Source organism: Rhododendron vialii, chromosome 5a, assembly GCF_030253575.1.
Source record: "Rhododendron vialii isolate Sample 1 chromosome 5a, ASM3025357v1".
Taxonomy (NCBI): domain Eukaryota; kingdom Viridiplantae; phylum Streptophyta; class Magnoliopsida; order Ericales; family Ericaceae; genus Rhododendron; species Rhododendron vialii.
In genome coordinates this window covers 3,937,053-4,076,422 of record NC_080561.1, presented here as the reverse complement: position 1 = coordinate 4,076,422, position 139,370 = coordinate 3,937,053, and the positions used below count along the sequence as shown (strand labels likewise).

Here is a 139,370-nt window from a genome sequence, read left to right as displayed (position 1 = left end):
CCCTCCCTTACGATAACGCCCCCGCGACTCGAACCCATGACTTCTTGGCTCTGATACCACTTGTCGGATCAAGCGCTTACCATCAGATAGTGGTAAAGGCGCAACTCTATTTCTTTATACCAAAGCATAGTAGGCCCCAAGCGCAACGGTTCAACCAGCGTGGAAAGGATGCTGGCCTACGACCAACAATCGCCAACACCTGTCCGCAAGCAGCATGCCATCCACTCCGGGCCCAACACGTAGTATTTTTTAAATTTTGTTTGCATTTCCTAGTCCTGTTTTGATTTTTATTCAACATTTCCCAAGTTCCCAACCCTTGTCTTCCCTTTTTACCAAACACAGCATAGGTAGGTTTCCAAAATACACTGGGATATTTGAGTAATTTCAGCAGAATTTCCCCATTCCTTTTCTTCCCGCCAAAACGTGAATTTCGCGAGAATTCCTTCACACACTTCCGTCTCCACTCTCTCTCTCTCTCTCTCTCTCTCTCTCTCTCTCACACACACACACACACACACACACACATCAGTCCCTCGCTTTCACCTGCAACCGAACAACAGCGGATCGTCGCGATGGTAATTCAACTCATCCGAGCCCTAAATTCCGTGTATATATGTATATATATGTCAGCTTATACCACAATTGAATTGCGATCACGTCGATGTATATCTGAAATCTGTATGGATTACTACGTTCACGGGCCGTTTCTAAGTAGATCCACTACAAGTTATTTTTTCTTTATTTCAGAGCTCGTTGTTAGCAATTAATACATTCAAGTGACGATCCGTGTGTGCGCGTGAGCGCGATAGTATTTTGGTTTATATGAGGATATTTGATTGTGATTCATTTCCGCTGATGATTTCAAATTTTCAATGAGTGTATGTTTGTGCATGTACTTGTATGGTTTCATTGGAATTGAATTCTAAGGCTTTTGAGAAATCGGTCAAACCAACAAATACACAATGTATGCGAAGAACAATCAGGGGGAAAAAAAAGGGAATGCAGGCCACAAAAATATTTATACGGTTTCCCAACTATGCAAGTTGAGTACATTCACGAAATTTACCCCAAAAAAAGTACATTCACGATTTACACTAGTTTCCATTATATAATGAATGGATAATGGAGTACAAGTTACATCAGTTGCGTCTAGCTAGTATTTATAACCTAGGATTTACATGATGAATTCCTGTAGCATGCCTATGTAGGTCGAACCCGAATAGTCAGCGAAGCACAAATTAGACCAAATCAAGCTTCACAAACCCATAAACTGTTTTTGTGACTGGAAATTTAGAGCTTAGAACTGGAGTTACGGAGAAAATTCCAGTAGATATTGCTCTTCTGGAGGTCCGAAATCTGCAAGTTTTTATTTTTATATTTTGGCCTTAGGGAATATCCGTATATAGTTAAGTTGATAGAGCCCATCACTTCGTTCTAGTTTTGTCCTTAAAGATGGAATGGGTATGACCGTATGGGAAAGGGACATCTACTTTAAGGGGCGCTTGTGTTTTGGTAGCACTGTGAATTTCATGAGTGAATTTCGCAAATCTTGTAATTGGAGATAAAAGTTAACTTTCTAAATCGTGGTGGCTATTCACAGTCATTGAAAATGACCTCTAAAACGGGTTTGGGAAAGGGACATCCACCTCAAGGGGCAATCCTGTCTTACTAGCACTTCAAATTTCATTTGAACTGGCAAATCTTGTCATTCACAAGTACAAGTTGCTATATTGTCGTGGCTATTTATGGTCATTGAAAACGAGCTCTAACTGCTCGGAAAAAAGGAGTGTGCTGGAGTTAAGAGGTGCAACTGAACATTGGACAATTTGTATGATTGCTTTACCACTTGGAGACTTGTTTTTATAGCTTTTGTGAGTTTTTCTATTGCCTCTTCTTATCATGACTATGGGATTTTGCTACATTTTGTAAAAAGACACATGCAGAACAATCTAACTTCTACTTCTGCATTGGTGTCAACAGTCTAAGAAAAGAGGTCTTTCATTGGAAGAGAAGCGTGAGAAGATGCTTCAAATCTTTTATGACTCGCAGGACTTCTTCCTTGTGAGTATTGTTCCTCTGCATATTGATCCAATTGGAGCAAGTCCTCTTGTTTTCCACCATATTATTATTATGAAACAGTCTCATTCGAATGCTTGTACTCGTCAAACACCTTTTGTGCCGCACACAACTGACACAAGTGAAAGGTTAATATGTCTAAGTTGCTTTTAGAGTTCATTTGTGACTTTTATGTGCAACTGCAGATTATTTCATCTTTTGGATACCTAACAAAAAGAAATCTAAAAAATTTTGGGTGACAAGGTTTGAGACCTTTATCCAAGCTGTTATATGTTTAATGGTTTAAGATGCATCTACACTCACATGTTGAAGAGACTAAACATGTTATTAGGTCAAGTGTGCTGGGCGATATGTTTGTTCAAAGTTCAAACTATTAGACTATCAGGTCAAGTGAGCTGGGACAGATTTATTTTCCTCCTCATTTGCATTATTGGTAGCGTAGTGGACATGGAATTTGCACTAAACTGAGTTAGTGGCTTGTTTGATATTTGTTCCTTTTTTTTTTTTTTTTTTGAAATCGTGGAAATTTAGAAGACTTGTACTACCTGAATGGAAAGCTAAAAAATGGTTATCCCCACAGGGTAGTCCCTATTAGCCTGGTCTTGAAAGGATGGGCTAGGTTATACTTTTAAACCAAGTTGCTCCTTTGAGATGCAAACCTTCTTTCCTACACTTGGAAGCACTATTGCCCAAAGCAATTGTGGTTCAGTTACTAGACCAAGCTAAGCCCTGGTGTGTAATGTTTTCCATGATGATTCCAGTGCATTTACCAACAAGATTCCTACACTTGGAAGCACTATTGCCCAAAGCAATTGCGGATCAGTTACTGGGCAAAGCTAAGCCCTGGTGTGTAATGTTGCCATGATGATTCCAGTGCATTTACCACCAAGAAGCAAGGAAATTTATTTCCAATAGTATATATGCTTGCAGGGCTATGTTTGTTGCAATTGACCACCTTCAATTGTTTTCTGTATCCTTCTTTGGCACCTTAAGTGCTCCCAAAGTCCTGTTCCAAGTACAAAATAAGGTGATGCATGTAATTTTTTGATTATTATCAAGAACCCCATTACATATTTATGTTCCTTTTTCTGAATTACAGCTGAAGGAACTTGAGAAGCTGGGCCCCAAGAAAGGTGTAATCAGCCAGTCTGTAAAGGATGTCATCCAATCTCTTGTAGATGATGACCTTGTCTTGAAGGACAAGATAGGAACCTCAGTGAGTAATTTGTCTTAAAACTGAGAACTAATTTCCATTTTAAAGCTCTCCTCCTGACCGTGATATATTTGGCTTCTGTATGTGTCTGTTGTGAGCTGTGCTGGGTGGAACAACTTTTATTGCTTCATCGAAGTTTCTCTGTACCATTCTGTAGTACCTTACGTGCATATATTATATTAACTTTCTTTGATTGCAAATTTCAGGTATACTTTTGGAGCCTTCCGAGCTGTGCTGGAAATCAGGTAAAGTTGATTTTTTACAACAACGTTCTATCATCTAAACAGTCTCCCTATACCTTTGCTCATATGTTTCCTGTAACAGCTGAGGAGTGTGCATCGAAAACTTGAAGATGATCTTCAAAGCAGTAAGAAAAGGCTTGCAGAACTTGTTGAGCAATGTGAAGCCTTAAAGAAGGGAAGAGAGGAATCTGTAATTATGCGAAGTGCCTTATGTCTCTGTGTTCATTGTATAATTTTTTTTAATTGCTTTGCCCTTTCATAGCCACTAAGTTCCTTGCTATTATTACTAGGATGAACGAGAGGAGGCCCTAGTTGAGCTGAAAGCTATTGAACAGAAGTATAATGAGTTAAAGGTTGGAGCAAATCGTTTCCTTTGTTACTTAAGCAATACATCATATTCTGTTTCATGTTTGTGACTGTATTCCATTCTCTCTCAGGATGAAATGGGACAGTATGCTGACAATGATCCAGCTGCCTTTGAAGAAATGAGTTGAGCAATGCCTGCACTTCTTTTTGATGCTTTAACTACTTCTTATGTAGAATTGACTGTAGTGGTTCTTTAATTCTGTGAGCATGTGGAGATACTGATCTTGTAACTGTGATTTTGACAGAGAAATCTATTGAAGTTGCACATGCAGCTGCTAACAGATGGACAGGTAAACCTCCAACAACACGTGGATTCTCCTTTTTTGTGGGTTGAAATGAATAATTCACTGATTGAGATTTTATTACCTTCCTTGCTCTTGTATGCAAAAACTCAGACAACATATTCACACTGCGACAATGGTGTGGAAACAATTTCCCTCAGGCCAAAGAACAGCTTGAACACTTGTACAATGAGGTATATTCCTGCTTTATTTACCTTTAAAATGAGTATCCTTACAACCGATGGGCTTTTAAATCCATGAGTATTCTTCTTGGTCACTCAAAAATGATGGATGGAGCTTACAGCTTCAATACCAACCGGGATACTCCTTGGGTTATGCTATTTATTGGTATCTAAAATTTCTCTAAACATAAGCCTTATGTATGATTATCTCCTTGTGTGTCATAATTCATCACTAGTGTTCTATGCCAAATATATAAACAGGGAAAGAAACCATGAGTTGGTCCTCGAATCTTATTCAAATTACCTATCAAACATGTCAACGAAATCTCTTTCATGGTAGTTTGAGTTACTATGCCATTCCTTACGATAAAGAGCATGCTTCTGTTTCATGGACTACTCATTTTGACACTAATATTTTTTTTCGAATTAAATCTTGCTATTAAATACCGTTATTTCAATATCTTACCACAGGTGGGAATAACAGATGATTTCGATTACTTGGAGTTGGCACCTATAGTCCCTCAGAGGCCAGTTGGTGATCACATGCTGGAAGGCAATCCTTAGGTATGATAGTTTGCCTCCATATTTCTTGATCTTCAAGCGCATTTACTAAGAAGTGTTTACTCTTGCCACCAAGTAACTGTACTGTTTCTTTCAACCAAAGCAAAGCATAATGCCAGAAAACGGGGGCATGCCCCTGTACATACACAACCTCAGCCAATTCCTGAATAGAGAAACAAATAAAGATCCAACAAAAACTCATCGAAAAACAACAATGCAACAACAAAAGTCCTACTCATCTACATCCAATTCGGCTTCACCTTAAAATGGCAGAAGGTATGCTCCAGACTAAGCATAACTGTGAATTAGCTTGAGTATACTCCATTCTCCACGAGCTCATCCTATTTCTTAAAGTAACATCCACTTCAATCATCTGAGCAAATGTACTGGAATCACTTGCCTTATCTCTGAAATTGGGTATTCGTTTCCCTCCAAACACAGTTCTACAACTTAAGTACTGATTGGACAAATTTGCATCTGAAGTTGTAACAAGTGGATGTTTAACTAATGTTCCGCTAACATGCTGGCAATCATGTACTCACTGACTTAGAACTGGATAAAATAGAGAACTACAGCATTAGTTTGTATTTAAAATACATGGTGCACCGTCCACATGGCTGAGTGGGTTATAGGATTCTGAAATTTCTTAACAGAAAATTATTTAGTGTCTCGGCGTATAACCTATACCTTCGGGTGACTACAGTTTTGTTGGCCAAGGGCCCCCATATTGTGCCAATGGCCCAATGCACTACGAATGTAGGGCAACTCGGTGAGTCCAATTAAAATTTTTTCAAAATTCAAGTTTGTATAAATTGCACACTACTGTGAGTCAAAAATCAAGTTTTTTTATCTGAAAAATCAAGTTTTTTTATCTGAAAAATCAAGTTAATCGGACATTAATATCTACATGATTCAAATAGATTTGTCTTGTAATACTATTTTGAAATTATAATGACCACTCATTTTTGTATACCTAATATTGTCTGAATAAGATAATATTTATATACCTAGTATTGTCTGAATAAGATATTATTTTTATACCTAATATTGTTTGAATAAGAAACTAATGATTTTTGATCAATTTAAGTTGTTTTACGGGAAGATCTACATAGTATATTCTAGGAAGGAAAGCTTCAACCTTATCGACGTTTTTAGAACCTGTTATCCTCTGTTAGGCTCGTCGTTAACGAAAGCATATCGTTCCTTCAACCACTTTGATACTTTGTTTATCGCTTTTTTAGGTTCTACAAATTGAATGGTTGATGAAATTTCAATTGAACACAACGAGACGCCCTAAAATCCGATAGTGCATCCTCTTGTCCAGTTTTGTGTGGAGCCTAGCCAATTGAACAGAACCCACAAAAATATTGGGTCACTTTTACATGTCAGCCGAATCACCGAAGTAATATCTTTTGAGTAACGGCACAATTCCTATCTTTTCGAAATTCAAATAGAATATTCGACCATCATTTATTGCACATGTGGGAAAGTTGCAAAAATAGTCATCCATTGCAATAGTGGAGGGGTCCAATGAACACACAGCTCCATACTTCCTGTACTGAGAACGTGCAGCCATTTCCGTCCGTACACGTGGCAATCATCAACGGTCCAAGATGAGTCATATAATGTGGACAACCGTTGTGAAAGCCAGAGTGACCGTTAGATACTTCTGTTTGTTTGAGATTCCTCCCAAATGCGAACCAAACAAAGGTGGTTCCCCACCTCCTTTATATACACCTCTAGAGTCTGAGATACCCAACATAAGCCTAGGCATCTCAAGATAGAAATTTGAAGGAAAACAAGGTAGGAAAGAGGGTTTGTCTTGAGAGAGAGAGAGAGAGAGAGAGAGAGAGAGAGAGAGAGAATTTGGGTCTTAAAGATTTGCAAATGGAGATTTGCAGAGTAAATTCTTTGGTTGTGATGGCCATTATGGCTCTTGTATTAGCTCTGGTTATTCCTTCTATCAATGCTCATGCCCCTGTTCCTGCACCTGCGCCTGCACCCACAAGCGATGGTTTGCTCTCTCTCTCTCTCTCTCTCTCTCTCTCTCTCTCTCTCTAAACTTTACGTAGTAAAATTTTGGTCAGGGTATCTGAGATCCAGTTCCAGTGTGCCATTTCTTTCTTTTGGGACGAGTTATTTTTGCTGTTTTTTTAGTTTATTTCATCAGATCCAAAACTCTCTCTCTCTCTCTCTCTCTCTCTCTCTCTCTCTCTCTCTCTCTCTTCTGTGTTAAAAAGTACAAATTTTGATCAGGGTTTGGAGATACATTTCTAGGGTGCCATTTTCTTTTCTTTCTAGTGAGGAGATAACTTTTTGGTTGTAAAGTGGTGGTGATTTGTGTGATGTATTTTGACGAATTGGTCCTTGTTTTTGCAGGGATAGGGCTAGATCAAGGAATAGCATACATGCTAATGGTGGTTGCTCTGGTGCTTACCTATATCATCCACTGATCATTTCTGTAAAAGAAGCAGAGAGACATTTGATTAATCAATGTCCAAGCGCATGTTGGATATTTTGTTTCTTTTACTACATGTGATCCAAGCCCCATTCTTTAGCAGTGTTTTAAGAATTCTTTTATTAAGTTGATGCCCATTTTAATAGTGCAAGGCTGAAAGCTATATTCTTCATCCTCTGTTCTTTTGCTCATGATTGTCAATGCTGGAATTTGTATGTAACCATATATTTTGCATGATTTCAGGCCATTGGATCATATGCGAATCCGGCCGATGAGATCCAATGGCCGCATTGTAATATGGATGTATGCAAATTCCTCTTCTTTTACTTCTGTATTCATATCCTACTGTGAAATACTACAAGTAGCATTGTCAAGTTGCTTTCACTAGGTTTAAAGTTTGGATAAAAATTGAACTCACAATTTTACACATATTTACACATATACATTGGTGGTGCTCCGTCATGTCATTGTGGAGTAGAGAGAGCGATGCACCCGCCGTATTAGAGTCCCAAAGATCACCATCCAAATATTTTGAGAGTGCAATTGCATGTAAGTTGGGGGAAAGCATAGTTTTGAAATTCGTCTATTTAGCAATCAGTACTATGTGCATTGTACAAGAGCCTGAATAGAAATTAAAAACACAAAATACGAAAAACAAGAAACTTCCTAGAAAGAGGCAACGCCAGTCGTAGCATGACTCAAAATATTTTGATGCGTGTGGTGGACCCTACAAAACATTCTCGAGAGTGCAATTGCATGTAAGTTGGGGGAAAGCAGAGTTTTGAAATTCGTCTATTTAGCAACTAGTACTATGTGCATTGTACAAGAGCCTGAATAGAAACTAAAAATACAAAAAACAAGAAACTTCCTAGAAAGAGGCAGCGCCCGTCGTAGCATGACTCAAATCACCTTATACATCTTTCCCAGGAATTCAAAAAATATTCAATTATTGGAGCAATATGGATTTCACTAGTCCAAAACTCCCCAGCTAGATTAGCAGATGCGTCAGTGTCGTATTTTCTAGAATCTATCTTTGTCAAAAAAAAATCTAGAATCTATCAGAATATCTGAACCAGTAGACCAAATCAATCCCTCATCTGCAATTTCGAACCAGCTTGCTAAGTCTCAATATGGTGAAACTACAATAAGCTCTTTTAAAAGTCTCCCTAAAACCAGAAGCTGCAACCAGTGAAGAATCACAATTCCAATCAGGATCCAAAATTTCTAAGAATTTATTGAGATTACAATGTAACAACCAGGACACAAAACCTTCTTGGGAAACATGATTATTTGTATCTGACCCCTCTCAGAGTCTCAAAACCACTAGCAGGATGCTGAAAGAGTGGAAATAAGAATGCCAACCTCTGATCTAAAGTCATGCAACAGATCGCGGGTAAAATGCAGATAGTCATACAACTTCTTATATACAATCTTTTAATCTGTTTATTGTTAAAATGCAAATAGATATCTGCACGCATTAAAGGTCACTGCAGTAATTTGCAATTTCCATCGCGATAGCTCACTTGCTACATGATCTCTTTTCTTTTCACTAAAAAACCTGCAACCGATTTCGATACAATAACAAACTCACTTTATTTCAATACAACATTTTTTTTTGGTCAAACGGGAATTTAATACAACATTAACAACTGGAGAGAAGTTCTTTGAGCCCAATGCATTTGAAGTTAATGGCCTCGAATATACACAACACAATCGGAGTCCATGTCTTTCGCCGGAGAGATTCCAAAATGAATCAGTCAAGTGAATGCCATTGGCTTATAAAGCTTGGATGCCAACATTTGGTACCATGATCAATCAAATTACATGATCAATCAAATTACAGGTAAAGAGGAACAACAAACAACCTGCTCAAAGTGCCATTTCTGCCTGTAATGCTGCAAGCTCATCCTCCTCGGCTGTACGCTGCTTTTGAGGAGCAGCACGAGCTGGTAGCCTTCCACCTGGCACTTGCACTGGTGCTGCAGGGGCGGTTGTGGCGGGTTGAAGAAGTTGTTCCTCCAACTCAGCACTTTCCAATTCTTCAAGCTCTGCTTCCAACTCATCCTACATTGGCCAAGGTGTTTAGTTAATTTGAATAACTACTCAGTTTTTGTTAATAAAACACGGAGAACCAAAATATAAATTAAATTCCATGCTTACAAGTAGAGCTTCGAAGGAACCAAATGATACAAATAGAAAGATACCTCGTCAAAATCGGCTGCTGAGCCAATTGGTGTAGCCAATGCTTCTTGGATCTGTTTCATGTTCTCAGTCTGCTCATTTATTTCATCCATTGTCTTGTCCACATCATCAATGTTGCTGTATAGTAAGAGACAAATTCAAACTATAAATGTAAACTCTACAGGAGAAGCATTTTCAATGGTTACACGTTTAGATGTTAGGATAAAATGCAGCAAGATAAATCAAGAGGATGTTGCGATCGAGATACAAGGCCGGATTTACTATTTTTATTGAAACTCCCTATCCTCAATAGCAAGGAGATCACAATAAGACTAAACCAAATAGGGATTGCAACGATTGGGGTGGGGAACGGGCATGAAAGGGTACGACCGCCCAAAGGCACAAGGAACCCTTGTTCCTCTATCACTATAATTTTATCGAGCCAATACATGTTGGATTTACGTGCAAATTTTAATGGCCAAGAATCCGTCCGAGTGTCATACGAGTAACACTTACTCCTTAAAGTTCTAATATATATAGGACATGTTGCCTTTCGAAAAGGAAACAGTAACTTGGTTAACATGACTTAAACTAGTGAGCAGGTCCTGCTTTCATACTTATCAACCAAAAAAAGGGGGATCACTTTGCCAACTACAACTCAAGCATCTCTATTTTTTTTGAACGGCAAAAAAAGAAAAGAAAAGAAGAGATGCTTGAGTTGTAGATGGCAAAGGGTCAGTCAAGCCTGCTTAAACTGGTCTGGCCACGAAAGCTAATCACTATGGAATAACTAGTAGTTCCCTTTGAGACAGGATTCCACAAGTCTACCCTTTCTCATGAGAACCTTCCATGCGGTATATACGCTTGCAGCTTTCTCTAACTTCCACTCTTCGTCGAGCATTCCATCAAAGATAGGACAGTGTTTCACGTAGCTTACTTTACTATTTCAAGGAAAGAGTAACAACAGCCAGAGCGAAAGACTCTTAAAACTTTAATTATCCAGCACCCCTTACAATGGTTGAAGTGCTCTAACCATAACAATCAGGTTGCCTTAAATACTCTTGTAAAACGAAAGCTACCAGAGTGGGCAGGCTGGGGTTCCCTTATACCAAGTACCAATCCTACCCAAAGCCATGTGGGAGAATGTGTTCTTGGTCTGATTGCCCCCAGGCCGACCACTGGCTAGGGCACTAACCAAATGATTAGAGGGGAGTTAGTAAGTTGAGAACCCAAAAATTGAAGTCAAATTGCTCCATGACCCCAAAAAGCAGTTCAGAACTTAAACGATATGCTAAATAAAGCCCAAGAACTAAAAACTTACGTCGCTTTTTGCATGGCCTTCATTGCAGCTGCTCCAGTTCTCAGAGCATCCACAGTCTCTGTTGTAGCTTTTGCACCTTCTAACATTATCATCTGCACAATCCACCCATAATGTATGATTTAGCAAATCATCATTTGAATGGAATTCTAACAATTCTCAAACACTGTGCACCACAAGGGCTATATAACCTAAGCTCACCTGGTCGTGGATACGTAATTGGAAATTTCCTAGCTGCTCAATTTGTTGTTCGTAAAGCCTCTTCCTCTTCAAACATTGTATGGCCGCTGCATTATGGAAATGAGGTTTCAGGTTCAAACCAAAAAGTAGTCCATGCTTCTTCCTAAAGGTATGGAACTTATACTGAGCAACCAAAGATCTAAGAAGACCAACATGGAAAAAGTGGAACACTTAACAACAGTCTAAAGTACAACAAAATCAAGTACTAGAAGTTCATCTGCAAATTAGATTCCCCTATGTTAGCAAATTGAAATAGTTATATCAAACAAATCAGTGAGCATGAGCAACAGAATATAATCTTAAAAGCAAAAGTTGAACTTTAAGTCCATAAAGAAAGATGGCGGAACTTCGAAAGCAAAGCTCGAGGCCAAGGGAAACACAAGGGCAAGACCCCCAGGAATTTAGCTTTCAAATACAAGGAAAAAAAGAAAGAGAAGTTCTCGATTGATGTTCTTCCATTGTTACTCTTCACTGTCAAACAGTAGGTCACAAGTAATTCGTTACATCGATGTAGGCCAAATACATGGAATACAAAATACTGAGAAGTTGAACTGCTTTTCGAAAAAACAGAATGATGAAAAACCAAAGCTACTATATTTGCATATGGTATCTAAGAATACTTGGTGTTGATTACTTGAGTATACTGAGATAATGGTCCTCTCAAAAGAAAATGCAAGATATTCAAAACCGTACCCCTCTTGTTCTTTGCTCTGGTAAATTCCTTGGCCTTTTCAACTTCTCCAGCAGCCTTCTTCAGGAGCACTTTCTCCTTTTTCTCAAGCATTTCAAGTGTCTATACCACAATAAAAACTAAAGAAGTTAAGGGCATTGAGCCAATACGAGCACTGCAATAAAAGTAACACAGCGCAGACTTCAGAGTGTCATGTTTACAGGTATAAATAGCAAAAAAAAATTAGAACAACCCCCCAAACAAACACCACACACACAGAACCTCTTCGATTAGCAGAAGAAGGGTACATTACATAGAAGTAACGTTTGATACAGTACCCATACAGACAGCCAAACATCTATTTTCTTCCTCCAGAGCGGTACGAAATTAATCACAATTAAGATGATCACCTTGCGAGTATTTGACATAAAATCCAACAAAAAAAGTGAAGAGATGATAGTTGTGGAGGGTAAAGCAACCTCGAGCCCACAATAGTTAACATTGTGCTATTTAGTGCCATGTAGCATGGAAAGGGAAGTAGATGCACTAGAGGTGGTCACACTCCTATATGATAACTTATAAGTCACTATAAACGTGAGTTATCCACCCATTGTGGAACTATTCCCTAGAATCCCTACCATATCCTCAGAAGGATCTCGAATCATTTACCAAACGATAGACACCTACCTCTTTAAATTCCACATCCCCTACGTTTGGGTAAGCAATTAGACATTATACTACCTCTATATACATATTGTCTAGAGAATGGTGGCTGATTTGAAGGTCTGATTGCCCCAGGCCAACCACTGGCTAGGGCACTAATGGTGCTTTCCTTAATGGATACGTGGTGGTAAAGGTCAAACTAAGATTGTGATCTAAACTGAAATTTGATACCAAACCCACACAAAGAATTAAGGAGAAATGCAACAGATGGTATTATGCTGCTAAATGCAATTTGAAGAGGGTATAAAGCATAAAACAATGGGCCAAACCCATCAAAAACCATGTCATCTAGAGGATGGTGGCTGATTTGGACATCTGATTGCCCCCAGGCCGACCACTGCCCGGGCACTAAGTGTGCTTTCCTTAATGGATAAATTGGTGGTAAAGGTCAAACTAAGATTGTGATCAGAACTGAAATTTGATGCCAAACCCACAAGAAGAATTAAGGAGAAATGCAACAGAGGGTATTATGCAGCTAAATGCAATTTGAAGAGAGTATAAACCATTGCGACCCGAACCCATCAAAAATCATATAAAGAATAACCTCTCAAACTAACAATTCGTATTCCATTCTAAAACTAGGAATCGTTTGACACATTAAACCAAAAAACAATAATACGGAAAAATCAATCATACGATTGTAATCCATTAGCACTAATCGTAAGCTCCAACCAGATACATACATCCAATCAGATCACCAAGAAAACAAACGCATCAAAATGATGGAACACCACATAAAATCGATCATAAGCTCATACAGTATCAAATAAAAACCATTTCGAGAGCTTTCATCGGTGTCCGTAGAATTCTTGATCAAATAAGAAAAGAAAAGTACAATATTTTTTTTCTTTCCAATTTATGGGTTTTAAGGGTTAGGCAAATCATACCTCATTTAACTTGTCTAACGTGGTAAGAGCATTGGTCTCTTGCTTGGGCTTGCCGAAAATCCGACTAAACATGTTGTCGATTCGAATCGCAAAACCAAGCTCTAGCGATCTTCTGAACAAAAAGATCAATCAATAGCAACCTAAATTCATAAAAAAAGATCCCATTTTTTTTCAGTTTCCAACAAATACAACAGGTTATGGACGTACCCGTGTAATTGAAGATAGGGCTTCCAAGTTGAAGATATGGAAGACCAAGTAAAATCGGAATTGGGTTTTCCCTGTTGACGAGTTTGAGGAAACAATCAAGAAAAAGCAGTGTGTGTGTGTGTGTGTGTGTGAGAGAGAGAGAGAGAGAGAGTGGTTTTTTTCTTAGGCGTGTTGATGAGGGAGAGGGGTCGGGTGGACGTTGGCCTTTTCTTTTGCCGAATGGATACGTTCTAATGGACATCGTGTGTGAGTTGCGTAGCATTGTACTGCTGCGCTCCTTCGAATCGTCAGATTATGCATTTGAGTATCTGACATAATTTAACGATTCGGATCTCATCTTAACAATCAACGATCGAGATTAGTTCATTGTCGAGATGAGATTCAAGTCATCGAATGCACAATCCGACGACTTAGAGGTGCGCAATACGGTACTATGCATACTACCCTCCCCAATTCCGTTCTACTATGTAATTAATAATTATACTCCTTTTTTTGGGTTCACAAAATTTCACTTTAAACAAATTAATTCAACTTGCCTGCAGTCCCAAATCGCGCAATCTCAACTTGTCTAAGGTCATATACTGTACGATATTTTCTGCAAACCTAGAACAGTACTGGTTGAGATCAACGGCGGAAATTGAATGCATCAACTTTTTTGCAATTGGACTATTAAGAAGCTGAATCGTTTGCAATTGGGCTGATTTGGATTTAAAAGTAGAATACTTATTTTTTTGTCTTTATTTATATTTTTTTCGCATTTGTTAGTTTTGCGTCAAATTTTTGTGACTTATTGATTCGTCTCGTCAAGAGGAATCGAAAAAGTAAAAAAAAAATGATTGAAATTCATAATTTTTTGAATAAAGGCAAAAATAAGTCAATAAGACAGTTTTTTTTTTACTTATTCTTGTCTTTAGAAAAAAATTCTGCGTTTCGATCAAATTTTTTTACTTTTCTGATTCCTCTCTACGAGACAAATCAAAAATCACAAAAATTTAACGTAAAACAAATAAATACAAAAAAAAAATTGAATAAAAAAAAGAGAGAGAAGTCACCAGACTTATTAATCCAAACCAACCCTTAACATACTCCTAATCCTGACATTATACTAGTAGGAGTATGTTTTATTGCAATGGTTAGAGTCCGTAGCCCAAAATTATCAACAAGAAGGTGAGTTCGATGGAGGAACTTTAAGTGGGAGACATAAATAGAAATTGAACTATAAGAAGATATAAATGAGGGGGCGTTTCCATTAAAAATTTTGGACTACAAGTTATTGCATTTTGCTATGTTGTTCACACTAATCAACAACTTCTTAGACCCGGAGGTGCTGTAGTGCATCCCCTGCACTACACGTGTAGTGCAATCCATCCGGCCGTCCATCTCGACAATGAACGACTTGAATTTTCATCCGAACAATGGACGGTTAGCGAAAACACCGGCTGACTAGAAATTGTTGACAAGAGCAGCTGTGGTTGGACGGCTCGAGTTTCCCATATATATTGTTAAAATGGACTAAACGGTAAAGTCCAAATAACAAAAACAACCTGTCTATGTAAACTGGCTTTTTATGGGAAACTCATCTGGAGAGTAGTTAGAGAGAAAACCAGGAAGTAGGGATGAAAATTTTAACTGAAAAACCGACCAAACAGAATGAATTTTGCTTAATTCGGTCGGTTTTTGTTTTAAGTCGGTTCACTTTTGATTTTTTGAAAAAATTTTAAGTTGGTTCGGTTTTATAAAAATACCAACCCAACAAAACCGAACCGAACCGAAAATAATGGTTGAATGTGTGATTATGGGCTAAAGTTGTAACTTGGACTTATTTAATTGCATAATGGGTTTTGGACGGTCATGTGGACTGTGATGGAAAAAATCATGTGTTTGGGCTTTTTTATGTAACTCATTATTATTCTTGCTTATTGGGTTGAAAAAAACAGTGACTGGCCCATCATTTGGAAACCGACTAAAACTGATCAAACCGAACGAAACTAAACCGAATCGATCGGTTTTTTAACCAAATTGGTCGGTGTCGGTTTGGAAAAAAAAAAACCCGAATGATTTGGTTCGGTGCTAAAATTGGGAAAAAACCGACCAAACCAAACCGATTTCGCCCTACTAGAAAGAGAGAAAGACTGATGATTGCAATATTCTTCGCACTGACCAGAGTGGAGGAGAGAGAGAGAGTAAAAGAAACTTGTTTCCAAAATATAATCAAAATTAGAACCTAAAATTTAGCTCAAGTAGTAAAAAACTAAAAATAGTTAAATACTTGGTTCATGTTGAGAGTTCAACTGTCAATAACGTCTCTTTTCGGAACATTAAAATACGTGAGTTCACCTTGTTTGATTCAAATTTTTGAAAGTTATTTTTGATGTAATGAGTGGTACTGAGTGGAGAGAGATAGAGAAAAAAAAGTATTGAGAAACGTGTAGAGAGAAAAATGAAATGAGATGAGAGTTGAACCAAACAAGATGCTTATGTTTCAATTACAAAAAGTTCAAATTTTTTGTATTTTGGAAAATATCAATATCAGCTCTAATATTCAGAAAAAAGGGGGCTCTGAGCTTTAGTGACCCGTTCTAAAAACCTTCTTAAAAAATAAGTAGCTTATTTCACATTTTCAAACTAAACAAATAATGTAAATGAAAAATAAATTTTCAATATTTTTTGCATTGTATAAAAGATCTCGATAAGATCTTTCAAATAAGATCCATATTGCATATTTTTAGATTTCAATAAATCTATAATTTTTTAGCTTGAAATTGCCTTCTTAAAAAATAAGAGCTTTTTTTTGCGTTGCGGAACGGAGCCTGATATAATTTCTCACCTTTCGCCAGCTACATTCATGACCAGATCAATGGCCCCAACGTTGCGGTTTTTAGTTTGAGGGAATTTTTATTTTGTCGTTTTTTGTTGTCTCATTCAGGGGCGGAGCTATGTTGAGGCTGGAGGGGCCCCGACCCCAACTCCCTGAGTGTTCGAGTTTTAAAATTTTTATTTTGTATATACTTGATTTTGAATGTTATTGATAATTATTCATAGCTACTTATAATCCCAATAATTTTTGTTCGATTCGATAAAAAATCAATTATTTTATATTCTCATTTGTCAATTTCTTTCATAAATAAAAAAATAAGAACGTGATAGTTGATGCAGCTAGCCTAAAAAATCATTTTAATGTACAAATGTAATGAATTGGAAAACAAAAACCTTATGATATAATAGGTATATACTCCAATGAAAAAATATATGTCTACTAAGTGTCTAAGCCGCTCCCCCCCAGGTTAAAATCTTGACTCCGCCACTGATCTCATTGTTATTGCTCCAACCTTTGGAGTCTTTTGTACTTTTTGATTATGAGGGTGGTTTTGGACCAATAAGTCACTTTGACTTATTAGTTTGTCTTTATTAAATTTTTTTTTCTCATTTATTAATTTTGCGTCAATTTTTTGTAGATTAATGATTTTTTGACGAGAAGAATTGAAAAAGTAAAAAATTATGATCGAATTTTGAATTTTTTTGAAATTTCAATAATAATGTTTTACTTTTTCAATTCTTTTTGTCAAAACGCGTCAGTAATTCACAAAAATTTGAGGCAAAACTATTAAATGCGTTTTTTTTCAATAAAGATAAATCAAAATGACTGCAGGCAAATATCTCTTGAATATACGTTTCCATTTTCCCAAAAAGATACTCCTATTCAGAGAGAATTTATTCATTTGCGGTTGGTTTGAAAGCAACGTCTTGTCGGGTTACCTTTGAAGCGTGTGAACGAAACAGGACTTTTTTAATGATCAGAAAACAAAACCGGACTTTTTTAATGATCAGAAAACAAAACCGGACTTGATACATTGCATTCTCCGTGTGGGCAATGGTGTCATTTATCCGTCTCCTTTGTCTTCTCAAACTCCCGGTTACAACCCAGACGCCACAAGACAAAATTAATTCCTCGCATTGACCCATTTCCTCAAACATCTCAAATACCTCAACTTCAATCCATTCTCACTATATCAATTTGCAGGAAGTTAATGGGTTTCTCCAAATGGGTCCCTTTGATTTCCGCACTATACATGTTACTCCTAACCACTCTCTCAAACTGTAGTTTGACCCCAGAAGAGTTAGCAGAAATCCCAGTAAATTTCCTTAATTTTGCCAAAAGGCCAGAGATTTCAGACTGGATGGTGGGCATAAGGAGGAAAATACATGAGAACCCAGAACTTGGTTTTGAGGAATTTGAAACGAGTAAGCTTATCAGAGCTGAACTTGACAAAATGGGCATCCCCTATAAATACCCAATTGCTATTACAGGCCTTGTTGGATTCATTGGGACTGGAAAACCGCCTTTTGTTGCCATAAGAGCAGATATGGATGCTTTGGCCATGCAGGTTAGTATTACTTATGATCGTATATCAGTGTAAGTGTGCTTGTGTATGCCAAGTTTTAGCCGTTTGAATTTGTTTTGATAATCGGCTATACGGGTAGCTTGCGCGCACCCCAACTAATTTTGGGGCCTCGAAGTTAACAGCTGGACAAACCTCCAATTGCCCTAAGGGTTGGAATATTTGGCTTTTTTGGAGTTTGAACTTTTTCAGGGCAAGCCCTTTAGTTGCTTTCTCATGCCCACTTGGCCAAACCACCCCTTGGGATAATGCTTTTGGGTACTGTTTGATTGGCTGGATTCGATATGATTGGATTATGAATCTCCTGAGAGGTTATTTTAGGCATTTGAATGCAATAAGTGGTGGAAAGATTACATCTTTATTGGATAATCGATCATACTATCAATACGTAGGAGTAGCAACCAATCCTATGGAGTAATTAGTTTGGCCATCCAACATGGCCGTAGGGATTAATTGAAGGCAAATCATTCTTTGCTGTTTTGAGTATGTAGATATATGATTGCCAAAGTTTTCGATCGAGACATCAAGTTGTTCTAGGTGTTGGAAAGTAGCAATCGATACTCATACCTATGTGAATCTGGTTTGAATGGTTTGGTTAAAAATAAGAAGGGGTTTTGACGATTACAGGAGAGCGTAGAATGGGAGCATAAGAGTAAAGTTGAAGGAAAGATGCATGGTTGCGGCCATGATGCCCATGTCGCTATGTTGCTTGGTGCAGCAAAATTGCTACAAGAGCATTGTCATGATATTCAGGTTTATAAATTTCTAACTTCTCATCAGTGATTTGATTACGAATTAGTATGTCCTCTTGACACATCTAAAGCTTTTTTCATGTTGTAGCATCTTACGATAATATGCTTTCCACAATGGTATATTTGTTTGCTTTGCTCTGGCATCAATGGAAATCATTTGGAAATGGATATATTTAATTGTACATGCAAATTGGATGTCTGGAAGGGACACAGCAATTGAGCAGATTAATGCCTTGTTTGGATGAGTTTTTGAAAATTTTTGGGTTTGATTTTTTAGACAATGAGTTGAGAGAGAAAATATGGTAATGATCGGAGAGAGATAGAGAGAGAAATGAGAATAATGATTGAAGAGAGGAGAGCTAAATGATTGAAAGTAGGGGTAATGAGTATTTTTTGAATTGAATTTTTTTTTTCAAGTTTGAATCCAAACAAGGCATAAACTGTAAGTACTGATATTCCTGTTTGACGATGAGAAATGTCTTTATCACCAATAGAAGTTTTTGGATGAAAATGAATAGTTCATTTCCAGGTTTTGTGATTAGCTTCTGAAGTGGCAACTTAATCTCCTTTTGGTTTATAAAAGTGGTAGTGTAAGCCTGTACCATGCTTAGGAACACTTTGCTGAAGTGGAACATCCTTTTTACCCATCTGACCATCTCTAGCTACATCGCAATCATCTCATGGCAAAGTCCACTTTTTATGGCCCTGTTTGCTAGCACTTATAATCTTACTTATCAAGCTTATTTTCTTAAAAAAAGTTGACGAATTGTGTTTGATATCAATTATGTATAATCATTTATTTAGGTTTTCTAACTTATTTGACCGATTATCAATAGGATGCCATAATAGGTATCACGGGAAAAACTTGTTAAATGGCGAAAATTGTGCCCTCAACAACTGGAAAAGGGTGTGCAAGGTGAACTTTAGCTTGTATACCCCCTTTCACTCGGTGGACTCGATTAGAGTCTCTCTCTCTCTCTCTCTCTCTCTCTGACCTGCAAATTACAACTATGAGCGATTATGTTTCTTAGAGATTTATGTTCTGTTATATCTGTTAGCTGCTATGGACAATTGCAAAATATGCAAGCATGTAATATAAGAAAGATTTTACGACTTGTTTTCTTGTTGGGTTGAATAGGGAACGGTAATTCTGGTTTTCCAACCAGCCGAGGAAGGAGGTGGGGGAGCAAAGATAATGGCAGATGCTGGCATATTGGAGAATGTGACTGCCATCTTCGGGTTGCATGTCTCTAGTCGATTTCCTATTGGCACGGTTGTGAGCGGGTCTGGATCTATCTTGGCTGGGAGTGGTTTCTTTGAGGCTGTAATAAGTGGGAAAGGGGGACATGCTGCACTTCCCCAACACACAATAGACCCAATTTTAGCAGCTTCAAATGTTATAGTTAGTTTGCAACATATTGTCTCACGTGAAGCTGATCCCTTGGATTCTCAGGTCTCTCTCTCTCTCCACACGTGTGTTAGAGGAAAGGTTTCTTCTGTGTTGAACCTCTTAAATCAAACTGAACCAAGAAAGTGCCATTGCCCAACAGGCAACAACCTTCCTCCTTGAAAAGCGATTACCTCTCTTTTTTTTCGAAACTTCTTGTGCAAAGTTCTAGAAGATTTCCACTTCCAAATATTGGTGTACAAAACAGACACATTTTGGAGACCTCTTGTGTTTATAAGAAAAAATGGAATATTTTTTCTCAACAAAGGTTGGATTATTCCCATGAAATAAAGAACATTTGTAGTTACTTCCTTGCCTTTATACCTCTACTTGAAGTTTGGTCTTTCCTTTAGATATCGAATATCATCTCAGTACTTTCGGTGTAGAATCCAAGCACCTCATTAAAAATTAGAAACTGAATGGATATGTTTCTATCATTTTCCTTTATAACTTGGTATTTGGCCTAATGGACCGACAATTTGATAGTTTGATTTTATGCATCCACTAGAGACAATAAAAATGAATTCCTGGCGCATATCACACATCTTAACTGTTTTCAACCATTGTATTTAGTCAGTCTTCATCTTTGCAGGTGGTGACGGTGGCAAAATTCCAAGGCGGTAACGCATTCAATGTCATTCCTGATTCCGCTACAATTGGTGGAACCTTCAGGGCATTTTCAAATGAAGGTTTGATGGAACTTAAACAACGGATTGAAGAGGTACAGTTGTTATAAAACACTGATTTACATGCCCTTTATACTCTACAATCAGAGGACTCGAGCACTGAGAAATTGCAATCTTGGTTGTTCATGGACTCTTTAATTTATTCTTAATATTTTAATTAATGTGAATGAAAGGTTATCACACAACAAGCAGCTGTGCAGAGGTGCAATGCGACTGTAAACTTCAACGATCCCTTTTTCCCTGTAACTGTTAATAGCGAAGAGTTGCATCAGTATTTTGGAAACGTTGCAAGGGATATGCTGGGTGAAAATAGCATTATCAAAATGAAACCGCTTATGGGGTCAGAAGACTTCTCGTTTTTTGCAGAGGTGGTTCCAGGGTACTTCTACTATGTTGGAATGCAAAATGAGACTCAAGGCCAGCTTCAACCGGGTCACTCCTCATACTTCATGGTAAATGAAGATGTACTTCCATACGGTGCCGCATTGCATGCTTCATTGGCTACCAGGTACCTCCTTGAATATCAACCCGAGTCTGCTTCATCGAATGGAATTTCACATGATGAATTGTAAGGTGCTTACAAAATGGTTCTTGCAATTTTAAAGCACCAATGATCAAATTTCCTTTTTTTAAAGCACCAACACTTACTCGTTTGAGAACAATAGTTTAGTGGTAGGCTTTTCATAAGTTCTCTTGCCATGTTGGCTTTGCATTTGCACATATTTCTGTTTTCTTATGGTTTAAAGCATTCGCTAAAGGTAACAACTTGCTCGAGGTAACAACTTGCTATCTCGACGTTCAGATCTCTTCTTTCTTTTCTTTTTTCTTCAGTAGTAATTTTCGGCGTTGTTGGAATGGTAAAAGGATACCTTTGACTTCTGAGAATGCAGAACAACTTTTTTAATTTCTTGAATTTGAACAGCCGAAAAGGTTTTGCGTATCCTTATCATATTTCCCAGTCCACTGTTCAGCATTATGTTGGTGAAGTTTTGAACCTTTAAACCTTCTGTTGGACAAGTGCTAGGAAATGGGCAATTGCATAGACTTAAAAAGATCTCTTCTAGAGTTTGTGTGCACGGAGCAAAGTAAATGCAATCATGCTACCGACACATAAGTCTGGACCGTGGGATTGGTCCCTTAGAATCAACTAGCCCCAAAAATAAATGGCGTTTAAGCGCGCGACCTATACCCGGGCGTCGAGGCAAGTGCTTGGTCTCGATGAGTAGGAGTTCATAGCGGTTGCTCCCTCCCTTGGGGTGTCGTGAGGCTGCCTTGGAACGACATGGGAGACCCGTGCATTTTTTATTTTGATAATCCAACACTAATCTTCAAGGTGCGCCATTGTTCCCTCCCTTGGGGTGTCGTTGCCAGGCTTGGTACGATATGGGCATGCCCACACTTTGGTTTTTCCCCTTGGAAGTTATTCGAATGAGCATTTTCTATTTTGATAATCTGAAGATTAGTCGAGGTGTGTGAAAGTTGATCCAGACACTCGGAGTTATAAAAAAAGGAATCGACACACATAAGTCTGTGCAATGTGTGGCACCCCCACGACGAGGTATGCGCATTTTGTATGTAACTGAACTTTTAAAGTAAACACAAACGGTAACTCCCCAAAAACACAAGTATTCTAGTGGCAATATGAGTGTTCTTAGCAACTGTGAGTGATTAATTTGTCACAATGTTTGGAGGAATAACTTTCATACCAACTCTTTTTGGTAATATTTGCTAGTTTACCTTTTTTAAAGTTGGGAATGCAGTTTCAGAGGTACAAATTCACTGCTTCTACGAACGGTTTGTCAGTTTTCCTCCAAGTATATATGGAAACTCATAGAACAAGAAAATATTTAGGCCTTTCGGAATGCGTCACGTGATGTGTCCAACTAATATAGGTCAGCCATGTGTTTATCTTATCGGGAGAAAGGGCAGAAGGCGGGCTCCATGGCTACTCATTATTGGTTGGGCCCACTACGTGACCATATTTCTCATATATTGAATAATTTCTCATGAATTTCAATGCAAGCCAAAGGGAAACTTCCTCTCTCCAATTATCTTTTTCCTATTTCTATTTTAGGCCAACTCTTTCCCTCACGGAAATTTATCTGTTCCTACTGAAAAGCCTTAACAGAAGCCTTAGACTCCAGCCCATTTTGGAAAGTAAGCATTTGCATATAGAAGGCGGTTCTTGAAGGAGCAAATTTGAAACATATAAATTCTTGCTTCACTTGCACCACCATCACTACGTGGAGAGAGAGAGAGAGAGAGAGAGAGAGAGAGAGAGAGAGAGAGAGAGAGAGAGAGAGAGAGAGAGAGAGAGAGAGAGAGAGAGAGAGAGAGAGAGAGAGAGAGAGAGAGAGTTGTTTTTGAATCTTTACAACTTCCCTCTTCCTCCATGAAGAAATCCCACCAACCTTTTTCGTACCTAAAACAGAAGCACACAAAAGTCACTTCTCCATCATTTCCTTCACCACCAAGCAGCCATGTATCTTCGCCACAACGCTGCCCGTTATCACCCATGAATGGCTCTCCTCTCTCCCAGCCTCAGTTCGTCGATTTGGCGAGGTGCGATCATCAGAAATTCTGGAAATCGGTAACGCGAAACTTCGCTAGGTACTTGACCTGCTACAGGGAAACGGAGTCAAGACCCAAAGCCGAAAGAAGGGGAAAATGTAGAAGGTTGGAGAATAATGGCGACAAGGAGGCTCAGGAAAGTTGTTACTATAGAGAAATGAGCGATGAAGAGCGCGCTGAGAAGTTGAGATCAGCCATAAACTACTGCAATGCCAATTGTAGTGTGATTTAATCGACTCTCTTGCGTTTGGATACTTGATTCCATCAATCTAAATGATTCAGCTTCCTCACATTTTTCTAACCCAATACAGAAAGAAATCAATATAGCTTCTGTCCTTTGATTTATACGCCTTTGTTCTTACTTCTACTCGTTTTGATAACAAGCAAGCGATCGCTCTTAGTGTTTCTGAGTTGGTTCTCCCGTGGTCTGTAAGAGCCTTGGTGATGGATATTCGGGATTATGCTAAGGAGGGTGCATTCCTTCTCAGATGGGTGAGGAGATCGGCGAACAAGGCGGCCCACGAAGAGGCTTCTCTAGCTTTAAGAAAGTCTCTTCCTTGTAATTGGATGTTTAATCCCCTTGCATCTCTTGTAAAAGTTTTGGAAAAGGATATTAATGGAAGCCTTTAAGGCGTTTTTTGCCGATAAAAAAAAAAAAAAAGAAGTTACAGCCACCGTAATGACCGTATATCTTGTTTCGCGGCACTGTTGGCGTTAGCCGGCTTCGTACCAAACATCAAAACGAGTCTCGTTTTTACTGAAGCTGTTTCATTTTATCGAATCTTTAAACAGGTGCACCCTTCGGCGATAATCGTCCACATTTTTAGGTAGCCTAATGTTCAGTGACTTCTGGTCTCAACCTTTACTTTCGTTATTTTTGTTTTCTTCTGCCTGTAATTGATGAAGAATGGTGTTTCCAGAACTTATGGGATTCAAGAAATTCTGGCCTTTGCAAACTCACACACCATTTGACCTTCGAAAATGCATTTGGACTAGCCAAAAACAAGATCCTAGCGTATTTTGATTCTCCGATGAAATATTCTTCTAATTAGGCAGTTTAAGACTACCAACAACTGCTATATTGAGTTCGTACAACGCCAAAAACGAAAAAGAAAAAAAGAACAAGTCTGAAAAGAGACGTTGAGAACGAGGCCTATTTTCCGTTCCTGGATATTCCATTTGGTATGATTCTCATTTCCTATCTTCATCCCTGATTCCTCTGGAAACCTTCAAAGTGCTGGGCAAATGCCATTCAAGCAAAATAAGGGAGGGACGAGGTAACAACTACTACCGCAAAAAAAAAAAAAAAAAAAACTAATGTGACGCATTTCCAGAGCAAATTGGGATGATTTCGAGCACAACATTCAAATAGATCAGAGAGTATACAAAGTCACGAATCATGGCTCCAGCCGTTGCATTGGAAACCACTTACAGGACATGAGAACAAGTGATCTTCCTGATACAAACACCCTTCAAAACCTGACGCAGCGGAATTCACGAGAGATTAATTAGCGTACTAATCCAAACGAGATAAACAACTCGTCGCAACGAGCAAATCTTGCGCACAAGAAAGAAAGAGAAAATCTCTGCAATATTATTAATCAAAAAGCTACATAAACTCTAGGTTACAAACCCTTAAATAGGCTGAAACCCTAGAAACCCTAAAAATAAACTTGGAAAATAAAAAGTGCCATAATTTGGGGCTTTTCCTAAAACTGAAAACGGGAAAGAAAAACAAGACTTTCCCAAAAAGAATCAACTTAAAAGGAAATACGGTCTAAGAGTTATTAATGAAACAAATCTTTCCTAAAACGGCAAAATAACGCAATTGAAGGCCTATACGAAGGAATTAGGCCGAAAAGCACCATCGATCATCAACTTAGGGTTAATGAGTATTGACCGGAGCGCGAAATTAAGTCAGCCCACCAAGTTTGGGCCTATTCCGAGCTCGTCCGAATTTAGCCAATTTGGGTAATCTGAAATTAAACACCGTTTGGACTTTCGGGGCTTGGCTCGGTCCAGCTGATCATGGAATTGGGCCTCCACGTGTTCTACATCAGTCCCCTCTTCTTCGAAAGAACTCGACCTCGAGTTCAAGTCTGGATACAGCGGCTCCTCAGCATAATACTCAGATAAATCAGCAACATTGAAAACCTTTGAAATCTTCATGGAATCAGGAAGATCAATCACATAAGCATTGTCACCAATCTTCTTCAAAACTTCATACGGACCATACTTCCTGGGCTTTAGCTTGTTATATGTTCCCACTGGAAACCGCTCCCTGCGCAAAAACACCATCACAAAATCCCCCTCTTTGAACAATTTCTCACGCCTGTGTTTGTCTGCAGCCCTCTTGTATTTCGCATTAGTCTCAGCTAGCTTCTGTTTTACTTGCTCATGCACCTCTTGAGCCTGTTTAGCCATTGCCTCAGCTGCAACGCTAACCCCGGGACCCCGTGAGAGACGAACCAAATCCACTGTATGCTTTGGAGATGTCACATATACCAAGGAAAAAGGTGATTTTCCCGTGGCACTGTGAACTGCACTATTGAAAGCAAACTCAGCTTGCGGCAAAGCATGATCCCACTGCTTCGGTTTGTCACCACAGATACTGCGAATCAAATTCCCCAAACTCCGATTAGTCACTTCAGTCTGTCCGTCAGTTTGTGGATGTGCAGTAGAACTCCTCTTCAGCGATGTTCCAAACATCCTCCACAGAGTCACCCAAAAATGGCTAAGGAACTTCACATCCCGATCAGAGGTAATAGACTGTGGCACCCCATGCAATCGAACTACCTCTCGAAAGAACAATCGAGCCACATGTGAGGCATCCGATGTCTTTCGACAAGCAATAAAGTGCACCATTTTAGAAAACCTGTCAACTACCACAAATACAGAATCTACACCTCGTTGGGTACGAGGTAGTCCCAACACAAAATCCATAGACAGATCCTCCCAAATATTATTAGGCACAGGCAAAGGAGTATAAAGACCAGTATTTTGAGACTGACCCTTAGATACCTGACAAGTATAGCACCTCCGCACAAAATTTCCAGCATCCTTCTTTAGTTGTGGCCAGAAATAGCGCTCCTCCAAACTCGCAATAGTCTTATCCCTCCCTAAGTGTCCACTTAACCCTCCACCATGAAGGTCTCGGATTAAGCCTTCCCTTAAAGAAGATTGAGGAATACAAAGACGATTGCCACGAAACAAGTACCCATCAGTAACATGAAAGTCACTAATAGGCCGGTTCTGAACGCATACTGCCCAAATTTCTTTGAAGTCTTCATCCTCTGGATACAGCTCCTTTAAGAACTCAAAGCCTACAACTTCATGGGCCAAAGTCACCAACAAATCAGCCCGACGACTCAATGCATCAGCCACCCTATTTGACACCCCAGACTTGTGCCGAATAGTGAACGGAAATTTCTGCAAGAACGTAGCCCAGCGCACATGCATACTGTCCAACTTCTTCTGGCTATTGATGAACTTCAGCGCTTGATGATCAGTGTACAACACGAACTCCCTCTGAATCAAATAATGCTCCCAATGTTTGAGAGCGCGAATCACAGAATAGAACTCCTGATCATAAGTGCTCCACTTTTGTCTAGCTTCACTTAGCTTTTCACTAAAGAAAGCCACTGGTCTCTTCTCTTGGGACAAAACAGCCCCAATACCAACTCCACTAGCATCACACTCAACTTCAAAAATCTTCTCAAAGCTAGGTAGAGCTAATACCGGTGCAGTACAAAGCCGTTCTTTAACCAGCGCGAAACTTTGCTCCGCTTCACTTCCCCACAGAAACTTGCCCTTTTTCAAGCACTCCGTGATTGGTGCTACGATAGTACTGAAATTTCGAATGAATCGCCTATAGAAGGTGGCCAATCCATGGAAACTTCTCACTTCCGTAACAGATTTAGGCGTTGGCCAATCACGAATAACTCGAACCTTCTCTTCATCCACATGAATACCTTCAGAACTCACCACATAGCCCAAGAATAATAAGCTGCGAGTCAAGAAACTGCACTTCTTGAGTTGAATATATAGCTTATTTTCTTGCAGCACCATCAGCACTTGGTGCACATGCTCCACATGCTCCTCCTCAGACTTGCTATAAATCAGTATGTCGTCGAAATAAACGACAACAAACTTTCCAGTGAAAGGCCGCAGAACCTGATTCATCACCCTCATAAAAGTACTCGGCGCGTTAGAAAGGCCGAATGGCATAACCAACCATTCGTACAGGCCATCCTTAGTTTTGAACGCCGTCTTCCATTCGTCTCCCGGTCGGATACGAATCTGATGGTACCCGCTCCGCAAATCAATCTTCGAAAACCACTTCGACCCATCCAACATATCAAGCATATCATCCAGGTGAGGAATTGGAAATCTATACTTGATGGTTATTTTGTTGATGGCCCGACTGTCCACGCACATACGCCAACTCCCATCTTTCTTTGGCGTCAACAAGGCTGGAACACCACATGGACTCAAACTCTCCCGAATGTGCCCCTTCCGCAGCAACTCCTCTACTTTCTCCCTCAGAATCTCATTCTCCTTCGGACTCATCCGATAATGTGGTAGGTTGGGCAGACTTGCCCCAGGCACCAAATCTATCGCATGCTGAATATCTCTCATTGGAGGGAGCTCATTAGGCACATCTTCAGTTACAAGCTCCTCAAATTCCTCCAATAATGACTGTATCTTTTTAGGTATAGGAACTATCAGAATCTTTGCTTTGTCCCTTTCCTCCACAACCAGAGACTTTACCACCATAGCATAAACCTGTTCCGACTCCTTGAAATCTGTCACAAATTCAGCTTCGGAACTAGCAATTGTTAGAAACGAAGACCCTTCTGTTTTAGGTGGTTTGACAGGCTCCTTATGACTGGAAGGAGCCATAACAACCTTACGTGACTCCCAATTAAAACTATAAGTATTATCACGACCCTTATAAACAATATCAACATCAAACTGCCAGGGTCTACCTAATAGTACATGGCTAGCATCCATCTCAATTACATCACAGATAACTTCAGATCTATAAATTTTCCCAATTGAAAGAGGAAGTTTACAAATTTCAGTTACCTTCACCGTAGGGCCTTTCTTTATCCAACCGATGCTGTATGGAGAGGGATGAGGTTCGGTTGGCAACTTCAAATGGTCCACCAGTCTTTTTGCCACAAAATTCTCACAACTCCCACTGTCCACGATCAAGTCACATACTTTCTGATTGATGGAACAGTTTGATCGAAAGATGTTGTAACGCTGATTGGAATCTTCTGCTCTCGGCGCGAATAACACCCGTTGCACCACACAATTCACTCGTTCCCCATCCTCCTCTGCATAATCTACATCATAAGAATTTTCTTCTGGCCAATCCTCTTCAGGCCCATCTTCTTCGCCACCCCCTTCTACTAGGCCCACCTTCCGATCTGGACACTCATTGGAGCGGTGTCCAGGCTTGCTACACCGAAAACACTTATCTCCAAAGGGTTTGGCATATGGATTAGGGGCTTTAGTCACGTTCCTGTTATTGGAGCTACCTGCCTGATTAGCTCCTCCAAATTTAGAACCACCACCAACTGTAACTTTAGGTTGAAAAGGAGGCACTGTTGGCTGTTTCTCTTTCCCCTTATCAGCAGCAGGAACAAACGACTCTCGACGGTATCCTGAATTGGCTGGTTTACGCTCCATCTGTTCGGCCTTAATTGCTAAGTTAAGGGCGTCATCAACTTCCCAAACAGGCTGCAATCCTATCTTTTCCTGAATTGAGGGTTTCAACCCGTTCATGTACCTCGCTACTTGCTGACCTTCAGTCTCACTCAGATTATTACGTTCTGAGAGTCGATTGAATTCAGTCGTGTAATCAAAAACAGACCTAGATCCCTGCGAACAGTTCTGGTATGACCGGAACAGATGTTGGTCATAGTCAGACGGCAAAAACCTCTCCATCATAAGCTGTTTCATTCTGCGCCATGTTGTCACAGACTCTTTTCCTTGCCTCCGTCGTCTCGCCTGCAATTGGTCCCACCAAACTGCAGCGCCGCTCTTTAGTTTATAAGCGACCATCTTTACTTGCTTCGACTCAGGAACTTCCATCATATTAAGGAACCTCTCAACCTCTGAAACCCAGTCAAGAAACTCTTCCATCTGTAAATTACCGTTGAACGTGGGAAGGTCCACTTTCATGCGGTAATCATCGAACCGATGTTGTTGTCGCCCAACGGGACGGTCTTCTTGTTCTTCATTATCCCCAGGTTCGAATTCTTCACTCTCAGCATCATGTATTACCATCTGACGACGACCGGCTGCGCCTCGGGCAAATCCTCCGGCACGATTCCGATCTTGGTTACGAGGTTGGCGATGGGCAAATCCCAACGCGCGATCCTCCTCAACCCTCCCTGGCCTTTGGCGGATTTGTAGAGTCATCTCCTGCAGCATCTCACGGATCTCAGTGAACTGAGTGCGGGTATCCTGACGGATCTCAGTGAACTGAGTGCGGGTATCCTGACGGATCTCCGTCAACTGTGCTTGTTGATCCTCCACCATCCTCCTTAGGTCAGTAAGCCCACGACCAACGTCAATGGGTGTGTCTTCTTCTGTGTTTAGTGCCATCGAACCAAGCAAAGCCTTGCTCTGATACCACTTGACGCAGCGGAATTCACGAGAGATTAGTTAGCGTACTAATTCAAACGAGATAAACAACTCGTCGCAACGAGCAAATCTTGCGCACAAGAAAGAAAGAGAAAATCTCTGCAATATTATTAATCAAAAAGCTACATAAACTCTAGGTTACAAACCCTTAAATAGGCTGAAACCCTAGAAACCCTAAAAATAAACTTGGAAAATAAAAAGTGCCATAATTTGGGGCTTTTCCTAAAACTGAAAACGGGAAAGAAAAACAAGACTTTCCCAAAAAGAATCAACTTAAAAGGAAATACGGTCTAAGAGTTATTAATGAAACAAATCTTTCCTAAAACGGCAAAATAACGCAATTGAAGGCCTATACGAAGGAATTAGGCCGAAAAGCACCATCGATCATCAACTTAGGGTTAATGAGTATTGACCGGAGCGCGAAATTAAGTCAGCCCACCAAGTTTGGGCCTATTCCGAGCTCGTCCGAATTTAGCCAATTTGGGTAATCTGAAATTAAACACCGTTTGGACTTTCGGGGCTTGGCTCGGTCCAGCTGATCATGGAATTGGGCCTCCACGTGTTCTACATCAAAACCTCTTGCCAGGCATCATAACTACTATCAAATAACTCCTCAAAATAATACCAAGCCTACATGGAATAGGCAAATCAACTGCATAGCCGGAGCTGGAGAAAGAGATGGGGAACTTTACATCCAAACCATTTGCCTATTGCTGAAATTAAAAAGCCGGGAATGGTAGTAGCACCGTGGAATTTGGATTTCTAAACAAACAAAGCATCCTAAATCCCAAGTAGAGAAATACGGATGTATGAAAGCTTAAACTGCATAATGTTCTAACAAATAGCTCAACCTATTTCAAAATTTCAATTCCAAACACAGTGAAACACAAAACTCCAATTCTTACGTAACAAGTACATTCATTACGGTTCGGCCATAAAAGTAAGTGAAACAATAGCAAACTCTTCAAATAGCCAACCAGCCTTGACCTACAAAACTACCCATTCGTCCAGCTTACTTCTCTGAAGAGTTGGGTCCCCTCTTCTTTCCAAAGCCAACAACTGCAAACAACAAAAGAAAGAAACACATGCTTAAGAATAAATTGCAAATTGGGAAATTTTGAAACTCAAGCTTTAGACAATTACTTCAAAGTATCTAAAAAGACAAATGAATATTGTGGAACATGATGCCCTCAACGGACGTCAATGGAAAAACATATTCATCCCAATTGATTGGGACTTAAAGGCTATTTTTGGTTAGGTATTGCTTTAAAAAATTTATAGTGTTCATTGTTAGAAACAAAAGTCATGTTTACATGTTTAAGAGCGTTATTAAAGGGATTTCCCACCACTTCCTTGCCAACCAACACACGAAATGTAAATGTATTTTCTATCATCAATTTCTGTCATTCTCTTGCCAATCAAACGGAATCTCAAAAGCAAAGCAAGATGAAACCTTAAAAATAGCAATACATAAACAGAAACCTATGAATCCATGATACTCCAATTCCATTTTTTATTCTTCCCCGTGTTTTTCAACACTTATACACATTGCAACCAGAAAGTAGTACTAATTTACTCTACAGTTCTTCAAATCCATCGAAAGATCTAAATAACAAGTACAAACCCATACAAGCAGATATAACCAGCACATACTAACCGACCATCGAGAGAGAGAGAGAGAGAGAGAGAGAGAGAGAGAGAGAGAGATTACCGGCGGTGACGAAACGGCGGTTGTACTGCATGCGCTTGTGGGCGCGGCCACGGGGCTTCTTCTTCTTGTCTTGCTTGGCGACCTTCGGGGTTTGGCCCCTCACCTTACCGGCACGAGCCAGCGATCCGTGAACCTTACCTGCAAAAACCCATCAACCCACCACACATTTAACCACTCCCTGTCAAAAAAAAACGCACGAACAAACACGAGAACGACCAGAGTTTTCAGCTCACCCATGGTCGATTCTCGGGTCTGTGAGATCGGATTTGCTGTTGTTTCTTCGGCTGCTGGAGCGAGAAGAACGGCAGAGGAGGGATTGAGAGTTCTAGGGTTCGGGTTTTGAAGGATTTATATATGTGGGTGATGGAGTGTTTTGGATTGGGCTTAGAGATTTTGGGGGTTTTGACCCGTGGTGGTGTAATGGGGGTCTACTATGTAGGGAGATGGTTTTGGGCTGTTAGCACAACCAAATAGCTGCCCAACAAATTTAGCTGGGCTATAGAACAAAGTTAGGCTCCGCTAAGGGATTTTTGGGATTTTTTCATTTTGTTCTTATCTAAATTTTTTTCACATTTGTTGCATAAATTTTTTTCGCGTTTGTTCATTTCGCAACAAACTCTTAACCCCTATTGATTCGTCTCGATGAAAGAAATTAGAAAAGTAAATTTTTTTTTTACTTTTTGAATCGGTCAAAAAGTGACATAAATCCTATTTTTCAGGGCCTTTTCCTACTTTCAGGCATGCACGAACCATTTCTATTATAAACATGGCCCACTTGCGCTCGATTTAGTAATAACATCCTACTAACCGTTATAGTGAAGGGATATCTTTGAATATCCATGAAAAGTTGTCAATCGTCCCTGAAATTAGGCCATGAGAATACAACACGTGCCCCATGTCACCAAACCACTTCCTTTTATTTCAAGGAGTTTAAATTGATTGTAAACGATTGATTGCAAAGCGAAATCCTTGGATGTTTGCCACATGGCCCTTTTGAATTGGTTAAAAACTAGCAAAACTCATATTTTTTAGGGACTATTCCTTCACTTTGCTCATTCCACTAACCATATTCAGCTGAAACGTCCTTCATGAAGTGCCACATGCCATTCATAACTGATCTTGTGTATTTTACTCTTTTAATGCTTAAACCCAAGTGAATAAAGGAATATTCCTTGAGAATTTGTCTGTGAAAATAATCAGATCCCCTGAAAAATCTGAACTATCCTAAAACGTAGGAGTTTGTTGCTAAATGATAGGGTATAGTGAACAATTAGACCCCCCAAGTGAATAAAGGAATATTCCTTGACTCGGTTCGACTCGTTTGCAACCCTATTTTGTCTACAAGAAAGATCAAGGGGTATAGTGAACAATGATAAGAGATGAGGGAATTTTTTTGTATAATTAACCCCCAAAAGATCAAACCAGAGAACACGTGCGTCCATAGTCCATAGTCCATACTCCCTCCTCTTCTCGTACGTGTTCAAAACTCAAAACAGAGGCTTGTTAGATGCGTTTCAGTTTCCCCTCTCAATAAAACCTGAAACTGCTCCATGGAGTTATCAATCGAACCAAAACTCCAGCTTCTCTCGCGTGCTCTAAGTTCCAGATAGATCCCAGGTACCTCTTTAGCCTCACTTGTTTTTACTTGACATTGCTTTTTTTTTTTCCTTTTTTGAGATAACCTCGATTAGTTTCGGAGTCCTGAAGTTTAACGACTGGGCCAACCACCGCCTCCGGTATCTCCGAGGTTTGGTTTGGAATGTTGGCCTTCGTGGGAATTCAAACTTTCGACTTCTTGGGGGTTAGTTGCTTTTTCATACCCACTTGGCCAAATCTGTGGGGGTAATTGTAACCATTTATCACTTTTCGCTCCTGCATTTAATTTTTTTTGACTGCGATTTTGATCTCTGCATGCATGTATGAACCAGTTGTTCCAATTTGATAGGATTACATTGCATTCATGCCCTTTTGGTATTCAATTAAGTGAATTAGTTTCATGGTTAGTTAGGCGATCCCAGTTTCATCACATGAGAATTGTATTTTGGAATGTCCTTCGAGCTCGAGGATGCTTTAATATGCAACCCCATACGAATTGGGCTTGTGATATGGGTTTTTGTGCCGTGAGATATGATTTATTTTTTGACGAACAAGATCATCCCACTTTTTTGTGGTCCAACATATGTATTTTTGTGGTCCCAAAGTAGAATTTTTGTGACTCTGTGTGGACAGATTTTTGTGGTCCCACATATGAATTTTGTGGTTCAAAAAAGTCAGCCCAAAAGTGGCGAGATGAGATAAGACATACGACCCCCTTTACCAAATCCGTCTTACGAACATCACGTTTGGGTTGACTCCAGCCGGGATTTCCCTTTTTTCTCTGCTTGTAGCAAATACTGAAACAGCTTTTGCTCGGATAGAAAGAAGGTTGGCTCATAAGTAAGCTCACCAAATGTGCTCCACGAGCGCGATAGAAGAGTGAATAAGACACATTGAGAAAGTAGTGAAGGTCTTTATTCGGCGTTTTGGCCAATAAATGAATTTCTGTGTATTGCTCATAGATTTTGGCTCTTCAAGATGCTTTTTTTTTTGTGTGTGTTTAACTTCGAATTTTTTTGGCCGAGATATGAATTTTTGCGCGTACTATACACTTCTAAAGGGTTGTGCGTTGTAACAATAATACGAGTTGAAAAAAAAAAAACACTAATGTTAGGACAACCATCAGCCATAGCCCTCTCACATATAGCATATAGGCTCCGCATTCCTATGAGTAGGCCCACACGTGAGAGGGCTGTGGTTGGAGTTGTGCTTGGCGGTTGCGTGCATAGCACTGATGTACATGTAATGTATATGGACATATTGGAGAAACAAATACTCCGTATAACAATTTTGCGAATAGAAATTCATGTTTTTCGAAGTTAACGATGAAGATCGAAAGGAATTGTGAAAATCATAGGCGAGAAATTTATTTTTGCAGATCCGGTATTGCAGCTCTTGAAACAAACTGAGAGAAACAAGTAGTATGAAAGCATCCTTCACTAGATAGAACAGGGCTGCTTGCTTTATTGGTATAGACTATAGAACAAAGCTATTGTTGTGTAAATGATTTCTCTGTAGACTAACGTTTCAGATTTGATGTTCCAAAATTCTTCAAATTTATGGTTCCATACTTGGGATTTTCCCTAGTTAGAATTGACATGGATGCTTCCAATGATGTAACTATTTGAGGAAGCTACACTTAGCTTAAAACAAAACAAGATACCCTGTCTGTATCCCTTTTTGCAAAGTTGTGCTTTAACCCCATAGTTGCACAGAAAAAGCATGTAAATAAGCCCATGATATAGAATCTATATGACTGATATGAGTCATATGACACAAAACAAAGTTAATTAACGAGAATAAATTTTTTACATCGCCGGTGTAAACTTTTGTTTTCTCTAAATCAATTGCATTGTGACATGTGTCAAAGCAGTGGTCCCAATTAATAAAACATGACGACGTGGCGCAATGCAATTGATTTGGAAGAAACATATGTTTACACTGACGGTGTAAAGAATTTATTCTCTTAATTAACAAACCCTCCCCGCCTCTCCTTTTTAGTCGTGATGCAACACTGCACCTTTTTTTTTTTTGATAACTGAAGTGTTTGGGCCAGCTTACGCGAACATCGACTAATATATAGCAAAAATCTGTATGAACTGGCTCCAAAAGAGTAAATAGCACCTGAGAGGTTTCAAACTTGAGACCTTAGGAGGGAGCAAGGCCTTAACCACTAAGGCCGACCCCTTGGGGTTAACAATGCACCTTTGAGCTTCCTGTTGCACAATTATTGCTTGATCATACCACTCTGCATCAGAATCTCCCTGTGTGGACTGTGGAGTCACCGTCGTTAACACATTCGTTGATGTTCTAAGGTACTTAATGGCTATTAGACCTGTTAAATAAGTGACTAAAGTGAGGTCTAATCTATGTTCACAAGAAACATACATGATCAGTAAGTCCCTCAATCTTTACGTGGCGCGACATTTAGATTGTCAACTCTTTTGCCTTTGTCATTTTCACTCTTGTAGAAGCATTTCGTATATATAGCATTATGTTTCTCAACTTAAATCCCCACTGCCTTCCAATCTTGAATACCCATGAAATTATATTGGTGGTGCTATAAGTATTGGCTCCATACTGTGTAGCTAAACTGTAAGGTGCCTCCAACTCTAATCTCTCAATAAGGGTCTTTTTAAGGGGAATGTGACCTAATTAACACCTAAGTTTCCCTTTGGGGATAAACAAGTATTACAAAGTATTGGCTCCATTCATTGCCATTTACCTAATTTTAACTTGTTTAATTAAACGTATTTGGACAGAAATGGTTGCAAATGGGGCGGCAGCGGCTGCAAGTCTGCGGAGGAGGAGGACAGGCGGCAGTGGCGTGAGCTCAGCAGGAGGAGCAAGCAGCACCATGCTGCAGTTCTACACGGAGGAGACGCCGGGGCTCAGGCTCTCTCCTAATGTTGTGCTTATCATGAGCATTGGGTTCATAGCCTTTGTTGGTATATTACATGTTCTGGGGAAATTGTACCTGGTGCCTAGGTCTTCTTAATCGTAATAGAAGTTCTAATAGATGCTGCACCAGCAACTTGACTAGCAATGACAGTTTAATGAAATTGAAATAAGGTTATGGAACTATCATTCCTAGGATCCGACTCTTTCTCTTGTATTATCTATCTTTATATCAATGAAGTTAAAAAAAACCCATATTTGGTGATCATATTTGAAGTACTACGTCTGTTGTTGCTTTTGCATTGGCAAGAAATATGACATGCGAGAACCATTTCCCGAATATATTGAGTGAACAACTTACATAATCTACAAAAATATAAGAATGTTATTATTGATAGGATTTCATACTACGAAACTGAGAGTCCTTTTTTGATGGTTTGTTTTGACCATACGATAGGAATAGGATGTTAGGGGGATAGTGATTACAACGGGGGGTGCCTACTCCATGGGAACCCGAACTTGAGGTCTCTTAAAAGGGAGAGCAACGAACCACCCACGCTAGATTCATATTTTCCTTAAATTTAAAGTTTGTAACATGCAGGACTCGCCAAAAGTTTGATTGCTCTTCTACGTCACTTCTTTAACATTTACTATAACAGAGTAACAGACTAAACAGGTTTGAATACAATAAAACCGAGTGGTGGATTCCCTCAACGTATTCCTTTATTCTGGTGTGTAATTTTTCTTTCGTACGTAAAACCATTGTATCTCTGGCTTGAAGCATTGCTATCCGTCCCATGCCAAGAGTTGTTGCACAAGTTTGATCCAATCATGCAACTTTATTCTTTACTTGCATCTCCTACTCATGTACGCACATCTCAACTTATAAATTCAAGGTCCAAAGTCCTGGACTTAGCGATCGGACAACCCTCCAACACACGACCTCAATAGTGTTTGTGCATGCTAGCGATGAGACTTGATGAGCTTGCGAGTTTAAAAAGTAAATTCACTATTTGCTTGCTATGCTTTCACTGCTTGATAAATCCTCGGAGTTAGGTGGACTACTTCCATGCACGCAAGATGAACTGATGAAGCGATGAAAGTTGACTCTAGTAACAGAGTGAAGACGATGAAATTAGGTCTTTGACATGATCAATAAAAGGAGAAAGGGCTTTGGCAATTTCCTACCACTCACAGGACCATGGCCAGCAAGGGGAAAGGTGGCGGATGGACTGGCCAAATCTGTTATCATCGGTTCTACCAGCTTGAAAGGGAAACCTTATGCAACCATGGAAGCTTGTTTGATGGCTCTAGCTATGGGCGGGCCTTCACGGGGTTGAGGTAGGATCGGCCATCTTGCTCAGTGTATCTGAGCTTGTTCCACCTTGGGAGGTGTATGCTATTGTTATGGATATCCGGGAATTGGCTCGAAGGGGAGGCATTTTGTTCAATTGGCTTCGCCATGGTGAAGCGTGGGTTACTTCCCCTACACCGGGTGGCTTGCCCCCTTGGTCTCTTTTATCAATTTTTTTTAGCAGTCTTGTAGCCCTTGAGGTAGTTTTTGCAGTTAAAAAGAGAAGGAAAGAGGACCACGGCCTGCCAATCTTTTTATTTGGGGAAAGTTTATTCTCATAAAAAATAAAATCGTGGGGCGCAAGAAAACTTGAGTTGTAATTAAGCGATCATACACTACATTGGAATGTCAAAGGGCAAATGTTCTTATTCTAAGACCATCACCATCCATTATTATAATGCCCCACTAAAATGGAGTAAAGAATTGAAAAAAGATAATTTGATATGATACACGCTGATGAAGAATTTTTTTATTTAAGTATAATGTCAACAGATATTTTTATTTGACATGAAACGCCCCAATGATAGTGGTGATTGAATTTAGGGCTAAGTTTAAACTATTTTTAAATACTTAAGTAACTGGTTGTGTTTGGTTGGAAGTTTAGTTTAGTTTAGTTTTGGTAGTGGGTAATGATTGGAGAGAGATAGAAAGAGATGAGAAAATAATAATTGAAAAAATAGGGTAATGATTGAAGAAAGAAATAGGGTAATGATTGAAAACAAAACAAAAACAAAAACAAAACTGTTAACCGAACAAAGTGTAAGTAGTCCATTTTTATACTAGTTTGAGTGAAAGAATGGAGAAGATATATTTTAGAGAATGTTTCACTCAAGTATAAGTTTGAGCCAAGAATTAGTAAATAATAACTAAAGATGAACTAATTAGCTAATTACTTAATAATATTGTTTCGCAACTCCTGCAATTTTAAATGGGTGCTTTGGAGCCTCATTTTAGACTTTTGTATATTCACTTTTTTGCATCCTAGCTATTTGGAAGCTAAGTTAAGAATGTCGTTTTGCTAGAATCAATTCTCAAAATTGAATGATGGAGCCACAATCTGAAAATTTGCTCTAGATGAGCTTTTTGAATTCTTATTTTGCATTCTCCAACCAGCTTCAAGCAGGAGATTAATTTACCCTTATGTTTCTTTTTTAAATGAGTTGTACAAAAATAAAAAAATATTAACATGATTAAAAAAAACACATCTTAATCTATTCTTCATACTATATCTCATACACTACTCAGCAAACATATGAAACACATACTATCAAAACACCTTCATGGATTCATCGTCTATTCTAGTCATTAACCAATATCTATAGGTTATACTGCAGAATTTATAATCCAAATAAAAAGTGACTTCCAAACACCCCGCAAGGTTGTGTTGGGGGTGTAACCTTTATACTCCATAGTCCATATATATTTATGTGAAGAGTGTAGCATCGATGAATATGAAATTTTGAAATCAAAGGGACTAGAACCTAATGCTAGTAAAAGTCATCTAAAGAAGGGTCCAAACTGTGAAAATTCTTAATTAGCCGGTCACGCCTATAATTTAATAAATTTTCATACGAAACGGAATCTATTGGAGGAGAAACCCTTTTTGCCACGCATTCATACCACTCCCCCAAATTCTCTCCAATAAAAACCCACCAAAATCGCCTCTAGGGTTTTTACTTCACTCTCTCTCTCTCTCTCTCTCTACTCCGTTACTCTGTCCTTGACCCAAGATGTCATCCGCCTTCGCGCCGCCTGTGGATGAAATCTCTTCCCTATCCCTAACCCCCGCCACCACGACCGTCGAGGAATCCGAATTCTCTCAGCGCGTCCTGATCCGGTCCATCATCACCCGGCCCGACGGCGGCGCCGGTCTGGCCGGCCAGACGGTCCGCGTCGGCGGCTGGGTCAAGACCGGCCGCAAGCAGGGCAATGGCACCTTCGCCTTCCTCGAGCTCAACGACGGCTCGTGCCCCGCCAATCTCCAGGTATAATCTCGGGCGGCGAGCCCACTAAGATCGTCATTTGACCGCTCTCGCTTTGATTTTCTCAATGAGAACAGTTAAATTTCGTATACCCTGAGTTACATATTCGGTGTGTGAGAGCGTGAGCGTGTGCGTGTGAAAACGTATTTCAAAGACCCCCCAAACAACTACAATTCGTGAGTGCGACGGTTGAGAGTGCGAGACCAGGCCGCAGAGCGACGATTGAGAGCGTGAGCGAGCGGAAAGGATTAGTTGATTAAGTGTATACCTAACACTTTCTCCGTTCTAAATTGCTTGATATTTTTTTAATCAAGACGCCCACAGAAAAAAAATAATGTACTAGCACGATTTTTTTTTTCAAAATTCTTTACACCAATTTAAAGATCTCATTGAGAAGAATTTTTTTGTGTAAATTCTATTTTTAAAAAAAATGTTATTTTATTTTTTCGTGCAAAATGCATGATTACTCAAAAAAATAGAGCAATTTGGGGTGGAGCGAGTATTTGTTGTTTGAGCTCGTAATCTTTCTTAAATGCTAGTAATATTATTCTAGTTTTTGATCCCTTGATTGGATATTCGGGCAGGTAATTGTCGATGAGGCCGTGGGACAGCTGAGCCAGCTGGTGGCGACTGGCACGGGCGTGCACCTGGAGGGAGAGTTGAAGGTGCCGCCAGTAGAGGCGAAGCAGAGGGTCGAGCTTAGGGTTCAGAAGATTCTTGATTTGGGGACTGTGGATCCGGCTAAGTACCCGTTGCCTAAGACTAAGCTTACCCTTGAGCTTCTGAGGGATTATGTTCATCTTCGACCTAGAACCAATACGGTATTTGCGAATTTTAACTCCTGTGTTTGAAAGAAAATTGCTAAACATCGTGTAGTGTAAAAAGTGCATCAATAACCGGAACCAGTGTATTGATATCCACGATATGCATTGATATTTGTGAGACGTGTATTGAAATTCTAGCTTATCATCATGTATGCATATTATCCACCTCTGAACAAGCCTCATTTTTTAAATGTTACGTTCTTTAGGCTGAAAATTGTGGTATTGAAGTGATTGGAATTTGAAAATTGATATCATAATTATTTAAGTGGAATTGATATCATGATGTACCAACACGGTATTTACAAATTGAGCAATGCTATGGATATAGATGTCCGTGGCTCCGTGCGCAGATTGGAACACAAATGTGTTTAGGACCGTTCGATTCACTTGGATCTCACACAGTGAAAGGGGTCCAGATGCATCAAGATGGTTCAGACACAACTGTGATGGAACGTGGATATGTGCACAGATGTCTGTGTCCGTATCATTTTTGTTACACATTTTTCCTTGAATGTATGATACCAACATATCCGTTATTGATCAATATTGCTAAGTATTGTGAGATTTTGGAAAGTTGTGTTCTTTAGGCCTAAAAATGTGGTATTGAAGTTGAAATTTGGAATTGATGTCATAATTTATTAATTGGAGTTGGTCTCATGATGAACCAACGCGATGTATAAAAATGTCGAATGATAGTGCGGAGTGATAAGATTTTTGAAATTTTGTGTCTTTTGTGAAAATGTGGTGTTGAGTTAATTGGAATTCATGTCATGACAGGTGCCTGAATTTTTCTAAAGTATGGTGCTGATATGATTAAATTCATCTTCACCCAAGAACCAACACTATATATGCCCATCTTCCCTTGTATTTATACGTAAATCAACATATTTGTATTTGTGTGTAAATATGTTTAAACATTTTTATTGGTTTGATAGTTGAGTGATATGAATTTTTGAAAATTGTGCAACCCCCCCGTCCCCCCCCCCCCCCCCCCATTGCGGATGCTGGTAACGAATTGTGGCCTTGATTGGCTGTAACAAATAACTGCTGCTAAGAGCTTGGGTAGAAATTGGTTGTTGTTTCGTCTCATTCACAGATGCGCGAGCGTTCTCGCGTGTAAAATCATCATATGTTTCCCGTCGTGCCTCCATCTTCTTGAACTTAGCTTATGGTGACAATAACGTTTTGTCTGTGTATTCAGATTTCTGCAATCGCTCGCATCCGCAATGCTTTGGCTTATGCAACCCATACATTCTTCCAGAAGCACGGGTTTCTTTACGTTCACACTCCTATAATCACCACCAGTGATTGTGAAGGTGCAGGAGAAATGTTCCAAGTCACAACCTTGATTAACGATGCTGAAAAGTTGGAGAAGGAGTTGATTAAGAATCCTCCTCCATCTGAAGCTGATGTGGAAGCGGCTAAGCTACTTGTCACGGAGAAAGGAGAGGCTGTTTCTCAACTAAAATCCGCCAAAGCCAATAAGGAAACAATAACTGCCGCCATCGCAGAACTAACAAAAGCTAAAGAGAGTCTCTCAAAGCTGGAAGAGAGATTTAAGCTGAAACCTGGTATACCTTACAAGGATGGGAAGATAGATTACTCCCAAGATTTCTTTGCCCGACAAGCATTTTTGACTGTTTCTGGACAGCTTCAAGTTGAAACTTTTGCCTGTGCCCTCAGTAGTGTCTATACATTTGGTCCAACTTTTCGAGCAGAACACTCACACACCTCAAGGCATCTGGCAGAGTTCTGGATGGTGGAGCCTGAAATAGCATTTGCAGATATTCAGGTAAGAGATGAATTATTTATTTATTACATTGCGAAGTAAATGTTTAGGTTTTTGAGAGTGTTCCGGATGGTGGAGGCTAAAATATGTGAACTTGTTCGACATGTTCAAAAAGATGCTTTGTTCTTGCGTTATTGCAGGATGACATGAACTGTGCAGAGGGGTATGTTAGATTCTTGTGTCAATGGTTACTTGACAATTGCCTTGATGATATGGAATTTATGGTTAAGAACTACGACAAAAGTGCAATTGATCGTCTAAGAATGGTTTCTTCTACCAAATTTGTCCGTATTTCTTACACGGAAGCAGTTGCAATTCTTGAGGAAGCATCGAAAGAGAGGCAGTTTGAGAATAAAGTAGAATGGGGGATTGATTTAGCATCTGAACATGAAAGGTAGCATGGGTTCTGCATCTTTAATGTGTTCATTAAATGCCCTTTTGCTGCTGATGACATGGTTGTGTAATCTTGTAGATACTTGACTGAAGTGAAATTTAAATCCCCTGTTATCGTTTATAATTATCCGAAAGGGATTAAAGCATTCTATATGAAGGTCAACCCTGACAACAAAACAGTTGCTGCTATGGATGTGCTTGTACCGAAGGTATGATCTTTTGCTACCCACGTCTGAGATGCTTACATTCTTGCTTCAGCTTTTAAGTTCTCTTGTAACCCATACAGCAGTTGTAAATTGCCTGTAGCGGGAGAAAACTTTCAGAGGATCTCTTGCATATGTTGTCGGCTATTGTGTTTGCCTAAGATGAACATCTGTTGGTTGGTCGCCTTTTCAGGTTGGAGAACTAGTTGGAGGAAGCCAAAGAGAAGAGCGTTACGAGGTCATCAAGGATAGGTAGGAGAAGCTATTACTCTCAGCTTTTCCTTTATAATAATTCAGCTTTGACATGTTTCACTAAATTGTTGCTTTCCTTGTACTCTGGTTCATATGTTATCTTTTGTTTGGCTGACAATTGGTTTGTACTTTGTACGGACTCAATCTTTAAATTGTGAATTGAACTAGTAATCACTACTGTATTGATGGAGAATTTTTTCATACATTTCAGGATATTGGAGATGGGGCTTCCTCTTGAGCCGTATGAGTGGTACCTTGACCTTCGTCGCTTTGGCACTGTCAAACATAGCGGTTTTGGTTTAGGCTTTGAAAGGATGATTCTCTTTGCCACTGGGCTTGAAAACATCAGAGATGTAATTCCCTTCCCAAGATACCCTGGAAGAGCAGATCTGTGATTTATTACAAGGTTATACGGATGCAAGGATTTTGCTTTAGCAATAGCTTTTGAACTATATCGATTACTGTTATTAAGTATTCCCATGTTAATCAGAACCGAATATAGAAACTATGATAATGCATTGCTGTTTGTGAATTGCCCCTTGCAGTTTAGGGGTCGTATTGGGGTGCATAATTGCTGTGGATTCTTTTGCCTATGAATTGGTATTCGTTGTTTGATTTTCCAGTACTCATTGCGCAGAGAATCAGTTATGTAAACCCTATTTGATGCCTGGATGTTGATGTTGGATTACTTTGATAGATTGAACAATGTTTATATCTACCAACTCATGAGCGAATTCATCCAGAGTGTCTTTTGTTTCTAAACTTGCGCAATCAAACATATGAACGGCCAAGTACTGGAAGTAGTTAGTGTTATAGAACAAGTGATGCGTTTTCTTGTGTTCTACTAAATGATCACTGTTTGGAAGAGTGGAGGGAGAATGATCAGAATCTTGTAGCTGTGACTTTATTCCTTACGCTGGACTTCCTTCAGCATCTTATTCTGCATCTTTCACTATTGTCTGTGTTCGCTGTGTATAGATGCTCCGCGTAGATGTTCCCGGCCGAGCTTCACCAAAATACAAAAACAGCCAAACAAAAACGCTCTGACAATCTTTTTTCATAACTCAGGTGTTCGGTTCTGATGAGCAATCAATCTTTTCTTTTTTTTACCGTCATGTTAACTAGAACAGCTAACCAGTAAACCAGATTCCAAGCTATTGGATCTCCATTTACTGATCCAAAATTTGTTGTATAAAAGAATGGCCTTAATTACATATGGTATCCCGGATCCCAAAATAAGAAAACTACCAAGATAGGAATGAATTTCTGAAAAGAAGAGAAAAAGCATTTAAGTGCAAAACGAATTTTCAAAATTTTCTTTCTATAATATATAAGGATATTCCAGAAGAGCCGTGCTACTTGCACCAACCAAACCCCTACTGATGGGATACCGACGGGCACGCAGGGTCCACTTTGAAGTCCAGCACGGATAATTCTTCGAGCCGTTCAATAATTAAAAAAAAAAGACTGAGTGAGTTTGAGAAAAATCAACTTAATCCAATATGAGTAGGTGCTTGCTCCGATTATTATTATTTTTTAAATTATTGAACGGCTCGGATCATTAGTGCAGATCCGGAGTGGGCCCCGCATGCCTGTTGATACCCCATCGATATGCACATCGTCGTCCCTTTAGCTTTTTCCATTCCACAATGAATTTCTGTTGGGAGCTTGTACAATGTATTGACTTGTCACTGTGTGAATAATGCCCAATCCACTGAGAGTAATTGCGGAGAGTCTATTACATCATTTGGGCCAAATAATTAGTAAATGAACCCCAACTCACTTAAAAGTTTAAGCCCATAAAAGTAGTGTGCCATCCAACATTATAACAAGACCCAACTTTTATTCTGTTTTCTGATGTTGGACTTAACTTTCACACATGTACATTGGGCCTTGATATGTTTCTTTGCATCCAAATTCCCCATTGATTCTGATCTACCACTCACTTACTGTATCTCCCTAACTAGACTTATTTCGCACCCACTCCATCGATTCAGAGCCACCCATCATAGCACTCTAGCATCGAGCCACCTTGTTACATTGGGAATCACCTTTGATTTTTCCCGCTTCACTGAGTGTTCTTCGTGCAAACCCATTCATGGCGCGCCGAGAGTCTGGCCATACATTAAACAACACATCGACCCATCATTGTTTGCTCAAGGCCCAATATCATAGGAGTAACTAGGGCTGTAAATGAACTGATCCATTCGCGAACTATTCGAGGCTTGGTTCGGTAAGAGCTCGTTCGAATTCGATTCGTCTGCTAAACGAACTGAATCTGAACCTCAACTCTAGGCTCGTTCCGTAAATGAGCCGAACCTGAGCCTAACGGTATTCGGCTCGGTTAGGTTCGTGAACCTATACTTAAATTTAATTAATAATTAAATAGGGGTCTATTTGTAAATGTAAAAAATTTTAAGGTTGTATATATAATTCAATACTTATTTTTCTCCCAAATTCTATACGATCAATGAGAGAGTTTGGGTTCGCTTGAGTTTAATGAGCTGAGCCGAATCAAACCTGAGTCTTGGCGAGCTCAATTCGAGCTTAGATTTGGCTCGGCTCGATTCATTTGAGTTTAACGAGCCAAACTCGAGCCAAGATGTTCAAGTTCAAATCGAACCCGAGCCGAATCCGAGCCGAACTCGAGCCAAACTAGTATCTTAACGAACCCAACCGAGCCGAACCCGAGCCTTGAAAAATTTTAACGAGCCGAACTCGAGCCAAGTTGTTTAGGCTCGAATCGAACTCGAGCCGAACCCGAGCCGAACTCATACCTTAACGAACCCGAGCCGAACTTAACAGGGTTCGGCTCAATTCGGTTCGTTTACAGCCCTAGGAGTAACTGTAGACTGCAAAGAGTTCGTCACATTACTTGGGCCTAATATAACTTATAGATGGATTCAGACCCACTTAAAAACTTAAGCCTTTTAAGTGCAAAAGGAATTTAATAATTTTCCTTCCATGACTGAAAAGGATATCCCGAATCCCAGAATTTCTAAAACATGTAAGTGCAAAAGGAATGTTTATAGTTTTCCTCCCACAATGGAAAAGGAAACTCAAGAGCTTGGTAACATAAACTGGCAAGGCGATGAATTAATTACCCAATTCCACTGTAACACTTTAAAACATTTTCCTTTCTTGGATGATTTGAAAATCTGGCCTATAAATCCTCTTCTGTAAATCTCTCCTCCTCAACTCCTCTAAAATCTTGTCATACTTACACCACTTGTATTTGACTCTCTCTCTCTCTCTCTCTCTCTCTCTCTCTCTCTCTCTCTCTCTCGTGCATTTCGGATAATAACAATGAAGGGACTGTTCATTGCTGCTATTTTGGTGCTCTGTCTCTTCGATATTACTAATGGTACATCTTTCATATTTGATTTTTCTATTTCTTTTCTCGTGCTATACTATTTGTTTTTTGCTGAAAATAAAAACCTCCTCTATCACCGGACAATGGAGAACCTTATTACTAATATATATTATTGTATAATCATTGGCATTGTTATGATTAGTACATACATCATTTTTACCGATCACCGATATTCAATGAGAAGGTTAAGGTTTTTTTTTTTTGGCTCGGCGAAAGCTGTGTGTGTCTATACATATCTCCGAAGAAAGAAAAGTTAAATATATATTCAAGACAGAAGATCTATATGAGAATATGAATTTTTCTATGCGTGTACGAGGGATACGATACTAAGGTTTATTTTTTTTCCCATGTACGTGTTGAAGGAAAGCGGCAAATCAGGGTCAACGATCGCTGCGGCGGAAAGGAAAGGATCTGCGGAGAAGTCCTCCAAGTTCCACAGCCATGCAAGGAGGATATCTGCAATGCAGAATGCTTGAAGAAGTTTCCACCAAATGGAAAATCCCAATGCGGTGGTCGTGGATATTGCTCGGGGTCTCAGTGTTCTTGCTTTCATCCTTGCCCACCAATTAGAAACTAGGCATTCGGTGCAACTTATTTAGTTTTGAATTTGTATTTCATTGTCGTTACATCTACATCAAAGTTTTTAGATTTTTTTTTTTAGTTTTGCATTAAAACTAATGTTTTTGGATCTATGTTAATCTTTTGAATGGAAGTTCCCATTGCACTGCTCATGGATTACGCTATTGCGGTTGCGGCGCATTGTATGTCAATTACCTGGTTACCCAAATTGTGGTTATCGTAACAATGTTATCAAGAAACCCCACTCTTGACCACCAATAATCGCTTCGAATAAATAAGCAACTAGCAGAGTGCTCAAAGCAGAAGCAATAGAGTGGTTTTGGGAGGGGATAACCAGGAGGACTGAGGAGGAGAAGGATGAAGGAGAAACAAAAACAGAGGACAAAGGGGAAACAGACCATGCGTCCACTGAGGGAAGCGTACCAACTAATCAAGCTAAGAGCTCATTGGTTAGAGGTGTGATACTTGCACAGTTGCACTAGAGAGAGAGAGAGAGAGAGAGTGAGGAGGAGAAGGATGAAGGAGAAACAAAAACAGAGGACAAAGGGGAAACAGACCATGTGTCCACTGAGAAAAGCGTACCAACTAATCGAGCTAAGAGCTCATTGGTTAGGGGTGTGATACTTGCACAGATGCAAGAGAGAGAGAGAGAGAGAGAGAGTCCAATCCACAACAACTTAGTCCAGGGAAAAAAAAAAAATACACTATGCCGAAATACATGTAAGTATACAACTTCTTGAGCTGAATTGTCTTCTAACATTAGCTGCAGGAGTTCTTCGATGCGCTAATGCTATAGAATGCAAAAACCACTCAAGGCATCCCCAAAAGACTAGTACATGCCAAGTTTTGAAAGGAGTTCGCGGCATCGAGGGGGTTCTTCATCCAAAAATGTATGTCAGAGGAGAATAAGAACTCCACTGCCTCCGATCTGCATTACAAAAATAGTCAATGAGTTCCAAAAAACCATTATGATATTCCCAGACTTTCGCGAAGATACAGGAAAAACGGAAAAGTTAGGAAAGATGAAGCTGCATTCCTGAAATGTACACTTGTGAAGAATCAGAACCAATTATTGTAAACAGCATAGAAGGGAAAACAATGAGTTCAAACAAAACTAACCATTTTCAGGGCATTTTTTGCCTGAATCATGTTTTTTTGCTAGAAAACCATTGACAAGCTGCGAATCACTGAAGCTCCAGGCCTGCTGAGCCAGAAATTATGCAAGTAGTTCCAAAATCATACTTTTGAGTCTTCGTCGATCCATGAAATTCTTATGCCCTTCCTTTTACAAGGGGTTGAGGAGACTCAAACTTGCATTTTTGTGTGGAATGTTATCGAAGCTGCTGGGGGGTGCCTTAGGAAAGTTCATGTAAAAAATCACGATTCGGAAAAATTGTAACCTAGGGTTTGTCCCAGAAGTTTGGGCTAGACAGATGGCCATGGCATAGTAAAGAAAGAAAATTGTCTTACTGCTCTTAGTTGTTGAATAGACTTATAAAGCAGCTTTTTGGGTACACATATGACTATCGCATGGTAATCTGCTGCTATTCTCCCATCACGTTTGCAAAAAACCGGACTTACGGTGGGTCCCTGCATGAGCAAGCATGAAAGGGTTAATGCAATTCTTAAAATGGAGAAGACCAACATCAACACTTAACAATAAAATACATAGCTTGGTTGACTAGGTGGCAAGGTCAATAGGTAGAAATTCACTGAAAGTAGCTGCTTGAATTCATTTTGTTAAGAATTCAATCCAAATAACTAGTCTCACAGAAATATCCATCATTTCAATTGTAGCCTCCCTCACCTCACTCAAAAATCCCAAGTGAAATTCAAAAATCACTCCATCCAAGTACAGGGTATTGCTGCCGACAAGAAATTATTGGGCTTAACACTCGAGTGAAGTGTTCGAAAATCCTCCTATGTGATTGACCAGTTCATCTAGTGAAGTGTTCAACAAACTACATTTGGAAAACCTTGGCATGTCTCTTATGACAACGGGTCTAACACATGGAGATTAAAACGACCTTATGCACTAATAAAGATGATAAAACTCACCAATTTCCTTTAGTGACGCCATTTCATGCAATTCAAATGCATCAAAAGTGCATGGGTCCATTCAATTCAAGGGGATGTCCAGACAGTACTCGTTCCGCCACCTCATCTGCACTGGTTCCCCTTATGTTTGCAGTAACCTGAAATGAACAGAGTGAGACAATGACAGTAAAGGAAAACTGCAACCATAACACAAGAAACAAATTCTGCAAATCGTGAGCTGGCCAGCTGCCCTCAAATGTGCCTCCAATCTTTCAAGGATTTCATGAGTGATGTCCAATACACCTTTCCGTTGGGTCAAGGACTTCCTGCTAGCAACAAGAACAGCCTGAAGACAAGGTAAGAACATGTACATACAACTTCAACTTGATAGAACAAAGACCGTCCTTTTTTATAAATTCTCAAAGATTGGTTTTACATGTTTGGTTAGTCAAAAGAGAATTAACCTGACTTTCCAATATTACTCCACCTTCGATTTCTTTTAAATTATTCTCTCGCAATGTGGTTCCGCTACTCACAAGGTCCTCGATAGCATCAGCAATGTGCTGAAAATGGACAAAGCATCTTATAAAATAAAGCTAGCACTGCATAACATTATGACGCATGTCTTGTAACTGAAAAATAGCATGTCACACACTTATGGATGCATGATGCATATTGCACTGTCGTATATATTGTAGTTTTGCCACTACCTTTTTTTTTTGGTAGAGTAGTTTTGCCACTTCTGGTAATCAATACTGCTAGCTAAAGGTAAACTAGAGATGCACCCAAAATACTTGACAGATGGCAACAAACATATAGAAGACTCTTCTTTGCACTTAAATTCAATAGCATAGTACTGATCCTGCTCATAATGCAAAGAAAAAAGAAGAAGCAGTATTTGTAGATTTAGGAAATAAAATAAATCATGACACTATGTTACAAGAAATCGGTCTTGGTTGTCAAGGTGTCGGGTGCTGGTGTACATCTAGAGTTGGGATTGTCAAATCTCAAATTGAAGGGCAAACAGATTTGGAAAACATGGACCATTAGTGTTTATATTTCAGTAGCTTGTGGTAAATATAGTGTTTTGTGTAGTACAAAGTGTCAAAAAAGCCTTTCGCTCGTTTTCCAGCAACAGTGACAAAGAGCACAAATGAAATAACAAAGTTACAACAAGTATCTGACGGGAACTATTCAGACACATATACCACATTCATCTGTCTAGGTGTGCAGTGTCTGAGTACTTAACCTATTATAAAAGTCATATATTAGTAACAAAGCGGTATAGCCTGCAGGATTTCTCGTGCTCCAAACAATGAAGTTCTCCAAAGCATTTAAAACCTAGTAAATCTCAGAATTTGACAGCACACTATCAGATAGGATGGTTACCACCTTGGTATCTAGTTATCTACAAAACAGCTTATGTGGGAGCGTCTACATAGAAACAAGTCTACGTGCATATCATGGTGGAGGAACTGCAATTGTGCGGTGATTGATAAGCTAATACAACAAAACGGTCATTGTTACAGAAAAGGATCGTGCCACATGGTCACAGATGTGGCGGCTTACGCAAAACAAAATAAAAAACGATTTATGTCAAATGCAGCATAGAAATTTGCACTTCAGTTCTTATAATCAAAACTCGTTCGCATTCCCACCTGGGTAATCTGACGATTCCACATACAATTGGAGTTTCAAAACTGCACAACTGGTGTGTTAGCATTACGTACATGCCTTAAATCGTTTTCGCCATTTCCCAACTTCATCTCACCATGCAATCGAGATAATCAAGGTAAAAATTTACATATTAAATCAGCTCAGAGCACAAGACCTGAGGAGTTCCGGCCACGTACTGTCGAAGATTCACTTGCCTGACTGACAATTGACAATCCTGTCATAAATAGCATCAAACAGAGCAATTAGCAGTTGAATAAACCGAATACAACTAAACTAGTCAAAATTTACTTTCCATGATGTCCTAGGTGATGCTACATAGAATTCATGTGGCTGAAGGAAACCAAATGCATGTAGAGAATCTAATAAGAACGAATGGAGGGGTGAATTGAACCCAAGCGATACTCAACTTTCGCCTTTTGAAAAATCTAACACCTGCCTTCTTGAAGTCGATATGATCCCAACAGCACCTCCTATTGCTAAACAATTCAAGCATAGCCAATCTTATAAAGTGCAACCGTCCTGTGCAGAACAAACCAGTCAATGGTGGAAATCAATGAGTTAGGGCTGAACATGAAACAATGGAAGATTAGAAGATAGATAGTCATAGATACTTCTGTTACTCCACTTACTATGCCAATGACTCTCTCTCTCAATTCCTTCCTCTGCTGAACAGAACGAACCACCGTACCACATTTTCTCTCTCCCGCCCAAGGAGGCGCGAATTTATTCCGCAATAAAAGGGGTTTGATCAAGTGCAGTCAAATCTATTTTCACAAGAAAAAATTGACACAAATCATCCCCGATGACGTATTAATCGGGATTTGATTAACATAATCTTCAACAGGGTTTATCTTCTTGACATGATCTACAACTTCAACAGATTCGATCAACAATTAAATCCACCGTCAGCTCAAAATTTACCAATTACCCATCGAAGTTCCTGTAATGGGAAACTAAAACGGTTGCGACGTCGTTTTATCTGACCTCGCATGTAAACAATGCGAGGTTATGTTTGATCAAGTGCGGCCAGTTCTATTTTCCAAAAAAAAAAAATTCGCCCTTATCATCTTCGATATTTAGCACTCTGAATTCAATTCGAATGATCTTTATCAAATTCAATATTATTGACAGGATCTATAACTTGACCAGATTAGATTAAGAAATAGGGTAGTCCTATGGTACACACCCCTTATTAAGGGGTGTACCGTACGCATCATGATTTTAAACCTTTGGATTTCAAAGTAAATAATCCGGACCACCCATTTATTAAACCAATTAATAAAATAAAAAAATGGCTTAGCAGGTAACAAGTTGTTCTCTCTTCATTGACTTTCTCTCCCTCTCCCTCATGTGTAAAATACTACAAATTATATAACATAACCACAATTGTTATGACAACACAAAAAATTGACACTTTCTTACCACAATGTGTCGTACCAAAAGAAATCGATCAAAAAATACTAGATACAAGACCAAAATATATCGTTGCACAATCAATAATTATTATACCCAAACAAAATACATGTCTAAAATATCACAAATTAAATATTGTATAACTTAACATCCTAACAGTCTTGATCGATCATTTTAAAAATACACTCACTAACGACATTTAGATTGTACAGTCAATTTATATTTGGTATGAAACCTAGTCCTCTATTGTAGTTGAATGTAATGTAGTCATGCGACTGTGACACAATAATGACGATCAAATCCGTTGAATTTTTTATGTTTGTTGATTAAGTCGCCTACGTAATTTTTTGTCTCAATCAAGTTTAGGAAACTCCATCATCGGCACGCAAATTGAATAATAAAATGATATTTTTCATCCAATTAAGTGTCTAGCTATAAGCCATCAACTTCATTCTTGATACGAATGACCTAATTAATATTATGTAAAAGATAGACGATTTTGATAAAATAAAATAAAAAATAAAATAAACACCTTACGTGGGGCTCTGATGATGCATTATTATATTTTAATGTTGCATTGAAATTGAACGATGAGATTTGTTGAAGTATGAAACTTCAATGACTAACTATGTGATTTATTCTAAAAAATAATAACATTCTTTTAAAAAAAAATAGGAACGAAGGGTTTAAGACTTGAACCCCAAATCTTTTAGATAAATGTCAAACTCCAACACCTTATCACTATGGTACACAATTGAGAATTTGTAATTCTAAAGGCTATTGATTATATAATATTTTCTTGTATGTAAGGGCGTTATTTTCAGGCTAAAAATTTGAGAAGACAGAGGCCTCAAATGCCTCCGTCCTAGTGATGGGCCTGCACTTGTAGATCATATTATAGCTATGTCATTGGTGTAAATCAAAATGTCGATTATAATAATTTTTTTTGAAAGAAAATACAATGACAATAAATTTACAAAATTATTTAAATTTTACTTCCACGGCCTAGTTTCAAGAACCACCATTAAATTTGGATTGGTACGCATGGGGTGAAGGTTTGACACCGATCCATGTGTTAAATATATAGTGCCAATTGTTAAGTGCACCGCCCTAAATATTGATAAGATTGGGTATTAATATAATTAATTTCACCAATTACAAAAAGGAGAGTAATTTTCACACTCTATTTTTTGATATTCACACTTATTTTTTTGTACTCCATTTTAGTGTTGAAAGTGTATACATTTAAGACAGTTGGATAATTATTTTTTCGTGACCTCTCATTTTTCCGCAAAGGAATTTTGATTTTTTGAATTAAATTTTGTAGAAAAAGAATTTGATTTAGACTAATATTTTGAGAGGAAATTGTAGTTGTATTCGAAATTTGGGTATAGTACTTACTTTTTTGGTGAATTTCTTGGATGAAAATTTTGTGCAAAAACTTCATTTTTAGTTTAAATTATTGAGGTATTGTGTAGGGACAAATAAGAATTTGAAAAATTAGTGTAGAGGGAATCGAAAATTAAGATAATATGGTGAAAATTTTAAAATTTGAAAAAATAATGTGGCGGGAATTGAAAACAATTAGTGGTATTGTATTTTGTCAATTATAACTATCGTTTACTGAACATTCCGATTGAATTTTTTTATACGACACGTTGTGGGTATGAAAACGCCAATTATGGTGTTGTCATAACAAATTTGGTTATATTACTGAATTTGCGGTATGATATTTTGCTAATAATAACCATCGTTAACTGAGCATTTCAATTGAATTTTTTTATACGATATGTTGTGGGTATGAAAACGTTAATTTATGGTGTTGTTATAAAAAATTTGGTTATATTACTGAATTTGAGGTATGATATTTTGTTGATTATAACTACCGTTAATTGAACATTCTGATTGAATTTTTTTATACGACACGTTGTGGATACGAAAACGTCAATTTATGGTGTTGTCATAACAAATTTGGTTATATTATTAAATTTGTGGTATTTTAGACATGTGCTATTACGGAATATTTTAATTAATTTCCTTTGGTACGACACATTGTGGTAAGAAAACGTCAATTTATGGTATTGTCATAATAATTATGGTTTGTTATAAAATTTGTGGTATTTAAATATGTTTTCTTTTGATATGACACGTTGTGTTAAGAAAATGACAATTTTAGGTGTTGTCATAATAATTGTGGTTATTTTCTAAAATTTGTGACATTTTACAAATATTTTTGGCTTGGGTATAACAATTGTTGATTCTGGTACGACATATTTTGATTTTGTTACGGAATATCATACGAGTCAAAAAAATTTGGTACGATTCATTGTGGTAAGATAATGCCAATTTATGGTGTTGTTATAACATTTGTGGTAACATTATTTAATTTTTGATATTGTACGCATATATTTGGTTAGGGTACAAGTATTATGGATTTCAGTACGAATAATTATGGTTACATAATAACAATATTTTTTAATTATGGGTAACCTGCTAATGACCTGTTCAACAAGTAAATTTTAATGTACAAGTCGTAACTAAAATCATAAATATGCATTAGAAAACCAAAAATTGGCATAATGAAAATCACAAATTGTCATAATTTAGACATACGGTATACCCTGTGTACCATAGCTTCCTCCAACCAAGAACGAGTTAAAAATTTACCAATTAGACGTCGCTACGCCATTTTAATGGACTTCGCAGCTTCAAGATGAGAAGTCCAATGAAGTCAACCGACGTCGTTTTCATACACTTCGAGTGTTGAAGATGCGAGGCATGAAGAAAACCCGGTCGACGTCGTTTCCGTCGTCCCCAAATATCGACCCGCCGGGGAAGAAGATCGTCGTCCCGTTTCCCCCAAGGTTAACTCTCTCTCTCTAAAATGTCTAGCAATTTGTGATGGAGGGAGTATTCGTTATTCGAGCTCGTAATCTGTCCTAAATGCTAGTAATATTAATCAAATCTTTGATCCCATGATTGGAAAGTCCGGCAGGGGTAATTGTCGATGAGGCCGTCGGACAGCTGAGCCAGCTGGTGGCGACCGGCACGTGCGTGCACCTGGAGGGAGAGTTGAAGGTTCCGCCGGTAGAGGCGAAGCAGGGGGTCGAGCTTATTGGGGTTCAGATGATTCTCGATTTGGGGACTGTGGATCCGGCTAAGCACCCGTTGCCTCAGACTAGGCTTAACCAGTGTATTGATATCCGAGATATGCATTGATATTTGTGAGATGTGTATTGAAATTCTAGCTTATCATCATGTATGCATATTATCCACCTCCGAACGAGCCTCATTTTCTAAAAGTTACGTTCTTTAGGCTGAAAAATGTGGTATTGAAGGGATTGGAATTTGAAAATTGATATCATGATTAGTTAAGTGGAATTGATATCATGATGAAGCAACACGGTATTTACAAATTGAGCAATGCTTCGGATATAAACATCCGTGTATAGATTGGAACACAAATTTGTTTAGGACCGTTGGGTGCACTTGGATCTCATACAATAAATAGGGGTCATCATGCATCAGACGGTTCAGTCATAGTTGTGACAATACGTGGATATGTGCACAGGATGTCTGTGTCCCTATCATTTTTGTTACACATTTTTCCTCGTAAATTCACATCATGACAGGTGCCTGCAATTTTCTAAAGTATGGTGCTGATACGATTAAATTCATGTTCACCCAAAAACCAACACTATATATACCCATCTTCCCTTGTATTTATACGTAAATTAACTTTTTTTTATAAATTATGTTTAACTGAAGATTTTTATTGGTTTGATAGTTCTGAGTGATATGAATTTTGGAAATCATAAAATCAGATTGTGGATGCCGGTAACGAATAGCGGCCTTGATTGGCTGTAACAAATAACTGCTGCTAAGAACTTGGGTAGAAATTGGTGGTTGTTTCATCTCATTCGCAGACACACACGAGCGTTCTCACGTGTAAAATCATCATATGTTTCCCGTCGTGCCTCCATCTTCTTGAACTTAGCTTATTGTGACAGCAACGTTTAGTCTTTGTATTCAGATTCTGCAATTGCTTCGGCTTATGCAACCCATACATTCTCCCAGAAGCATGGTTTTCTTTACGTTCACACTCCTATAATCACCACCGGTGATTGTGAAGGTGCAGGAGAAATGTTCCAAGTCACAACCTTGATTAGCAATGCTGAAAAGTTGGAGAAGGAGTTGATTAAGAATCCTCCTCCATCTGGAGCTGATGTCGGCTAAGCTACTTGTCATGGAGAAAGGAGACGCTGTTGCTCAACTGAAATCCGCCAAAGTCAATAAGGAAACAATAAGTGCTGCTGTCACGGAACTAACAAGCTTAAGAAAGTCTCTCAAAGCTGGAAGAGAGATTTAAGCTAACAAGGACGAGAAGATTGATTACTCCCAAGATTTCTTTGCTCGACAAGCATTTTTGACTGTTTCTGGACAGCTTCAAGATGAAACTTTTGCATGTGCCCTCAGTAGTGTCTATACATTTGGTCCAACTTTTCGAGCAGAACACTCGCACACCTCAAGGCATCCAGCAGAGCTCTGAATGGTGGAGCCTGAAATAGCATTTGCAGATTTTCAGGTAAGAGATGAATTATTTATTTATTACATTGGGAAGTAAATATTTAGGCTTTTGAGAGTGTTCCAGATGGTGGAGCCTAAAATATGTGAACTTGTTCAACATGTTCAAAAAGATGCTTCGTTCTTATGTTATTGAAGGATGACATGAACTGTGCGGTGGCGTATGTTAGATCCTTGTGTCAATGGTTACTTGACAATTGCCTTGATGATATGGAATTTATGGTTAAGAACTTGGACAAAAGTGCAATTGATCGTCCAATAATGGTTTCTTCGACCAAATTTGTCCGTATTTCTTACACAGAAGCAGTTGCAATTCTTGAGGAAGCATTTGAAAGAGAGGCATGAAGGGACTCTTCATTGCTGCTATTTTGGTGCTCTGTCTCTTCGATAAAACTAATGGTACCTTTCATGTTTGTTTTTTTGTATTTCTTTTTGTGCTATACTATTTGTTTTTCGCCTTTTCTTTTCGCTGAAAATAATAACCTCCTCCATCACCTGACAAATGAGAACCTCATTACTACTATTATTGTATAATCATTGGCATTGTTATGATTAGTACATATCATTTTTATTGATCACCAATATTCAAGGAGACGGTAATGGTTTTCAAATTTTTTTTTTGTTCTCGGCGAAAGCTCTTTTTGTGTGTGTGTGTGTGTGTGTCTATACATATCTCCGATGAAAGAAAAGTTAGATATATATTAGAGACAGAAGATCGATACGAGAACATGAATTTTTCCATGCACGTACGATTGATACGATTCTAACATTTTGTGACTCTGCGAAAGCTCTTTTGTGTGTGTGTATATCTTTGAGAAGCAAATTGCAGCCAATCTTCGGCATGTTTATCCTATATCTCTCAATTCTTTCCATTCTTTATCCTATATCTCTCTGATCCTTCCTTAACATAGTTTCACAATCACACTTGCCTTATGGGTATATCTTTTGAGAAGCAAATTGCAGCCAATCTTCGGCATGTTTATGTTATTGCACCAGAAACTTTATTCTTTTGAATCTACTCAACCATTGAAGTATATTTGGACTTTACTTCAAAGAGAAGATGTAAATGAAAATGGCTGCAGCATAACGTGGAAGCAATAGTGATCAATTTCATAAGGACAATAATCTCTTTACTTACAGAGAACAAATCCATGCTTTAAAGGAAAATGCGGCCTAGAGAAACTCTGCACTATATGTACTTAAACACCCCTCGCACACACAGGCACACACACACACACAGGCACACACAAGATTAGAGGAGGAAGGTGGAAAAAGCCGCAGTTGACAGATTGGGTGAAGATTTATTATTTAATATATCTAGGGCAAGAAGACTTTCAAGCATCGAGAAAGAATTGAGTTCTACTGATGAATCTGAGTTTCATTAGGTAGATTTCCAAACTCGAGAAACTGATGCCTCGAACTGCTTGTGATGATTGAAATGAGCTCTTTAGCAGTCCATGTCAGTTGGGATAGATTCCAAAGATGGTCCATCAGCCCTTTATCCGCGAATGAGATTTCAGAAAAACATCCTGTAAGAGAAAGTTATCGTCCAAAACTCGTCAAGAAAAAGTTACCACCACATCTTTACTCAACCCTTGTTAGGAGAAATGACGCCAAACATGCTTATTTGGTTCATGTTCTTTAAAGTGACCAAACACCACTCTCTGGTGACAAAATCCAGATCCAATAACTTCCCAAATATGAGTATTGGCTTATATCAATATATGAGTGAAAAAATAACATCACTGTTGAGGGTTTTCCTGGAAATCTAACTTTAGATTAGTAAAACAAATGTGGAGTACCCCTTTGGTGTCTAAAAGGAAGCATTCGATTGCACTACATTTTGCAGGCAACTTTTTATGAAGTTTATTTGCTACTGATGTTTCCCAATTCTGAAGGTAGACTTATACCAAGAAAATTTATTTTCGTTCAAGCTCTTCTTTATTGCTTAATGAAGATCCAAAAGAAAGTTTACCTGAACTCTTTATGAGAGCTAGCAAAGTGAACGAAGCAAGCACCCTTTCCTCAGGAGCTCTGTCATGATTCAACGATTCGATCAAACATGGAACAATGGTTGAGCATGCTTCCAATTGAAGATTTTCATCGCTAACCGAATGGAGATTACTGCAGATCCATGACAGAGTGACTAGGCTTGCTCGTGCCAAACACGGAATACCATTTGCTATGGAATCAGAAAGTGCAGATAGGAATCTCTTCTTGCCGCTTGTAAGCAAGACTATAGCTGCTTTCCTATGCCAATTTTGCATTTCTTCGTCCTCTTCATTCTGCACCATTGTCATACAACATATAGGATTGTAGGGGAAAAGTTATAACTGAGATTGAGATTCCTTTACATTCCTTGAAGACTTGAAGAGTTGAACTGGGAAGCACAGACACCTCTAAAGAAGGTACCCTGCTATTTTGTAGAACTTTCTAAACTCAAATAAGCTTCATACGCTTCAAGAATATGCCTATGAATTAGATACACATGAAAGAATACAAGTATTGTTTCTTACATATTCTCCTCCTTTAGACTTCACTAAGTAGTGTTACATTATATTTTGTTATGATCGTTTCATTACAAATGGCATACAATATTTGTTTACCCTAACATATTGCATGTGTCCCCCATGTGAGACATCCTACAATTTTTGAAATTTTACATGTCAGCATTGGTGTCATGTTACATGTCTATGTTATTATGTCTATTGCTCTTGATATGAAGATTTAGATGACATTCCCATCCAAAACTTGTGAAGTAAGCAAATGAAGAGCACAAGAAAAAAAAAGCTTACAAATTTGTAGTCTGTTTTTGCACGTGCATTCACACTGTTCATTGATTTTATTTCCGCAACAAGAAAATGGAAACGAAAACTGGAAGCACTACCAAACAGTGAACAGACCTGATTTCAGAAACTGACTAAAGGTAAAGCAAATGAAAACACTTGAGAAGTAGTCCATGATTCGGAGACCTACTGAATCTTAGTGCAGAATGCAGATAAAAATTAGAAGTTATATTAAATTGAAATCCTCTTCGTTTAACATAAGTCGAAGCTTTCACTTCATGGATTAGGCCTTTTGTTCCTACTAGTTAGCAATCAATTGAGACACCAACTTCAGACATTTTCAAACTCTAATCTATAGATTCTGATAATAACTACGAGAATATTCTGATCTTTCTAGCAATAAGGAAAAATTACCGAATTCATCAACTCTGCAACAATAATATCCTTTCCCTGGAATGAATCATCTGAGTTCTCATCAAAACCAGCTTCTTTCAAAAGCCATTTTTCTGTTGTCGCTTCTCCTGTGTAAGAAAAATGTCCTCCCAACATTAATAGAGCTCTGGCTGATTGTTCTTGGACTAATTCACTACACACTTGACAATCCAAAGCTGCAGTTATTGCCTCTACTGCTTCTTGTCTGTATACACTGCACTTCAGAGGATCTCCCTGCAACATAACTGCTACTAGATAAGGATCTCCCTCTCGTAAACCATTTGTTTGAGCAAGGCCCTTTGTTTTGACATTAAATAAAATATTTTACAAACAAGAAAACATTTTCATGCAAAATCTTTTACATGTAAAATAATTTTTGTACTTCTGTTTTTGGGTGTTTGGTGAGTTCTTAAAAACAGAGCTTTGAACTCTGATAAAAATGTTCCAGCACGACCATAGAAACTTCGAAGTGGGACACACATTAATGTATGTGTGTGTGTGTGTGTGTGTGTGAGAGAGAGAGAGAGAGAGAGAGAGAGAGAGAGAGAGAGAGAGAGAGAGAGAGAGAGAATTTTCACCACCCCAAACAATGAGAGCCGAAGTTACAATCTTTTTTTCCATTGAAATAGATGAAACGTTTCTGTTTCCTAAGAGACTAAAACAAACACAGGAATCCAGCTTTTCTGATGAAGACAACACAATATGGCAAAAGCACAATGAATCAAGGAACGCATCATAACAAAAGCTATGTCAACGCGCATTCGAAATGTATAAGACAATATTTGATCAGTTCCGTTTCCTGATGACATTTACCTTTTGATTTATTTATTGTTCCTTTTTGTAAATTGTTGAAGCTGAAATATTTTTGTTATCAATCAGAGTATCAGAGTTTTATGCACTCATATATTCCTGGGAATAAAATTACCAGAAGATCAAGCTGTAGCAATACGGCTGCAAGCAATGGTCGCTCCTCAACTCGAGCCTTTTGCAGATTGACAAACAAGATATGCATGGTGTTCAAGCTTCCCCATCCACTTTGTAAACCATGTAAGAATCTTATCGCCTGTGTCCTTCTGTCATATATAATTCCGCTTTACTAATATAACAATGAGATGCTAAGCTGTATTTGGATCAAGGATAATTGGGTAATGAAATGAAAAATGAAAGTATTGAACTCATGTAAACAATAAAAATTATACCGATTAAGGCATAGCAACTCAGTTAGCAGCGCAAAAGCAAGCGATTGAGAATTCCTCTCTTTTCCCGAAGCAAGTAATTCAAGAATAGGACCCGTGTTCAGATTTGTGGCTAAATAGTGCCGGCAGCTTCCATCAGCATGAATGCAACAGAAAATAATTGAAGCAGCTTTAGTCTTCTCACTAACATGCCCACTCTCCATCCTTTTCACCAACGCGCTCAACCCCCCAATAGAAACAACTTGCCTAGCATTCTCAAAATTCTTGTCTTCGCCAAAACCAGTAACAAGTTGATTCAAAAAGTAATAGGCAGCCTCTTGTGGACTGCACTGAACTGCTAATAAAGTTTGCAACTGATCTCCAAACTCCAACACTCGAAGCACTAGTGGAATCCACTCGATTGATGTCATCTGTTTTGCCTTTGGCTTCACTAGATAAAGAAGAATAGCTGCTTTTAGAAACAGACTGCTACTCCTCAGTAATCTCATGACGATAACAAGCTGCGGATCTGAATCTAGTATAATGTGCCTATTAGCGTCATTCCTCATTATAAATTCTGCTAACATTGAGATAGTCAATTCTAGAACCTCATCATCATTGGAAATGAACAAAACCTGTAGCATTCCCTCCATTACTTGTGCATTTGACAACGTTTTCTCAATGCTGGGATCTCCATGTGAATCAAGCCAAGTTTGGGTGATCACACGGATTGCCATTTCACAGTCGGCTAGGCTCTCTGAAGAGCAAATGGTCGTTATTGCCCTTTTGAGATCACTAGGAGGAACATGTGTTTTTCCTGTCATAATTAGGTCATTTATCCCCATACGATTGTCATGCACCAAGCATTGTGTTGGTTCATTTTTGCAGGTAAAACACCGAAAAGAGTCTGACTTATGTGTCTGAGGCCACAATTCAGATTTCGTGTTTCTACAGTTTTGTCTTGATAATCTTCTATGTGACATAGTTCTGTCCTGTCAAGGTTTGAAAAGAGGTTAAAAAATTGGTAAAATTTCCCTATGGTCATATCAAAACCAACATATTTTGAGATGAAATAGGTACCCACTTTAGGATGACAATGTTGCTTGACATTATCTTCATGTGTGCACGCTTTTTTATCTGCTTCCTCAAGATCCCATGGATTTATCGAACCTCGACTTCTGTTATCCAGTTCCATAGACCTCCTCTCGACCCGTGTGGAGCCAAAAACAGTTCTATATCTTCCAAAATTAAAGGAAAAAAATACCGAAAACACATGCATAAACTTTAGATAAATTTTTCATACACTATCTAGACAAAAGAGCAAGTCAATCTTAAAAACTTACAATGATTTATTGACGGATGAACGGGAAGTAAACGAATCTAATGATCTCCTCCTTGAAAATCCATAACTGGTTCCAGAAGGCAAAGGCACAGTAGGAACAGGAGGGGCTTGAGCACCAACTTTAAGCCATTCCATATAGTACAAAGCAAACTGAGTAGTTCCCATGTCCATTTGATCATTATAAGCCTTGCTCAAGTCCTTCATCTTCTTCTCTTTATCAAAATACTCAAAGTTCGATAGAAACTCTTGTTCTTTATTATACCAAATCTTGATATGCAGAAGGTGGGGAAGAAAAAAATGCTCCCAGAGTTCAAGAAGCAAGTGCGTTCGAGCAATAAACGGGGAATCACAGAAAACTTGAAGCAAATGACTTGAGGAAACCTCATCATTTTTCTCAAGCTTATACACTATTGATAAGTAGAGCTGTGCACAAGCAGAGAAGTGGGAATTTGGTTTTCCACGAGTAGAACCAGAAACACTGCTCAAAAGCCTAATTGAGTTCCTCAATGACTTCGTCATTAATGCACTCTTACTCCTTGGGTTTTCAACCAATATCTCAGTACTCTCAATACCTAGTTCCATGTTTGCAAAAATCCCATCGTCCAAATCTTCATTATTCCTTCTTTCCAAACAAGAATAGCACTTTCTCTTAATAGATTCGCGAAAAGTTTCATCTTTTAAGTACCTTCCGATGTAGCCACTCAAAATGGAAACAATTGCTCTAATGGCAACTTCATCAATTGCTGGTTCATCTTTCCTTGAACCAACACTCTTAGAATCTGATGAACTCCTTCTGTTGGATGAAATTACTGAATGCCCATTTGGCAAAATTCTCTCTAATGCCTTGTGCTTGGAGCTATCAAAGCTTCTCTTGTCATGGCAAATGTATATAGGCAAGGTAATGAACTCATTTTCTGGTCTTTTGTTTCTGTCTCTGAATCTTACTCGTCTTTGGTTTTTGAGGAATTTTCCTTTCTCGAATCCTTCCTCTGACAGCAATTCTTGAAGAGATGCCATTCCTTTTCTGATGGGTTTTAGAGATTGTGATGATAAAGGAAAATATGAGCCAGAAACATTCTTTCAAAGGTACAAAGATAACAGCTGTTGGGAGGAAGAAAGAGCAACAGGTGGTGATGAAGAGACAGAGGAATGAGGACAAAGATTGGTTTTGGTATTTTCCTTTTTGTTTTCCCACTAACCTTTTTAACCATTTGGAGTAGTTTTTCTGTTTGCAAATCGGTTTGGACCGGGATGGCCGGTTCAGTGTGTGTGGACCATGTGGTCAATCCAAAACTAGTTCTGAACTTATTTCGGTACATACAGTCATCGTCGTTTGGAAGCCTCGACGAATGACAAATTATTTAAGAGGCCAAGAACACCATGTCAGCATGTGATCAGAAAAAAATGTTGGAGAAAATTGATTTAAGTAGGCTGCTGATTTTGCCACTCTATTTTTTGTTAACACCACTTTCCTGCAAGTGAAAAATACACTTGCAGAAGAGTGGCGTCAACAAAAAATAGAGTGACAAAATCATTTAGCTTTGTTTTTAGTGGGTCTCACATGTCCTTGTGGTCGGACCCACGCACAGTTGTATTTGACTTAAGGAGATTAATATCGAACACTGGGGTGGTTAAAATCAATTGACACGCAGAGAAATGAGAGGAGGAAAATAAAAGAGACAATTACACAAAGACCACAAAACGTTAGGAGAAGGCCCACGTGAATGAATACTACTCAAGCCAGTACTATCTACCAGCGCACTAAGTGGGACTATTTGCCCCATCTTTGTGTCCTCTTCTTTTTGTCTCTCTTAGTATTAGTGGGTCCTCTTCCTTTTGTCTCTCTTAGTATTGGAGTAGTTAGTACCCTACTCCTTCCGTCTCTAAATAAGTGTTCGGCACGTAAAATTAGGACTTCAAAAAAATACATTTGTTTTATTCAAAAAATTAATTTTTTTCACAAATCAATAGATAGCAATGAGTTCTATGATTGTGAAAAAAAATTAAAATTTTTAATAAAAATATGCATGTTTTGTAAAGCTTAATTTTGCGTACGGAACACTTATTTAGGGACAAAGGGAGTATTACTTACTTACTACTCCCTCCATTCATTTTTTAGAGTTTAGTATTTTATTTTGAAATCTCCCTTAATAAGTATCTATTTTTTAAAGTTAGTAGGTGTAGTAGGCCGAACCAAATGTCATGGACCACGTATCCGACGGATGTTGACCGAGGCTACGCCGAAGGAGGTCCTAGTGCCTTGTAGCCCAGGCTCGGCGATAACAGAAGCCCGGAGAAGGGTCTCACCTGACCTTTCCAACGCGTCATTCTTTCAATTTGTATTTGTGTGGTCCCGACACCCTTGTGTTTTATTAGGTAGATTAGTTACTACAAAAAAGTACTACCTATCAATCACATTTTTTGGCCACAGGTGTATCAGCAACAATGATAATGCACATATTTACCATTGAACGCTCCAAACCCTTTTTTTTTAAAATTTTTTTTGGTACTTCGGAAATATAACTCTCCAAACTTTGCCTCTTTGCTTACAGTTCTTTCAATCCCAGTGTGGTGGTCGTGGATATTGCTCAGGGTCTCAGTGTTATTGTTTTCATCCTTGCCCGCCAATTAGAAACTAGGCATTCGGTGCAACTTATTTAGTTTTGAATTAGTGTTTCATCGTTGTTACATCTACATCAAAGTTTTTAGATTATGTTTTTCAGTTTTGCATTTAAAACTAATGCTTTTGGATCTATGTTATTTCTTTTGTTAGTTGTTTTCTCTCCTAGTGAAAACTATCAGAGTTTAGAATGGATTTATTCGAGCAAGTGAAGAACTTTTTGCTTGTCCTTTATATAAAAGATAACTACTCTCCGACTGCGTTTGACTTGGATACCCGCAACGTTGGGTGAATGTATTAGGTAATTCCAGTCCATTTTGCCATATCTTGAGTTTCCACAAAATGGAAATTGCCATTGCACTGCTCATGGATTGCGCTATTGTGGTTGCAGCGCATCGTTTGTCAATTACCTGGAATACACAAATTGTGATTATCGTAACAATGTTGTCAAGAAACCCCACTCCAAAACCACTTGACCGCCAATAATCGCTTCGAATAAATAAGCAACTAGCAGAGTGCTCAAAGCAGAAGCAATAGAGTGGTTTTGGAGGGAATGCCCAGGAGGACTGAGGAGGAGAAGGATAAAGGAGAAACAAAAAAGAGGAGAAACAAAAAAGAGAAGACAAAGGGGAAACAGAAAGAGAGGTAGGGGTGTGATGTATATGTGTGTGTGTATATATATATATATTGTGTCAATATTAATTGTATACATCGAGGATTAACGGAGTGTTAGTATGTTAGTCCACATAGAATTCAAAAGCTGTTCATAACCCTCAACCCCAAACTGTCCCTCACGGGACTCAACCATGCGTCCACTGAAGGAGGTGTACCAACTGCGCTAAGAGCTCATTGGTTAGTGGTGTGTGTGTGTGTGTGTGAGAGAGAGAGAGAGAGAGAGAGAGAGAGAGAGAGAGAGAGAGAGTCCAATCTATGACAACTTCTTATTCCAGGGGAAAAAATTAACTTATTCCAAAAAAAAAATTAATAGCATTCCAAATGTAATGATTACAACAGGAGGGGGCCCATAAGGGAGAGGGAACAAGCTCAGAGATTTTTAAACTAGAAAAAATTCAAAGCTGAATTGCCTTCTTACACTAGCTAAAGGAGTTCTTCGATCGATACGCTAATGCTATAGAATGCAAAAACCACCCAAGGCATCCCCAAAAGACTAGTACATGTCATGTTTTGAAAGGAGTTCGCGGCATCGAGAGGGTTCTTCATCAAAAATGTATGTCAGAGGAGAACAAGAACTCCACTGCCTCCGATCTGCATTACAAAAATAGTCAAGCAATTAGTTCCAAAAAGCCATTTATGATATTCCCAGATTTTCACGAAGATACAGGAAAAACGGAAAAGCTAAGAAAGATGAAGCTGCAGTCCTGAAATGTAAACCTTGATCCCAAAGGAGGTAACGGTGAAGATTCAGAACCAATCATTGTGAACAGCATAGAACGGAAAACAATGAGTTCAAATAAAACTAACCATTTTCCGGGCATTTTTTGCCTGAATCATGTTTTTTTGCTAGAAAACCATTGACAAGCTGCGAATCACTGAAACTCCAGGCCTGCTGAGCCAGAAATTATACAAGTAGTTCCCAAATCGTACTTTTGAGTCTTCATCGATCCATTAAATTCTTATGCCCTTCCTTTTACAAGGGGTTGAGGAGACTCAAACTTGCATTTTTGGATAGAATGTTATCGAGGCTGCTGGGAGGTGCCTTAGGAAACTTCATGTAAAAAATCACCTGCCACGAAAAATTGTAACCCAGGGTTGGTCGCAGAAGTTTGGGTTAGACAGATGGCTATGGCATAGTAAAGAAAGAAAATTGTCTTACTGCTCTCAGTTGTTGAACAGACTTATAAAGCAACTTTTTGGGTACACATGACTATCGCATAGTAATCTGCTGCTATTCTCCCATCACGTTTGCAAAAAACCGGACTTACGGTGGGTCCCTGCATGTACAAACATGAAAGGGTCAATGCAATTCTTAAAATCGAAAAGACCAACATCAACACTTAACAATAAAATACATAGCTTGGTTGACAAGGTGGCAAGGTCAATAGGTGGAAATTCACTGAAAGTAGCTGCTTGAATTCATTTTCTTAAGAATTCAATCCAAATAACCAGTTTCACAGAAATATCCATCACTTCAATTGTAGCCTCCCTCACCTCACGCAAAATTCACAAGGGAAATTCAAAAATCACTCCATTCAAGTACAAGGTTTTGCTCCCGAGATGAAATTATTAGGCTTAACACTCGAGTGAAGTGTTCAAAAATCCTCCTATGTGATTGACCAGATCATCGAGTGAAGTGTTCAACAACCTACATTTGGAAAACCTTGGCATGTCTGGTATGACAACGGGTCTAACACATGGAGATTAAAACAATCTCATGCACTAGTAAAGACGATAAAACCCGCCAATTTCCTTTAGTGGCCCATTTCATGTAATTATGGGTCCATTCAATTCAAGGGGACGTCCAGACACCCTACCTAACTTTTTTTAACTTTTTTTTATCCAACAAGCAATGTTGGTCCACTGGCACCACTTCCACACACACACACACACAGAGGGAGAGAGAGAGAGAGAGAGAGAGAGAGAGAGAGAGAGAGAGAGAGAGAGAGAGAGAGAGAGAAATATTCGCCTGCAAGCCCTGACAATGATGTTTGGCTCAGTATTCGTTCCGCCACCTCCTCTGCACTGGTTCCCCTCATGTTTGCAGTAACCTGAAATGGACAGAGTGAGACAATGACAGTAAAGGAAAACTGCAACCATAACACAAGAAACAAATTCCTGCAAACCGTAAGCTGGCCAGCTGCCCTCAAATGTGCCTCCAATCTTTTAAGGATTTCATGAGTGATGTCCAATACACCTTTCCGTTGGGTCCAGGACTTCCTGCTAGCAACAAGAACAGCCTAAACACAAGGTAAGAACATGTACAGACAACTTTAACTTGATAGAACAAAGACCCTCCTTTTTTTTATAAATTCTCGAAGATTGGTTTTACATGCTTGGTTAAGTCAAAAGTGAATTCACCTGACTTACCAATATTACTCCACCTTCGATTTCTTTCCAATGTTACTCCACATTACTCTTGCAATGTGGTTCCGCTACTCACAAGGTCCACGATAGCATCAGCTATGCCCATCTAGATTAAGAAGAAGCCAGATAACATCAATACCAGCAGGAACTATTAGACTTAACATATATTATACTATCTACATTAATGTTGTCAGCGACTCAGCGTAGACCATTATTGCCTGTTACATGTAAACTTCTATTGCTTGACATTTGCTGGAAAATATCCAACCATACATGTCTACACATCTGATAACCTTACCCTCCTGTCTAGTTGTTCAACTGATCCAAATCAGCATGACCGCTCCCCCACCCAAATCAAGAACTTAAGATGCAGGCATCGCATAGCTGAACAAAATCATGAAATATATTAAGATGCAGAAAGGAGCTGCCTCTAACGCTACATTCGCCGTCCCAAAAGTGACATGCTTCAGTCCGTTTTCCTTCATAAACTTAGAAGCTAAATCGTAACTGAAACCTGATATCAACAACTCACAAAGAAAATTAAGGAATAGTTGAACACAAGCAGAAATATGACATGACAAAATTGAAATACAACGTACATAGGTGAAACCTAGTAAATCTCAGAATTTCCAGAGTGTAAAACTTGGGATGAGAATGACAGCACACTATCAGATAGGCTGGTTACCACCTCGGTATCTACTATCTAGTTATCTACAAAACAGCTTATGTGGGAGTGTGTGCATAGATACAAGTCCAAGTGCATATCATGGTGGAGGAACTGCAATTGTGCAGTGATTGATAAGCTAATACAACAAAACGGTCATTGTTACAGAAAAGGATTGTGCTACATGGTCACGGATGTGGCAGATTACGCAAAATAAAATAAAAAACGATTTATGTCAAATGCAGTATAGAAATTTGCAGTTCAATTCTTATATCCGAAACTCATTCGCATTTCCACCTGGGTAATCTGACGATTCTACATACAATTGGAGTTTCAAAACTGCACAACTGGAGTGTTATCATTACCGCCATTACGTATGTGCCTTAAATCATTTTTGCCATTTCCCACCTTCATCTCACCATGCAATCAAGATAATCAAGGTAAAAATTTACATAATAAAGCTCAGAGCACAAGACCTGAGGAATTTGGGCCACATATTGTCAAGGATTCACTTGCCTGACTGACAATTGACAATCCTGTCACAAATAGCATCAAACAAAGCAATTAGCAGTTAAATAAACCGAATACAACTAAACGAGCCAAAATTTACTTTCCATGATGTCCTAGGTGATGCTACATAGAATTCATGTGGCTGAAGGAAACCAAATGCATGTAGAGAATCTAATAAGAACGAATGGAGGGGTGAATTGAACCCAATCGATACTCAAGTTTCTCCTTTTGAAAAATCAAACACCTGCCATCCAATTTTTTTTTTTTGTAACATTAATTACCCCATCCTAAGACTATAATCATCCATAAAAAAATCTAACAATTGGTGCAATATATACCGTTTGAAATCAATGTCGATCCACACAATGGTATGCATCTTAGTTGCATATAATCATACACCCTCCGTCCCCATTCTTTTGTCCCTCGTCCTATCCCAACCGGATAAAAAATTAATTATAACTTTTAATTGGTAATACTATTTATATGCAATATAGATCTTGTTTGATAGATTTCAATGAGCTCTTTTAAACGATGTTTTCAAAATCACCTAAAAAATTATAGATTGCAAGATATAATCAATTTAAAAGTGGCACGGACTCCCAAAAGGGACTAGACGGAGGGAGTATTATTGTAATAGTTCAATCCGGTTGGGGGTGTTTGGGAGCCACTTTTGAAATAAAATATGGATTCGGAATTGTCAATTATAAACTCCAGTAAACTGTGTTCAAATTAAGTAATGAATCTGCGAATGCTTTTGGATAGGGCTGCAAATGAACCAAGCTGCTCGTGAAGCTCGGCTTGTTAGGGCTCGGCTTGATTCGTTTAGTAATCGAGCCGAGCTCGAACTCGAGTTTTAGTCTCGTTTAATTTAGTAAACGAGCCCAAAGCACAAAGTCATAACTGAACTCATTATGCGTATTGTTAAAGCATCCAACTCCAAACCAATTGGCAAAGAGTGGAGAGGCCGCCCAGGCTCATATACTAGTATTGGAGGAGATAATTAACCAATGTGGGACAAATCCCAACACGTATTTTCGGTGTCTTGCCTATCCAGCAAGGGAAACAAGCCATTTGTTTTGAGCATACGTGATTCTTGATAATCTAGCCTCGCGTTGCATATAACCCAACATTTTGGACAAGATTAAACTGCTAAAAAGACAGAGGAGTTACCTCCTCAACCTGTCAACCAAACTGAAAACACCTAATATCTTCTTAGTACTAGAAACAATACAAAAAGAAATTACCTCCTCAACCAAATGCTTGCTAATTGAGTCAGCTTCCCAAGTTTCAGATTCATCCTGGAATCGACAAACGACTATAACTCATTCATTCAAAGCTTTAATCATGCTCGCAACAAGCTCCCTGTGCGGCGAAAAAGTAGTAAAAATTTCAAGCATTAGAAAACAAAAGTTTTGGCACTTCCCGCGCTGATACAAAGAAAATCCGAAAGAGTAATGAAGTGCCAAAGGATTAAAATTGCAACCTTGACTACTTAAAATTACTGTGCTATTATCGATGACTGTAAAGCACAGGGAAAGGGTGCCCTAATGTCATTCATGCGGACTTTCATAGGCTTGCCACCAAAGCATAAGGGAAAAAAACAAAAACAAATCGTAAAAACATATAAAACACCCTATCAAACAAACAAAGGCAAGTAAAAAGCATGAAAGAGAAGAATCATACAACACACATACATACGTGGTTATAGTACACAACACACACACAATATGCACAACAAGACTAAGGGTGGGAGCTATGATGTGTCAATATAGTAGATGAGTGAGAGATGAAAGTTTTACCTCTATAAAAAAAAAAAAAATTAATGAGTTCCTTCAAGATTGCAAAACTTAAACTTCTCAAGCCAATAGAAACGAGTCTATGAGAATAAAACTAGGGCAGAGAACCAGAGGTACAAGAACCTAGATATATAGTGGTTAGTAGACAGGCAGTAGGTGCATGGGCTTGGCTTGTGAAGCACAAACAGTCGTTTTTCCATAGAGAGTGCTGGTGAGCAAGGAATTGAAAGAGGTGTCAAAAGAATTTCTAGCAAGGCTGACGTGTTTTGAGTGATTACCTATCAAAATTAGGTTGACTAAAATCATGGTTCTATAGAAGCTCCTAAGAGCATCCCCAATGGGGATGCATTTTAGAAGTGGTTGTATAGTTATTTTAGATGTAAAAAGTAGTTAAAAGTTGGTTAGATGTAAAATAGAACCCATGCCTATCCAATGGTGGGATGTAAAAAAAAGATGGATAATTAACTAACTTTCCATCCTCCTTAATTTTCCTTAACTTTCTTAATCCTAATTTAAATACTACTTCCGTTGAAAAATAATTTTGGTATCCGGTAATCGAGAACTTTAAAAAAAAAAATTTCGGAAAAAAAAAAAAACTTCCTTCTCATTTTTCTTTTTTTTTACTTCTCATCCACTTCAGTAACACAATTTACTTCATCCATTTACTCCCATCAATTCTCAACCACGTCATTTAATTGATCCATTTACTCCACACTCTCAACTACACCATTTACTATAGTCATTTACTTATATCTACTCTCACCTACATCATTTACTGTCATCTACTTTCACCTACATCATTTACTCTCATCTACTCTCACCTACACCATTTACTTCAGTCATTTACTCTTATCTACTCTCAACTACACCATTTACTTACCATCTATATATACTATCCTCCCCATTATTCATTCTCACACTCAAATCTATATACAGTCTTCTCTTTCCAAAAAAATCATCATGAGCAATTTAACCCACAGAATATTACTGGGAGAATTTGACGGATCTTCCTCCGATGATGATGAGATTACAATGGTGCAAATGATCATGGCCAGGCAATACCAAAAATTTCAAAGAAGACGCCAAAAAGGAGGTCATGTTGGTTCTACAAGCGGTCGAGCCTGGATCCCCCGTGACAGAGTTGCTGCCGACCAACGACTCAATGATGATTATTTTTGTGAGTATCCGCTCTATGACGAAAAATTGTTTCAGCAACGTTTTCGAATGAGTCGACCCTTATTTCACAAGATCTTGGGCAAACTCCAAGAGCATGACGTGACGTTCGTCCAAAGGAATGATGCGACGGGAGCTGTAGGTCTTTCTGGTATCCAAAAGATGACAGCAGCTCTGAGGATGATGGCATACGGGACGCCTGCTGATAGTCTTGATGAGTATCTCAAGATTGGGGGAAGTACAGCAGTTGAGTCTCTTCAAAGCTTCTGTAGAAGCGTTATCTCTATTTTTGAAGCAGAATACCTGAGAAAACCAAATGAAGCAGATACTGCAAGGCTCCTACATGTGGGCAATCAACGTGGTTTTCCTGGAATGCTAGGCAGCTTGGATTGTATGCATTGGCAGTGGGACAAATGTCCAACTGCTTACCATGGCTTCTTTAGTGGCCGCAGCGGAAAACCCACTATCGTACTTGAAGCAGTTGCATCGTATGATTTGTGGATTTGGCATGCTTTCTTTGGCATGCCAGGTTCATTCAATGATATCAACGTGCTTGATCAATCTCATCTCTTTGATGATCTCAGTGCAGGTCGTGCCCCTCCAGCCCATTTTATTGTTAACGGGAGTCAGTACGACATGGGGTACTACCTTGCTGATGGTATATATCCAAAATGGGCGACTCTCGTCCAAACCATTTCTCAACCACAAGGAAGAAAGAAGCAACACTTTGCGAGGATGCAGGAGGCATGTCGCAAGGATGTTGAAAGGGCATTTGGCGTACTCCAAGCACGCTGGGCAATTGTGAGAGGACCGGCGCGATTCTGGAATGAGGTGGATCTAGGCTACATCATGAAACATGTGTCATTTTGCATAACATGATAATTGAAGACCAACGTGATCATGATGCTAGTGATGAAATTACTGAACTTCTTTCTTCCAACCCAATTCAAGTTTCGAGAGATATCACTCCTGCATTGGTTGATTTCTTTAAAAATAACCGGAGGATTCGATCAAATGAGGCACATCATTCGCTCCGCAATGATCTTATTGAACACCTATGGGCCCGTAATGGAGATGAAGAATGAGGTTCCCGTGTCTTGTATTTCATTATCGAGTCGTGTATTTCATTTTCGAGTCTTGTATTTCATTATCGAGTCTTGTATTTCATTATCGAGTCTTGTATTGCATTTTCGAGTCTTGTATTTCATTATCGAGTCTTGTATTTCATTATCGAGTCTTGTATTGCATTTTCGAGTCTTGTATTTCATTATCGAGTCTTGTATTTCATTTTCGAGTCTTGTACTTCATTAGCTAAATAAAATGCATTTTATTATCGAATAGTACTCAACGATTACATCAAAGTCAAGATTATTACATAATTGCTAAAGACTATTACATATGACAATAAAAATTTATTACAATCAATAATCAGGAAAATCAGGAAAATAACCGTTCGAACTTGAGCTAGCCGTCCATTTAGCCAAGATTTCACCCTTGCGATACTGATAATAAGCCTTCATTTGGGGGTCTTGAACCAAATCCAAGTCCATTTGCATAATCCTATCTTCCATCTCTTTTTCCTTTATTGCTGCCTTCCTCTCCTCAAGCGCCACCCTTCTCTCATCATTTGTTGTACTCCTTTCCAAAGCCGCGACTCTTCTTGCTTCCATTTCAGCTCTCCTACTTTCCTTGTCAGATATAGTTTGGTTGAATTTTTCCATCAAGTTGATCCATTCACGTTCCTCATTTCCTGATTTTTTGGTCTTCAATAATTTTGCCTTTGATGCTTTACATCCAGGAGGCCTCTTTCTTGGAGACTGAACACTACCTCCACTCGTAGGATTGCTATCTTCCAATGTAGTCGATGTGTTTGGAACTTGAGAGAAATCAGGAGAGTCTAAGTTTGGATTTTGAGAGAAATCAGGAGATAGCGGGACCGAACTTGTATCCATTTGTGAAGATCTTGGGTCGGACCGGGGTGGGGTTAAATCCGCCCACTTCATACTGTGTTCTAAGATTGCCCAGCAACAATCCAAATTGGCGAAAGGTTTAGTCTCAGTATCTTTGTAATGTCTCTTCGCTAGATCAATCTATACAAATAATAACAAAATAATTTAATTAATTATCAAAATAATAATATTAACTAATTCAATTTAATTAAATATCAAAATAATAATATTAACTAATTCTTATGAAAACAAAATAATATTATTAACAAAATAATTTAATTAAATATCAAAATAATAATATTAACTAATTCTTATGAAAACAAAATAATATTATTAACAAAATAATAATACCTCATTTTGTTCTGTCATTCCACTTTGATGTTGCCTTTGAATTTGCCTTAAATGTCCACGATATTTGTTGCAAGCTTGCTGGATGACTTGCCATCGAGACTTGATAGAAGCATCCGATCGTACATCACCTCCTGTGAATTCGGTATATTTTTTTGCAACCCGATCCCATAATTTAGATCATGGTTGGTTGGTACCGATAATCGGGTCTTGACTAACGCACAAGTAAGCATTACAAATTGCTTCATCTTGATCGGAGTTGAACGATTTTCCTCTCGCACTACGACTTCCTTCTGCCATAATTGATACACTATTTTTTTTGGAGGGTGTTTGTGGAGAATGAAAATTTTTTTTGTTGTCTAAAATCCTACTAACACACATTTATAAGCAAGGAAAAAAAAAATGACCGTTGGAATTTTTTTCATCCGTTGGTGGTGACCAACGGTCGGATCGTTGGAATTTTTTTCATCCGTTGGTGGTGACCAACGGTCGGATCCTAATTAAGGGAAAAAAAAAAAAAAAAACAAACGGTCAGAATTTGCTTTCCCACACCCGAACCCAGGCCCAACTTTACTCTCAGTCTTTCTAATCTTTCTTCTTTATCTGTTCTCTCTCTCTCTCTCTCTCTCTCTCTCTCTCTACGAACCCAGAACACGCCTCCTCCCAAAAAAAACCAGATGACCCTCTCTCTCTCTCTCTTTCTCTACTGCAGCAGACGCACCCCCCTCCCTCCCTCTCTCTCTCTCTCTCTCTCTCTCTCTCTCTCTCTGGTTTTGTAGAACCCAGCCCTCCTCTCCCTTTCTTTGAACCGAAGGGAATCACAGCCGGAAGGGCATGGCCGGCGAGGGTTTCAGAAGGGCACGCCGGCGGCATGCATCTGCGCCGTCCATGGATCGTCAAGAATCGGGGTGAGGGACGGTCATCTCCGGATTCCGGAGTACTCTACCAGATTCCGGCGAGTTCTTCCATTTTCCGACGACTTTTCGACGAAATCAGGTGACCTCCGATTGTCCAAAATTCTGGTATTTTCAGTTGGGTGGTGACCTGTCAATTATAGCTGTAGTTATGTGGGGATGGAAATATCCATCTCCTTTTCCATCTCTGCCATTTTACAACCTGATTTGTTCCATTTTACATCCCCATTGGAGGGGTTTTTTTTTGCATCCGGTGCTATTTTAAGTATAGCACCTGCTTTTACATCCCCATTGGGGATGCTCTAAGGTTGGGAGCGCCTAAGGAGCATATATAGGTTATATAAAAACACATATATAAAATATAGTTAAATACTTTTCCATTAAAGGAAAAGTGATACTTACTGAAAATTTTTCCGATCTTAAAGTTTAATTATTGGAAGTAAGATATTCTCAATTTGCAAAACTTCTTGACTCATATTCTTATCTCCACAATGGCATAGCTCCCTTAAAAGTAAGAGAATAAATGCCTTAACGGCCCGATAAGCTCCCATCTAAGTTAGGAGCAACCTTCCGAGTTCCGTCAAGCTCCCATATTGGGAGCGCCGATTCGAGCTCCTGTCTAGGGAGCGCCCCCATTTTGGAAGGATCTGCTACTAAGGTTCTATACACAAATAATATTGCATGCTTAGGCATTCAACTTTATTTCGATTGTTTTTGGAGATCCAGATGAAGGGACTAATATTATCTTAACTTCCACAACTAAAAACAGTGAGATAAAAGTTGCCCAAAGAATTTTGTTTACCTCTTCCTGATGTTCCAGATATCTCCGTATCCAATCTGCTTAATTGAGACGGCTGGCAGGAATCCAGAGTATTATCATCATCTGAACGCCCCTTGATTCTAGCATTAAGTTCAGGCGTTTTCTCCTCAATCTTGGCAGATAAATGAATACTCCAATCCTTTCTTGAAGCGGATATGATCCCAACAGCACCTCCTAGCATATATGATCGATATTAAGGAACTTATGTTAAAGCACAATTCTCCATCTCCCACACTGATATGTATGAGCCTATTGTTTATCTTCTTGACATGATCTACAACTTCATGAATACCTTCATTTGTACGTTACATTTCTAAGAAACACTAAATATGTCGATCCTATTGCTTAAACAATACCTTTCATTTGTATAGAGAGAAGTCCCAGTAGAAAACTTGAGCGGAAGCTCATTCCCGGGCAAATTCAAGCATAGCCAATCTTATCAAGTGCAGCCTCGAGACGAGACTAGCACCGTCCTGTGCAGAACAAACCAGTCAATGGGGGAAAATCGATGAGTTATTAAGGCTGAACATGAAACAATGGAAGATTAGAAGAGATACCTCTGTTACTCCACTTACCATGCCAATGACTCTCTCTCTCTCTCTCTCTCTCTCTCAATTCCTTCCTCTGCTGAACCGAACGAACCACCACCCACATTTTCTCTCTCCCGCCCTAGGGGACGCGGGGGCTCTGCTGCCCAGGGGTGGGCAGCAGCCCCTGCCCACATTCACACACACTCACACACGGCACCGTTTCGTTAAAAAAAAAAAAAAAACTCTTCCGCTTGCAATTCTAAGGAGCAGAAACGTGATTATGAGAGCCTTAGAGTTAAAATTTAATTATGTCTCTTTAGAATAATATGATCAGAATAATAAGATCTTCACGTCAATTCAAACGGATTGAAAATTGGAGCACTTAATTTTTTAATCATATTTTTTAATATATAAACGGTCTAAAAAATTAAGTGTGCCACTTTTTAATTAATTCGTTTGAACAAGTAAGAATATCTTATTATTCTAATCATATTATTTTAAACAGATATAATTAATTTTTGTCTCTAAGACTCTCATAATTAAGTATCTGCTCTTTATTTAGGATCCTGTAGATCAAAAACGTGATTATGAGAGTCCTATAGACAAAAGTTAATTATATCTCTTTAAAATAATATGATTAGAATAATAAGATATTCGTACTTGTTCAAATGAATTAAAAAGTGGCACACTTAATTTTTTAGACCGTTTATATATTAAAAAATATGATTAAAAAATTAAGTGCTCCAATTTTCAATCCGTTTGAATTGACGTGAAGATCTTATTATTCTGATCATATTATTCTAAAGAGACATAATTAAATTTTAACTCTAAGGCTCTCATAATCACGTTTCTGCTCCTTAGGATTGCAAGCGGAAGAGTTTTTTTTTTTTCTTTAACGAAACGGTGCCGTGTGTGAGTGTGTGTGAGTGTGGGCAGGGGCTGCTGCCCACCCCTGGGCAGCAGAGCCCCCGCGTCCCGCCCTAGGACGCGCGAATTTATTCCGCAATAAAAGGGGTTTGATCAAGTATATCCAAATCTATTTTCACAAGAAAAAATTCACACAAATCATCTCCGATGACATCTTAATCGGGATTCGATTAACATAATCTTCAACACGGTTTATCATCTTTACCTGATCTACAACTTCAACAGTTCCGATCAACAAATAAATCCACTGTCAGCTCAAAATTTACCAATTACCCATCGAAGTTCTTGTAATGGGAAACTAACATGGTTACGACGTCGTTTTATTTGACCTCGCATGTAAATAAGGCGAAGATAAGTTTGATCAAGTGCGGCCAGTTCTATTTTCAAAAAATTAAATTCACACTTATCATCTCCGATTATTTAGCAGTCTGAATTCGATTTAAATGATCTCTAGCAGGTTCAATATTATTGATAGGATCTACAACTTGACCAGATTAGATCAAGAAATAAACCAAGAACGAATTCAAAATTTACCAATTAGAAGTCGCTACGCCATTTTAATGGACTTCGCAGCTCCAAGATGGGAAGTCCTAATGAAGTCAACCGACGTCGTTTTCATGAACTTCCGGCGTTGAAGATGCGAGGCCTGAAGGAAACCCGTCCACGTCGTTTCAGTCGTCCGCAAATATCGACCCGCCCAAGGTGGGGAAGAAGGTCGTCGTCCCGTTTCCCCCGAGGTTTACTCTCTCTCTCTAAAAAGTCTAGCAATTTGGGATGGAGGGAGTATTCGTTATTCGAGCTCGTAATCTGTCCTAAATGCTAGTAATATTAATCAATTCTTTGATCCCGTGATTGGAAATTCCGGCAGGGGTAATTGTCGATGAGGCCGTGGTACAGCTGAGCCAGCTGGTGGCGACCGGCACGTGCGTGCACGTGGAGGGAGAGTTGAAGGTGCCGCCGGTAGAGGCGAAGCAGAGGGTCGAGCTTATTGGGGTTCAGATGATTCTCGATTTGGGGACTGTGGATCCGGCTAAGTACCCGTTGCCTCAGACTAGGCTTACCCTTGAGTCTCTCAGGGATTACGTTCATCTTCGACCTAGAACCAATACGGTATTTTCGAATTTTAACTCTGATTACTACATTTCGGTTGTAGATCGATATTGCTAAGTAATAGGAATTTTGGAAGGAAAATGCTAAACACCGCCTAGTGTAAAAGTTGCATCAATAACTGGAACCAGTGTATTGATATTATGATATCCGAGATATGCATTTATATTTCATATTTGTGATACGTGTGTTGAAATTCTAGCTTATCATCATGTATGCATATTATCCATCTCCGAACAAGCCTCATTTTCTAAAAGTTACGTTCTTTAGGCTGAAAAATGTGGGGTATTGAAGTGATTGGAATTTGAAAATTGATATCATGATTAGTTAAGTGGAATTGATATCATGATGAAGCAACACAGTATTTTCAAATTGAGCAATGCTTCGGATATAAATGTCTATGCACAGATTGGAACACAAATGTGTTTAGGACCGTTGGCTGCACTTGGATCTCGCACAGTAAACGGGGGTACGCATGCATCAAACGGTTCAGACACAGCAGTTACAACACGTGGATATGTGCACAGATGTCTGTGTCCCTATCATTTTTGTTACACATTGTTCCTCGTAAATTCATGTCATTACAGGTGCCTGCAATTTTCTTAAGTGTGGTGCTGTAATTCATGTTCAACCAAAAACCGACACTATGTATGCCCATCTTCCCTTGTATTTATATGTAAGTTAACTTTTTTTATAAATTATGTTTAACTGAAGATTTTTATTGGTTTGATAGTTCTGAGTGATATGAATTTTGGAAATCATAAAATCAGATTGTGGATGCTGGTAACGAATTGTGGCCTTGATTGGCTGTAACAAATAACTGCTGCTAAGAACTTGGGTAGAAATTGGTGGTTGATTCATCTCATTCACAAACACACACGAGCGTTCTCGCGTGTAAAATCATCATCTGTTTCCCATCATGCCTCCATCTTCTTGAACTTAGCTTATGGTGACAGTAATGTTTTGTCTGTGTATTCAGATTTCTGCAATTGCTCGCATCCGCAATGCTTTGGCTTATGCAACCCATACATTCTTCCAGAAGTACAGTTTTCTTTACGTTCACACTCCTGTAATCACCACCAGTGATTGTGAAGGTGAAGGAGAAATGTTCCAAGTCACAACCTTGATTAGCGATGCTGAAAAGTTGGAGAAGGAGTTGATTAAGAATCCTCCTCCATCTGAAGCTGATGTGGAAGTGGCTAAGCTACTTGTCACGGAGAAAGGAGAGGCTATTGCTCAACTGAAATCCGCCAAAGCCAATAAGGACAATAAGTGCTGCTGTCGCGGAACTAACAAAAGCTAAAGAAAGTCTCTCAAAGCTGGAGAGATTTAAGCTAACAAGGACGGGAAGATTGACTACTCCTAAGATTTCTTTGCCCGACAAGCATTTTTGACTGTTTCTGGACAGCTTCAAGTTGAAAGTTTTGCATTTGCCCTCAGTAGTGTCTATACCTTAGGTTCAACTTTTTGAGCAGAACACTCGCACACCTCATGGCATCTGGCAGAGTTCTGGATGGTGGAGCCTGAAATACAGAAATAGCATTTCCAGATATTCAGGTAAGAGATGAATTATTTATTTATTACGTTGGGAAGTAAATATTTAGGTTTTTGAGAGTGTTCCAGATGGTGGAACCTAAAATATGTGACCTTGTTCAACATGTTCAAAAAGATGCTTCGTTCTTACGTCATTGCAGGATGACATGAACTGTGCGGTGGCATATGTTAGATCCTTGTGTCAATGGTTACTTGACAATTGCCTTGATGATATGGAATTTACGGTTAAGAACTTGGACAAAAGTGCAATTGATCATCAAAGAAACCGAATTGATCGTCCAAGAACAGTTTCTTCGACCAAATTTGTCTGTATTTCTTACACGGAAGCTGTTGCAAGTCTTGAGGAAGCATTGAAAGAGAGGCAGTTTGAGAATATAGTAGAGTGGGGGATTGATTTATCATCTGAACATGAAAGGTTGCAGGGGTTCTGCATTCTTTGATGTGTTCATTTAAATGCCCTTTTGCTGCTGATGGCATGGTTGTGTAATCTTGTAGATACTTGACCGAAGTGAAATTTAAATCCCTGGTTATTGTTTATGATTACCTCAAAGGGATTAAAGCATTCTACATGAAGGTCAACCCTGGTGATAAAACAGTTGCTGCTATGGATGTGCTTGTACCGAAGGTATGATCTTTTGCTACCCACGTCTGAGATGCTTACGTTCTTGCTTCTGCTTTAATGTTCCCTTGTAAACCATACAACTGTTGTAAGTTGCCTGTAGAGGGAGAAAACTTCCAGAGTATATTTTTGCAACCATTGTTGGCTATTGTGTTTGCCTAAGATTATCATCTGTTTGTGAATTGCCGTTTGCAGTTTAAGGGTCATGTTGGGGTGCAGAATTGCTGTGGATTCTTTTGCCTATGAATTTGTATTTGTTGTTTGATTTTCCAGGACTCATTGCACAGAGAATCAGTTATGTAAACCCTATTTGATGCCTGGATGTTGATGTTGATGTCAGATTACTATGATAGATTGAACAATGTGTGTATCATGGCCACTGGGTCTTCTACCAACTCATGTGTGAATTCATCCCGAGTATTTTTTGTTTCTAAACTTGCATGATAAAAATTATCAACGGCCAAGTACTGAAAGTAGTTCAAGTTTATAGAACAAGTGATGCGTTTTCTTGTGTTCTCCTAAATGATCATTTTCTGCCTCAAGTTACCATTGCCATGTTTGGAAGAGTGGAGAGAGAATAATCAGAATCTTGTAGCTGTGACTTTATTCCTTTTACACTGGACTTCCTTGAGCATCTACTCTCTAACATTATCTCCCTAAGTAGACTTATTTCGCACCCACTCCATCGATTCAGAGCCCACCCATCACAGAACTCTATCATCGAGCCATCTTGCTTCATCAGAAGTCACCTCCATCGATATAAAACCATCCTTGACAGCACTTCAACATCGAGCCACCTTGTTATATTGGTAGTCACCTTTGATTTTTCCCGCTTCACTGAGTGTTCTTCGTGCAAGCCCATTCAAGGTGCGCCGAGTGTCTACCCATAGATTGTACCATTTGCTTTGATACCACTTTTTGAGAGTTTGTACAGCACATCGACCCGCCACTACTTGCTCAAGGCCCAATGTCATGGGAGTAACTGTAGAGAGTGCGCCACATTACTTTGGCCCAACGTAACTTAGATGAATTCTGACGAAGATTGAAATCCAAACCAGAGAAGATAGAGAGAGAGAAAACACAATTCGTAACTTCTTGAATCTTGAATATATCTGTCTTACTTGATTACAAATGAGGAGCCAAAACCCCTTTTATACTCCACTCTGATCTCAACAGAATGCTAGCACATGCCAGCTCGACTTACTCTAACTGATTAACCACTAATCTCACTTTAAACGTAAAGGTTAAAGATATTCAGTAAAAGACTTATATACCCTTCTAATGGCTTTGCTGTACACACCCCCGCAAACTCATGGGTATGTCAATAACCTTGAGTTTGGCCTTAAGATATTCAAAACGTGCCACAGACAGAGATTTAGTGAAGACGTCTGCTACTTGATCAAAAGTCCCCACATGTTGAACAATAAGCTGTTTGGACAACACTTTTTCCCTTATAAAATGATAGTCAATCTCTACGTGTTTGGTCCTGGCATGAAAAATAGGATTGGAAGCAAGGGCGATAGCAGAAAGATTGTCACACCATAGGACAGGAAGCTGAGAAGTACAAACGCACAACTCCACAAGTAACTGTTGTAACCAAGTGACATCTGCTGCTGTCTGTGCTAGGGATCTATACTCAGCTTCAGTGGAAGAACGTGCAACCGTATGCTGTTTCTTGGCACACCAAGAGACAAGATTGGAACCAAGAAACACACAGAAACCAGTTGTTGATCTTCTATCTAAAGGATTGCCAGCCCAGTCTGCATCGGAGAAGGCAGTGAGTTGCAAAGGGCCAGGAGAAAAGGTAAGACCTTGAAGTAAACTGCCCTTGATATATCTCAGAATACGTTTTACAGCAACAAAATGACTGTATTTGGGATTATGCATGTGTTGACATGCCAGATTAACAGCAAAGGCAATCTCAGGTTTAGTAAGAGTAAGGTATTGAAGTGATCCCACAATGGTGCGAAACCAGTGAACATCTTGAAAATCAGGATCAGGAGTGAATTGAGCAAGTTTAGCAGAAGAGGGAGACAAGCTTGGTTTACAGTCTTGCATCCCAGCTTTTGTCAACAAATCAGAGGCATATTTGGTTTGAGACAGGATGACAGAAAGGCCATGATACAGAACTTCAACGCCCAAAAAGTAACTCAAGGAACCCAGGTCCTTCATAGCAAATTTAGAGTTCAACACAGAAATCAATTCTGTAATGTAAGAAGAACTACTACCAGTGACCAAGATGTCGTCCACATATATCAGACCCAGCAAAAAGGCTGCACGATGATAGGACCCAAAAGTGGCCACACGTGACAGACCTCAAACGCGGCTGCACGTGAGGGGGGATGTTAAGGAAATGAATCCCACATTGCTTGGGAGTGGAATGAGTGATCACTTAATAACATTCGGGACCTCTCCACTCATTGCCAATTGGTTTTGAGATGGACATAAAGTTTCTACAAATTCAACCCCACTTGAAAACTTAGCCCTTTAAGGGCAAAAGGAATTTAATAAGTTAGACGTTAAAAGAAGTTGCCCAATGCCACTGTAACACTTTAAAACATTTTCCTTTCTTGGATGATTTGAAAATCTGGCCTGTAAATTCTCTTCTCTATAAATCTCTCCTCCTCAATTCCTCTAAAATCTTGTCATACTTGCACCACTTGTATTTGCCTCTCTCTCTCTCTCTCTCTCTCTCTCTCTCTCTCTCTCTCTCTCTCTCTCTCTCTCTCTCCCCGGCACAAGGGACTCTTCATTGCTGCTATTTTGGTGCTCTGTCGCTTTGATATTACTAATTGTACATCTTTCATGTTTGATTTTTCTATTTCTTTTCGTGCTATACTATTTGTTTTTCGCTGAAAAGAATAACCTCGTGGCCTCGTCCATCACCAGACAATGGAGAACCTTATAACTACAATTATTGTATAATCATTGGCATTGTTATGAATAGTACATATCATTCTTATTGATCACCAAAATTCAAGGAGAAGGTTATGGTTTCAGTATTTTTTTTTGGCTCGGCAAAACCTCTTTGTGTGTGTGTATACATATCTCCGATGAAAGATATTAAAGTTAAATATATATTAGAGGATCATATTAGAGACAGAAGATCGATACGAGAATATGAATTTTTCCACGCGCGTATGAGGGATAGGACTCTTACTTCTTCCTTTTTTTTTTCCATGTACGTGTTGAAGGAAAGCAGCAAATCAGGGTCAACGACGGCTGCAGCAGAAAGGAAAGGATCTGCGGAGAAGTCCTCCAAGTTCCACAGCCATGCAAGGAGGATATCTGCAATGCAGAATGCTTGAAGAAGTTTCCATCGAATGGAAAATCCCAGTGTGGTGGTCGTGGATATTGCTCAGGGTCTAAGTGTTATTGTTTTCATCCTTGCCCACCAATTAGAACCTAGGCTTTCGGTGCAACTTATTTAGTTTTGAATTTGTATTTCATTGTTGTTACATCTACATCAAAGTTTTTAGATTTTTTTTTTTTAGTTTTGCATTAAAACTAATGCTTTTGGATCTATCTTAATCTTTTGATAGTTGTTTTCCCAGTGAAAACTATCGAAGTTAGAATGGATTTATTCGAGCTTGTGAAGAATTTTTTGCTTGTCCTTCACATATATAAAAGATAACTACTCTACGACTGCGTTTAATTTGGATACCCGCAACGTTGGGTGAAAGAATCAGGTAATTCCAGTCCATTTTGCCATATCTTGAGTTTCCACACAATGGAAATTCCCATTGCACTGCTCATGGATTACGCTATTGCGGTTGCGGTGCATCGTATGTCAATTACCTGGTACCCAAATTGTGATAATTATCGTAACAATGTTGTCAAGAAACCCCACCCCAAAACCACTGGACCACCAATAATAGCTTCGAATAAATAAGCAACTACCAGAGTGCTCAAAGCAGAAGCAATAGAGTGATCTGAGGTATGTAGCCCGGCCCGTAAAAAAAAAAAAAGCCCGAATGGCCCAGCCTATGGGCGGGCTTGGGTAGTGAGTTGGCGGCCTGGCCCGGCCCGATACTTTTTTTTTTTTGCCAATATTAATTGTATACATCGGAGGGTAACGGGATGTTAGCATGTTAGTTCATAAGGAACTCAGAGGCTATCCATAACTCTCAACCCCAAACCGCCCCTCGCGGGGCTCGAACCATGTGTAATGTAATGGAAAGAATAAGTCAGTGAAAGACCCAAGAAAACAGAAGATCAAAAAAAGAATGCTTAAGAGCATAAGCACATGGATAAAGTCACACTCAGACATTAATTTTGGATCCAAATTCAAGATTTTCCTTATACAGTAATCTTTTGAATTATATATAATAAGCAAAATCTATTTTTTTAGTTCTATGGGGCTAGAACTAAAAAAATTTATCCTAAAAACCCGTGGAGGTACCAAAAATTGGAAAAATAATGCAGGCGATAGCCAGCTGGCTTGTCCATAACTCTCAACCCCAAACCGCCCCTCGCGGGGCTCGAACCATGCGTCCACTGAAGGAGGCATACCAACAGCGCTAAAAGCTCATTGGTTAGGGGTGTGATACTTGCACAGTTGCACTAAGGGAGAGAGAGAGAGAGAGAGAGAGAGAGAGAGAGAGAGAGAGAGAGAGAGAGAGAGAGAGAGAGAGAGAGAGTCCAATCTATGACAACTTATTCCAGGGAAAAAAAAATACACTACGCCGAAATACATGCAAGTATACAACTTCTTGAGCAGAATTGTCTTCTAGCACTAGCTGCAGTGAGTTCTTTGATACGCTAATGCTATAGATTGCAAAAACCACCCAAGGCATCCCCAAAAGACTAGTACATGCCATGTTTTGAAAGGAGTTCGCGGCATCGAGGGGTTCTTCATCAAAAATATATGTAAGAGGAGAATAAGAACTCCACTGCCTCCGATCTGCATTACAAAAGTAGTCAAGCAACGAGTTCCAAAAAGCCATTATGATATTCCCAGACTTTCACGAAGATACAGGAAAAATGGAAAAGCTAAGAAAGATGAAGCTGCAGTCCTGAAATGTACACTTAGATCCAGAAGGAGGGAATGGTGAAGATTCAGAACCAATTACAACATAGAATGGAAACAATGAGTTCAAACAAAACTAACCATTTTCCGGGCATTTTTTGCTTGAATCATGGTTTTTTGCTAGAAAACCATCGACAAGCTGCGAATCACTGAAACTACAGGCCTACTGAGCGAGAAATTATACAAGTAGTTCCAAAATCATACTTTTGAGTCTTCATCGATCCATAAAATTCTTATGCCCTTCCTTTTACAAGGGGTTGAGGAGACTCAAACTTACATTTTTGCGTGGAATGTTATCGAAGCTGCTGGGAGGTGCCTTAGGAAACTTCATGTAAAAAACACTTGACATGAAAAATTGTAACCCAGGGTTGGTCCCACAAGTTTGGGCTAGACAGATGGCTATGGCATAGTAAAGAAAGAAAATTGTCTTACAGCTCTCAGTTGTTGAGTAGACTTATAAAGCAGCTTTTTGGGTACACATATGACTATCGGCATAGTAATCTGCTGCTATTCTCCCATCACGTTTGCAAAAAAACTGGACTAACGGTGGTTCCCTGCGTGTACAAACATGAAAGGGTTAATGCAATTCTTAAAATGGAGAAGACCAACATCAACACTTAATAATAAATACATAGCTTGGTTGACAAGGTGGCAAGGTCAATAGGTGGAAATTCATTGAAAGTGAAATTCAAATGTAGCCTCCCACGCCTCACTCAAAAATCACAAGTGAAATTCAAAAATCACTCCATCCAAGTACAGGGTTTTGTTCCCGACATGAAATTATTGGGCTCAACACTCTAGTGAAGTGTTCAAAAATCCTCTTATGTAATTGACCAGATCAGAGTGAAGTGTTCAAAAATCCTCCTATGTTATTGACCAGATCATAGAGTGAAGTGTTCAACAACCTACATTTGGAAATCCTAGGCATGTCTCTAATGACAACAGGTCTAACACATGGAGATTAGAACGATCTCATGCACTAATAAAGACGATAAAACCCACCAATTTCCTTTAGTGACCCCATTTCATGCAATTCAAATGCATCAAAAGTGCATGGGTCCATTCAATTCAAGGGGACGTCCAGACAGTACTCTTTCCGCCACCTCCTCTGCACTGGTTCCCCTTGTGTTTGCAGTAACCTGAAATGAACAGAGTGAGACAATGACAGTAAAGGAAAACTGCAACCATAACACAAGAAACAAATTCTGCAAACCGTGAGCTGGCCAGCTGCCCTCAAATGTGCCTCCAATATTTCAAGGATTTCATGAGTGATGTCCAATACACCTTTCCGTTGGGTCAAGGATTTCCTGCTAGCAACAAGAACAGCCTGAAGACAAGGTAAGAACATGTACAGACAACTTCCATTTGATAGAACAAAGACCCTCCTTTTTTATAAATTCTCGAAGAGATTGGTTTTAAATGCTTGGTAAGTCAAAAGAGAATTCACCTTACTTTCCAATATTACTCCACCTTCGATTTCTTTTAAATTTACTCTCTCGCGATGTGGTTCCACTACTCACAAGGTCCTTGATAGCATCAGCTATGCCCATCTAGATTAAGAAGAAGCCAGATAACATCAAAACCAGCAGGAACTATTAGACTTAACATGTATTATACTATCTACATTTAATGTTGTGAGCGACTTGGCGTAGCCCATTGCATGTTACATGTAAGCTTCTGTTGCTTGACATTTGTTGGAAAATATACAAATATCCATTGATACCCTTACCCTACTGTCTAGTTGTTCAACTGAGCAAAATCAGCATGACCGCCCCCCTACCCAAAGCAAGAACTTCAGATGCAGGGATTCCATAGCTGTACAAAATTATGAAAGCTATTAAGATGCAGAAAGAAGTAACTCGATCTCACCGCAGGAGCTGCCTCTATTGCTCCATCTGCGGTCGAGAGAGTGACATGCATCAGTCCGTTATCCTTCATAAACTTAGGGGCCAGCTGTGCACAAAAATGGAATAGAAGCTAAATCATAACTGAAACTTGTTATCAACAACTCACAAAGAAAACTGATATAGAGAAGGAATAGTTGAACACAAGCAGAAATATGACATGACAAAATTGAAATACAACGTACATAGGCGAAACCTAGTAAGTCTCAGAATTTCCAGAGTGTAAAACTTGGGACGAGAATGACAGCACACTATCAGATAGGCTGGTTACCACCTTTTTTTTTTTAATAGCAAAAAAATTTCATTAATCTTGAAATTGTTATAAGACTAATAGGATCAAGGAAATGACATCATGCTCAACAAGCATTCATCTGCCCAATCCGAGATCCAATCCCTACATTTTGGCAAGAAACCAAAACAAGGACTCCCATTGGGCCGAAACCCACCTAAAAGACCGAAGCGGCGAAGCCCAAACAGGCTGGTTACCACCTTGTTATCTAGTTATCTAAAAAACAGCTTATAACTGCAATTGTGATTGTGCCATATGCTCACGGATGTGGCTGCTTACACAAAATAGAATAATAGTTCAAATGCAGTATAGAAATTTGCAGTTCAGTTCTTATATCCGAAACTCATTCGCATTCCCACCTGCGTAATCTGACGATTCTACAAACAATTGGAGTTTGAAAACTGCACAACTGGAGTGTTAGCATTACGTGACTTAAATCGTTTTCGTCATTTCCCACCTTCATCTCACCATGCAATCAAGATAATCAAGGTACGAATTTACATAATAAATCAGCTCAGAGCACAAGACCTGAGGAATTTCGGCCACGTACTGTCGAGGATTCACTTGCCTGACTGACAATTGACAATCCTGTCATAAATAGCATCAAACAAAGCAATTAGCAGTTGAATGACATTTACTTTTATGTGATGCTACATAGAATTCATGTGGCTGAAGGAAACCAAATGCATGTAGAGAATCTAATAAGAACGAATGGAGGGGTGAATTGAACCCAAGCGATACTCAACTTTAGCCTTTTGAAAAATCTAACACCTGCCTTCTTCAAGCATAGCCAATCTTATCGAGTGCAGCCTCGAGACTAGCACCGTCCTGTGCAGAAAAAACCAGTCAATGGGGGAAAATCAATGAGTTATTAGGGCTGAACATGAAACAATGGAAGATTGGAAGAGATACCTCTGTTACTCCACTTACTATGCCAATGTCTGTCTCTCTCTCTCTCTCTCTCTCTCTCTCTCTCTCTCTCTCTCTCTCTCTCTCTCTCTCTCAATTCCTTCCTCTGCCGAACCGAACGAACCACCACCCACATTTTCTCTCTCCCGCCCCAGGAGGCGCGAATTTATTCCGCAATAAAAGGGGTTTGATCAAGTGCAGCCAAATCTATTTTTACAAGAAAAAATTGACACAAATCATCTCCGATGACGTACTAATCGGGATTCGATTAACATAATCTTCATCAGGATTTATCTTCTTGACATGATCTACAACTTCCACAGTTCCGATCAACAAATAAATTCAGCGTGAGCTCGAAATTTACCAATTACCCATCGAAGTTCCTGTAATGGGAAACTAAAATGGTTACGACGTCGTTTTATATGACCTCGCACGTAAATGATGCGAGGATTTGTTTGATCAAGTGCGGCCAGTTCTATTTACAAAAAATTAAATTCGTACTTATCATCTTCGATCATTTAATAATCTGAATTCGATTCAAATGATCTTTACCAGGTTCAATATTATTGATAGGATCTACAACTTGACCAGATTAGATCAAGAAATAAACCAAGAACGTGTTCAAAATTTACCAATTAGACGTCGCTACGCCATTTTAATGGACTTCGCAGCTGCAAGATGAGAAGTCCTAATGAAGTCAACCGACGTCGTTTTCATGAACTTCCGGTGTTGAAGATGCGAGGCATGAAGAAAACCCGTCCACGTCGTTTCAGTCTTCCCCAAATGTCGACCCGCCCAAGGTGGGGAAGAATGTCGTCGTTTACTCTCTCGCTCTCGCTCTCTCTCTCTCTAAAAAGTCTAGCAATTTGTGATGGAGGGAGTATTCGTTATTCGAGCTCGTAATCTGTCCTAAATGCTAGTAATTTTAATCAAATCTTGGATCCTGCGATTGGAAATTCCGGCAGGGGTAATTGTCGAAGGGGCCGTGGGACAGCTGAGCCAGCTGGTGGCGACCGGCACGTGCGTGCACGTGGAGAGAGAGTTGAAGGTGCCGCCGGTAGAGGCGAAGCAGAGGGTCGAGCTTATTGGGGTTCGGATGATTCTCGATTTGGGGACTGTGGATCCGGCTAAGTACCCGTTGCCTCAGACTAGGCTTACCCTTGAGTCTCTCAGGGATTACGTTCATCTTCGACCTAGAACCAATACGGTATTTGCGAATTTTTACTCTGATTACTATATTTCGGTTGTAGATCGATATTGCTAAGTAATAGGAATTTTGGAAGGAAAATGCTAAACACCGCCTAGTGTAAAAGTTGCATCAATAACTGGAACCGAGATATGCATTGATATTTATGAGACGTGTATTGAAATTCTAGCTTATCATCATGTATGCATATTATCCACCTCCGAACGCGCCTCATTTTCTAAAAGTTACGTTCTTTAGGCTGAAAAATGTGGTATTGAAGTGATTGGAATTTGACAATTGATACCATGATTAGTTAAGTGGAATTGATATCATGATGAAGCAACACAGTATTCACAAATTGAGCAATGCTTCGGATATAAATGTCCGTGCACAGATTGGAACACAAATGTGTTTAGGACCGTTGGCTACACTTGGATCTTGCATAGTAAACGGGGGTACACATGCATCAGACGGTTCAGACACAGCTGTGACAACGCATGGATATGTGCACAGATGTCTGTGTCCCTATCATTTTTGTTACACATTTTTCCTCGTAAATTCATGTCATTACAGGTGCCTGCAATTTTCTTAAGTATGGTGCTGATACGATTAAATTCATGTTCAACCAAAAACCGACACTATATATGCCCATCTTCCCATGTATTTGTACGTAAATTAACTTTTTTTTATAAATTATGTTTAACTGAAGATTTTTGTTGGTTTGATAGTTCTGAGTGATGAATTTTGGAAATCATAAAATCAGATTGTGGATGCCGGTAACGAATTGCGGCCTTGATTGGCTGTAACAAATAACTGCTGCTAAGAACTTGGGTAGAAATTGGTGGTTGTTTCATCTCATTCACAGACATACACGAGCATTCTCGCATGTAAAATCATCATATGTTTCCCGTCGTGCCTCCATCTTCTTGAACTTAGCTTATGGTGACAGTAATGTTTTGTCTTTGTATTCAGATTTCTGCAATTGCTTGCATCCGCAATGCTTCGCCTTATGCAACCCATTCATTCTCCCAGAAGCACGGTTTTCTTTACGTTCACACTCCTCTAATCACCACCAGTGATTGTGAAGGTGCAGGAGAAATGTTCCAAGTCACAACCTTGATTAGCAATGCTGAAAGGTTGGAGAAGGAGTTGATTAAGAATCCTCCTCCATCTGAAGCTGATGTCGGCTAAGCTACTTGTCACGGAGAAAGGAGAGGCTGTTGTTCAACTGAAATCCACCAAAGCCAATAAGGAAACAATAAGTGCTGTTGTCACGGAACTAGCAAGCTTAAGAAAGTCTCTCAAAGCTGGAAGAGAGATTTAAGCTAACAAGGACGGGAAGATTGATTACTCCCAAGATTTCTTTGCCCGACAAGCATTTTTGACTGGTTCTGGACAGCTTCATGTTGAAACTTTTGCATGTGCCCTCAGTAGTGTCTATACATTTGGTCCAACTTTTCGAGCAGAACACTCACACACCTCAAGGCATCTGGCAGAGTTCTGGATGTTGGAGCCTGAAATAGCATTTGCAGATATTCAGGTAAGAGACGAATTATTTATTTATTACATTAGGAAGTAAATATTTAGGTTTTTGAGAGTGCTCCAGATGATGGAGCCTAAAATATGTGAACTTGTTCAACATGTTCAAAAAGATGCTTCGTTCTTACATTATTGCAGGATGACATGAACTGTGCGGTGGCGTATGTTAGATCCTTGTGTCAATGGTTACTTGACAATTGCCGTGATGATATGGAATTTATGGTTAAGAACTTGGACAAAAGTGCAATTGATCGTCCAAGAATGGTTTCTTCGACCAAATTTGTCCGTATTTCTTACACAGAAGCAGTTGCAATTCTTGAGGAAACATTGAAAGAGAGGCATGAAGGGACTCTTCATTGCTGCTATTTTGGTGCTCTGCCTCTTCGATATTACTAATGGTACATCTTTCATGTTTGATTTTTCTATTTCTTTTCATGCTATATTATTTGTTTTTTGCCTTTTTTTGGCTGAAAATAATAACCTCCTCCGTCACCAGACAAATGGAGAACCTTATTACTACTATTATTGTATATATAATCATTGGCATTGTTATGATTAGTACATGTCATTTTTATTGATCACCGATATTCAAGGAGAAGGTTATGGTTATCAATATTTTTTTTTGGCTCGGCGAAAGCTCTTCTTTGTGTGTGTGTGTGTGTGTGTGTGTGTGTGTGTCTATACATATTTCCGATGAAAGAAATTCAAGTTAAATATATATTAGAGGATCATATTAGAGACAGAAGATCTATATGAGAATATGAATTTTTCCACACGCGTACGAGGGATACGACTTTAATGTTTTTTTCCATGTACGTGTTGAAGGAAAGCGGCAAATCAGGGTCAACGACGGCTGCAGCGGAAAGGAAAGGATCTGCGGAGAAGTCCTCCAAGTTCCACAGCCATGCAAGGAAGATATCTGCAATGCAGAATGCTTGAAGAAGTTTCCATCAAATGGAAAATCCCAGTGTGGTGGTCGTGGATATTGCTCGGGGTCTCAGTGTTCTTGTTTTCATCCTTGCCCGATTCGAACCTAGGCGTTCAGTGCAACTTATTTAGTTTATTCGAGAATTTACATAGTTTGTTCTAATCAAGTTTTGGGGTCGGTCCATATGTTTGACAGTCGGGCATAGCACGGTCATACTTGTCAAATCCCCACAAGTCATGAATGGTGAATCTGTTGGGGAGAGGGTTTGATTTCGAGCAGAGCATCATTGCAGAAGGAAGTAGGCCATCGGATTGCGAGTTTAAAATAGGCTGGTTGGACTTGGAAGGTTTGAGCGGTTGTCCAACTGATGGGATTGGACTGCGAGTTTGAAATAGGCTGGTTGGACTTGGAGACAACCGCCTCAAACCTTCCAAGTCCAACCGGCCTATTTCAAACTTGTGGTCCAGCGGCCTTCTTCCTTCTGCATGACATGAAACTTACGAAGCCGTGTTCAAAATCAAACCCTCCCCCAACAGATCATTCACCATTCATGGCTTGTGGGGATTTGAGAAGTATGGCCGTGATTTGCCCGACTGTCAAACATATGGACCGACCTCGAACCTTGATCAGAACAAACTATGTAAATTCTCGAATAAAAATCTCTGTATGATCTTTTAATTTTCTCGTTGTTTTAGTTTTTTATTTTTAAGGCCTCGCCCTCGTAATCTGTATTTGATATTATTATTATTATGACTGCATTTGTCTTGTTCTCAAAAGGGCATGCAAGTGTTTCAAAGAAAATGGGTTTACAAAACAAAGGGACAATACCCAAATCAGACAAAACTACCTCATAAAGCTTAGAAGGGAGGTTATCCAACAATGCGTTCAAGATTGGTTTTTTACATAAACAAATCAAGCTTGAACATTTTATTAAATCTTACTGAGCATCTATATATCAAACTCGATCAAGCTAGTTTTATTTCGTTCGGTTTTTGATGTAGACAAGATTTAAAATTACCTGAGATTGATTAACCTCATGAGTATTTGTTTCCCTCGAAAAGGAGAAACAAATGCCTTGGCCGCGTGATTGAGATGCGCAAATGTTCCAGGACCATAGTTGGTCTGAGTGTGGATGGACTAACTTTTGAACAGACGACTTGTGCACAGTAGATGAAATCCACCGCTGGTACCCTTTTTTGCCTCAACGAAGAGGACTTTGCAATCTTCTCAAGCGATGTAGAAGTAGTTAGCGCAGTGCTCAAACATAAAGAACGCCATTAAAATGAAAATGCTCGGAATTTCCATTGTCGGAAATAATAAAATGGTTGATATAAGCCCAAACAGGCCATGCAACCCGTAACGTCACGGGTGGGGCAGGATCACGGGTCAGATCCATGTGCTGATTCTGAAGATGTTAATGCTTTGGTAATACCATAGAAATTCAGGTAATAACATCATGTTTGAATCGGATAAAAAAAAAAACCCATCATGTTTGAATTAAAATCAAATAAAAGACTGAGCAAACTAGTATAGTTGCGGCCGCTCTCCATTCAGCAATGAAACATCGACCATAAACTTAATACATTCATTTGCCATTTCTTATATCTTACGTTAGAAAACCTCGTACAAGTTTGGACCCTTCAAACAACACACAAACAACATACCATGTCCTCGCGAATCTGGGTCTAAATTACAAGGTTTGAGAGAATCATGGCAGGAAAACAAGAAGAACTGGTGTCACGACAATGAAGCTCGTCAGGGGTAAGAGGATGGTGGGAACATGAGCCCTTAGACCACCCGATCTCGTTCCTCCGGTGCCGGTGACGGCTGCTACTTTTACTCCTTTGTTGCCTTTGCTGCGAGATTTACTTTTTTTGCCTCCTTTGCCCTTAATTCCTTTACCTTCTTTTCCCTTACTTCCTTCAACTTCTTTGCCTTTACTGCCTTTTCCTTTTTCACCGACTCCACCTTTACCTCCTCCGCTTCCAATGCCTCCTCCTCCTGTGGCTTTACCTCCTCCTCCCACGACTCCGCCTCCTCCTTTACCTCCTCCGCTTCCTGCGCCACCTCCTCCTCTGCTTCCTGTGCCACCTCCTCCTCCGCTTCCTGTGCCACCTCCTCCGCCTGCTCCACCTCCTCCGCCGCTTCCTGCGCTACCTCCTCCGCCTGCTCCACTTCCTCCTCCGCTTGCTCCAAAACTTTTGCTTCCACCAAATCCGCCTCCACCAAATCCTCCTTTAAATCCCTTGAGAAACCTAAAGTGGTCTCTCAGGCGAAGTTTATGAGATGAGTCCTTGCCTACTTTTGCGTATTCTTCTCGTGTTTCATTTACACGAGCCCCAGAGAAGGTTTCCCTTTCATTGAACAAGTTCTCATCGGCTAAGGTTGCAAATGTTTGAGTGGCAAATGATACGATTATGAGCAAGAGAACTTTTTCAAGTTTGAATCCCATTTTCTTGAGGATCCTTTGTGTTGTACATGCTTGAACATTTTGAGAGTTCTTATAGGCCGCATGGTTTAACAATTGCTATTTTTCCTTAATCATCTACATGGAGGACCATCCATTTGTGAACATTTTTAGTAGGTGCACATAAGATATGTCAATGTTGCCAGGTTATTATCACCAGGATTGACCAAAAGAACAAAAGAATGACCGCCAGCCCAAACTTCAAAGAACTCTTTTATATAGATTTTTCTAAATCGTCTACATGGAGGACCATCCATTTGTGAATATTTTTAGTAGGTGCACATAAGATATTTCAATGTTGCCAGATTATTATCACCAGAATTGATCAAATGGACAAAAGAAGACCGCCAGCCCAAATTTTAAAGAACTTCTTTATATAGATTTGACCCCCTAGGTCATTCCTTTTAAGAAAATTACTACCCACCCCTAACAACAAATTTTCATATCATTTTGGTTGTACTTGTAAGTACATGTACATTTGCCTTTTTGGTTTTGATATCATGCATCCGTCCTAGATTGCCAACGCGGTACAGGTTAGTTATATAGGTTTCTTATAATCTAAGAAGCACATATGCGGACATGGAATGCACAAAACACAAAGCATCGAGATGACACAACATGGTAGTTTATGTTTTTGAACTAGTCAATGGTAACTTGATACACTCACATCATTCCTTTTAGAAGTTAAAATGACCATTTAAATCTTCTACGCTTTTGGATTCTTTAGGTGTTCAGATCAGCTTATGCGCACCTCAACTAATTATCGTTCATTAGCAAGAGGCCCAATTAAAATCAGAGCAAAGCTTTGTAGAGATTGGCCCCAACAGAGTACGTGATAGAACCTAAGAGGCTTCAAAATTACTTACAAAAACATTTACAAGGGTCCCTCACAAGACCAATGCATTCCGTAAGAATTCTACCACTCAAGTTAAACCTTGATTGGAGAAAGAACTCTATAAAATTCTCAACAAATCATCCTCTATATAAAAGATAACTACTCTTCGACTGCGTTTGGATACCTGCATTGTTGGTTGAAAGTATCCGGCAATTCAGTCGATTTTGCCATATCTTGAGTTTTCCATACAATGGAAAATCCCAACGCACTGCTCATGGATTGTGCTATTGTGGCACGCCATATATCCAATACTTGGTACCTAAATCCAGCATGACATCATGACCATAAACGATTATCCGTGATGCCTACTAGCTTGGGACGAGCAGGCTTAGCTCTGTACGCCGTTCTTGTTTATATCTTATAAAAAGTAAAGGACCAAATCCTGGTGAGGTATGCCGTCCTTGTCACATCTTAGCTCTGTATTTTCCTTCACTCAAAGACAGGCCTAGCCATCGGAGTGCTTGCTACCGTTCATCAACAGCTAGTTAGGCACTAACAGTGGTCTAATTTAGTGTGTAGTCTAATTTTGTGGGTCTGGGTGAAAGCGGAGCTTCACAGTCCAGATCCAATGGCCAAAAGAGAGGAAGAGATCCGGATAAACACCGACCCACATTTAGCTGAACTTCCTCCAAGGTCGATCAATAGTAACTGCTGCTTAATGGTGTGCTTCACCATCTATAACTAAAATTAATCAAAGAATACAATTTCATGCTTGCTGCTTAGCAAGCACATCACTACAGAAGAAGAAGAAGAGATGAATTGACTAATGCGGGTGGGAAGAAGAGAAGCACAATTGAATTACCACAACCAAAATAAAGATAGGAAAGTCTATGCTCGAGGCAATAATGGAAAACTGAATCAGTCTGGTAACAATAAAAACTACCCAAAACTCTCATGTATTGTTCAGACAGCATATGACAGGAAGATATTGGGAACTCAATCATCTTCCTCAATGACCTTGGTTCCCAGTCCCTTCAACCCTTCTGCTGGGATTTCAGCAACGGTAACGAGAGAGTAGAGCTCTTCCTTGGCGTCTTCATCGTCGTTTCTCTTGCGAGCAATGCGAACTCTCACCCGCCTTGGGACACTTCGGATCCCCCTGCTCCAGACATACTTGTTTAGCTTGACATCCACTCTCACATCCTTGGTCCCCATAGCTGTTTGTGCAAATTTCCTTATCTCCTTGATGGCTTTAGGAGCCTTCTTCTTGAATGTGCTGTTATTTACAGTGAAAAAAAGCACAACATAAGATCATGTTCTATCTCTTGGTATCAAAGAATTACATTTCCACCATTTCAACAAGTAATATATTATATCATTATAAGTGTGTATCTATGTCACTTTGTAGATACTTAAACAAACTGAAACAAAGAAAGAGAGAAATGTAAGCAGAAGCACACACCAGAAGGCATAAAGCAGTATTCTTCTAAGTTTCTAACTACAATAATCATCATTCACTTTCCATGAAATGCACCACTGCCAAGCATGGTCTTATGTCTTTCGCAAAATCACAAACTTAGAAACAGTGCACGGGATGGACACTATCATTTTTCACCAATAAAAAGAATAGAAGGTGAACTTCATTATTCTTTTATCTTTACCGCGAGTCTACGGTATGATTGCTAGTGGAAAGCAGGTCCATCACCAAGTTACATCACAAGGATGAGCCCCCTAATTGCAATTACAAGTGAAAAGAATGGGTTTTGAACGTCATTTTTTCTGCAAACTTCATTCAATAATGAGTACTACAAATAGGAAATAACTCGGGCAGTTAAATGTTGTCAAAAACTTCGATTGACGAATAAAGAATGACGACTTTAGATTGCCCAATGACAACATAACCATTCACTTAAGTTGTCCAGTTTAATAATCCAAAAATTACAAGTTATTACATCACAAGGATGAGCTAGAACATCAGAATGATGACCTCTTTAAACCCCTTACAGCAATTACAAGCTAAGAAGCACGGCCACGTCTACACGCCTTTCGTATCCATGTCGGACACGGACACGCTAGGGCAGTTAATTGTTCTAAACAAGCTTCGATCAACTAAGAATAACAAATTCACTGGGAAAGGCCACGCTTTCAGTTCCGGGATGAATTTGTTTGGTCATAAACTATAAACTATCATATCTCGTCTAGGAATGGCTAAAATGCCGTGACAAAACAAGCAAATGATAGCTACGCTGTATCGATCTTGATATTATAAGCAGACCCAGTAAATTCAACCGTACAACTAGAACGTCATATATGCTTTATTCATTCATCTAAAGCCAAATTCAAAATCTGCAGATTATATACGCTCGATTAGATATTATACGATCAAGACCAATACAGGGTGTGAAGAAATCATGCTTATTACCATCCGTGCAAGCGCTTGTGGAGATTGATGGTGTACTCCCTAGTCACCACCTCTTCCTTCCTTCCTTTCGTCTTGTCCACCATTTTCTTCCTCCCTTCTCTCTCCTCGAGCACTGCTCAGCGATTCCTGCACTCAACCACACAGAAAACGTCAAGCTCAATTTCTTTACTCAAATCGTTGAGAGAGAGAGAGAGAGAGAGAGAGAGAGAGAGAGAGAGAGACCTCTGGGTTTCGAGCCGAAACTGACGATGAGAGAGAAGAAGCAAAAGAGACGAGTATAAAGAAAACCCTAGTTGTATTCCCTAAACGGACTTTTAAGACAACTGGGCCTGCATATTCTGGTTTCGGACCATATTTTTGGGTTGGGTTGGCACCCGATCTGGTTTATTTCGGGTAAAGCCCATCACACAGCCTGTACTTTTTGTTTGATATTTTGATATCATATCCGATCAACTTTGGCATGTTCAATGTTCTCGACAAACTCTAAAAAATGAATGGTTCTGATCATTATTATGAGCTTGGAAAGGGTCCACAAATGATTCAATATTGGATCGGACTGGTTAGAAGAAAAACTGAACGGGATCCTCTCCCCCACTCCTTTCCCTGGGAATCGAATGGTTGCAAAATTTGCCTTGTTGAGAAAAAAAAAAAAACTCTCTTTCCATCAGAGCATTTGCAATGTGTGTTTCGGAGGCAAATTTTTCCCGTGCCGGGTGGGTATCAAGTGTGCCCGCTTGACACATCCAAGCCATCCTTTGTATTTTTGGACGGCTCGAATTTGGAAAAAAAGAAAAGAGAGAATAAGTGTTGGGGTGAGAGGAGAGAGAAGATTTCAATCTGAACCGTTTAAAAACGTATTGGATGACCTAGATATGCCGAGCGGACACCACGTGAGATATACTCACGTAACCCACCCGGCACCGATTTTTAATTTTTTTTTTTTGTTTCGGTGGCATAAACTAAGATTTAGCAATTTTTTGGTGCTCCCATGAATGTATTATTGTGTTTTAGTTTGAACGTCTTCTAGATGTCACGCAAAGCTAGATCCCACTTTTTCTACATTTTATCATAAAGAATACATTTTCTGTAACATTTTAAAGCCATCTTAATCCATTCTCTCCCCTCTTATCTTTATCAGTGTCACCCCTATAACATCCCGCCCGCGAAGGTTTTCGTTTTGAAGAGAAAATGTCAATAAAGTATAATCATAATCTAAACAATGTTGCTCTAATAGCATAAATGTATTTTTATATCCTCACCAAATGCCAAAGGAAAAAGCCAGTTACAAATCTTAGCATGGCATCATCAGTCACTAGAGTAGCAACTATTCACTATAGCAGACCGTCGTGCCATTACCAAAATCATTCTTTTGAAAGCATTTTTCAGAAACTGTTTTAGAAAAACAAAAAAAACACTCTTTACAATTGCATCCTTCTCATTTTCAACAGAAATGGTTCTAAGACTCGAAAACATCTTTATGAAGTTTTCCAAAATTGGGATCTTTTTCAAAAAATCCCATGAAAACAAGTTTGAAAACCATCAAGTAATCATTTATGTGGTTTTGGTTAAGCGAAAACAGGAAAACATAACCTTTGGAAGGCAACCATGCATCTAAGACTCAAAACACTACATCAATTGAAACGCTACCCACAGGCCACGGCATAGGTCTCAATTTGTACATGTAAGAGTACTAATTACCCGCTAAATGCATTTCATAATTTTACCTCAACGAACAATAGTCTGCAGTTGGCATGATTGTACAATGTTATAAGCTCTCTTCGTTCACAACAGAAATACCAGTGAACAAGACGCTGGAAAGATTACGCCGACTATCATACAGCAAAAGCAACAATTAACATACACAAAACAAGCATTATCCATCCTCTATGCTCTCTGCAGAAATTAGAAGTCTATCAGTCTATGCATTGATCAATGATCATTAAGAAGGTTGTTCTCAGTTAACTTCATGAAATAACCAAGCGCTACGGCAGGGATATCACTAATTAGTTATAGGCCCTTTTTGCCACAGCTTCCAACAAACGCAAAACCTAATAATCTAAACTCAGAAGTTAAAAGCACGGACACAAATACCGCGAAAGACTGTGGACCGGCCTCACAAGCCTCTAGGAGAAACCTTCTGTGCAATTGACTTGATCTGTTTTATCCTTTCATCAACTAGCTGCTTCAGCTGTTGCTCTTGATTAGCTTGATCTTCATCCATCTCAATGCTGCTACTAGCTTCAACATTCTTGGATTTAAACATGACAAACGCCATTTCCTGATCATAATCTGTTGGAAACTCAACCAACCGCTTCCCTGCAGCCCCCGAGTCCTTTCCTATGACATCAGCCCTAATGCGATCCGAAATGATGGTCCTGAAATTCTCCATGTACTTGTCTACAGACTCGAGCCCAACATAGATGAGCACCTCCCAAGACTGTAAAAACTGTTTCTTGTTAATTTTCAAACTTTTCCTGACTTCTTCAATAGCACTGGGAGGTGGCCCAAAATGACATGTTTGGGTTTTCTTTGAGAGATTTTCTTGCTTCAGACGCAAAATTGTTGAATCAAGGGCTTCCTGGATTGGTGTAAAGACAAGAAGGCGTTGCACATCGATACAAGTTCGCACATGTTGTAAGGCGTCCAATGGCTCTTCAACTGTCAAGTCGTGAACATCTTCGCCAATCGCAAGATTGTTAAGCACCTCTAGAAGGCAGCGGCCATAACCTTTTTGCTGGTATGGAGGCAACACAAGTATCTGCCATCAACAGAAATATAATCAACAGCTAGACATAACCAGGCAACGCATCAAGGCCCTGTCGTTTGACCGGACTAATAAAGAAATTGTGTGATAACTAATTCTGTCAGAATAATATCGGGGGATTAATAAAACCACACTGCTATGGTCCTGTATATCCCATATTTACAGGGATCTAATGTGCGCTAGGCATCTAACCCCACTCGCAAAAGTTCTAACCAAACACATGATATGCAATTCCACTGACAAACAGGTCCTTAATGTACAATTTGGGAAAGATAAATTGATGTAGGACACTTGTCTAACCACCCCATGGCTATGTCATCATCAATATCAATCTAAATCCTCTTTGATTCAGTCTAACAAGGAATCAATGCAAAGGAGAGCAAACCTGACCAAGCCGCAACCGCAAACTGTCAGGGTAATGGTAGAAACGATAAATTGCGGCAAATCCAAGCAATTTAAGTTGGTTTTCCCCCAGCTCCTCTTTTTTCTTCTGAGCTATGAGAAGAATCTCCCATCCTGGATCAGTAATATCGATGGCATTGCTACCTGGTACAATGATATGACTGGTTAAAGAGTGCATTTTAGTTTTACCCAAGGTATGGGATAATACCAAGTCAATTAGTCCGAAACACGTGAAGAATTACCATCTATTAGGAGAAGAACAAGAGGTATCAATCGACTATAGAGGTGCCCAACAAGCATGGTACCCACAACCCGAATAACCTGGCCAAAGACAAAAAAATAAACATTGGCAATCCAAAGGAAATAGAATCTAGTCCGTACCAAAATACACACTATGCAGAGTCCAAATGAAAATGCAAGATAGGCAAGCACGACATTCACCAAGAAAAAATATAGCAAAGGAGCTAAAGAACACCTCCACATCAGAATCTGTTTTTAATTGATCAATAGAATCACTGTTGTGTCCATTTGGGGCCTTTAACTGCAATATCTCCCCTTTCGAGACAATAGATCTGTGTAAAGGAAAGGAAAACCATCCACAATTTTAAAAACACTACCACCAACTTAAAAACACAACTTAAGAAGAAATGAATGAGAAAATAGCAACAAATGCTAAGGTAAGTTATTGATGACACATACTGAACATAATCAGACTCTGTCGAAAATGTTAGAAGGAAATCTTCCTTTTTCTCGACAAGATTCTCAGCAAAGATATTCTGGAAGGAATTAGAAAATAATCAGCACCTATTACCTAAGGAAATAGGATACAAACACAAAAGACTAAAATGGATGGTCCCTTAATACCTGGAGAGCAGTTTTCAAATCTGTGATACCTTTGCCACCCTTGTACAGTCACAAGACATAAACCATTAACAAGCCATCAGAAGACATAGCTAAATGACGCAAGAATACAAAAGAATGAATTGCTCAAAACACAAATCCACCATCTACATCTTTACCATTCTAAAGGCTAGTGCAGATACTTACATCGGATGTGCTCTCAAATGTAATATCAGCATATGCATGAAATGATATGCTACTGAGCCAGACGGTTATCTGCATCAATTGCAATGAAGATAGTTTAGAGTGAGTAAAACTAAAACCTCTCAGCTGTAAATGAACAACTCAAAGAGACCAAAAAATGGGAGGTGTACAAATATTAATGGTGCCATAGTTACAAGTATAGCAAGAACCACAATAGATACAGCTGGGCAGGCTAATTAAACGATTGGAATTTTCATCTTAGAGCTTGTTGTGCACAATGATCTGGGTTTTGATTATTAATTAATCCCAAAATAATAATCCAAATGGAATGCACATTACCTTCAACCCTTGGTATCCGTAAATTTTCCCATCTTCTTCAAAAAAAATGTTCAAGTCAACGGGTTGGATACAATAACTGTCTGGAGCATCCACTTCTTCTTTGCTAGAAACTAAAATACAGATACCACGTAAATAATAAAAAATTAGACTCCAAATGACAAGAAAAATGCAAGCAAGATGAGATTCATGTGAACGATAAAGGAGAAAATCAGAAAACCAAAAAGAAAGCTACTACAACAATGCTCATCCATGCTTACTGCTGGTCATCAGTGCAAGACAACTTATCATAAGGTAATCGCGATTGATAGGAAACTGTGTAACCAAATTACTTACTTCACCAAGCATGAAATCAAGAGGTCCAGCTTAAATCCATACATAGACATTAAAGTTTACGATCGTGTAAATACGTAACAATAAATTCATAGTAGCCAATCGACCGCATACTAAACCTTGCTGCCAACTGTAAACCCATAGATGAACAACCAAGGCTCAATTGGGGTTCAAACCTAGTAACAAACCCAGTAGGCAGTGTGCACTCTCAACCTCCACCTCAAGCATCACTAACCCACACCTGAACCCACAGCTACAGAACATGGCCCAAATTCAACAAATTTCAGCTCAAACCAACTTTAATATTCACCATTTCCGTTAACCATGATAGTCTAAAAAACTAACGAAACCAAACTAAGCCTTGTGTCCCAATCAATTGAGTTCGGTTACATGAATCCTATTTTTCCATTGAGCTCTGTTCATGGCTACAGGCTACCTATTCACTTAGATTATATAATCCCAAATCATTCGGTATCACGTCATCCAAAGTCAGTTTAGGTCTAAAGTCTTCCCTCATTCCTACTTTCACATCCTAAGTCTCATTAAAGATTAATCTCAATTTGCGACTTTTCTATTTCATTTTTTGCATAACATGATTTGCACACACATCGCGTGCCCCGGAATCTTGTACATGGACAAACGTTTGTCATGTAGGTATGCCGTCACTGGCGTGAGATGGCATTTCCACATTATTTTGCAGATACGAAATGCCAAAAACTGGTCTGTGTTGCTTCTTAAGAAGAAGAAACACAGTAAGTCTCAAGCCTCGTTGAAATATCATGTTGTATCATGTAATAACGCCAACCACCCACTTAACCCAAACAAACAAAAGAGAGACCGTTTTAGGCCAAAATGGACATGGGTTCTTCAAAATCAAGCTAGTTACGATTAATTTCAGCTAAAAAAACCACAAATTATCCTATAATAATCACAATTAACGAGCATAAACCTCATACCCAGATAAATTTTGATGCACTCGTTGGCTTCGACTCCAGGATCTGCACCCAAAAAGCCCAAAAAAAAGAAGAAAAACTTAAGGACCGAGAGATTCATGCTTCGAAAAAAGGGCAAAAACTATGGAAAAAACAGGTGGAATTCGAAGTGAAATTGGAGGAGGAGGATCCGAGTTGACTCACCGGTCTTGGAGAATCCGACGCGGCGTCGTTTCTTGGGCTCGGTGGCAGGGGCAGAGGAGGAGGACTGGTTTTTGGTCCCCATTTTTCGGCGGTTAGGGTTTCGTCGGAGCGGGAAATTGTGAGTGAAGCGGGAAATGCTGAGAGTGTCAGAGTGTATATATAGGCATGTACATATACGGATATGCTGTTTTGAATGGAAAGATGAGTGAACTATTAAATTTACGAGAGCATTGACAAGGAGGGCGTTTGGTCTAGTGGTATGATTCTCGCTTTGGGTGCGAGAGGTCCCGAGTTCGATTCTCGGAACGCCCCCTTCTTTTTTTTATTTCCGTTTCATTACGAAGGTTCTATATACATTGCTGGTATATTGAAGTAGGGCTGTAAACGAACCGAATTGAGCCGAACCCTGTTAAGTTCGGCTCGGGTTCGTTAAGGTATGAGTTCGGCTCGGGTTCGGCTCGAGTTCGATTCGAGCCTAAACAACTTGGCTCGAGTTCGGCTCGTTAAAATTTTTCAAGGCTCGGGTTCGGCTCGGTTGGGTTCGTTAAGATACTAGTTTGGCTCGAGTTCGGCTCGGATTCGGCTCGGGTTCGATTTGAACTTGAACATCTTGGCTCGAGTTTGGCTCGTTAAACTCAAATGAATCGAGCCGAGCCAAATCTAAGCTCGAATTGAGCTCGCCAAGACTCAGGTTTGATTCGGCTCAGCTCATTAAACTCAAGCGAACCCAAACTCTCTCATTGATCGTATAGAATTTGGGAGAAAAATAAGTATTGAATTATATATACAACCTTAAAATTTTTTACATTTACAAATAGACCCCTATTTAATTATTAATTAAATTTAAGTATAGGTTCACGAACCTAACCGAGCCGAATACCGTTAGGCTCAGGTTCGGCTCATTTACGGAACGAGCCTAGAGTTGAGGTTCAGATTCAGTTCGTTTAGCAGACGAATCGAATTCGAACGAGCTCTTACCGAACCAAGCCTCGAATAGTTCGCGAATGGCTCAGTTCATTTACAGCCCTATATTGAAGTATCACAAAATGCCAAGGGTACCGAAAATGTACAATCGCTTTTGAGGCCCACTTTTGGATCTCAACGAATAACCCGAGAGCCATTTATTAATTTTAAGAGACTTTTTCGAGTGGTAGTGCAAAAAATCAATTCAATTGGATGTGTAAATGATTGATCCAATCTTGTAATTTCTCATTCAGAAATTTAGAATCCTGAATTTTAAATTTAAACTTGAAGCTTGGATTGGGTCTCACACGAATAACCCAAATTATATTCATTAAAATAAGTTACTTATTTTTTAAATAAATATTTATTTTTAATTGAAAGTGATATAATATGAGAGAATGGCCTGTCTCGTGAAACATAAAATAAATATTTAAAAATAATACTGTAACATTAGTGGAACGAGGCCTAATTTGCCTTCATGTGGATTCGAGCAATTCTACTTCCAGGAAACAAGTCTTTCTTGTAACCCATAGCATAAGCCACGAATCTTTATTTACTCTTGTTTTATCTTCTCTCTTTGGTTTGGTAAAAATTTGAATCTCTATATTTTCTTCTAGCGATGGCATTCGAAAAAATGAAAGAAGCTGGAACTGTAAAAATTGTCGCATGTGTCAGTCAGCATGTGTTTTTTTTTTTTTTGGGTCAAATGAGAGAAATAAGCATGCTCTTTAGATTGTTACACAAATCTGTTTTCTTGAACTGGAAAATGGTGTCGTCTGTCCTTTGAAACATGAAACAGAAAAAAACTTCAAGGTGTGTTATAGCGTCGTTTTACTAAAGACAGTATCTTCCCACACTAAATGGTACAACGATACCCGAACTAAAAAAATTTCTCTCATAATTTATTCTCAGTACCAAACTATATATAAAGACATATTTTGAAAATCAACATGGAAGAAGGTTTTGCATGATCGTTTTTTCCTACGTACTGAAAGATGAAATTACTCCTGACTTTTTATGAAAGTTACATTCTTGTTCTTGCATTCTCATTTTGCAAGGTGTATTATTTTTTTGTACTTATTTGGGAATTTTTATGTATGAATCATATATGTAAAAATTTGATTTCCGCTTTAGATGATTTTATATTCAATCTTCATCAGGAAATATGTTGCCACTTTATGCCGAAATGGATTCATGTCAAAATTTGAAGTGTGTCGTGATTTAATCGTGCATGTCGGTTTTGGCGATTCTCACGAGGTGGAGGTGGTCGACGGATTGGAGCTGCGTACGTGTTGGTCGGAGGTGGTGATGGGGCTCGATAGCGGTTGACGTAGCGGAATTCACAATAGACTAGTTAGCATACTAATCCTAATGAGATAAACAACTCGTAGCCACAAACAAACCTTGCGCACAATGAAAAAAGAAAGAAACTCTGAAATATTATTAATTAAAACTTAAAATTGAATAACTTACACCCCTATTTATACTAGCATGAGTCCTAATAATAAGGTTACTTAGAATGGAGACCAAAAGTAAGTAAAATAATACTTGGAAACCAAGACTAACAAAATTACAAGATTGATAAAAATATGCCTAAACAAACGGCATTAAGAAAAGAATTCTTAAAATAAATAATTCTCAAAATAAAATTTTCATATAATTGAAATCTCCTAAATTCCTGTCCTACGTGAGGCGCGGTGACCGCCCCCAGATCTCTCTCGTGGAACCAAAAGGCGCAAGAACCAAAGCTCTGAGCTCCCCGGCACTCGTGGTGGTTTTCCTAACTGAACCTGGGTTCGAGCCGCCGTAGTACCCCTCTCACTCCTCATAAAAGGCGCAGGATTTTGATTTGGGAGAAATCATTAACTACTATTTTTTTCTGCGTTTTTTTAATGATGGGCCCCACCGCAACGTAGCGATGCGGTAGGTTAAGTGGCCAATATGTGCAGTTGGCCGGAGACTTTTTTGGCGATAACACAGACAAAATTGAGTTTAAAAAAAGGGAATGATAAATGTCCCTTCTTTTTTTACCAATACCATTGCCCTTTTTATCTTGTAGCGTATGAATTGACACAATAATTCATGTATTTTGTGAAAGTTTATTGCATTGAGGGATAAATTAGTAAATTCACCTAACAAAAAGAGAAAAGGGGAGTGACATTATCATTGACCGAGAAAAAACTACCGTTCTGCTAAATAAGCCAAGTGGCTATTTTTTTTGGTCCTTATTCAATTTTTTTTCGTATTTGTTAGTTTTTCATCAGTTTTTTTAGGATTATTGCATCGTCATGAAAAGAAGAATTTAAAAAGTAAAAAATTACGATCGAAACCTATTTTTTGAATAAAGACAAAAATAAGCCAACACCACCACCTCACCACCACTGCCACCGCCACCACAATGACTACCACCACCATGTCGCCACCATAACCACCACCACCACCGTTGTCACGATTAACAATGTTAAATTCTGTCTAAATTTATTATTAACAATGTTAATTTCTGTCTAAATTTACGATTAACCACCACCACACCCACAAGACTTAGCGAGCATTACACTTTTACCCATAGAACTTGGTGGATTATGAAATTCAATATTAGGACCGGCTAAGAATTAACTCTATTTATTTAAGCCATCCACAGTGGTATAATCAAAAAATGATAACCAAAAGCTGACACATCAGCTTTTGATTATTCACTTAAGAGGTTGTTAAGCTTAACAATGTTAAATTTCACAATGGTCACTTCTAGTCTATAATCAAAATATGGGGTCCACTACAATTTCATTCTCTCTCCCCCCTGTTTCCCGTCATTCACTTCCCTCCATTTACGTTTTTTATGAGTTAAAATATATCGATTCCCTTTCTTAATTTTGAAAAAAAAATCGGTGACTTCCTTGCCTCCTATTATGATTTTTTCCTTCTTTTTTTTTTCGGGAGTGGGTAGTAGAAACAGGAAAAAAGAGTGAAACACCTTAATCCGGCGACGATGGATTGAATTGTAAATGATCGAGAGATATGAGTTTCACTTTTGGAGGAAAAGAAAGAGAAATAATTTGTTGGCGAAGTGAAAAAGATATAGAGTAGCGAAAAAGCTTGGCTACATAAAATTTTTATTCTTCAATTTTATTTTTTTAACCAAAAAAAAAAAAGAGTGGGCGAAGAAGGGAAGAAGAAAATACTAGTTGAAACACATGTGTATACAAATTTTGGAACTAGTTAACTTATGTGGTGTAGGATCCACAAATTTTGATTATTGAAAAAGGTTGTTAGTTTTGGTTATCCAAAGCCCAAAATTTGATTATTTCTAAGTATGCTGCTAAGTTTGATTATACAATTGTGAGTAATCTTTTGCACCAATATTATTAACTTTAAAAACAATTGGCATTTGATTATACCACTGTGGATGGCTTTAGAAAAGAACTCATGGGCTAGCAATGTGTCTAGTAAAAGAATTTTCTAGAGCCACGGTGTTCACTTTTCAAAAGCTACAGTGATTGTTGTTCAAAAGCAGTGCTTTTCGTAAATAAATTTTGTAATAAAACATAATTAAAATTAATTATTGCTAATACAACCACCTCACAACCATAAAGATGAGAGCGTAGGAGAAGAAGAGAAGAACATGAGAGAAAAGTCTGTCTAGAGAGAGAAACTCTATGCGTCCAAACTACGCTTCATCATTGAATAAACAATACTACCTAACGACTTCTTCAGCTATATCTGTATGTATAAAATTAGTATTAAAATCTGTCTCTACAGGCTTAGGCTCCGTTTGGCTAATTAAGTTAATTGGCTTATTTTTTTATTTTTATTTAATTTTTTTTATATTTGTTAATTTTTCGTCAATATTTTGGAGATTTTTGCATCATCATAACAAGAGTAATCTAAAAGGTCAAAAATTATTTTGGATTTCAATCATAATTTTTAACTTTTTAAATTCTTCTTGTCACGACGATATAATAATCTCCAAAAAAATTAACAAAATACTCACAAATACGAATTTTTTTGAATAAAGATAAAAAATAATCTAGTTAACGCGGCCTTAGAGGCTGTTCGGCTAAAAAATTGAGTCAGCTTTCCCGCTAATTCTGGCTAAAAAAGCCACGCTACTTCGGCTAAAAAAGCTAAGCCTAAAAAAGCCACACTCAGAACAGAGCATTCCATGTAGGCCCCTGCAGAGGACAAAAATTACCAAAATACCCTGACTATTCCTCTTTTCTGGCTTCCCAACAGAACCCTATTATTTTCTCCTCTCACCGTAGCCGCACACAACCCCTTTTCTCCTCTCACCGACTCTCCACTTTTAGACGCCTCCTCCAGCATCACCCCCCTCTGATCCTCCTAACCGACTCTCCACAGAACCCACATCTCCTCCACCCAGCAAATTCTCCGTCCATCTCCAAATCCCATCAGGCGCAGAAACTCAGGCATCACCCTCCCTCCGATTGCGAACCCTACACGGCAGCAAGAACTCCACCTTCGAGTTTTTCAGAGGCAGATCGTATTCGTCCAACCTACGCCCCCTCTTTTTAACACACGAGAGTGAGATCTCAAACCCTCTTACAAGTTGATTTATATAATGTTTGTGTTTGTTTGTAGATGATTGTGACCGTGTCAGTTTTTTCAGAATACTCTGACGGATATTCGTTCAGAATCTAAGCAAATACCAAAACGATTTAATGATATTCGTTCAGAATCTAACCCTATTATTTTCTCCTCTCACCGTAGCCGCACACAACCCCTTTTCTCCTCTCACCGACTCTCCACTTTTAGACGCCTCCTCCAGCATCACCCCCCTCTGATCCTCGTAACCGACTCTCCACAGAACCCACATCTCCTCCACCCAGCAAATTCTCCGTCCATCTCCAAATCCCATCAGGCGCAGAAACTCCGGCATCACCCTCCCTCCGATTGCGAACCCTACACGGCAACAAGAACTCCACCTTCGAGTTTTTCAGAGGCAGATCGTATTCGTCCAACCTACGCCCCCTCTCTTTAACACACGAGAGTGAGATCTCAAACCCTCTTACGAGTTGATTTATATAATGTTTGTGTTTGTTTGTAGATGATTGTGACCGTGTCAGTTTTTTCAGAATACTCTGACGGATATTCGTTCAGAATCTAAGCAAATACCAAAACGATTAAATGTAATTCTCGAAAATTGTTTCGGGAAAATAGTACGTCCAATCCGATGTAGAACAATCAGTATTTATATTTTAACAAATATTAGGCCCTGTTTCGAAAATGTTCTTAAAAAATAAGCAGCTTAACTGAACCGATGGGTACCCGAACCGTAACCGAAAATTTTCCCCGAACAATAACCGAAAAATTCCCCGTGGGTATGGGTATAGTTGAGGCCTTGGATAACCGAACGGGTATCGGTGCGGGTATGGTTTAGCAGACCCCCCGAACCGATCCCTGAACCGAACCGAACCGAACCGAAACCATAATATATACTCCCTCCGTCCCTTATTTATAGTCCGGTATTCCATTTTGGGCTGTCCCTTAATAAGTGTCCATTTTGTAAAGTTAGTAGGTAAAAGTTGGTGAATTGTCTATTTTGTCCCTAAAAGTAGATTCCATTTTAAAAAGTAAGTGAGTAAAAGTGTAATGATGATGGGTAAGTAGGGAAAGTGGAGGAAAAAGTTAATGTGAAAGGTATAATGATGATGTCTTTTTAATAAGTTGGAATTACGAAGCAAGACACTTAAAAAGGGACGGAGGGAGTATTTGTTTATACATATATATACATATATACACACACATACATGTATAAATATATATAATAAAAGTGACCAAGGGTGGAAGTGCAAACTTCCAAAAATTTTAGGAACCAGCTTGTTGCATGTGTTAAGGTCTAAGGACCTAAATTGTGATAATCATTGATATATTTAATCAGTGAGTAGGTAACTAGGGTTCACATCAACTAGAACGCCTTTTTACCCTTTCTCGCCTCTGGTCTCCACGCCTAAAGAGCTCTCTCTCTCTCTTAGAGCTCGAGCGCTCTCTCTCTCTCCCTCTTCGTTCGATTTCCGATCCGAGGTTTCTTTCTCTCTCTCCATTTGGATTGAAGGTAGAAGAAGCATAACTCCATAGCTCGTACGATCGGTAGAAGCATAACTCCATAGCCTGTACGATTGAAGGTAGAAAATCTCTCTCTCTCTCTCTCTCTCTCTCTCTCTCTCTCTCTCTCTCTCTCTCTCGATCTCGTCTCTCATCGACTCTATAACTCGGTTTTTGCAGGCTAGTGTGCAGTCCGCCGTTACACTTTTTCGGGTCCAGTTGACTCATCGTCTCTAGTTAATTTCTGTGTGTGTGTGTGCTGAATCTGTAATTGAAATTTTCTTGAAATGTTGGTTTTTTTTCTCCTTTGTTGATTCGGTTCGGTTACCCATTCGGTTCGAGGATTACCCGAAAACCGAATGGTTTGGTTATGGTTCAATTCCCCCCTCCCCGTTCGGTTATCGAGGGCGGATATGGGTAGCGTATCGGTTTTGGGGATCGGGCCCGAACACCTCGAATGCCATCCCTATTTATTTTACATTTTCAAACTAAAAAATAATGTAAATGAAATTTTTTTAAATTTTTTTTTGCACCATATAAAAGATCTTGATCGGATCTATCAAATAAGATCTATATTGGTAGGAAAATTATTTGCGTAAACACATTATTTTGAGGTTGAAATTGCCTTCTTAAAAAATAAATACTTAATATGAGTTCCGGAGCGGAGCGGGTAGAAACCTTTTTCTGTGAACAACAATCGATGTGTTTCGAAAAACTGGAAAAACAGCAATTTTATATACTCTCTTTTAAATAGTTTGTTGGATCTGTATATAAACCCTTGGTTCTGTTGTTGATTTCACTCGCTATGTGAAATCTTTGTTTGTTACGAATAATTTTTGCAAATATTTCATTACTGAACCATAGTGTTTGTTTTTTTTTTTTTTTTCCCCGTTCTTAGGGACCTCAGAAGTCTTTGAAAAGAAGAGGAACAATTTCATTCAGTTCTTGTACGCATCTTCAAAATAATAAACCCCAGAGCTCATCCCAAAGCAAGCTCTCTCTCTCATGGACGACCTACCTGCGCTGCCAATCACCTCGCCCTCTCCCTTTCCCTCTCCCTCTCCCTCTCCCTCTCATCATATATACAACCTACCTGTAGAGCTAAACGCCGACATCCTGAGTAGACTCCCCCCAGATCACCTCGCCCGCAGCCGAATCGTCTCGAAAACCTTCTCCGACATCTCCACTGAAGTCCAATCAGTCAACCTCCTCTGCTCCTTGGACCGCTACACCAACTCCGGACGACCAATCACTCCGTTCAAGAAAATCGCAACGAAGTTCATTTTGAGCTTCAAACACGTGCATTCCATCTCGATCGGCGTGGAGGAGCGGGCCAACCATAAGTGCTTAGATGTAAAAGTGGACGATCTGAATTTGACGGCAGTAAGTTTTGTGGGCGGGTGGTTGAGAGAAGTACGTGGAGGGTTGACTTCGCTTTCGATTTCGGATTACCGGGGGCATTCTCGTCGGAAACGGTCGGAGGTTCTGTCTTTGATTTCTTTTCACTGTAAGTTACTACTTGCGCGTTTGTTTATATCTACAAATGGTTCTCTTAGATTTATGTTTTTTCTTTTGGAAGTGTGATGTCTTAGAAGAAATATTTTATTGATTTAAATAATATGAAACATGAGACATTTATTTATACAAGAGAAAAGAGTCTAACTAGGGAAGAAAATCATCCTAATTATAAAAAAATTGTAATCAATTACAATCAAATCACAATCTCAATATCACGATATGATTTTGTATATGCATTTGTTCTAATAATACTCCATAGAGAACAAAAAAAACTGTTAACCGAATTACTACAAAGATAATTTTATCTATTGACATAAATAGGTTACAAAGATAACTCATCATGTCCTCGTGTCAAAAATAAATTTATAAAAATTAAAGAGTTATCCCTTATTCAGAAGAATAATTTTTTCTCGTATCTGCAGGGATATATTGATTGAGTTACTATAACTTCGACTGATTTCTAATTTAATTCTAGGAAAGAAAGTTGTTTGGATTAGGCTCTATGTTTGCAGAAAAATTTGAATTAGGCTCTATGTTTTAGGAACTTCGGAATATATTGTACCTTTTCGGGTAGAATATTGGCTTAGCCCTAGAATTTGGCTGAGAGAAGTTGATTCTTGTTTATGCATTTTAGAATGGCACGAGTGGTGCTTCTATGAAGTTTTTTTAAATTTAATTATGCAAAATGAGTTTGATTTTCAGGCATTGGCTGCAGAATATGGAAGAGTTTGCTACTTTTCCATGTTTATCACTTTAATTGTTGATTTAGCGTAGAATTTGTTTGAAAAACGTTGACTTTCATTTATAAAATCACAAACTTCTTGGTAATTGTGCTCCAAATTCAGCATTAGAACACTTGCATTGTTACTTTATGTATCTAAACAATACTTTTTCGTCCTCTTCTATCTATATGCAGGCAGCAAAAATTTGCATGAATTAGTGCTGAAGAATGCATGGCTGTCAACCAATGGCTTGAGTAGTCCAATGCTCAAGCTCACTAGTTTGACACTTGCATTCGTAAAACTAGATGATGAAAACCTAGACAAGGTGAACAGTTGCTTCCCATCTTTGCAGATTCTCAATTTAATTGGGGTTGAAGGACTCGAGAATCCTCAAATCAGTCTCTTGCACCTTAAAGCATTTGAATATAAGGGGTCCGGTTTGGCAACTATTCCTCCGCTGCACATGAAACATATGCCCGAGCATTTTATGCTCAACGATGGGGGTCCATGGACCAGGTTATCTTTTAAGGCCCCGTTCCAGAACTTTAAATAAGTACTTATTTTTTAAAAAGACAATTTTAAGCTAAAAAATAATGTATTTACACAAATAATTTTCCTACCAATATAGATCTTGTTTAATAGATCTTATCAAGATCTTTTATACGGAACAAAAAAAATCAAAAAAATATTTTTTATTTACATTATTTTTGAATTTGAAAATGTAAAATAAGCTGCTTATTTTTTAAGAAGGTTTCTGGACCGGAGCCTAACTACGTTTAGGGTCCATTGATTTACGAGTGATTTACCGGCCGGTCTTAAAAAAGTGTGTAAAATTCCCGTTAAGGATTAATCATGTTTTAATTTACATCTTAGTCTAGTTACCTCTACGAAGTTACAATTTTGATTTGCCTTCATTGCTCTGTTTTGTTATCCACTTCTTATTGCTGTGATGTAATCTCTGATTTGTATTCCAGAAGAGTTAATTGGGCTCCTGTGTTGATGATCTACTAGTCTTTGATTCGATCAGGCTAATTTATGCCATTTAACTAGTGCCTTTGAAACTAATATTCGAGAAAATTGAATTTCTATACAAAAAAGTTTATCCAAAACACTGTAATTTGTATTCCAGGAGAGTTAATTGGGCCCCTGTGTTGATGTTCTTTTCTTTGTATATTGTAGATAATGATGTTTGAGATGTTTAGAAATTGGATTATTATAGCATAATGCAATGAGGCATCTCTGCGAATTTGTTTCATGTAGAAGAAAATATAATGCGGATATAAAATCCAGATTTAAGATCTAGATAGCTTTGAATACGTCACACATCAGTTAAAAAATGTGCAATTCTCATTCCTTAGCACTGAACAATTACCATACAAAGGTCTTGAACTGATCAGTTCTCATTCCGTTGCACTGGAAAATTATCATACATAGGTTTGCGAAATTGTCTTATTTTTATTCATATGAACAATTTCGTAGCCGTGTTACTCTGGATTCACAGATAAACAATTTCACATATATATAACAGGTCTGCGAGTTTGTTATAAGTCATATATCGGTACACATAAACCTAAAAACTCAACAAGTAGATACGAGAGAATATATACAAGTAAAGAAAGTAGGAAATATGTTACCTGTGAGAATGAGAGTCATGTAGCTAATCACTGTCTTAAGGCTAATATTCCTCTCCTCGTGAAGGTTCCACCGGAGTGTACTAGCCCCAAGAATATTAAACCCTAGAGCTCACAAGCATTCCTCATCCAATGTTCACGACCACCGAGAGATCATTTGAATGAGTCACGAACCGAGTTGCCCAATTCTATAGAGAATAGTTTATGAATACTCTGAAACTCTCTTTCATTTTTTGTGTATACTCTCCATATGCTTCCTCTATTGGCATTTTACCTCTAGGTCCACCAAGTCTCCTCTAATTAACGAAATACTAAAACCCTATGAAAGTGTCTAAAACCCTAAATACTGAAAGTGCTTAACCCCTAAGGTATCCTATGAAAATGTTTAAACTACTAAAACCCTATAATAGGAAAATACACCCTAAAACCTCTATGAAAGTGTCTAAACTTAAACTTCAGGGCTCTATGAAAGAGCTTAAACCCTAGGATATCCTAAAACCTAAAACCTTAAGGTACCCAAAAATCCTAAGGTTCCCAAGGGTACTACGGTACCATAAAACCCAAGGGTGATACTTTCATTAATGGAAAATGTATTTTTGTAAAAGTAGACCTTGTAATTAAGAATTCCATCTCTCCTTAATGGGAATTAAGTGTCACTTTTCTATACTTAGAGGTAAAAATCTCTCTATTTTCCATAACATCGCACTTGTAGGTATTAATATCGACATAATAACAATCATAAATTAATTCCCTTTAATCTTGTAACCGATTTTGGTTTAATATAAACATAATTGTGTAACGGAAGAATAATGAGGATGATAATATAAACATAATTAATATTTACATTTATTTTATTAAAAATGTTCCAACAGGATGTATTGACATTTGCGTTACCTGTTATTCGTCCGTCAAAAGACTAGTTCTGCACGGAGTCTCGTGATTTTTTTTTTCTTTTCTTTTTGGGTTTTCTTCTAGTATGTGTATATGCAGTTTTTGCCGTGATGTGTTTGGTGGACGATAAAAGGTGTTGAGAGTAGGCCTGTCAATGGACCGGATCCGATTCGAATCCGACAGATCCGGATCTGGATCTGATAAAACCCAATTCGATCCAGATCCGATAAGACTCAAATCCGATAGTGGTAATCCGGATCCGAAAAATCCGGATCCGATCCGAATCCGAACTGGAAACTTTTTTTACTTCAAAAATTTTAGCAAAAAAAAAATATATATTTTTCAAAAAAATACAATTTTTTTTTTTCAAAAAAAAAATATTTTCCGAAAAAAAAAAAAATACAACTTCTTAAACATTTTTTTTTAAATTACTATTTTTTTTAAAAAAATTTAAAAATTTAAAAAAATAAAGTTCGGATTCGGATTGATAACGGATTTAATCCGATCCGATCCGGATCCGTATTGAATTACCGGATTCGGATTATCGGATCGACTTTATCGGATCCGGATTTTTCGGATCGGATCGGGATCCGGATCGGATTTTTCGGATCGAATCCGGATTAGATCCGGTCCATTGACAGGCCTAATTGAGAGTTTGATTTATCTTCTTTATTTGTGTGAATCTCCATTGTTACGATGTTGTAAAGTTTCTGTTGAAATTGGCTTGAATTGGATAGGAGAATCTTTTAAGTCTTCTTTTTGGAAAATTTTAGTAATATTTTGGTACTCTTAAATAGAGAGGTATCGATGAAAATAGAGTATTTGGATTCCTGCGCCGGCGCAACTAGCTACTGTACATCTTTTCGATCAGCTACCACATCTTTTCTTCTACTGCATCGATCTCTCTTCAACCGTTTCATCAGTACTCTACAATCACTGCTATATATTCCAACTCTATTCCAAAACCTAGGAGACGGGAAACCATGGGATGACCATCAATTTGTTATTAGCAACCCACAAGTCGATCAGGTGTAACATCTCATATTTCATTGTTCCATCGTGCGTCTGTTCGAAAATCCAAAATTTGGGAATACATGTCATTGACAAATTAAGCAACTGGCAGTTGGTCCTCTTTTAAAAGGATGCAGCTCATCAAAGAATCCATCTGTATATAATTAAGGTCCCAAGATTGCGAATGTTCAACTAAGAAAAGATCTTTATGCTTTCAGTTTCGGGGTTGGGATAAAGTATCTTGCATATGGTGCGTAAGTGATGTCGCGGCAGGAGAAAATCAAAACGGACATGAAAACTTTGCAGTATCAACCTGCATACCAATCATCGACCATCTCAGGGCACCGCGACCATCTCCGATTGCATTTCCTATAAATGTGAACAGAGGAAACTCATTTGTTCACATTTATGCTCTTAATTACTACGTAGTAAATTCCAGCTGATGAACTTATCTTTTCTTGTTCATGGTTACTCTTTTTGTCCCTCCTCTAAAGGTGGAATGTCTTGCTGGGCAGTATACCGTCTCCTCTAGGAGCATCTCTAGTGGTGTGGGTGTTTTAGTGTATGCAAAAAAAAAAAAAAAAAGACTTTTTGGCTTATTTTTGACTTTATACAAAAAAAAATTGAGTTCCAATAATAATTTTTTACTTTTTTGATTTCCTAATCGAGACGAATCAATAATTCAAAAAAAGTTGATGGTAAAAAAAAATTGAATAAAGATCAAAAGAAAAAAAAAAAGAAAGAAAAAGAGAGGAGACATTTGGCTTATTTGCCAAAGGGAAATTTATAGAAATAATCCTCTCCTAGTTTCACCCGAGTCTCATTTTCGTTCACCAAGTATCAATTGTAATTCTTTTGACCTTTAAGTTTGATTTTCGTACCAAGTTGGTCCAATTGATAACGTTTGTCAACCAAACTAAACGAAAAAAATCAGATGTCAACCAAACTAGATAAAATATCTTTGTATTTTCAGACCCGTGGGTGCTGTAGTGCACCCCCCACACTACACGTGTAGTGCTGCCGATCCGGCCGTCCATATCAGCAATGGACGGCTCGGATTAGTAGGAGTTTAGATTAAAACCGAACCGTCTATACCGAGACAGATGGCCGGATTGGCCGCACGGCAACCGCACTACAGCAACCCCCCTCCCCCCAATTCTATGTTTTCTGCCTCCGATTGTTGCATGTCAGTCATTATATACAGTAACTTTTGAAAAGAACCATTAAATACCTAACAAAATGAACGAACTTTCATTAATCAGTTCCAATTCCAAACCATTAACCGACCCATTAAGATATTTTAATTGGTGATTCGGTGAAGAACATCGAATGAGCGCAGTAGTTATCGGGACTTACCATGATTTCGACTCAGCAGCAATGCAATTAGACCCAAAAAGAGAAGAAACAAATGAATCAGGATGTAACTTCAGTTGTAGATGAATACTAATATCATTTCCTCTTACCGTACATTTTTACTACAAGGTATACATCATCACACTGTTTTTGTTTTTTTATCCGCAAACATCACACTGTTTCAACTACCTTTACTCGACGACAGAATTTTATCATATGCAGGTGGGAGAAAGGATTCAAGGTATAGAGGGTAGCATCAAGAACAACAAATCATCGACCACTTATTCACAGAGAAGCCGAACCAAAACCTTCTATCAATCCAAAGCCACCCGAGTACGTCTTATCTTCTACTATGAACGAATAGTAGGCAATGAAATGATACTTACATATTTACATCCTCCAATCTCAAACTGTAGAGGAGCATAAGCGAAGTGACTGACAACTTTGGATCTGTCTAAATGCCATCAGAAACCCAGGCATCTTTCATTCCTTCTTTCCAGAAGCCCCACCGCCATCGCACCCTAGCAGAACGAGCCATACACCTCGACATGAGATCGCTGGCTACAGAGGACTCAACTGCCCGGTGGATGAGCAATGCCATATCTGTCAACTTAGGACATCTCTCCAACACAAAGAAAATGAGTGACAGTGTAATCTCAACATCTTTTACAAACAAATGAGCAGTAATTTCTTTTGTCCTGACAACACTAACTTCTGAACCTCCTGTATGAAAGCAAGTGCCCGCTTCCAACCAAGACCCAGGGCCCAGAGTAAGATATTGCGCGTTTGGAAACGCAACAAGCAGTCGCTCAAGGTTAAAATTTGCCATTTCAGCTGATTCAGCCCATTTTGATATATCAACTGTAAGATTCTTGATTGATCTGCCATGTTGAAATTGGCCAAATAGGGTGCATAGATATGGAGACTCCACATGAAGGGTTTTTAAATCACGAAAATCCTTAACTACCAAGTTGCATGCTTTCTCAATGGATAGATGGAAATCAGATAACAGGGGAGCATCGATAAAAAGTGACCCCGGCTTTATGCACTCAAGTTTGAGTTTGATAAGGTTGGGTGCAAGTATAGTCAGAGAAAGTGGAGCATTGGACACCGTCCATCGACATTCCCTAAGGTGCAACAGATGGATTTTAGGTTCCTTAAGTCCTCCAACCCCTATTAAGTTGAGAATCTGCAGAGATGGGAAGCAACTGTTCACCTTGCCTAGGTCCTCATCATCTAGTCTTATGAATTCAAGAGTCAAATCAGTGAGCGTGGGCATTGCATTCAAGCCATCGGCTGACAGCCAAGCATTCTTCAGCACTAATTTATGCAAATTGTGGCCTGCATATAGAAGAGGACGAAAAATTATTGTTTAGATACATAACGTCACAATGAGAGTGTTCTAATGCTGAATTTGGAGCACAACCAAGAAGTTTGTGATTTTATATGAGGGAAATATGGAAGAAGACTCAGTTCTCATAGCATTTATCCGTCTCCTCCTACTTTTTTTCCCTCTTTTCCTTTTCACACAAGTGCTTATCATTCTACGAAAGGATAACTTATACACAAACAAAAATACCCTCCAAAAGCTAGGGTTGGCACTAATGATATCACAAGCCAAAAAGGTTGACCACAGTAACACCATTCAGTCTGAAATTCAACGTCTGTACGACAGTTTCGTTCATATAGCATTGCCCTTAGAGACATTCCAGCATTTTCTAAGGTAGGAGGGAGAGCACAAAATGGAACAATTTTCTTCTCACTTCCCTGCCCTTTGCACTTTTACATTATCACTTCATAGTTCCTAAATGAATCCCGTGGTAGTCAGATCAAAATGACCTCAAATTTTCTTAATTGTTGAATAAACCCCTTTCAAAATAGAGGGCAAATTATCAACCCGATATCACGATCATCTCTTATTGTGAATTCCATGAAAGCACCAAGTCCAGGTAAACATTGAATTTGTATAAAGTTCACAAATAGAAAGGCTACCTCAAATTGATCAGAAGCAGCAAATATTGCCTTATTCCATACACTCCTTGACTCAAACCTATACCAAATTGAGGGTTACTCGACTTTTTACTCAAATCAAGGGAGATTCAAATTTTGCAAATCTATCTTTCGCCTCCCAAATTTATAACCATGCCATTAATGAAGCTTTTACTCACATTTGTGCTTGAATTGGGGGTTGCCCATTGGAGTGCTTTATATCAAATGAAGCATTAGCAAAAATTTAAGTAAAATATGAGCAAGGACTGGAGATGCTCTGAGCATCAGTTTGAGACTCACTCACTTTTTGTTCCCAATTTACGGTATTTACCCGTTTAAATGCCTAAAAACTGCCCAAAAAAAACTCACTCCAAATTTCTTCTCCCCTCTTCTCTATTTTGGACATTCCAAAAATCATTACAATTAATCTCAATTGAAGATTTCCCTCTCCATCTTTTGCATAACACGATCTGCACATGCCCAGACATCTAATGTAGTTTAAACAAGCAAGTAGTAACCATAGTTGTCAAAGGGAGTAGTAACTTACAGCACGAAGAAATCAAAGACAGAAACTCCGACCGTCTCTGACAAGACTGAATCCAGAAATCCGAAATGAAGAACGTAATTTTATACTAAAATCGTCCTTCCAAAACGCATAAATGAGAAACAACTTTTCTCGACCAAAATCCAGCTAAATTAACAATTAACATGGAGAAGCAACGAGCTTCCCCAATTTCTTAAGTTTCTATTGTCAATGCCCCGAATTCAAGCTCGATTTTCACAAATCAATTCCAGTTGTTCCACAAAAGGCTAAAGCACCACTCCTACCATTTTAAGTTTTTAACGAGAAATTCCTCTTCTTCCCCATCTTCTTCCAAAATGCATAGACAAGAATATAACTTTCTCAACCAAATTCTAGTGCTAAATTAACCATCACTATGAAAAGCAACAATCTTTGCTAAAATTCCTTAAATTTAGCATGTAATAAGTGCCAACAAACAAACACCTCAAATCCAACATCATTTCCCACAAACCTGATACCATTGAAGTACTACTCCTATACTTCTTGAGTGTGTGTGCGCGAGTAGCCGAGTACAAGCGTGAATATGAGAACGTCTTTCAAAAACATGTGTCAAACGGGCCGGGCACGACACATTTAAATGTTGCACGACTGGTTTTAGACCGGTCGGTCATGGGCACGACATGGTCTTAGACGGGCACGGCACAACAAATACTAAGTTGCTAGTTTTTAGTTGTTACACAAACTCTTTTTCCGACCAAACTTGGTTGGAGATGGGCCGTCAACACGATTAAAAAAGCAAGGCACAGCGCGACACTGCACGATTAAGTAAGTAAATGAGCCGGTAGAGCACGCGCGATTAAAAAACGGCATGGCACGATTAAGTAAACGGACCAAACTGGGCCGTTTGACACCTCTAAACATCCCAAACAACTAAATATTCTCTCTCGAGAGAGGGAGAATTGAGCACGTGAGCGCAGTTCACTATCGAAGGATTAGACGACTAAGCTCCTACAACCGATAATGCAACCAAAGAAAAGTAAAAACATTCAAAAGACAACTTTTTAGAGAGAGAAAACCTGAATTAACTTACAGCACGAAGAAATCAAAGACAAAACCTCCGACCGCCTCCAACAAGACTGAATCCAGAAATCCGACACCTCAAACGATCTCAACCGTCCACACACTCCCGGCAACCACTCCCTCACGAAACCGACGTCGTTCAGGTACAGATCGTCCGCCTCGTCCTCGACGTCGTCGTAGGACAGGCCCCCCAGCGGCCTCTCGACGCCGATGGAGACGGAGTCCACGTGGCTCGATCGCGAGACGAGGTTAGCGAAGATTTTCTTGAAGGGAGTGGTGAGGTGTTTGGTGGAAGGGAGGCGGGACTTGGTGTATCGGTCGAAGGAGCAGAGGAGGTTGATCGATCGGACCTCGGCGGAGGCTGCGGCGAGGGTCTTGGAGGCGAGTTGGCAGCGGGCGAGGTCGAGGGAGGAGTTAAGTCGGCTCAGGATTTCGTGGATTAGGTGTGGAGGCAGCTCGTCCATGAGAGAGAGAGAGAGAGAGAATTGGGATGAAATTAGAGATTGATTCATATGTGGTGTTTTGTTAGTAGAATCTTCGTGCTGAACTTTTTTTTCGGTATTTTTTGTTTTTTGTAATTTTTTGTTAAATTTTTAGTCGTAATTTCTAATATTAATAACCATTCGTCTCATCGATAGGAATCAGAAAAATATAACAATTTGCATTGCTCTTGAAAAAAATTTATATAAGACAACACTTTAGACAAAAAGATATATGTTTGGTATTTTTTTTCGTCTTTAATAATTTTTTTTTTCACTTTTGGCCATGATATTTTATTTCTTAGACTATTCTTGTTGAGATGAATAATTATTCCAAAAATTATGATGCGAATTTAAAAAATATTTAAAAAATACAAACAAAACACACAAAGCGTGAAATGAAAAAATAGAGACTATGGGTACACAAACACTGTATTGCATGGGACGCGACTTGAGGTCCCACACAATTGATTGAAGGTATTCAATTTGTATAAAATATATTTTAAGAGTCTTTGTAAAAATTAAAAAAAAAAATCAGTTCATTTGAAGATTGCTAGTGGTTTAATCAATATTCATCCTTGAATTCGTAGTCCTTGAATTCGCAGATACGAAAATTAAATGGATTAATCAAGTCTTTCCCAAAATTTAAATGGGCTTTTGTTAATTTTTTGAATTTTCAGTAACATTGTTAGTAAGTTTTTTTTACTTTTCAACACTATAACAACTCGTGAAATGGCTTCGTGCACTTTAGGAAAAATATAGGAACACATTTGGAAACTAATTTTCGCGCTTCATTTTTTACTGATGGTGCTCCAATTTAAACATGAAATTACCAATAATTTCATGAACAAAATGGACAACGATGGCAATAACATTAATAAAAGTCACTAGACGAGCATACAAATTGTGATTCCATCGCCTATCGAGAAACATGAGAAATCATAACACGGGGTCCACTACATTACTTTGGAACAATAACCCCACGATCTTCGAACACGAATAACGAAAAACACTTATTTTGGAACAACGTGAATGCACAACGGCGTTAACATGAACAGAAGTCAACGCACGCGCATACAGATCGTGATTCCATCACCAATGGAAGCATGAGAAATCATAACACGGGAATCAACGGCTAGCATTTTGTTGAGCTTGATCATGCTCTCCTTCCCAGGTTTCAGTCCCTCTAAAACCATTTCTTCTGGCATTGCTACAGTCCCGTACCATAGCGTGTTGTCATAGGCAATTATCCCTCCAATCTTCACCAATTTGATCAATCTCTCATGATAATTCATGTAGCCAACCTTGTCAGCATCAACAAAAGCAAAGTCGAAACTCCCTTCATTCTCATTCTACATCGAAGGTACCGAATTCGTTAATATTGGAAATTCCTTTAGTAGGAGAGAGAGAAAAAAGAATACAGGATAAAACGAGGAAAAGCTAGTTTTATATGTGTTCACATCTTCCAAGAGTTTATCAAGGACCGGTAGGGCCTGGGACTCGATGAAGTCGATCTTGTGCTCAACGCCGGCTTTCTTGATAATTGGCAAACCTATTTCGTACGACTCCCGGCTCACATCTATGGCGGTAATCTGAAAGAAAGTAGGAGTACTAGTTAATTTTTCATACACTTATCCAAGTTATCAATGGGATTTGAGTGATCAATAGGATCAACAATTGCTTATTGCGGACCTTGCCATCATCTGGAATTGAAAGGGCAGTGAGAAGGAGGGAGTATCCAGTGAACACTCCAACTTCAATGGTCTTTTTGGCTTTTACTAGCTTCAAAAGCATGGCCATTAACTGGCCAGCATCTGGAGCGGTACCCATAGATGCCCTGAAAAAAATAAAATGATTTTAGTATATCACCTCGCAACGAAGTGACTTAAAGCAGCATAGATATCATGTTCTCTATTCCGGGGCAGCAACAAGGGCTTGTTTTTCGGGTTTCGGTGATGGTGTGGCGGCGTTCGTCTCTTTTCAAATGGTCGTGGAACACTATTGTGGCAGAGGCGGCGTAGTTGAAGGCGATGGTGGCAGGAAGATGAGGCGCCTTTAGGGTTTTCTTGTGCTGTAATTGTTTGTTACGTGGGCTTTGAGGCCCATTGGGTGCGAGCTTCAACCCATTAGGTGTGGGCTCTGCCCGAAGGGTTAGGCTAGCCTATGTTGTCTATGAGTTGGTCTCCGGCTTGGCCTATATTGTCTATGGGCTATGACTTTTAGTTTTTGGGCTAGGTTTTCGGCACCTTGGGATTCTAGTTGTATTGGGATTACAGGCTTCTGGTGGGCTTTATCGTTGTTTATTTCTTTTTGTATAGACCCTTTAGTTGTTCTGAACTAGGTCCACTGGGGGTTCTCTTTGTTGGCTACTTGCCAACAAGAGCTTATTTTGTAATTCTTTTTCGAGCTTGTTTTGTAATTCTTTTTCTTATCAATATAATTTTTGTTTCGCCATTCAAAAAACAAAATTTGTTCACATCACTAGAAAAAGTTTTTTTTTTTTTTCCATTACTAGTAGTTAATGGATTAGGAAATTAATTTTGGCATTCCACTTTTGTACGCAGACGCTCCACTTTGTAACATTAAAACTGGAGCGCCAAAATCAAAACCCAATAGATTATGCTTAAACAATATCCTAGTTTTTTCTTTTTGAAGACTGCCAACTCGAGAAGAGATCATCCCATATATAAAACAAGTACAAAATACAAAAACAAACAACAAAACAAAATATCCTGGTTTTTAAAGGAATTCACTTACTTTCTTAAAACTTCTGATTAAGTACCTTAATTTTCCCTAATCAATTTGCAGTTTTTAGAATCAGTTTGCAAAAAAAATAGGAAAATTCTTGTCAAAAACTTACCATGGGTGGCTTGAAGTGACATCCCTTAACTCCTTGAGGGGCTCTGGTTCACGAGGGTAGACACTAGTCTCCAATATATACTGCCATGCACACAAATTAGTGCAATATTGGAATGATTTTAAGGTCTTAATTACTCCCTTCAATCCAAAATGTTTGTCCGATCCACAAAATGATGACGTAAAATTAATAGAATTTTTGCAAGAAAAATTCTAACTTTTTTTCGACAATTCACTAGATATCAACGAACATTAGGGGACGGAGGGAATAACAGTTAGCACCAAGAAAATAAATACTCAATTAAAAAAGAATTGGAATAATTAAGGGTACCTGATACAACTCCTCACTCTGCAATATTCCCTTGGTAGGATATTGTGTCTCCTCCTTCGTTGTGTGCTCCATTGCTTTCCAACTTTTTTCAGAAGTTGATATGTTTCAGAGAGAGAGAGAGAGAGAGAGAGAGAGAGAGAGTGCCTAGAGAGTAATGTGGAGAGAGAAGTTCAACCTTTGACACTTCAGAGCAGAATTAATAGAGCAAGGTGTTTTCTCTCTGACCAGGATTTTCCACTAATGCCAACTACTGGACAGCCCCCATATGAGACCTGAATTTGGATGTTTGATTAATTTCATGTTTACAATTCAGTTGTTTTGGTCATAGTCATCCAAATAATCCAAATTGTTCATGAATGACCCACCTAAAAAACCAGCAATTGAATTTGTGTAAGTGATTGATATACTTTTTCAAGTTTTTATTTAAAATTTAGGATTTTGAATTCTAAATTGAACTGAGAAGTTGGAAGTTTGATCAATCACTTGCACGTATTCAATCGTGCTGATTTTTTTTGAACCTTTTTGTGCACTAGAATTTTTATACTAACAATAACAATATTGGCATTATTAGTACCCAATTTTATTAGATTATTTATGTGGAACCCAAAAATTGGTCTCTTTTTTATTTGCTTTTAAATGTTGGGAAATTGCAGTGGATAATACATTAGAGAATGAACACTACCTTCCTCGTGATTGATAAAAATTGTACAGGGTGTTAGCGAAATTTTTACTCTCTTTGCTCACGTGTTTTAAGGAAATTAAATAAAATAAGAAGAAAGGGGGACCGGAAATACTATGGATTAGTCAGGAAAATGAGAGAGCAGGTGAAGATGTGATGTGGATTGTGGGGGGAAACTTTCTTACTGGTTTTTTTTTTTTTTTTGGGGGGGCAAATCATTTTTTCATTCTCTTTTTTTTCATTTGCATTTTTTTTTCCTTATTCAAAGTGAAACTATAAAATTTTCTTTCTTTTACGTTCATTTTTTACATGTAAGGGATAATTTGTTTATTTTACATGAATAGAGACAAAAAAAAAATGCAAATACATAAAAGATGAGTGTGTGAAAATCAATTTTTTTTTTATCTATTAGATTAGGCAACGACAAGTCCGCGGACTTTGCTCCTTTTAGTACTTTTCCTTTTTTCTTTATTAAAATCACTTTTCCTTTATCTCACACTTTGCCTTTTTTCTTTATTAAAATCACTTTTCCTTTATCTCACCTACTCGGCCGTAAGGCGTAAGTAAGTAATTATCTCTTTTTTTTAGTGACACGTTTTGCTTATTGACTCATCCACTCACGCCAGCAAAGCAAACTTTTCTCCTCCCTCATCTGCTATCTCTCTCTCTCCCTCTCGGAAGCGGGCTCTGCTGTGACTCATGGCACAGCACCCTCTATCCATACCTCCAAACACCCCAAACCGTTTGGGATTAAAAAAAATCTTAAGTTTTCAATTTGCAATCCTAAAGAACAGAAACGTAATTATGAGAGTCTTAGAGATAAAATTTAATTATGCCTCTTTAGAATAATATGATCAGAATAATAAAATCTTCATACTGGTTCAAACTGATTGAAAATTGGAGCAGTAAATTTTTTACCCATATTTTTTAATATATGAACGTTCTAAAAAATTAAAAAATTAATTGCTTCAATTTTTATTCTGTTTGAACAAGTGCGAAGATCTTATTATTCTGAACATATAATTCTAAAGGATCGTAATTAACTTTTGTCTTTAAAACTCTCATAATTAAGCATCTGCTCTTTATTTAGGATCTTGTGGAGAAAAAATGTGATTATTAGAGCCTTAAAGACAAAAGTTAATTATGTATTTTTAGAATAATTTAATCAGAATAATAATAAGATTTTCGCACTTGTTCAATAAATTAAAAATTAATGTACTTAATTTTTTAGACCGTTTATATATTAAAAAATATGGTTAAAAAATTTACTGTTCCAATTTTCAATCAGTTTGGACCAGTGTGAAGATCTTATTATTCTGATCATATTATTCTAAAGAGGCATAATTAAATTTTATCTTTAAGATTCTCATAATCACATTTCTACTCTTTAAGATTACAAATTTAAAACTTAAAATTTTTTTTAATCCCAAACGGTACCGTTTGGAAGTGTGTGCGGTACCGTTTGAGGGTGTGGATAGGGGGTGCTGTGCCATGGAGAAATTATTCGATGCCCCAAAGGCAACGCCAGGTGTTGCCTCTCACCTGTTTTTTTTTTTTTTTATCCGCAGGTGCCTCCACCTTAAATATCTATTGACACGCGTTTTCTTCTCCCCTATCCCACTAGACACAACCTTTTCTCTAAAATTAAGTGTTTCAAATTTCAATACTTTTGAATGGGTGAGAAGATTTTATTTTTTTATCATTTAATTCTAAAAGGTCATAATTAAATTTTGACTATAAGGCCCTCGTTGATTAACCCTAACAAAGTCGTAGAATCAAATATCTCTTAGGACTAACCAACGAGAGCCTTAGAGTCAAAATTTAATTATGATCCTTTAGAATTAAATGATCAGATAAATAAAATCTTCTCACCCATTCAAACGGATTGAAATTTGGAACACTTAATTTTTCAATCTTTAGTTTATATATTAAAAAATATGGTTAAAAAATTAAGTGCTTCAAATTTCAATCCGTTTGAATGGGTGAGAAGATTTTATTTATCTGATCATTTAATTATAAAGGGTCATAATTAAATTTTGACTCTAGGGCTCTCGTTGGTTAGTCCTAAGAGATATTTGATTCTACGACTGTCTTAGGGTTAATCAACGAAAGCCCTATAGTCAAAATTTAATTATGACCCTTTAGAATTAAATGATCAGATAAATAAAATCTTCTCACCCATTCAAACGGATTGAAATTTGAAGCACTTAATTTTTTAACTATATTTTTTAATATATAAATTAAAGGTTGAAAAATTAAGTATTCCAAAGTTCAATCCGTTTGAATGGGTGAGAAGATTTTATTTATCTGATCATTTAATTCTAAAGGGTCATAATTAAATTTTGACTCTAAGGCTCTCGTTGGTTAGTCCTAAGAGATATTTGATTCTACGACTTTGTTAGGGTTAATCAACGAGAGCCTTATAGTCAAAATTTAATTATGACCTTTTAGAATTAAATGATAAAAAAATAAAATCTTCTCACCCATTCAAAAGTATTGAAATTTGAAACACTTAATTTTAGAGAAAAGGTTGTGTCTAGTGGGACAGGGGAGAAGAAAACACGTGTCAATAGATATTTAAGGTGGAGGCACCTGCGGATAAAAAAAAAAAAAAAAACAGGTGAGAGGCAACACCTGGCGTTGCCTTTGGGGCACCGAATAATTTCTCTGTGCCATGAGGCACAGCAGAGCCCCCGCTTCCCTCTCTCTGTCTCTCCAAATTTGTCTGTGAAGACTTAGCAAATCATGTCCTTTTTACTGTATCTCCCTGCTACCCTTTGCCTTCAATCACGTTTTGACCTTCACAGTCACAGTCAACACGATGGACCCATATCCTCTCCTCGTCCACGTTCCAATCTTCTCTCTCATTTTTGTTACTTCCTTTTTCTTTTTCTTTTTTAACGTCACTCCTCTGCAAGTGAATTTTTGATGCAAAAATACATTTGAAGGGAAATGGTGTTAACAAAAAAGAAAGTGGCAAAATTATTTTTCAAAAAAAAAACCCTTGATCCATTCAATCGCCTTTCATAATTGAATGATGTCTCTCTCCTGAACTCACATATGCATACAGATTATAGATAATAACCAGAGAGAAGTACACGAACGCTTTGTTCGTTTGCCATTTTAGTTTTGTTTTAGTTTTATTTTTCAATCATTACCCTACTGCTTTCTCCAATCATTACCCTATTTTTCCAATTTTTACTTTCACATCTCTCTCTATCTCTCTCCAATCATTACCCCTATCTTCAATCATTACTCTATTTCTCTCTCCACCTACTACCAAAACTAAACTAAACTAAACTCTCAACCAAACACAACCACATTTTCCTTGTATAAAGTACGAAATAAAAACCGCAAGTATGCAATGCACCATACTCCCGGAGAGTGTGGAGGGAGAAGAGAGGGCCATTTGACTATGAAGAAGACGGATTGAAGTGTCCGTGGGTGTTCATGGTGATGGGTTAATTTTAGACTCCATTCAATTGAGATTTTTATTTTTTAAGTATTTAATTATTTTCCGCTTTATAATACAAGTCATTTTCTCACAATACATCAATCTTAATTCAAAAAATAAGTACTTATTTTTTTAACGGAACGGAGCCTTAATTGTTTCTAGGCATGTACTCCGTGTATGTGTCACAAAGAAGAGAACAGGGAGAAGAGGAGGACAGGGCCACATGGTTAATTTGACGGAGCCGCTAGTCCAAGTCAGCAAAATCCATTACCGATTTGACGAATTTAGACGACATGGGCTGAATTTATTAATGACTCAATAGTTTAGATGATCAATTGAAAATACAAGCAAATATTAGAGTTTGGGGAGCGAAAAGATTGTGACTACATACATGGAGTATATACCACCGCGTACATACGTCTTTGAACCTGTTCTGAGTCCTACAAAGATGACCCGAGCTGTTCATTTTATTCAAATTTTTTCGATTTTTGCGAAGTATCAGCTCATTGAGATATCAATGAAAGCGTTTACGAAATATCCAATCTTTATTTCATAATTTAGATAAACTAGACGGAACTGGAGGGAAGCTTACACTGAACGAAGAGCTCCCGTCCATTGTAGCTCCCTCCATTCTTGTCTAGTTTTCTAGAGCCATGTGATGGCCCTATAATTTGTAGGATAGAGAGTGAGGAAATGAATGAGAGACACAAGAACCTAGGGTTGTTAACTACATTATCAATACAAGATGAAAAGGATGTTTGATACGAAAATTTGGAATTACAACCCCGAAATATCTAAACAAAAAAAATAAAGAAAGAAAATAAAGAAAAACACTTGAAGAAAAAGAGAGAGGAGTAGATAGCAGCATCACATGAGAAGTCACTGGACGCGCATACAGATAGTGATTCCGTCGCCTATTGCAACATGAGAAATCATAACGTGAGGATCAACTGCGAGCATTTTGTTGATCTCGATCGCGCCCCCACTATTAGGTTTCATATGCTTTGGAACCATTTCCTCGGGCATTGCCACGGTTCCGTACCACAGCGTGTTGTCGTAGGCAATTACCCCGCCAACCTTCACCAGCTTGATCAACCTCTTGTGATAGTTCGAGTAATTCACCTTGTCAGCATCAACAAAAGCGAAGTCGAAACTCCCTTCATTCTCATTCTACATCATAGACACAAACTCTGTTAAAATCGAAAAAATGCATATTAATTAGATTTAAATGAGGAAAAGTGTTAAGCATACATCTTCCAAGAGTCTATCGAGGACCGGTAGAGCCTCGGACTCGACGAAGTCGATTTTGTGCTCAACTCCGGCTTTTTTGATAATCGGCAACCCTATTTCGTACGACTCCCGGCACGTATCAATGGCAGTAATCTGAAAGAAGTATTATTATTATCCATGTATATACTGATGAATTAATGAATTTGACAATGAACAATCAATAGAATGAATAATTTTCAGACCTTGCCGTCCTCTGGAATTGAAAGGGCAGTGAGAAGAAGGGAGTATCCAGTGAAGACACCCAGTTCAATGGTCTTTTTGGCATTCACTATGTAACGACCCTGAATTTTGGTGAATAAAAATTTCGTTAAATATTTGAATTTTATTTAAATTACTTATTTTCTCTTGAGTGTTATATGATTTCTTGTTAATATTCGTCGTAGTTAGATTTTGGTCCTTGGTTAAACTCTTGACTAGAAAAACCTACGTGACCAATTTAGTTAATTTCCAACCGACTACTTGGAGGAACCGAGCAACCAACTCACCTAGTTACTAGATGAACCTTTTGGACCTTTTGAAACTCTTGAACCTTTGTCTTTACCCATTAGTCCATAATGGTTAGGGTAATCTTTGTCCATTGGACAATAGGCCCCCCATTTAAATATTTTGGTAAAGTACAAGATATAGTATCTTAATGGTTTATAAAAACATGTGCTAGTACTTATATGCATTGTTTATTGGGGATTCTCCCACCCCTCCATTATCCATTGGATAATAACCACAAGGGTAATTTTTGTCCATTGGATAATAAATTTTTTATTATGAAAGTACATGTAGTCTTTCAAAAATCATATTTTCAAATAAAAGGTACTTGTACTCATTTTATCCTTTGGTTATTAACCGCAAGGGAAACTATTATCCATTGGGTAATAACCGTTAGGGAAGTTAGTGATACTTGGATAAAAGAGTCTTTTGACCAAATAAAGTACCGATGTGACTAGGGAACCTTCCAATAAAGTTGATTTGACTAGTCAACCTTTTTCAACCCTATAAATTACTTATTTATTTATTTTTATTAATTTGGTTTTATTCTTTGTCCATTGGACAATAAAAGTTAGGGGAACTATTATCCATTGGATAATAGAAACCCAATTCTTTATATTAAAAGGGTTTAATGAAAGATTTGAGCAAAGTACTTGAATAGACTTTTATAATTATTTTGAAAAGTACTTTTGATTATTTTTTCTAATAAAAGTACCCAAGTAACCTTGGACCATTGGACAATAACCGTTAGGGTAATCTTTACTCATTGGACAAAAGCCTTTTCTTTATTTTATTTGGTAAGTACATTTATATATAAGCATGTGTAATAATAAAAAGGACATGTAGTTTTTTTTCAAAGACTTAGTTTAATATTTAAAGTACTCTTACCTTATTACCCTTTGGTTATTAACCGTTAGGGATTTTATTATCCATTGGGTAAAGGGTTTATTCTTTCAACAAGTACATGGATTCATTAAAACTAATATTTTCTTAAACCCCATGTGATGATGTACCAATATTGAAAGTACCCATATTTTATTATGTAGCCTTTAAAGCCTAAGATTTTCCTAAGTACCTTTTTATTATTTTGTATTGGGATTTTGTACCCAATTGGATTTGTTTAATGGAAGGTGTGATCTACCTAGATTACAAAGTACCCTAATTTATTTATTTTCAAACATGTGCCTAATTGGATTTCCTTATTGGGTATTTGATTTTGTGAATTTTTGTACTTTGTACTTTCTTATTCTTTCTTGTTATATATATATATATATATATATATATATATATATATGTGTGTGTGTGTGTGTGTACTAGGGAGAGAGAGAGAGAGAGAGAGAGAGATTGCCGAGAGAGAGAGGGAGAGAGACCCGAGAGAGAGAGAGAGAGAGAGAGAGAGAGGAAGGAGAGAGGAAGATGGATTGTACCTTGACTTGACTTTCCTACATCTTTCAAATCCTTGGTGAATCTTCCTTCCTAGCTAAGAAACTAGCCCTCCATTAACCTCCATTGTACTTCTATATTTGTTTAGCACAAAATCTTGTACTCTTGTCTCCTTTCCTTGCAACAAATCTTCCATAATCCCATCCTTGGTACAAATCCTAGCCATGCAAGCCTAATATCCTAGCCCATCAAGCTTTCAATCAAAGTTTGACAAGTGAAAGATTGAGTTATGGAGCAAATCCATGGAGGATTTAGAGAGAGAGAGGGCCGGCCTTGTGAGAGGGGAGAGAGCCAAGAATTTTGCCTATGAATAGCACCACATGTTTGCCATTCAACTCACACCTTCACCTAGCAACTTCTCTCTCTAGAAAAATCTTGTTCTTTCTTTGTTCTTGTTAGTTCTTTCTTTGTTCTTGAGTTGTTCTTGAGTTCTTCAAGAAACTCAACCTAGACCGCCACTCGACCACCCTCTCGATCCGAAAGTAGTAGTAGTAATAGTCAAGTAGAAGTTTCGAGAGAAACCTTTCTCTTTCAAAGCTACCGGAGACCACCGTAGGAAGTTACTCCGCCCGACCACCGACGTACTTTCCGTAGCCGACCTACCGCCAAGAAGTAAGGTAGAATACCTCTACTCACTTCCCTAAGTATAAGTAGGATCTCTTTGTCTTCCAACCCAAGTATAAAGTAGGTTATCTTAATTTACGTACTTATCATTTGTTTAGAAATATTTGTATTTTGATCTTTGATATAGTTATGAGTATGCGTATATGAGTTGCTTGTATTACTTGTGGTATGTGATAACGCATAAGTGATTTCACTCCAAAGACGTCCGTACATGTGGCGTTGTGCTTTGAATAAAGCATAAGTGATACACTCCAAAGACGTCCGTACATGTGGCGTTATGCTATAAGTAGTAATTAAGCGTGATGAGTAATATAGAATTGGATGATCTTGTTAGGATGATTCTTGCTTACGTTTGTCCTACCGTGGAGTCTTTGTATGTAAACGAGACACAAGAACCGAGAAAGTAAAAACATGACACCTAGGGTGTGGTTAATGAAAGGAAATGTTTTTCGAGGAGAAAATATTTTGAAACAACATAATGACCGGTTTTGAGTGGCATTATGTGAGTTGTGTATGTGCGTGTATAAAATAAATATTTGAAAAGAGTGAAAAGTTTTGGAATCCGCAATGTGGCTGGACTTGCCCATTGTGTGAGGTGTGTGTGTGTTCCAATGGGAATCCGGGAAAAGCGGAACCATTGTGAGGTTGTGTGTGTTCCAATGGGAATCCGGGAAAAGCGGAACCATTGTGAGGTTGTGTGTGTTCCAATGAAAATCCGGAATAGCGGAACCATTGTGAGGTTGTGTGTGTTCCAATGGGAATCCGGGAATAGCGGAACCATTGTGAGGTTGTGTGTGTTCCAATGGAGATCCGGAATAGCGAAACCATTGTGAGGTTGTGTGTGTTCCAATGGAGATCCGGAATAGCGGAACCATTGTGAGGTTGTGTGTGTTCCAATGGGAATCCGGGAATAGCGGAACCATTGTGAGGTTGTGTGTGTTCCAATGGAGATCCGAAATAGCGGAACCATTGTGAGGTTGTGTGTGTTCCAATGGAAATCCAGGAATAGCGGAACCATTGTGAGGTTGTGTGCGTTCCCATGGGAACCCGGACCGGCGGAACCATGGTGAGGTATGGCTTGGTTATCCGCGGAGAGGAGCCAATGCAATTGTGTGCCAATAGGAACCCGGCGCGGCGGAACCATTGTGAGGATACTCGGGAGACCGGCGCGGCGGAACCGAGGTTGGGTGTGTTAAAAAGAAATTTTGGTTTGAAAGGAAATGTTTTGGAAACCGCAATGTGGCCGGACGTGGTAGCCCATTGTGTGGAGTGTGTTTTGTGTGTGTTCTAATGGGATCCGGGAAAAACGGAACCATTGTGAGGTTGGGTGTGTAGCTTGGTTATCCGCGGTACGGAGCCAATGCAATATTGTGTGAGTTAAACAAATGATTTTTGAAAGATTGTTTTGTAAGTGAAAATGTTGACACGGTCTACGATGAGTCGCGTAGGAGAAACTCTGAAATCTTGGACACCAACGATAGTTGATTAACGAATGTGGATGTGTCATTGTTAAGCTGCGTATATATGTATCATGTGGAAATCGATGTGTTATTATTTCCTGTTGTTTTAAGTTATGGGTTAGTGGGTATGAGATTACTCTGCTGAGCTTTGTAGCTCACGGTGTTGCCTTTTTGGTGACCCTGACATATTATATCGGTGGCGATGCTGGTATAATGTGTCAGATTTTGTAGATGATCAGGGTAAGCAGTTCACCGTGGAGGCTTTTGGAGCTGAGGAGCTGGCAAGAATGGAGGAGCTGAGGAGCTGTAGTTAGGAACCGTAGAACCCCCTTCATTTTTGTAAATATTGATGATAAGTGCCAAAATATACATATTTTGGCCCTCCAAACTACATTTGTTATTCATTTATTTTTGTTAATTAATATTTATTGTGTTCTTTTGTTGTTTGTAGGTGGTTCGAGCTCGTTGTTTGAGATTTTGGATTAAAGCGGAAGATACAAGAAACTTGGGGTCTAAATGCAAAGTGTTTAAAGATGGATTATTAGTTTATTATTTTATGAAGTTCAAGGGTCTTTATGTGATTATACCTTTCAAACCCTATAAAACCTTATTACCCTACTGACTGTCACGGCAGCTTTTGAATAGAAAAAAAAAAAGAAAACTACGTACCTGGAGCAGATCTCTTTCTCACGAACAAAGAGAGACGGGGGCTGCCGTGACGTTTCTTTTGTCCGCAAGAGTTTGCGTACTTTCTTGTTTTTGATACTTTGTTCAATTACTCGCAATCCGGTAATCAGTTTTAATTTCTTTTTTTTTTTTATGAAAATCGTTCGTTTGTTTTTGTTTGGTTTGAATCTCCTGTTTATTTTCCGTATCGAATATTAGAAGCATGATTAATTCTAGAATTTTATTCTTTTTGTTTTTAATAATGAGTGAGTAGTCGTTCAGGTAGGGTCGCGGGGTGATTAGCACACCGTGACTAGTTCGGGCACTGCTTCTTTTATCAAACAATGAAAAAACGATTTTAGATTGAAAAATACTTCCCGCGGACGAACCTAGGCATCGTCAGAGCCCATGTGAACGGGAGAATGGGGGTCCAAAACTCATTCTTCGCTGCGCATGGGTATACGGCGACCATAGGGTCTCGCATCTTGCGGGGTATCTTTTTCGACCTAAAATTAAACGTTTTTAAGAACTTCAAACAGAGCAGGTTAATCCGAACTAGTTACAAGTGCTATGAACCCTACGACTATACCTTCCTTTTAATTATTTGAAAGAATACAATTAATTTGTTAGGTTTTAGTTAATCTCAATCAATCGTCAAGGGGTGGCTACCTAAGAGCCCGTTTAAATTATAACAACCCGAGTTTTTAGTCAGCACACATCACCGTCTTTGTGGATTCGACTCCGGTCTTACCGGATATTGTGCTACGTCGGTCTCCGCCCTACGCTTGGGGCAACCCATTAATTTAGGACTAGGAAATCGTCAAGCATTTTTGGCGCCGTTGCCGGGGACGGTTACGTGTGTTTAGAATTCGGGTGGTTATTTTTTATTTTTATTTTTATTTTTATTATTTAGTTCTTTTAGTTGTTTCGAGTCAACATAGGTAGAGGTGCGCAATCCTCCATCGTAGGAAAGCAATCACCTCTAAAGCCTAAGTACTACCGAGACAATACCAGGCGTCTCGTAGCCATTGAGAGAGAGTCGAGAGTAATCGTGGAGGGAGAGTCTTTTAGTGGTGATTCTTTTGATATCGGTGGCCTTTTCGTTGATTTAATAATTGAGCCACCAATAGTAGAGCCACCGATGTCGATGCGTGCACACATGCATCCTGAGAGGACCACTCCTCTCGGTCCAATTGTTCTACCAACCGAGACGGTGGAAGCACATAATGCTTTCACCATTAAACCTGGTACGCATAATGCCCTTCCCCTGTTTTGTGGGAAGGAGAATGAGGATCCGTATGAGCACGTCCGTCATTTCGAGGGCTTGGTGCACACCCTGGCCACCACTACTCAGTGGGAGAATGCTTGCCTTAAGCTTTTCCCAGCCTCGCTCAGGGACAATGCAGATAAGTGGCTGCGGATGCAGAAGCCACAATCTCTCACGACATGGGCTGCTGTCCGAGATTTATTCTACAAGAAATATTTCTCGGAAAGTAAATCGAAATACCTGACTCGCCAAGTCCAATCGTATAAGCAGAAAGAGGGCGAGTCATTTTTAAGGTGTTGGGAGCGGTTCAAGGACTTGCTGTTGTCCTTACCGCATCATGGTTTCGTGAAACACCAGTTGGTGTCATTTTTCTATTTGGGCTTGAATGTTGCTACGGTCCAACAAATGGAGTACCTCTGTAAAGAGGAGGATTTTCTTGATAAGTCCCCAGACGATGCGTGGGACTTTCTCGAAGAGTTGGCCGAGAAGCACTGAAGTTGGGAACCTTCCGACCTCGGTGATAGGGCCATGGCTGCACAGGGACCCAGTGGGTCTGGCATTTTTCCTTCTAGTGTGCGAGAGCACAATGTCCAGTCTCAGCTGGACAAGATGGCTAAACAATTAGAGGACTTGAAGCTTAAGCAAGTCCATCAGGCGAATGAGGTGAGAGTCGAAGAGGTGTGTGCGTTATGTGAGTGTCCGGGGCATCTTGTCACTGCTTGCCCCACATTTCCCATTGTCAAAGACGCATACCATAGTAACCAGGCTGAGGTGAACGCACTTAACCAGCGTTGGGATCCTTATTCAAATACCTACAATCCAGGGTGGGCCCAAAACCCACTTTTGAGTTGGAGGGATCAAAAAGCCCCGGTGCAACCCCAAGCACCACCTCAGCCACAAGTTCAGCAATTCCGGCCTCCTCAAGGCCAAATGACCCAATTTCGTTACCCACCTCAGCAGCAGCAGGGGTTCGGTCCTTCATCTTTTGGACCACCCCCAGGCATAAACCATCCCCCGCGGGATAAGCAGACTGATGAGATGATGAAGGCTCTCATGCAGTCTCAGTTAAGCTTCACTGAACAAACCAAACAGGCAATTGGTGACATTAGGACCCAATTGACCCAGTTAACGGCGGCAGTTGGACAAGTCCAACAAGAGAAGGGAAGGTTTCCTTCTCTACCTCTAGTCAATGCCGCTGGTACTCATTATGTGGGCGATTCTTCTGGCCCGAGTAATCCGAATCTCAGTTTGGAAGAGGCTAAGGCGATCACTCTCAGAAGTGGAAAGGTGATCGACAAGGACTTACCTCCCAAGCAAAAATTGGTGCCTCCCCCGGTGTCGGTAGCTGCACCAACAGTCGTTCCAGACTTGGGAAGTGTTCCCGAGGAGGAAAAAGAGGCGGAGTCTCCGAAAGTGGTGGTGCCTGCCCCTGCGGCCCCCACAACTCCAATGCCACCCGTCGCTCCATATCCAAATCGCTTGGTGGCGAAGCCTAAGGTCAATGTGAACTTTCAAATGCTTGAATTATTCAAGAAAGTTCAGTTTCCTATTTCTTTGATGGAAGCCATTGACGCAATTCCTCAGTTTGCTAAGGTCTTGAAGGATCTGTGCACGTCGAAGCGGAGAACCAAGAGTCAGGACAAAGTGCTTCTGACGGAGCAAGTGAGCTCCATTCTCCAAACTGAGATCCCCACCAAGTGTAAGGACCCTGGTTGTCCCACCATCCCTATAGCGATCGTAGGCCAAAAGTTCGATAAGGCTTTACTAGATTTAGGAGCGAGTGTCAACCTGCTCCCCTATTCAGTATACTTGAAACTTGTCTTAGGCGATTTGAAAGCCACACCGGTCACGCTGCAGTTGGCTGACCGGAGTGTGAGAATTCCAAAGGGGGTGGTGGAGGATGTTTTAATTCAAGTGGGCGAGTTTCTTTTTCCAGTCGACTTCATTGTCCTGGATACTTGTAGAGACCCGTATTTTAGGCCT

General features: G+C 38.9%; 15 protein-coding genes, 2 long non-coding RNA genes, 1 other non-coding gene and 2 pseudogenes across 23 annotated transcripts; 8 read left to right on the top strand and 12 right to left on the bottom strand.

Annotated features, from left to right (window-relative positions):
- The first annotated feature begins 401 nt into the window (after positions 1-401).
- Positions 402-7,444, top strand: LOC131325917 (meiotic nuclear division protein 1 homolog). 2 transcript variants are annotated; one of them, XM_058358408.1, is made up of 11 exons: positions 402-575; positions 1,981-2,061; positions 3,176-3,292; positions 3,496-3,534; positions 3,614-3,721; positions 3,822-3,884; positions 3,969-4,020; positions 4,143-4,187; positions 4,293-4,372; positions 4,832-4,924; positions 7,301-7,444. In XM_058358408.1, exons 1-10 carry the CDS (start codon positions 573-575, stop codon positions 4,922-4,924), a joined length of 681 nt encoding a protein of 226 aa, XP_058214391.1. In that variant the 5' UTR covers positions 402-572; the 3' UTR covers positions 7,301-7,444. The 2 variants fall into 2 exon arrangements, with proteins under 2 accessions (XP_058214391.1, XP_058214392.1); XM_058358409.1 differs by lacking the exon at positions 402-575 and adding an exon at positions 1,680-1,871.
- A 1,503-nt stretch (positions 7,445-8,947) lies between these two features.
- LOC131325916 (vacuolar protein sorting-associated protein 32 homolog 2-like) lies at positions 8,948-13,832 on the bottom strand. Of its 2 annotated transcripts, none has more exons than XM_058358405.1 (7): positions 13,606-13,832; positions 13,399-13,510; positions 11,812-11,911; positions 11,080-11,165; positions 10,882-10,973; positions 9,584-9,698; positions 8,948-9,443 (listed from the first exon to the last, which is right to left on the bottom strand). In XM_058358405.1, the coding sequence occupies exons 2-7, from the start codon at positions 13,468-13,470 to the stop codon at positions 9,249-9,251; spliced, it is 660 nt and encodes a 219-aa protein (XP_058214388.1). In that variant the 5' UTR covers positions 13,471-13,510; positions 13,606-13,832; the 3' UTR covers positions 8,948-9,248. The 2 variants fall into 2 exon arrangements, with proteins under 2 accessions (XP_058214388.1, XP_058214390.1); XM_058358407.1 differs by having other exon boundaries at positions 13,399-13,507.
- Positions 13,833-17,465: 3,633 nt separating this feature from the next.
- On the top strand, positions 17,466-21,792 carry LOC131325915 (IAA-amino acid hydrolase ILR1-like 4). Its single transcript, XM_058358404.1, has 5 exons — positions 17,466-17,990; positions 18,633-18,758; positions 19,896-20,210; positions 20,797-20,925; positions 21,064-21,792. Exons 1-5 carry the CDS (start codon positions 17,634-17,636, stop codon positions 21,460-21,462), a joined length of 1,326 nt encoding a protein of 441 aa, XP_058214387.1. The 5' UTR covers positions 17,466-17,633; the 3' UTR covers positions 21,463-21,792.
- Positions 21,793-30,960: 9,168 nt separating this feature from the next.
- LOC131325914 (small ribosomal subunit protein eS30z/eS30y/eS30x) lies at positions 30,961-32,227 on the bottom strand. Its single transcript, XM_058358403.1, has 3 exons — positions 32,063-32,227; positions 31,830-31,967; positions 30,961-31,177 (listed from the first exon to the last, which is right to left on the bottom strand). The coding sequence occupies exons 1-3, from the start codon at positions 32,064-32,066 to the stop codon at positions 31,131-31,133; spliced, it is 189 nt and encodes a 62-aa protein (XP_058214386.1). The 5' UTR covers positions 32,067-32,227; the 3' UTR covers positions 30,961-31,130.
- Positions 32,228-39,264: 7,037 nt separating this feature from the next.
- Positions 39,265-43,745, top strand: LOC131325908 (asparagine--tRNA ligase, cytoplasmic 1). Its single transcript, XM_058358397.1, has 7 exons — positions 39,265-39,662; positions 40,244-40,480; positions 41,685-42,275; positions 42,413-42,666; positions 42,745-42,874; positions 43,062-43,120; positions 43,332-43,745. The coding sequence occupies exons 1-7, from the start codon at positions 39,408-39,410 to the stop codon at positions 43,513-43,515; spliced, it is 1,710 nt and encodes a 569-aa protein (XP_058214380.1). The 5' UTR covers positions 39,265-39,407; the 3' UTR covers positions 43,516-43,745.
- Positions 43,746-48,129: 4,384 nt separating this feature from the next.
- Positions 48,130-51,294, bottom strand: LOC131325913 (uncharacterized). Its single transcript, XR_009199874.1, has 4 exons — positions 51,194-51,294; positions 49,574-51,000; positions 49,131-49,455; positions 48,130-48,662 (listed from the first exon to the last, which is right to left on the bottom strand). It is a non-coding gene; the product is annotated as an uncharacterized LOC131325913 (long non-coding RNA).
- A 3,674-nt stretch (positions 51,295-54,968) lies between these two features.
- Positions 54,969-57,746, top strand: LOC131327449 (asparagine--tRNA ligase, cytoplasmic 1-like; annotated as a pseudogene).
- A 126-nt stretch (positions 57,747-57,872) lies between these two features.
- On the bottom strand, positions 57,873-63,704 carry LOC131325907 (putative E3 ubiquitin-protein ligase LIN-2). Of its 3 annotated transcripts, none has more exons than XM_058358395.1 (7): positions 62,520-63,702; positions 62,261-62,408; positions 61,201-62,168; positions 60,927-61,074; positions 59,984-60,235; positions 58,759-59,068; positions 57,873-58,312 (listed from the first exon to the last, which is right to left on the bottom strand). In XM_058358395.1, the coding sequence occupies exons 1-7, from the start codon at positions 63,533-63,535 to the stop codon at positions 58,143-58,145; spliced, it is 3,012 nt and encodes a 1,003-aa protein (XP_058214378.1). In that variant the 5' UTR covers positions 63,536-63,702; the 3' UTR covers positions 57,873-58,142. The 3 variants fall into 3 exon arrangements, with proteins under 3 accessions (XP_058214378.1, XP_058214377.1, XP_058214379.1); XM_058358394.1 differs by having other exon boundaries at positions 62,261-62,414; positions 62,520-63,701; XM_058358396.1 differs by lacking the exons at positions 57,873-58,312; positions 58,759-59,068 and adding an exon at positions 59,119-59,196 and having other exon boundaries at positions 62,261-62,414; positions 62,520-63,704.
- A 2,387-nt stretch (positions 63,705-66,091) lies between these two features.
- On the bottom strand, positions 66,092-89,285 carry LOC131325910 (ATP phosphoribosyltransferase 2, chloroplastic-like). Its single transcript, XM_058358399.1, is given in 8 exon segments — positions 66,092-67,096; positions 67,790-67,864; positions 67,940-68,053; positions 68,175-68,229; positions 68,231-68,286; positions 87,990-88,073; positions 88,842-88,901; positions 89,226-89,285. Coding segments are annotated over 6 exon segments (471 nt in total). The 5' UTR covers positions 88,059-88,073; positions 88,842-88,901; positions 89,226-89,285; the 3' UTR covers positions 66,092-66,994.
- On the bottom strand, positions 70,388-76,964 carry LOC131325912 (DExH-box ATP-dependent RNA helicase DExH7, chloroplastic-like). 2 transcript variants are annotated; one of them, XM_058358401.1, is made up of 4 exons: positions 76,930-76,964; positions 76,711-76,827; positions 76,337-76,528; positions 70,388-70,716 (listed from the first exon to the last, which is right to left on the bottom strand). In XM_058358401.1, exons 2-4 carry the CDS (start codon positions 76,760-76,762, stop codon positions 70,697-70,699), a joined length of 264 nt encoding a protein of 87 aa, XP_058214384.1. In that variant the 5' UTR covers positions 76,763-76,827; positions 76,930-76,964; the 3' UTR covers positions 70,388-70,696. The 2 variants fall into 2 exon arrangements, with proteins under 2 accessions (XP_058214384.1, XP_058214385.1); XM_058358402.1 differs by having other exon boundaries at positions 70,388-70,652.
- Positions 78,530-93,250, top strand: LOC131325909 (asparagine--tRNA ligase, cytoplasmic 1-like; annotated as a pseudogene).
- Positions 90,102-91,360, top strand: LOC131325911 (asparagine--tRNA ligase, cytoplasmic 1-like). The gene is made up of 2 exons (XM_058358400.1): positions 90,102-90,429; positions 91,137-91,360. Exons 1-2 carry the CDS (start codon positions 90,136-90,138, stop codon positions 91,140-91,142), a joined length of 300 nt encoding a protein of 99 aa, XP_058214383.1. The 5' UTR covers positions 90,102-90,135; the 3' UTR covers positions 91,143-91,360.
- A 1,333-nt stretch (positions 93,251-94,583) lies between the features above and the next one.
- Positions 94,584-95,327, bottom strand: LOC131327448 (glycine-rich protein 5-like). Its single transcript, XM_058360617.1, has one exon. The coding sequence runs from the start codon at positions 95,325-95,327 to the stop codon at positions 94,584-94,586; it is 744 nt and encodes a 247-aa protein (XP_058216600.1).
- Positions 95,328-97,010: 1,683 nt separating this feature from the next.
- On the bottom strand, positions 97,011-99,010 carry LOC131325906 (large ribosomal subunit protein eL31). The gene is made up of 3 exons (XM_058358393.1): positions 98,822-99,010; positions 98,600-98,725; positions 97,011-97,453 (listed from the first exon to the last, which is right to left on the bottom strand). Exons 2-3 carry the CDS (start codon positions 98,680-98,682, stop codon positions 97,174-97,176), a joined length of 363 nt encoding a protein of 120 aa, XP_058214376.1. The 5' UTR covers positions 98,683-98,725; positions 98,822-99,010; the 3' UTR covers positions 97,011-97,173.
- A 1,491-nt stretch (positions 99,011-100,501) lies between these two features.
- On the bottom strand, positions 100,502-104,776 carry LOC131326675 (histone acetyltransferase type B catalytic subunit). Its single transcript, XM_058359531.1, has 10 exons — positions 104,615-104,776; positions 104,435-104,476; positions 103,149-103,258; positions 102,813-102,881; positions 102,630-102,668; positions 102,465-102,541; positions 102,241-102,337; positions 102,008-102,086; positions 101,749-101,909; positions 100,502-101,357 (listed from the first exon to the last, which is right to left on the bottom strand). The coding sequence occupies exons 1-10, from the start codon at positions 104,694-104,696 to the stop codon at positions 100,713-100,715; spliced, it is 1,401 nt and encodes a 466-aa protein (XP_058215514.1). The 5' UTR covers positions 104,697-104,776; the 3' UTR covers positions 100,502-100,712.
- A 78-nt stretch (positions 104,777-104,854) lies between these two features.
- On the top strand, positions 104,855-104,926 carry TRNAP-UGG (transfer RNA proline (anticodon UGG)). Its single transcript has one exon. It is a non-coding gene; the product is annotated as a tRNA-Pro (tRNA).
- A 5,392-nt stretch (positions 104,927-110,318) lies between these two features.
- Positions 110,319-114,783, top strand: LOC131326212 (uncharacterized). Its single transcript, XR_009199931.1, has 2 exons — positions 110,319-110,582; positions 112,536-114,783. It is a non-coding gene; the product is annotated as an uncharacterized LOC131326212 (long non-coding RNA).
- A 4,043-nt stretch (positions 114,784-118,826) lies between these two features.
- LOC131326701 (F-box/LRR-repeat protein At4g29420) lies at positions 118,827-122,858 on the bottom strand. Its single transcript, XM_058359557.1, has 2 exons — positions 122,366-122,858; positions 118,827-120,104 (listed from the first exon to the last, which is right to left on the bottom strand). Exons 1-2 carry the CDS (start codon positions 122,817-122,819, stop codon positions 119,218-119,220), a joined length of 1,341 nt encoding a protein of 446 aa, XP_058215540.1. The 5' UTR covers positions 122,820-122,858; the 3' UTR covers positions 118,827-119,217.
- Positions 122,859-123,653: 795 nt separating this feature from the next.
- On the bottom strand, positions 123,654-126,284 carry LOC131326253 (probable caffeoyl-CoA O-methyltransferase At4g26220). The gene is made up of 5 exons (XM_058358964.1): positions 126,022-126,284; positions 125,695-125,774; positions 124,527-124,671; positions 124,295-124,426; positions 123,654-124,186 (listed from the first exon to the last, which is right to left on the bottom strand). The coding sequence occupies exons 1-5, from the start codon at positions 126,091-126,093 to the stop codon at positions 123,896-123,898; spliced, it is 720 nt and encodes a 239-aa protein (XP_058214947.1). The 5' UTR covers positions 126,094-126,284; the 3' UTR covers positions 123,654-123,895.
- A 4,656-nt stretch (positions 126,285-130,940) lies between these two features.
- LOC131327447 (probable caffeoyl-CoA O-methyltransferase At4g26220) lies at positions 130,941-138,855 on the bottom strand. Its single transcript, XM_058360616.1, has 4 exons — positions 138,694-138,855; positions 131,627-131,725; positions 131,406-131,537; positions 130,941-131,324 (listed from the first exon to the last, which is right to left on the bottom strand). The coding sequence occupies exons 1-4, from the start codon at positions 138,853-138,855 to the stop codon at positions 131,034-131,036; spliced, it is 684 nt and encodes a 227-aa protein (XP_058216599.1). The 3' UTR covers positions 130,941-131,033.
- Between the last annotated feature and the right edge of the window lie 515 nt (positions 138,856-139,370).

What these genes read in the sequence shown, in the direction of transcription:
- LOC131326701 (XM_058359557.1), bottom strand. Translation starts at nt 122,819, where the DNA reads ATGGACGAGCTGCCTCCACACCTAATCCACGAAATCCTGAGCCGACTT. An exon ending in GTCTTTGATTTCTTCGTGCT is followed by an intron (nt 120,105 to 122,365) that starts GTAAGTTAATTC and finishes TTCTATATGCAG; the next exon opens with GCCACAATTTGCATAAATTA.
- LOC131325916 (XM_058358405.1), bottom strand. Translation starts at nt 13,470, where the DNA reads ATGTTTAGTCGGATTTTCGGCAAGCCCAAGCAAGAGACCAATGCTCTT. An exon ending in CGTTAGACAAGTTAAATGAG is followed by an intron (nt 11,912 to 13,398) that starts GTATGATTTGCC and finishes ATTGTGGTATAG; the next exon opens with ACACTTGAAATGCTTGAGAA. An exon ending in CAGAGCAAAGAACAAGAGGG is followed by an intron (nt 11,166 to 11,811) that starts GTACGGTTTTGA and finishes TCCATAATGCAG; the next exon opens with CGGCCATACAATGTTTGAAG.
- LOC131325917 (XM_058358408.1), top strand. An exon ending in AGGACAAGATAGGAACCTCA is followed by an intron (nt 3,293 to 3,495) that starts GTGAGTAATTTG and finishes TGCAAATTTCAG; the next exon opens with GTATACTTTTGGAGCCTTCC. An exon ending in TTGAACACTTGTACAATGAG is followed by an intron (nt 4,373 to 4,831) that starts GTATATTCCTGC and finishes ATCTTACCACAG; the next exon opens with GTGGGAATAACAGATGATTT.
- LOC131325911 (XM_058358400.1), top strand. Translation starts at nt 90,136, where the DNA reads ATGCTAGTAATTTTAATCAAATCTTGGATCCTGCGATTGGAAATTCCG.
- LOC131325907 (XM_058358394.1), bottom strand. Translation starts at nt 63,535, where the DNA reads ATGGCATCTCTTCAAGAATTGCTGTCAGAGGAAGGATTCGAGAAAGGA. An exon ending in AGCAACATTGTCATCCTAAA is followed by an intron (nt 62,169 to 62,260) that starts GTGGGTACCTAT and finishes AAACCTTGACAG; the next exon opens with GACAGAACTATGTCACATAG. An exon ending in TGCTACAGCTTGATCTTCTG is followed by an intron (nt 60,236 to 60,926) that starts GTAATTTTATTC and finishes GTTATGTTGCAG; the next exon opens with GGAGATCCTCTGAAGTGCAG.
- LOC131327447 (XM_058360616.1), bottom strand. Translation starts at nt 138,855, where the DNA reads ATGGAGCGACGGGTGGCATTGGAGTTGTGGGGGCCGCAGGGGCAGGCA. An exon ending in CACCAATTTTTGCTTGGGAG is followed by an intron (nt 131,726 to 138,693) that starts GTAAGTCCTTGT and finishes ACCAAAATTCAG; the next exon opens with GGTCGTTACATAGTGAATGC. An exon ending in TCGATAGACTCTTGGAAGAT is followed by an intron (nt 131,325 to 131,405) that starts GTATGCTTAACA and finishes TCTATGATGTAG; the next exon opens with AATGAGAATGAAGGGAGTTT.
- LOC131326253 (XM_058358964.1), bottom strand. Translation starts at nt 126,093, where the DNA reads ATGGAGCACACAACGAAGGAGGAGACACAATATCCTACCAAGGGAATA. An exon ending in AGAGTGAGGAGTTGTATCAG is followed by an intron (nt 125,775 to 126,021) that starts GTACCCTTAATT and finishes TGTGCATGGCAG; the next exon opens with TATATATTGGAGACTAGTGT. An exon ending in TTGATAAACTCTTGGAAGAT is followed by an intron (nt 124,187 to 124,294) that starts GTGAACACATAT and finishes CCTTCGATGTAG; the next exon opens with AATGAGAATGAAGGGAGTTT.
- LOC131327448 (XM_058360617.1), bottom strand. Translation starts at nt 95,327, where the DNA reads ATGGGATTCAAACTTGAAAAAGTTCTCTTGCTCATAATCGTATCATTT.
- LOC131325906 (XM_058358393.1), bottom strand. Translation starts at nt 98,682, where the DNA reads ATGGTGGACAAGACGAAAGGAAGGAAGGAAGAGGTGGTGACTAGGGAG. An exon ending in CACAAGCGCTTGCACGGATG is followed by an intron (nt 97,454 to 98,599) that starts GTAATAAGCATG and finishes TGTAAATAACAG; the next exon opens with CACATTCAAGAAGAAGGCTC.
- LOC131325908 (XM_058358397.1), top strand. Translation starts at nt 39,408, where the DNA reads ATGTCATCCGCCTTCGCGCCGCCTGTGGATGAAATCTCTTCCCTATCC. An exon ending in CGTGCCCCGCCAATCTCCAG is followed by an intron (nt 39,663 to 40,243) that starts GTATAATCTCGG and finishes ATATTCGGGCAG; the next exon opens with GTAATTGTCGATGAGGCCGT. An exon ending in TACGAGGTCATCAAGGATAG is followed by an intron (nt 43,121 to 43,331) that starts GTAGGAGAAGCT and finishes CATACATTTCAG; the next exon opens with GATATTGGAGATGGGGCTTC.
- LOC131325915 (XM_058358404.1), top strand. Translation starts at nt 17,634, where the DNA reads ATGGGTTTCTCCAAATGGGTCCCTTTGATTTCCGCACTATACATGTTA. An exon ending in CTGATCCCTTGGATTCTCAG is followed by an intron (nt 20,211 to 20,796) that starts GTCTCTCTCTCT and finishes TCATCTTTGCAG; the next exon opens with GTGGTGACGGTGGCAAAATT. An exon ending in TTAAACAACGGATTGAAGAG is followed by an intron (nt 20,926 to 21,063) that starts GTACAGTTGTTA and finishes TGTGAATGAAAG; the next exon opens with GTTATCACACAACAAGCAGC.
- LOC131326675 (XM_058359531.1), bottom strand. Translation starts at nt 104,696, where the DNA reads ATGGGGACCAAAAACCAGTCCTCCTCCTCTGCCCCTGCCACCGAGCCC. An exon ending in ACGGATACCAAGGGTTGAAG is followed by an intron (nt 102,882 to 103,148) that starts GTAATGTGCATT and finishes CAATTGATGCAG; the next exon opens with ATAACCGTCTGGCTCAGTAG. An exon ending in ACAGAGTCTGATTATGTTCA is followed by an intron (nt 102,338 to 102,464) that starts GTATGTGTCATC and finishes TCCTTTACACAG; the next exon opens with ATCTATTGTCTCGAAAGGGG.
- LOC131325912 (XM_058358401.1), bottom strand. Translation starts at nt 76,762, where the DNA reads ATGAGCTTCCGCTCAAGTTTTCTACTGGGACTTCTCTCTATACAAATG. An exon ending in TCTCTCTATACAAATGAAAG is followed by an intron (nt 76,529 to 76,710) that starts GTATTGTTTAAG and finishes CATATATGCTAG; the next exon opens with GAGGTGCTGTTGGGATCATA. An exon ending in ATCTGGAACATCAGGAAGAG is followed by an intron (nt 70,717 to 76,336) that starts GTAAACAAAATT and finishes TTCGCCGCACAG; the next exon opens with GGAGCTTGTTGCGAGCATGA.
- LOC131325914 (XM_058358403.1), bottom strand. An exon ending in CCGCCGTTTCGTCACCGCCG is followed by an intron (nt 31,178 to 31,829) that starts GTAATCTCTCTC and finishes TGTTGTTTGCAG; the next exon opens with TTGTTGGCTTTGGAAAGAAG.